Source organism: Diabrotica virgifera, chromosome 9 (genome assembly GCF_917563875.1).
Source record: "Diabrotica virgifera virgifera chromosome 9, PGI_DIABVI_V3a".
In the NCBI taxonomy this organism is placed as follows: Eukaryota; Metazoa; Arthropoda; class Insecta; order Coleoptera; family Chrysomelidae; genus Diabrotica; species Diabrotica virgifera.
The window spans coordinates 161,861,541-162,005,719 of NC_065451.1; the positions used below are offsets into that span (position 1 = coordinate 161,861,541).

Sequence of the window (144,179 nt, forward strand, 5' to 3'; positions counted from 1 at the left end):
GACACTTTTATCTTAGAGTTCCCACAATTAGTACCCATGCACATGCACCCTTTGCAGAATATTGAACAACTAATTCCTATCTTCCTACAAACGCAGTTTTTTGTACATCAATTGGTACATTTACATGCTATCTTTTCAAGCAAAGCTTGTGGTGCAGGAGCTTTGACAGTAAATATTGGAATTAATCCATATTTTGAAGTTTGCCCTGCCGAGTCAAGTGGATCCAAAGTATTGCCTATAAAAAATAAGATTCAGTCATAATACACAATCACATAACAAAGGTATAATGAGAAATTTAAAAAATAATCCTAAAATCAAAAATCGTTATTACAGTACTTATTACATTTTGAAAAAATATATCTTATTCAAAAATAATCCTAGAATTTTTTATAATACACCATTTTAAAGTAAACAGAATAAGTTTTCTTTTTTATTATATAATATATACCTAAATGTAGAAAAAAAAGTTATAATGGGAAATTTAAAAAAGAATCGTAAAAAATATAAAAACTCGTTAAAAGTATAATGTCTTGAAAAAGATAACCTCTTTAAAAGAAGTCGTACAACATTATACAGTAGAACATTTTAAAGGTAATTGATTTCTATTCCTCTTACATGTACCATTGCATATGCGTAAAGCTACGTAGAAAAAAGTTACAGAACAATATTTGCGAAATAACAAGGAAAACTGAACTGAGAAATTTGAATCAGTGCCACTTTCACATCAAACCATACAAAGAAGGATTGTTGCTATGGGTGAGCAAGTAGAAAAATCTATGCTTAGCCTGGTTAAGAAAAGTTCATATTTCTCACTTTGTTTGGATGAAAGCACTGATCAAACCGATGTTATTCAGCTGTTAATAAAGAGGAGTTATTTGATATTTGTCCTCTTTATGGAACAACAAAAGGAAAAGACATCTATGAGGCTGTGAAGAAAACAGTTGACAGAATTGGAGGCTTTGATAAATGTTCAGCCATAGCAACAGACGGGGCCCCCTCAATGACAGGTAAAAAAAATTGGATTAGTGGGTCTGCTTCGAGAGAATGGTGTCACTTGCCCAACAATTCATTGTATTATACATCAGGGAGCTTTATGTGGAAAATCAGTCAAGGAAGATCAAGTTTTCCAAACCGTGATTAAGATTATAAATATGATTAGAGGTGGAAATCGATCTCTTTTACACAGGCAACTTAAGCAGTTTTTAGTGGAAACAGAGGCTGAGTATGGAGACTTGCTAATGTACAACCATGTAAGGTGACTGAGTGCAGGAAAGTGCATAGAACGGTTTTTTGCCATAAGAAAGGAAATCCCTGCATTCCTCAACAAATACGTTTCATCTGACACAACTGAACTGGAAGAGAAGTTTAAGGATCCAGAATTCTTAAGACAGTTAGCTTTTATAACAGATCTGACTAATCATCTTAACATGTTAAACTTGAGTCTTCAAGGAAGAAACCAGACGGTTTCAGATTTTATCTGAATGATAAACGGATTCCGGAATAAGCTGAACGTGTTTAAACGTGCTTTGGAAAAGAACAACCTGACACACTTCCCTAGCTGTCTGCAAATAGCAGAAGAATTCAACGGTGAGGAAAATATTGAGTTTTCATCCTGCATTTCACAAATTGAACAAGTTATTGATGAATTCAATACAAGATTTGAAGAAATTGAAAGTCCCAAAAGGAGTGTACTACTTTATAATAACCCTCTTGGAGCAACCATTGATGATCAACCACCCAACTTACAGCTTGAGTTATGTGATCTTCAAGCAGACATGTTCCTAATCACCAGACAAGAAAAGGGACCTGAATTTTTCAAATTACTGTCAAAGGAGAAATTCCCAAACCTGCGAGATTTTGGACTGAAAATTATGTCAATGCACATATACATGTGAAAGTGCCTTTTCCTCCATAAAATACATAAAAAACAAAAACAGAAGCAACCTTACCGATTCTTTCTTACGTCATCTTATGAGACTGTCTACAACTGAACTGGAGGTGGACATTTCTTCATTGGTGGATGAAGCCGATCGACCACAGTCCTCACACTAATTGGATACATCTTTTTCGTTGCTTTTGCAATGTTTGTCTTGATTATTGAAAAGTGTTATCAATAAATTTTGCGTTTATAAAAAAATGTAGTTGTTGAGCAGTAAAAGAAATAATACTCTTTTTTGTTTTAATTATTTTTATACCTCACTTTATTTTGTTATTACTTGTAACAAAATTATTATATGGCCCGCGACAACATCAAAGGTTTTAGTTTTGGCCCTTGTGGCATTGCAAGTTGGACACCCCTGGCCTAGAATTTGATCAAACGAAAACATGATTCCTTCACTATTCCAACTTTCTACCAGACATCAAACATTCCATCTGGAATCGGTGGAAGCAGGAATGACAGGGGAAAAATCGAAATAATTCATTTTACTCTAAAATTGTAGGTCAGATAGATAAACTCCTCTGGTACCACAATTTTGCATACCAAGACAGAACACATATAACTATCATTATTAGAATGAGGACAGGTCATTGTGCTACTCCGGTTCACCTATTCAGGATAGGAGTAAAAGTCAATCCATATTGTGACTCTGGCCAAGTTGGGTCCTTAAATCATCTGATTATTGAGTGCCCTATAAATATGTCACCCAATTTTGACCTACATAAAGAATTATCTAAAACAAATATCCCTACCCCCATTAAAATTTGCCTACTTATATCCAACCTTAATCCCCGTAGGATTAACCTGATCCTTAAATTCCTTAAGGTAGCCAAACTTAACTTATAAATTCCCAACTTTGGATTAAAAAAATTAAAAAGATAAAAATATAGGTAAAAAGATATTAGACCTCCAAATGATAAAAGTTTGAACCCTTATGTGATAATATTGCCTTACCTGTAGGGACTGTCTGGCCCTCGAAGATGTTGATGTTACTACTAATATATATTTAAAAAAAAAATTGAGGCTTTATCATATATATTTGGAAATATTCCATTGCCCAGAGCAAGACAAGAGTATTTCCCTGGTATAAGCTGGGCGAATTATCCCGAGGGATATAACCCAATAAAGGAGAAGAACATGGTTCCTTGTGGGATTGGTAGGTACTTATCGGAGGGACTGCGGACGTTCGGATACAATTAGCGTCTCTTTGTAAAAACAATGAAGTCGACTTTATTAAATAACAAGACATTTACGGAACACACATACTACACATTACATCTACTTACACAATCAACCGTAATACCATGTCAATGGCTTTAATAGGGATTTTTGACAACAGTCATTTGTTTGGTGCTTCTGTCATAAAATATATTGTATAATCTTTGTATACGCTGTGAGCTCGTACGTAGAGGGGATATTTATAAATTCGCGAGCGCCAGTAGTGGCAAGTCTGTAAACGTTTACCGGAAATTTGACATAAATGTCAAAGTGATTAATTTAAAATTAAAATTAAAAATTTTAATTATAAAAAATATTAGTCGGTCAAAGCTGTGGTATATATTTTTACCTTAAATATACTTACGTTTTAAATACTGAATTTACGTTTTTTTAATGTTCCGTAATATGTAATTATAAATTAATCTTAGCGCCATCTACACGATAATTGTGAGAGTATCTCTGAGCGTATACGCTCTGAGCTTCGCTGGTGTCGCTCCTGGCGGATTACTAATTCGACTTTCACCGGTAATTTTTAAATTTGTTATTTAATTGTTATCGCTTAATATTAACAACGCTAAAAAGTAATTAAATTGTAACAGATTTTTTTAAGATCTTGCTAATCATTTTGACGTTGTATTGATGAAATATTAATTTCTTACTTCGGATACTTTCACAATTATCGTGTAGATGGCGCTAGATAAATTTATAATTACATATTACGGAACATTAAAAAAACGTAAATTCAGTATTTAAAACGTAAATATATTTAAGGTAAAAATATATACCACAGCTGTGACCAACTAATATTTTTTATAATTAATGTTTTTAATTTTAATTTTAAATTAATCACTTTGACATTTATGTCAAATTTCCAGTAAACGTTTACAGACTTGCCACTACTGGTGCTCGCGAATTTATAAATATCCCCTCTACGTACGAGCTCACAGCGTATACGCTGTGAGCTCGTAGGTAGAGGGGATAATTAAAAATTCGCGAGCGCCAGTAGTGACAAGTTTGTAAACCTTTACTGGAAATTTGCTTTTTGACGTTCTGCATTAAGAGTTGCATATTATAGCTTTTAAATGTCTCACGAAAGTTGTTGTATTAAAGAGTGTCGAAATACTGGTTACAATAGTAACTGTGTATTCTACAACTTTCCTCTCGCTAAGCATAAGGTGATTCAACGACAAAAATGGATTGATGCAATTAGAAAAAAGTAAGTAAACACAATTTTAATTTTAAAACGGTAGAAAAATTTGAACTAAAGGATCAGTTAGCACACTCTCGAATTTTGACGGTTTCAATTTTACAATCCAATCCTGAAACAAAATTTGAATGCGTGAAGATAACGACCAATCACAGCAAACGTAGGATGCCGTTAACTGCCATTCATAAGTTAATATTTAACAAGTATTATACTATAATTATATTAAATTATTATACTTTTTTGCAGAATAAATTTTTTCTAATATTAGTTGTCAACATAAAAGTCAAAACGATAAGCCAAATTTTAAAAATAATCATAATGAATAATTTCTGTACTTACTGCTATTAATTATCGATTACAATCCAATTACTTCTTTACGTTGTAAATATTACACGATAAGAATTAAATAATAAGTTTGAAACAACTGTTACTTGCTTTTCTACTGTCCTCTTTAAAATTCCGGCCGAAATAGGAATACTAGTCAACCGTTAGATGGCGGTAGCAGCTATACCAGCGAAACTCACAGAGTATAGGCAACACTTTTTTCTTTCCAGAAAATTTCCGGTAAAAGTTATACTAGTAATCCTGTAGGTAGGTGGCGATACCAGCGAAGCTCGGAGCGAATATTAATATTGTTCACGGATTATACGACATATGAAAGAAGCTCGAAACAAATGACAATCGATGAAAAACCCTATTGTCGAGACATTTAATCAAAATAAAAAAAAACATGATTTTCATTATTCAATCAAAATGTGAAATCAAAGTTTCCTCTTATTCCTACTACAAGTAGTGTTGCCCAAATGCAAGACCAAGACGAGACTTACACAGTCTTGGTCTTGGTCTTGCAACAGTACACCTGGTCTTGGTCTTGGTATTGCGCTCCAGGTCTTGGTCTTGGTCTTGCAGCGAGAGTCTTGCAAGTCTCGCAGTTGCCCATTAGCCTATTACATATCTTAGAACAACGTAACAGAGTAGGTAAATTTTAAGCTTGAATTATTTATTCGTTAACAATATCGCTGTAATAATATTGTTTCTAGAAAGTAAATTGTCGTTGTACCTATAGGTACCGGATACCGTACCGGTACCAATGAGTGTACCAATCAAACTGTGTTTTTTCTCAAAGTTCGCATAATCCTGTAGAATATTCTAGCCTTTATCAAATACTGAAATTAAAACCCTACTACAGTCTGATATTTTCTTACCATTCTCTTTTTTTATTCATTCGCTTGGATAACAACAAAGTTAGGTATTTTAATAACTAGCCATGTTTTTCATCAATACAGGCTGTTTTGAAATAAGTAGGTATGGCAAATTTTAACGGGTAATTCTAAACAAACCGGTTACACGTAGGTATGCGCGCCATTGGTGAATAATAAAATCTTAATTGTATGTCAAAAATGCGTAATAACTACCTCTTAAAACCTACGAAATTTCATTCGCATATATCAACCGGTTTTACAGCAATAAATAAATCGTCAGTTTGTAAGAACAATTTTAACATCCCCTATTTCGGAAACGAAGCATTTGCGAACTTGCGAACTTGCGAAGAGAGGGACTACTTGTTTGGGAAAGGAAAATCCTCAGGAAATCAAATGTTTGGACCTGTGCTTGATAAAACAGCAGGACATTATAGGATAAGAACTAACAAAGAGCTCGAGGAACTATACCCAGACGCCAACGTAATAAAAGAAACAAGAAGAAAAAGAAGAAAGAAAAATAAAAAACAAAAGAATAAAAGTCTAGAAGACTTCAATGGGCAGAATACCTCAGAAGACATCCTGGCGAAAGAACAATTAGGCTGGTATGGGAAGAAGACCCAACCGGAAGAAGACCACGTGGACGCCCTCGACTCCGGTGACAAGATAATGTAGCAGGAGATCTGAAAACTATGGGCGTGGAGAAGTGGATGGAGATTGCTCAGGACAGAGAAGAATCGAGGCATGTTGTAGAATCGGCCAAACCTCACGAATGGTTGTAACGCTAAGGGTACGTACCCTTTGCACTCATTTTTCTTAATATGGCGGCCAGGGACAAGTGTGGCTACTAGGGTGCATCGAAAAAGGTGAAAAAAAAATTTTTTTTGCGGTGTAAAAGTAATACCTCACAAAAGTTGCCCAATCAATTGTTAAGTATTTTGGTAAAATTTTTTCGAAATTGGATAATATCGTCTGCCCCCTCCCCCCCCCCCCCCAAGACATAAAAAAATTTTCAAAAATGTTAACAGACGAAAAAAATTTTTATTTCAAAACGAAAATGTAATAGCTCCCAAAAGTTGCCTTACACACTATTTAGTATTTTAGTAAAATTGCGTTGAAATAAAAAAATATTTTCTGCCCCCCACGGCAACTAAAAATTAGAAAAAATACATTAATATGCGAATTTCTTTTGTAAGGGAAATGTAATATGTTATATAACTTGAATAAATAAATTCGGTTTAAATTGGAAAATATTTTCTGGTTTCACAAGGCAATTAAAAATTTTACTTAAGAAAAGTATACTATAACATTCTTTTTATAACAAAATAGCCTAACTTATCCGTCTCCCTGACGTCACCCAAGTTTTTTAATACTAAAATAAATATAAAGAAAAATACAAAATTAGATATATAAATATTACAAAAGAATATGGTAAAAGCATTATATTCGAAGATGTCTTTTGATTTAGCGTTAAAGTGAGGCATAGTTTTTCTGGAATCAATTCAAGCTTTTATAAATCCATCCCTCGAATACGCTCCACAAACTGCTAACGAAGCTTGTGTCACAACCTTGACACATCGTTCTACACATTGTTTGTGGCAGTGATATTTCTCAGTCTCAATGTTAAAAGAGTCTAAGTTAGGATTCTTAATAAAACCTCGCAGATTGTCACTCGAAAATCTACAGAATATAGGTGGTTCTGTAATGTGATATTCTTGTTAGTTAATTAACTCAAAGTAGTCGATTGAATCAAAATTTTTATAGGAGAAAGTTTGAAGACCCTAACTTTTTTGATTTGGTCATTGGCAAACTTCTTTTAATGTCCAAGGGGTAGATCATGTGAATGTCACAGACATACAAACAATTGAAGCGGTTTTTTTGAGATATTCTTCTAACAGCCGTATTACATCACCCTTAACGCCAGTATTTACGACTGTTTCGTCACATGCAATAGCTGGATTTGATACTTTCTGATATACCAGACAGTGGATACCCATATCCGAAATATTAGCACCCTGGCTCATGCACAAGTGCTATGTGTTCTTCCACGATCGATTGACCATAAATTTTGGTAATACTGTTTTTTACTTGAGCTAAAGTTTTGTCTTTGCGTCGGTAACTTTTTCTTTTACCGTTATTCTCTCTGATTATATTTGTTTTTGTTTTTTCTATCAATCGAGCTTATCACCATTTTTCTGGGATCTCTTTGATTTAATAGAAATTCGCGCTCATCCAGAGGCAGAGGCAGTTTTTGAGATTTGCTACACAAAGACAATTAATCAAAGTGTCACATTTGCATGCTGCAAGATGAAAACGTGTAGTTTTACTTTTGTTATTAAAGCATTGAATTTTATTTTTGTAAAACTTACTTTTTTGTCTGTTCTTAAATGGTTTCATAAGTTTCATATATTTGTCATTGTAGGCTTTTAAAATAGTCCTGTCGCCAGGGGGGGTACAACGGCCTCCTTAATTCAGATGGACTTACCCAAGTTTTTTTATATATTTTGACCCGTAGAATACGAATTTTTTGGGTAACAGTTGATCCGGATGTCGATAAGATTGTTATAGACAAAGAACTTGAGGAATTACGTAACAGTGATTTCTCGCAAAACAAAACATATTTTTGTATTTTTTGGGTCATTTTAAGCAAAAAATATTCCTACAAGTTTTTTCGTAGAATGCATAGTTTTCGAGATAACCGCGGTTGAACTTTCAAAAAATCGAAAAATTGCAATTTTTGAACCCGAATAACTTTTGATTAAAAAATAAAGTAGCAATTCTGCTTGCCGCATTTGAAAGTTTAAGTCAAATTATATCGGTTTTGATTATTTGCATTGCTAAAAATTAATTTTTTTATTGTTAAACTAATCTATAAACACATAGGTTTCCCGTGCCTAATACATGCGTTTTACCGCATGCTACGTAGAAATTGCCTCGTTTGTACTTGTAGCTACTCTACCTACTCGCTCGATTTTAAATGAGAAATCATAGAAAACATCACTCACATACTAGGTGTTTACTACAGTTTACAGCTTTGTTTAACAATAAAATAATAAATTTTTAGCAATGCAAATAATCAAAACCGATATAATTTGACTTAAACTTTCAAATGCGGTAAGCAGAATTGCTACTTTATTTTTTAATCAAAAGTTATTCGGGTTTAAAATTTACAATTTTTCGATTTTTTGAAAGTTCAACCGCGGTTATCTCGAAAACTATGCATTCTACGAAAAAACTTGTAGGAATATTTTTTGCTTAAAATGACCCAAAAAATACAAAAAGATGTTTTGTTTTGCGAGAAATCGCTGTTATGTAATTCCTCAAGTTCTTTGTCTATAACAATCTTATCGACATCCGGATCAACTGTTACCCAAAAAATTCGTATTCTGCGGGTCAAAATATATAAAAAAAACTTGGGTAAGTCCATCTGAATTAAGGAGGCCGTTGTACCCCCCCTGGCGACAGGACTAAAAGCTGAATAATTCGTGTATGTTAAATTATTGGAATTAAAGCCTTTTTCCATATTTCCTCCAATTTAATTGCAGTCTGTTGGGCAATACCAGAAAATTCTGGCTCTTTCTTGCTGAGTTTTTTATCCTCTTGCAACCACAAAACTTCATCTCTTGCTTATATTTAGGTAAAACATTTTCAGGTATATTTGGTGGTTCCCCAAAAATGGGGCGGTCCACAGCACATCTTGATTTTATTCCCGATGGTCCTCGTTTATCTATTTTAAAAATATTTCATTTACAAACAACAATAATAACAAAGTAAGGCATCGCACCAAACATAAGTGAAAATTACACGCACGGACTCACGAAGCGGGGCATTTAAAAGAAATTGGGGAGAGTGAAAAAACAAAATAAAACTTTAAATATCGTTTAAATTTGTAATTGACAACATTTTAAGTTTTTTTAATTGAACTTAGATCGAGTTAGTACATATTTTATTCCAAATAATATAAATTGAAATTTCCATAAAAATCAGATATTTGATAAAATTCAAGGTCGTGGGGCAGAAAATTCGCTTAGAAAAAAAAATTAAAAATACTAATATGCTGAAAAATAACACTAGCAACTTTTTCACGCTATTAGATATAACATTTTCAACTTTTATTTTTTCGATGCACCCTAGTGGCTACCCCACCAACCTGAAGTTAAGCTTACATTAATCCCCTACACGTCTAAAAACTAAAATTGTTTCCTCTGAAAAATTCAACTCTCAATGTAACTTTTCAATAGATTAATGTGAACATGGTAATACTTTAAAAGGCACAATTAATATTGGCTACGTGCACGTTTGCTTGGTTATACAGTAACTTCCAGTCAGTTCCACTCAAAGTCAAAACTTGTCCCACGTAGCCAAAAATTAATAACTAAATTTATTAGACATGTAAGACCGGCATCAGTGAACCGATTATAACAATAGACTTATCAATATATAAAAATAAGGAAATTGAAAGAAACACAAATAAAACTAATCATGTAAACAAATATTACTATCTCAGCAATTATACAAATCGTTATAATGACCATCATTTTGGTAATTCTAATCATGTAATTAGTTGCGTTCATGTTTAATAATATTATGTATGTATTCATAAAAATGCAATATTTTTTCAAATGTGCAGTGTGTCTGGTGTTTGTAGTATTTCACATTATTTATTGTTGGAATTGGAATGATGTGTATGACAATCTTCCAACTATTCACATTAAAACTAAAATAGGAAGCCAAGTGACGATGGTTTGTGAAGATGATCTTGAGCTGGAACTTGTTGAATGGATACATAACGACGACAAAATTTTTTACCCAGGTATTTCTGTATTTTTACCCTATTTTTTTTTCAATGTGCCGTCAGTAAGTTGTCATTCCTTCATTTTCGTGGTCTTCCCACTGATCGTCTTCCTATTGGGGAACCGTCTCTCGTCGTCCTTACATTCGGCTTATGTGGTCGTTCCATTTTGCTCTTCTGTTTTTCACCCAGTTATTAACGTTATCCACCTTGCATCTCCGTCGTATATCTGCACTTCTATCTCTATCCTATAGTGTCTTACCATCGAATTTTCGAAGTGTTTTCATCTCTGCTGTTTCTAGCATTCTTTTTGTCCTGTCTGTATCAGGTTGTGTTTCTGTCGCTTATGTCATTATTAGTCTTATGACTGATTTGTAAATTCTGCCGTTCACTTCTTTTCCGATATTTTTATTTCTCCATATTGTTTCATTCAGGCAATCTGCGGCTACGTTTGCTCTATTCACTTGATCTTCCACTTCTGTTTCGAGCTTTCCGTAACTAGATAGTGTGATACCTAGATATTTGTGATTACTCCATGACTTGTTCTATTATTTATTAGATTTGCTGTTATAACTATGCTTTTTGTCTTTTTTGGGGAAATTAATATGTTAAAATTTTCTAGCGGTTATATTAAATTAGTGCAGCATACGTTGTAAATCATTTTCACTTTGTAGGGCAGTCAATGAGGGTATTTGGCTCCGAATTTCATCTTACTACATCGATTTATTTGATATTTTCACATTAAGTAGGAAATAGTTCAAGAAACAAAGTCTACCCTATATACTATGGCGCTTTTATCTTGGGGGCGGTTACCACCACTTCAAGCGGCTGGAAAATTGTTTGGTCAAAATAACAACTAAAGTTGCTAGAGAACCTAATTCTAAGCAAAAACTTTTCTATAATTTTTTTTTGAAAACTCAATACTTTTTGAGTTATTCGTGGTTGAAAATTGGCCATTTTCATTGAAAAATGACACCTTTTTGGACGGTTTTTTGCGAATACCATAAAAAGTATGCATCTAACTAAAAAAACTATATAAAACATCTTTGTAGCTTATAACAGAAACAAAGAGATTCGTTTCTTCGTAGATCTTCTAGTTATAATACAAAAAGAAGTATGGTAGGTGAAACGAGTTTCTGGTGCATACTCAAATCGATGTTTTCAACTTGAAATAACAGAGAAACGGTAGATTTTAAGTATATAATGCTACCAATACCTTTTGTAGTGCTTGAAAAAACCTATAGATGAGCAATATTAAATGTCGATTACATTCAAACTAAGCGAGATATGCTGCAAAAAAATGGATAACTAATGTATATTAAGAAAAAATGAGAAGTGTATTTAACCCCTCACCCCTTTTAAATGCATCGTTTTCCTTCTATAAAACCTTTTATAGAAGGTTTTTGAAAAAAATAAGATCAAATTATGGATCGCATTTTTAAATCTTCTTAAAAATATTCATTTTTCTCCATGTAACTCGAAAATGATAAGAGATACGAGAAAAGAATGCTGTACAAAAATGTAGGGTTTTTTGAGATAAAAATTTTGTTTTTGTTTTTCAATACTGTATCTCTTACTATTTTCAAGTTACATGTAGAAAACGGAAGATTTTAAACAAAAATTTAAAATTGCGATCTATAATTTGATTTTATTATTTTCAAAAACCATTCATTTTAAACCCTTCCAACTACTTCACCATAGAAATAGCACTATAATAAAAGGTATTATAGAAGGAAAACGATTCATTTAAATTCTGGTGGATGAGAGGTTAAATATACTTCTCATTTTTCTTAAAATACATTAGTCATCAAGTTTTTTGCAGCATATCTCGCTTAGTTTGAACGTATTCGACTTTGAATATTGCTCCTTTTAAAGTTCTTTTCAAGCACTACAAAAGGTATTGGTAGCATTATATACCTGAAATTGACAGTTTCTCTGTTATTTCAAGTTGAATACACGAATTTGAGCATGCACCAAAAAAACACACTCTTTTCACCTACCATTTCTCTTTTTGTATTATAACTAGAAGATTTATGAAGGGACTAATCTCTGTTTTTTATAAGCTACAAAATTGTTTTGTATAATTTTTTTAGTTAGATGCATAGTTTTTAAGGTATTCGCAAAAAACCTTTCGAAAAGGTGTTACGTTTCAATGAAATTGGCCAATTTTCAACCACGAATAACTCAGAAAGTATTGAGTTAAAAAAAAAATTATTTATCAGTTTTTGCTTAGAAATAGGTTCTGTAGCCACTTCCGTGTATATTTTAACCAAAAAATTTGCCACCCCCGAGAATAGGTGGAAACCGACCCCAAGATAAAAGTGCCATAGTATATAGGGCAGAGTTTGAATTAGAGATAAGTAGACGCTATTCCCAAAATTTCATTAAAATCCATGCAGTAGGATAGAATTTGGAGGTAATACCTTGTTCTTGCTCGCATTTACTGGCGTATTGAGAGAATAGTATTGCATCGTCTGCATAGAAGATTATTTTAAGTTATTCTTTTTTCGATCTTACTTTTTTATTACTTTATCCATGATCAGTTCGAACAATAAAGGACACAGGAAGTCTCTCTGTTTTATCCCATTGCCAGCTTCAATTGGGTCAGTTAGTTCTTCATTTACTTTTACTTTTATTGTGATATTCTGGTAGATATTTTCGATCGATTTTATTATTCCTAAGAGGTACCTGTCTTGCATACAACAAATGGATAACGTCCTTTAATTTGACCCTGTCAAGTTCTTTCTTAAGGTCCACGAAACATAAGTATGCCGGTTTAGGTTTAAGAGAATTCCATTCTCTTTTGTTTAAAAAATACACTACAACATTTTGTACACACAGTAATTCAGTTTTATATTTTGTTGAGAGCTCTTAGTGCATTGAAATGTTACATTTTTTAGGACTTTTTTAGACTGCACTATGTCTAAGGTGTTATATTTTAGACATAGTGCAGTGACTGAAGGCCAATATGAGCTAGTACCTTCGATTTCGTTGAACCTCCATCGATTGACATGAAAATTGGTGAGTAGGTAGAGAATACCTCAAGAAGAAATGACATGATGCCACCTTGCGCTTTTACCCTGGTATTGGATGCCTCCCCTTCTCGGGGTGGCAATGTGAGTTTTGTTTCTTGGGGTATCTTCTAACTACTCTCCAATTTTAATGAAAATCTATGAAGGTTCAACGAAATCGGAGGTGAAAAGCTTCAGTACACTAGCAATATTTTATTGTTGTATTAGTTGTTATATAATCTGTTTCGAAGGAAATCACTTTATCGTGAACTATTTTCTACGGAATTTGAGTTATAAACAAATAGTTGTTTTCTGGGAGTTGTGTACTGGTCTACTTTTTGCCATTTTTTTCTCAAATAATTGTTGCAGTGTATATATATGTGGTATGCAAGACGACCTTCCTGCCGTGACCCCCCCCCCCTACTGATCTTCTCCAATTTTAGATTTTTCCAGTTTTTCTTTCAGTATTTTTCCATATAACCTACCCATACATACCTACTATCACACTAATGCCTCTGTAGTTCCCGCATTTCTTCTTATCGCCCTTTATCATGTAAGGATTAATTAGATGTTACAATTCTTTGTTTCAGATGATTCCGAAATAATCAACATCGATTGGGTAAATGGAAGCAATATTAACCTGACCATAAATAGCGAAGAAGACGGTGGAAAATGGGAATGTTGGAATTATGGTTTTCTTGTCAACAGATATCAAATTGAAGTAAAACCTACCATAAACATATTTAAAAGCAATGTCACAGAAGTAACCTTTCCGACTACTAAAGAAGGATCATACTCGAAGAACAGTGCTAAGTCCTACGCAAAAACAAACGAGACAAGTAAGAAGTCATCATTAAAATCATCATTAGCATCTTCAGAAAGTGTTAATAAGTCATTAAGTGATTCAAATTTAACACCTATTTCTCCAGACCAACACAATCTTTTTGTTGAAGAAAAAGATATTAAAGTAGTACCGGTAGATAATACTTTACATAAAACTGCATCTAATAAACTTCCCGAAAACGAAGCCAACCTATTGGTAGATGACTTGGTGAAAACTTTATAATATATTAGTTTAAAAAATCCATATTTTAAAACTTAAAGTAATGATGGTTTTTCTTTTGTTAACACTACGGATACGATTTTATTTTTGCTTTTTGTTCCAGTATGGTTGATTTTATAATTTGATTTTAAATATTTCGTAAATAAATTATTTTTAAATCTTATTATATTCCTTTATGGTTGTAGACAAAATGAAATACATTGGGGTTTCATTCATTTATGGAGTATACCACCTCTATACTGTACATACTTTTAAATAAAATTTGGAGAACCGAAGAGCTACCCAGAGAGTGGACGCAAGGCTTAATTGTAAAAATTCCTAAGAAAGGCGACTCATCCAAGTGTAAAAAATGGAGACCAATCATCCTGCTATGCAAAACAAGCAAAATCATGACCCGAATCATGCTTGATAAAATGAAGAAGGGATTTGATAAAGTTAGAAGATTGATGAGAACGATTATAGAGCAATCATTAGAGTGGAAGAAGAAGCTATATGTAAACTTTGTAGATATCGAGAAAGCGTTTAACCTTGTAGATCGCAAAGCCATATGAAAATCACTAATGAAATACGGAATGCCTCCCAAGTACATCAGAATTATAAAACTGTTCTACGAAGGGTCTACAGCACGCATAGTCTACGAAGGGAAGTTAACAGAACAAATAGATATTGGTACACGAGTAAGACAGGGCTGTGTGCTCTCTCCGACCTTATTCCTAACAGTAATCGACTGGATCGTGCCCAAGGATACTGGTAATATGACTGGAATAAGATGGAATCAAATTGAAGTAAAACCTACCATAAACATATCTAAAAGCAATATTACAATAGTAACCTCTCAGCAAACAAATGAGACAAGTATGAAGTCAGCATTAGCATGATCAATAGGATCTTCAAAAAGTGTTAATAAGTTACTTCTTCTTCTTCTTCTTCTTCTTCTTCACTAAATTAACAGATCTGTCGGTCTGTTAATTCCGAAGTTGAAGTATTTCTTGAGAGGTAGACTGCCAGCTATCTCTCCATATTTTGGTGGTCTCCCCGGTGAACGCCTGCCAGCTGGTTTTCGTTCTAGCGCAACTCTTGGTAGTCTGTGTTTCTCCATTCATTTACATGACTAAACGATTCTCTTCATCTTTGCCTACCCCATCTTACTACATCTTGCACGCCACACTGTTACCTGATGATGTTGTTTCATATTTTATTCCTTCTTGTCTTCCCTGCTATTGCTCTTAGTGTCTTCATTTCGGCTGTTCTTAGCATGCTTTTGGTTTTACTAGTGTCTGATTCATGGTTCATTCTCATAATATATGGGTAATTTCAGACCACATCTCTCAAACATCCGGACATGACTGCGGCCTTTTTTTATTTGTCCTTTTAGGTCTCTGGCTGGGTCATGATATCTTGATATTTGAACTGGTTTAGCTATTCTATGGGTTTCCTCTCTACAACGAGCTTGCTTCTACATAATTGGATCTTTCGCAATGGTAATGCATTTTGTTTTCTATGTTGATATGTTAATGTTGAGCCGTCGACGTGCTTGGTAGAATCGATAAAGTTGTCTTTGTAGGTCATCCTCATCTTCTGTAATCAGGGCTGCATTATCCGCATAGCACAATATAACCATAAGTAGGCCACGCATTATGTAAGTTACATATTTTTACATACACACTACCAAACATGGAATCATCTGATATTTCTAATTATTTTGTGCGAATTAAAAAAAGGAAAACACACGAAGTCAAGCAATTTAATAAGAAAAAGCAAATTTTTAAAGCAATTTAATAACAAATATATAAAGTACTTAACAAACAAATTGAAACTAGTTGTTTTAAAGTCAATAGCATCAAAAATTTCAATGCAAAACGAATAATGTTTAAATTGTTTTTATTTATTTTGTTTTTGGTTTTTTCTTGGTAGTCGGTGTTATTAGCAGCTCTAGTCCTTATGCAAGCTTCAGTTTTCGTGGGCAGGCTCCTAATCAAATTATCAACATTTTGTTGTGGTAGGTTGCTTCATCCTTCAAGAGCAGCTTGTACTAGCTGTGCAGTGTTTTGTGGATTCTCCCGGCGAGCTCTAATTTTTCTTTTAAGAATATCTCACAAATACTCTATATGGTTAAGCTCGAGCGAGCAAGCAGGCTACTCCAAACAAGTGATACCTTTTGAAAAAAAAAAAAATCAATGGGAAAATCCCAATAGTTGGCTGTATACCATAGTTTAAAAAACCAATACAGAAGTAAAAACTTCGAGATGTATTCTGGTATAAAATCGTTTATTTAAAACTATAAAATGTCATCGATTGCAGAACGTTTTCGTTCTAAACAGAACATCTTCAGTGCCTAGAATGAAGTATTTCCACGTTAGTTTAAAGCAAAAGGTTAAAAATGTGACTGTTAAAATGAAAAATGTGGGAATACTTACATCCTGCCGAGTATTTTGAAACTAGCACACTGTAAATAGTGTTAACATCATCATATATGGTTTACATAATGTAATATGTTAAAATGTTATGACTACAAGTCGATGTTAATAGATAAAGTGGAACACATGCTAAAAGGGTGCCATGGTTCCCTGCTCGAAGATGCTAGGTACTTGCCAATTCAATGGACACAGACCAACTGAGAAATTATGAAGTGGGTATACAATTTGACAAGGGTGACATGACATGACAAGATAAAGCCAATTTTTGGTTAAAGTTTCATTTGATTTTGGATTTTTTAATAAAATGCGAAGGTTTGTCTGCAAAAATAATTTAAATTATTTGAATAATAAAATCTACTGTAAAGGTTAAATTAGCAACTCTCTATTCCAGAATAACTTATAGATTCATTAAATTTAATGCAGATATATTACTTGGTTTAAGTTGTGACGTCATCGGATGTGAAATGACGAGATGAAAGTTGAGTTTTGTTGAAACAAGGAAATACACTACATAATAAAAGATAATTAGACTTGCGTGGAAAAACAAAGCTAAACAAACCGAAAAAACCAGAATTTAAGAGTATTTTTATGTGATGAAATGTTGGTTGCCTAACAAGGCAAGCAGGCAACAGGTTGAAGGTAAACGGTAGAATATTGCGAGAAAACAGTATATATACAAAAGGTGGCTATTTATTTTGTTAAATTTATTATTATACTATTGTAATGAATAACTATGTCTGTTAAAAGTTGGAAAATAGTTGTTAACAAAATTAAATATCTAAAGATTACTGTTAGTGAGGTAGATATATGTGTGAAGGATATGATTGTATATAGTATTCTGAAATGAATAAAAGTATGTAATAATATAATAAAATTAAACTATGTGACATAAAGTCTAATTCATCTTTATGTAGTTTTGAAAGGACTGAATGAATTGGAAGTAATGTATCTTGATAGTCTACCAACGTAGAATAGTGAATAAAATAATTAGAATGAGAGCTACCAATATAGGTCAAATTGTGGGTTGGTGTCAGTATGTAAAGAAGAATCTAAATTGAATGAGTATATGAAATAGAAAAGTATGAGATTGATTTCTATTGGTGATAGTGGAGTGAACAGACTGAACTAAATGAAATAGATTTAAGTGCAGAACTTTATGAACGTATGTGATTGCAACTGAAATCAAACAAATGAAAAATGTGAAAAATTATTTTAAATTGGGATAAATGGATATTGGAAGTTGCCTGATATGAATGGAAATGAAAAGATAGATGAAAAAAGAAGAATAGTGAATGCAATAAAACTTAAATGTTATAGTCTGAAAGAAGTTTGACTGAATGGGTCGTAATGGATGTAGGTGTGCAGTATCCTATTGTTAAGTAAAGTCTAAGAATCTAAAAAGAAAGAAGTGACAGAATGTTACTAAGTAAGGAAAGTGATATATATGACAGACCAGAGTGATTGGATGTATGGTGTTTTTTATTATTGTAAGCGGAGATGAGAGAAAATGAGTAAGTAACATAACAGGCAACAGGATAAGTAAGTGTGAAGAACATTCCAAAGAGACAATAAACCAGACCGATTTAAGGATTAATAATAATAAGTAAAGACTGGATTATATGCAAAATGCATATGCATATATATGCTGCATATTTCTCATGTTTTTCATAAATGCATATGCCTTGCATATTTGGAGATTTAAGAGCATATAAATGCATATTTTGATGGGAATTTACTCTACCCCATTTAAAAATAAGGTATATATTAGTAACATCAACATCCATTAAAATAAAATGTGAAAGTAAATATTTTGCTGTTAAGCTCCTTTGTTGTTGTACCCATAAACATAATGGGCGTTATTTATAGCTGCAGGTATCATTATCCGGATATTTAAGATTTATAGACTTCTCAGAATTTACAAATTACCTAAGTAAATACCGATTATATTTTGAATAACATTACAAATATTACCTGTACTTTCTGCTGGTGTCGGCCAACTATGAATTATTCTGGGAAAACCAACCAAAACGAAATTTTAAGCATTTTAAGGGTAGGATAGATTATTTTATTTTATGAATGGTTAGTCTTAAATCAATCGCCGATTATTCAACTTTTGTGATTGCAAGTTATTGACTATACTGTGTAAAAAAATCATTTTATTATTATTGTGAAAATGCCTAAAGTAGCAAGGGAAAAATCAAGTCTTCTCAGAAGTTGGATTGGAAGTAACAATCATCTAAAAGTTATCGACAGTGAAAGTATGTTTTGCACCATTTGTGATAAAAAGGTAAGTTCTCCACTTCAATAGATTTTTAAACTTATCAAACTTCTTTGCACATCTATGTGTCTGTCTATTCTAAAATGACAAACCGTCGCATTTCTTCAAAAACTGTTTTTTAAAGTTCGCAACGGTTTGGCTTATACAGAGCGAGGTGTTGAGAGTGGCCCACCCTGTATACTACGGTACACTGACTGTACTTTATTGTTTGACGATTTCAATTTCACTTTGAGAAATAAAAAAAAATTGGGGGAGGTTTAAAAAGTTTGATCATTTTAATGTAGGTATCTATTTACGAAAACATCTAAAACATCATTATCATTATATTCCAGATTCCATGTCAAAAGAAATTCCAAGTAGTTCAACACATAAAAACTTCACTTCACCAAACTAAGCTATCAAAAAATGATAATAAACCTCGCCAGCAGATTCTACAGAACAGTTTGCAGATTCAGAATACGTCAGTTGGGCAAGAAACCTTTGCAAAGGATTTATGCCATTTTTTTTTGAACTGCAATATCCCTCTGCACAAGTTAGAACATAAATCGTGTCAAAACTTTTTAAAAACTTATTGCAAGATTAAATATAAACCAGCTCAAATACCAAGTTCTTCAACTCTTCGGAAAAAATATGTCAGTGCATGTTACAAAGATGTGATGACGAGTATTAAAAATCAGTTAAAAGCCGAATATCTTTGGATTTCCGTCGACGAAACAACGGATACAAAGGGTCGACAAATTGCGAATCTAATTGTTGGAGTTCTTAACGACTCTGGCGATTTTAAAAACTCATACTTAATTAGTGTAAAATGTTTGGAAAAAACAAACTATGCTACAATAGCTAGATTTGTTAACGAATCCCTAACAAATTTTTTTTTACCTGATCAAGTACCATTTGAAAAAATATTATTAATGCTTAGTGATGCCGCCTCATATATGATGAAAGCTGCATCCAATCTTAAAATCTTTTTCCCTAATTTAATTCACTGTACATGTTTGGCGCACGGCCTAAACAGAGTTGCAGAGAAAGTTAGAATTGAATTTCCCAATGTAAACACCTTAATAAATAATGTAAAAAAAGTATTTCTGAAAGCACCACTACGTGTACAGGTATATAGGGAGATGCTTCCCGATATTCCTTTACCACCAGAACCAGTATTAACCAGATGGGGAACTTGGCTTAAAAGTGCTATATTTTTATCTGAACACTACGACGACATCAAAAGCGTTATTTCAAGTTTTGATCCGACTTGTACCGCTATTGATAACTGTCAAAATATTTTTAAAGAAAAGTCTATTAAAAATCAATTGTTGTATATAAAATCGAATTTCGATATCATTGAAAGTTCAATTACAAAATTAGAGGCTCAAAATTTATGTCTTCACAATAGTATGTCTATTGTTGATTCGGTTAAACAGAAAATAACAAATCTGAATGGGGAAATTGGAGTAAAAATTAAAGATAAACTTGATGACGTTTTAAACAAAAATGAGGGTTTCACTTTATTGCGTTCAATAAATAATATAATCAATTTTGGAAACTTCGATGAAAATATTAATATGGATCCGTCTCTAATAGCAAAGTTTAAATATGCCCCAATTACATCTTGTGACGTTGAGAGATCTTTTTCTGCCTATAAACAAATATTAACAGATAGAAGACATAATATTAGTTTAGAAAATATGAATCAATATATGATTATTTATTGTAACAATAAAAATATGTAAATTTGTTTTATTGTACTCTTTTTATAATATTAGTTTAGAAAATATGAATCAATATTGTAACAATAAAAATATGTACATTTATTTTATTGTACTCTTATTTATCTTGTGGTCAAAATAAAATATTTTGCCGTTTTATTTGTCACAAAACCTGAAGTTAAAAAAATATATTAAGAAATAATAATACAATTTGGTTTAAATTCAAACCTATTTATTTATTTTTATTATTTTTTATTTATTTATGTATTTAACGTAAACCATAAAATTATTCATATAAAAATAAGTGCATATATAAATGCATATTTGCATGTTAATTGTGCATATTCAGCTTGTTTTAAAATGCATATTGCATGCATATTTTAGACATTTTTTAGTGCATATTTTCCAGTCTCAAGAGCCATTTAAATAAATTATGAAAGAAATGGTGAGATGAGATATAGAGGACCTGAAAAAAGAGACAGAGACACAAGGTCAAACCAGAAATGACTAGGAGTGGAGAAAAATATGAAGGATAGGAAACTAGAAGAATCAAAACTGTGTTAGGGATGGGATAGTGGGGGAGGCAGTAATGAAGTTGAAAAGAAATTGCAAGTTGAGATATGTGTTAATGGGTGATTAGTATGGAAAGAGAAGATTGTTAGAAACTAGTGGGGTAGTGGAAAAAGAGGGGGAGGGGGAAAATGGAGAATAGGAGTAAAGGGGAAGGGGGGTGAGGGGAATAATGAGAGAAAACTAGGGTTGGATTAAGGGAATAGTTGTCGATGGATAGGAGTAAAAGGACGATTTAAAGTTGTTTGACGATTAACGCAATTGGGGCTGGTCCTCATGTCTCTGGAAATCTCAAGGTCCTCGTACAAATCCAGGCGTAGATTGTTTCTGTCTTGGATGTTATGAATTAATTTAACACCATCAGGGATGTTAAGATGATGATTATTAACTTTTAAATGATGGGAAAAGGCTGATGTAGTGTCTCTTTTAGAATGTTCAGCAGATCTGGTTGAGAGTGATCTGTAAGTCCTGCCGATGTAAGAGGCATCACAATCAGAACAAGTCAGTCTATAAACACCACTACGATTCATATAGTATATTGTATCCTTAGTATTTGTCAAAAAGTGGCCAAGGGTATTTCCAACTTTGAAAGAAATATGTATATTCTCAGAAGAGTTAGATACAATACGTTTAATCTTTTCAGATAGATGTGGGTTATGATATGGTAGTGACCTGTAAATAGCAGAAGAGGAAGATGACTGATGGAAAGCAGAATTTTGAAGCAATTTAGACTCTCTTTTACGGATGAGTTTATCTATTATAGAGGGATCGTAACCATTGTTGACAGCTATTTGTTTTATAATGTTGAGTTCTTTGTTGAATGAATCTGTTGACATAGGTATAGAGAAAAGTCTGTGTATGAAGCTTCTAAAAGCTGCTAGTTTGTGTGATAGAGGGTGATTAGAAGAAAAATGAATTACATGGTCAGTTTGGGTGGGTTTACGAAAGATACCAAAGTTGAATTGGTTGTTAATTCTGGTAATAGATAAATCAAGGAAATTAATAAGTCAAGGAAAATAATAGTCTGGTAATATATCTGCATTAAATTTAATGAATCTATAAGTTATTCTGGAATAGAGAGTTGCTAATTTAAACTTTACAGTAGATTTTATTATTTAAATAATTTAAATTATTTTTGCAGACAAACCTTCGCATTTTATTAAAAAATCCAAAATCAAATGAAACTTTAACCAAAAATTGGCTTTATCTTGTCATGTCATGTCACCCTTGTCAAATTGTATATCCACTTCATAATTTCTCAGTTGGTCTGTGCCCATTGAATTGGCAAGTACCTAGCATCTTCGAGCAGGGAACCATGGCACCCTTTTAGCATGTGTTCCACTTTATCTATTAACATCGACTTGTAGTCATAACATTTTAACATATTACATTATGTAAACCATATATGATGATGTTAACACTATTTACAGTGTGCTAGTTTCAAAATACTCGGCAGGATGTAAGTATTCCCACATTTTTCATTTTAACAGTCACATTTTTAACCTTTTGCTTTAAACTAACGTGGAAATACTTCATTCTAGGCACTGAAGATGTTCTGTTTAGAACGAAAACGTTCTGCAATCGATGACATTTTATAGTTTTAAATAAACGATTTTATACCAGAATACATCTCGAAGTTTTTACTTCTGTATTGGTTTTTTTGATACCTTTTGCTTCAATGATGTCTCTAGTCACTCTAATGGTATGTGGAGGTCCATTATCATGTAAGAAAATTAAATTTTCTCCTGTTGCACGTCTCCAGAGTCTAACTATCAGAGGTTATTAACATACCTGTGAGCAGTTAAAGTTGATTGGATGAAAATTTAAGGAGTTTTTTTAACAATCACAATTCCTCTCCAGAACATTAAACTTTCCCTTGTATATTTGTGAACAGATCTGACAGTTTTCGTTCTTGCTTGTCTTCCTCGACCTCTACGTACACAATTTCATGGGTCATCTGATTTCACACAAATCCTGACTTTTTCTAAAAAAAGCACATTTTGTCAATTCCCAATGTTCCAGTTTTGGTGGTGAAGACACCGATTTAGGCGATCAATCTTGTGCTGCCTGGATAACTCGGGAACCCATAACTGTCTCCTCCTGTATACTTCTTAGCACACGAAGTCTTCTTCTTTCAACCAGTAGAAGCAGAGTTGTAGCTAGTGAGAAGTAGGTTCTTCTTCGTCAAATTTCAAATCGAATTTTTCAACGTGAAATAACCAAAAAACGGATCGCTTCTCGGGGAAAACTCATTACAACTTTTTTAAAGTGCTTAAAAAAAGGTTTATTTTTGATTTAAAAAAAAAATTCTAACATTAAAAGTAAGTGAGTTACGCTCAAAATATTGTTGGTCCCTGTTATTTTTTAATAAAATTAATCGTTACCGCTTCACAAATTACTTTGATTTTGTATTCTTTATATGATCTGTAAATTTGATCGGTTCAAAGTGCTTCTTTATTCGTAACTCGTTAGATTCATGGTATTTTCAAAATCCTTCTACAGTACCACATTTCAAATGCTTCCAGTCTACTAGTATATGGCTAATCTTTCTAATACAGGACCAAACCAAATCTAATGGCAAATATCAAGCCACAATGGTTCTTCTCAGAGCCAACACTGACAGTAGCGAGCATAAATGAGGCACTCAGATTAACAGTGGCCTAACCACATCCCACAATTTTACCAAAACGCTTTAATTGCATTAAAGTTATCCCTTATTTAAGTAATTTCAGGTGCAGGTTAGCTCAAGCATTTGTTGCTTGAGTCACTCTGCATCTGAAAATATATAAATAATGCATAACTTTAATGTAATAAGAGCGTTTTGGTAAAATTGTGAGATGTGGGTTACGCCACTGTTGTTCTGAGCGCCTCAAATATTGAGGGCATCACTACAGCAAAACAAGACATCTTATCAGAATTCTACAAAAACACGAAATGTGAGGTATTCTGCATCCAGGAAACCCACAGAGAGCTAACTGCAGCGAGACCGAAAATCACAGGTATGAAACTGTTTGCGGAGGTACCACACAATACGAAATACGACACGAAAGACCAGCACGAAATATTTTAAGTGGTAGGTCTGTTCCTTTTTAGAATCATTTAGCCGATTATGTACACTGGAATTACAGCCACTAGACATATTTTATTATATACGCGTAGAAATAATGTTGGAAGATTTCTGTTTATAGTAAATTTAAAGAAACATACCCTAACTCTGTGGTTTCTAACCTGTGAGGTGCGACCCCTAGGGAAGACGAAACTGTTACAGGGGGGCATGCAGCTGTTTCCAAAATATCATTTTCGAATACAAACCAAAAAAGTCGAATAGGTGTCCAAAAAAATGAATCTAGCTGCTATCTGCTATCTAATGCTACCTGCAGCTATTACATAATAGCTACGATGCTCGGTGAATCATATATGCTGATCAACTTAAAATCATTCCACTTGCAGATAATAGCAGATAATAGGTGGCAAGACGAATACCCGATATACATATCTGAAGAAGTTTAAGATCAATTGATAGAAAAACTAAAACTATCTTCTTTCGCGCTGCAAGTAGATGAGGCAACTGATGTTCTTAAGGAGGCACACTTGATAACACATGTAAGATACGTTGTGGAAACTGATGTTAGAGAAGACGTGTTATTCTGTGAACCTATTGAAGCCTATACTACAGCAAGTGAATTAATTTTAATATCATCGATAATTTTTTAATGAAAATAACATTGGGAGAACTGTTGGACTATCCGCAGATGGAGCTCCATTTATGGCAGGAAAAAATGCTGATCTACAGGCACTAGTTCGAAAGGTGGCTGGCTCCTCCTGCAGTTTGGACGAATTCCATGATTTATAGAAAATCACTTATTTTAAGAGATGTGGGTGAAGATCTACTAACAGTATTTGATTTATGCATTATGAGTTTTATTTTTTTAGTAAATTTTATCAAAAATAGCCCATTAAGAGGAAAGCTTTTCGCAAAATTGTGTGATGACATGGGTTCAGAATATAGATCACTTCTATATTAATGTGGGGTACGTTAGCTTTCTCGTGCCAAAGTACTTCAAAGGGTGTTTGAGCTAAAAAATGAGATCGCCATATTCCTTACTGATAATAATAGAGATGAAGCAAACTTGTTTTATAACACAAAATTCCTTGTAAAACGTCTATTTAGTTGATATTTTTCAAAGATTCAGTACCTACTCTAAATAAATCAATGCAAGGGCCTCAGGCCTCAAATTCATGATGTTACGCAAAGAGTGATTACTGAATTTATGAAAAAATTGTAACTGTGGATAATAAGTTTAAAAAATAAAAACTTTGATATGTTTCCCACTATTAAAATTAGGTACATCTTACATGTTCAAATATGAATGGATTAGATACTTGTTTGTGATTGAAAAATATTATGATGATTTTGGCCTTAGGACAGGAGAGTAGGAAATGATAATAGACTTATCTAGTGATAGCACATTAAAGCAGATGTTTCAAGATTGAGTTGAGTATTTGTGAAAGACATTGTTAGAAAAATTAAGGGGGCGCAACACTTTTATTTTTTTAAAGGGGGGCGCAGGTACAAGAAGGTTGGAAACCACTGTCCTAACTGGTTTCATTTAATTTGCTTAAGTGAAATATAAAGCGTTTTTATGAAACACACTTGTTCGGATTACACTCTAACTGCGATCGAATTAAGGTGATATTTTGGCATAAATTGGTAACATTTTTTGACAGTTGGTGTGATGACTTTGAGATTTGTTTTTATCCTTTACTATAAGTATTTGTTTTATTATAGTTTATTTTAACGTAAGATTATAACTTAATTCTTGTTTTCTATTTCTAATCTTTTTATTTATTTACATTGAATATTAATTTGCTTTGTTGGATAATCCACTTCCGCAATAATTATGTGATATATTTGGTTTAAAATGAATTTACGAATTTTTTGTAATTGGGCAACAATATCAACAGATCTCTGACGTAGATAATGACGTGCAACGGTATGTATATTGTACGGACTGTAGGTCGTATTAGTCAAATAATAGGTTTGTTCTAGCAAACAGTCAAAGTAGTCAGAAACCGTCAGCAAACAGTTGGTCAGTGAGAGAACATAATACAGTCACCAGTGCTATCCCCTCTACTCTCACTGGTCGACTATTCGCTCATGGTTTCAAACCGTTTGAAACTGATGCTAGAACAAACCTATTATAAACATTATTACTAGAGAGCGGAATATATGCAAAGTGTATATAGATGCATATATTGCATATTTTCAGACAACAAACACAACATTGCATATTTAAGCTAAACACGATTTATTTTGCATATTTTAAAAATAAATTATATAAAAGTTTAAAATTGTCCTCTCTTAGTTGGAATTTTATAACTTCGATATGAACGAGCTCGTTATTTATCTATCTATCGCTCATCTGGACTTTCCCATTACTACCTGAGTTTAACAATTATGGGTGTTCCCAGAAAAATATTATTTTATTAGCGTAGCAAGTCGTAGGTACCTACCTGCTTTTAAGGGTCTAATAATTATTTTGTGAGTTTCCGGCCAACATTTGTTTAAAGTAAACGTTGTATCGTATTTAGTGTTTATGAAGTGATTGGTATATATTAAATTTAAATATGTCTACCATTCAAAAAAGTGCTTGGATAAAGTGTTTTCCCGAGTTAGAGCTAAGTGGAGACAAAGTATTTTGCAAGGCCTGTTCCAAAATCGTTAGTTACATTCATTTTCACATTTCATTTTTTAAATGAGGAACTGACAAAGAAAAGCATCATGTCCCACAAAAGAAATTTTTCTGGAAAGAGTGTTTTTATTCGACAAATTCGCTTTTACTTCTATAAAGACGGACATAGAGAGACGCATCAAAATACAAAAATCCATCAAATTGTAGACAATTCCGCTTTTGTTCTTCAGCTTAAGTAACGTACTTTGTTCTTTAAGTAACGTACAAATTGCTAAAGAACTTATGTTCATAAAAGTTAATTTTAGTTTTTTACCAGATCTAATAAAGTCATTAGAACAAAGGAATTTACAATTAAGTGATTCGGTTAATCTTGTTAACACTTTTTCTTCTCATTGTCAAAAAATTCCCGGAAATACAGGGATTACAATTAGAAATAAATTAAAAAATGTTTTAGAAAAAGATGAGGGCTTCGATTGTTTGAGGAAAGTTGTACGTATTTTTGAAGGCAACTTTTCTGAAGATCTTACGACTTAATATATTGTTTTATTTTTGAGTATTTTTAATATGCATTTGCATATTTAGACAAATTTAGAAAAAATACCTGCATATTTGTAGTAAAATAATGCATATACATGCGCATATTTTGGTAATGTTGTGTTGCATATATTCCGCTCTCTAATTATTACAGATAACGAAATTTATGTTTTCTTATCAATATAGTAATTTGAAAATTGGACTAAACAAAAATAAAAGGAATTATTTTAAACACAGATATCATTTATCTCACCAATCATAGGCGCCGGCAGAGGGATGTATAGGGGTTTCACTTGCACCTCCCTGACCGGATAGAAAGTACATAGAAAAAATACATACAGGGTGGACCAAAGAAAAGAGTCCACTTCGATATTTGGCAGTAGTTATTAGATTTTAAGGAAATGCCAAAACAGGTCGATTTTTGTTCTAAAGAGGACACATTTTTACGATACATACATCTGTCATTTGTCAACCCCCTCCCTTCCACGTCCCCAACACCTTATTTTTAAATAGGAAATATCGTGTGGTAGCTCATTTGAAAGGGTATTCAATTCTCTATTTAGTAATATAAACAGCTTTTCTGTATTCGTTAACCACATTCGAGGTATCTGACCTCAAAGTAGACATTGTCACGTCACAATTCTACTTTAAATATATTTGTTCTCGTTTGACGCAACTCAAAGTCAACACAAAATTGAAACGTCAAATAAATAAATTTTATTTCTTCGTGGTGTAATGTAAAATGGTAGCTTACTATTTTTTTATTTGAGCTGTCTACCCTATGATATGTAATGGTAGGGGAGCCCAAGCGGGGATTTTGGCAGTTACTCGAGCGCGTCAGATTATCATATGGCGAGAAACCTGGTACCCTGCAGATGTACATCTACCATATATTGGTTCTTAACACAGGGAAGTTCGTTAAGGGGGGCCCGAAAAAACATCTATCCTTAAAAATACTCGAAATTATCAAATTAAGATAACGTAAGTTAAGTACATGCAAAAGAGGGTATATTTTAAAAATCTAACGATTTGAGCGGGGCGTAAGGAAATGGGTAAGTCAAAAATTTCACAAAAAAAAGCGAATATTTCGAGAAATAAACATCAGATCGAAAAACTAAAAAATACGTTTTTAATATTTTTATAAAATATATCGCATGATACCAATCACAACTCCACGTAGAGGGGTGGGGATAAATTTAAAATTTTAAATAGAAATCCTTCGGTATTTCGCGAAATGAACATCAGATCGAAAAATTGCAATATACATTTTCAAAATGTTTTTGAAAAATCTATCGAATGGTGCCAAACACGACCCCCCACGGAAATGGGGTGGGGGGTCACATTTAAGATTTTAAAATTTTTATTGCTGATTTGGATTCTCTACTTAAAAATAAGCAACTTTTATTTGAGACATTTTTTCGAATTATGGATAGATGGCACTATAATCGGAAAAAACGATTGTTGGAAATGGAAAATTAAATTAAAAAATGGAAAATCCCACTAACATGGAAAATTTTACTTTTTTTTGGTTTTAGGATCTAATAATCACAACCCAATAGGTCCCTATAACGGTTGGGTGACTGCAAATTTAGCATACTTTGCTCCCCTACCACGGAATAATAATGACGTAACTGCAAATTTTGTCAATTCCTCTTTATTGCGTACTGAACTTCTAAAATACTGTGTACAGATCATAAAAAAGCGACAGAACTGTAACTATGTGCTGAGCCACTACAGGGTAGTTGCGTCGTTATTGAAATACGCACCATTTTGGACCTTGTTTCAGATGAAGAATAACGCAACTGTAAATAGGGTTGAAAATGGGGGGACTAAATAAGGATAATCAAAATTCGGATAAATAGGGATGAAAATAAAAGCCATCGCTGCAAGAATAAACGGCATACTAACTATTTAAAAATATTTTTTTGTACAGAAAAATTTTAAGATCAAGAATGACGTAACTGTAGATAGGGTTCAATGGGGGGATTAAATTAAGATAATGAAAGTACAATTATCGTTGGATTAGCTTGCTGCTAGTAGTAAGCAAAGTCATGGAAGCCATTATTTCCGAGGAGATGACTAAATTCTTTCTCCAAGAACATGTTATTCCAACACAACAATATGGACTTGTTTCTGGTCGCTCTACTCCCTCATAAGAACACCCCTTAAAAAGGCACAAAAACACCGTCCTCAAAGTGCATTAGGAAAAACAACATTACCACGAAATTTAGGAGGAGGAGGACTTATGGATATAGGTGAGCAATTAGATAAACGAATTGCTAATTTAAGAACTTATTTTCAGATGCAGACTGAGACATCCACTCTACATCGCGTTATCTGCGCAGTAAATGCCACAACACCGATCAAACAGAGAGAACCAGGAATGCGCAAAAACCACCTTACTAAGGAAGAAAAAATGCGCACCTGGATAAGTAAACTTCCGCACGGACAACATCCCAATGAGGTCAGCCAAAATTATGTTGACAATACAGCGTCGAACTATTGGCTGACATCAGAAAGATGTTTCCAGAAACGGAAGGTTCATTACTGGCTATTCAGGATCAGGTTATTCTCCTCCTCTATCTGTTCTCATTCGTAAGGATGTAGTGGCGTCATGTAAGTCGTTTGACCATTTCTATCCAATCCTCTCTCTCTCCTGTGCGTGTTGTTTTGCTTCGGAGAACGAGTAACCAGTCATGTCCCTTATTTGGTCCGACCATCGTAATGGAGATCTTCCTCTGGATCTTCTGCCCTCTACGTTGCCTTCAACTATCATTCGTTCCATGCCTTCCCTTCTTCTAGTTATATGTCCAAAATATCTCAGTATATTTTGTTTGATAGTTGTGCTGAGTCTAGTTTTTTTTAAGTTCGGCTAATATTGAATTATTTGTGCGATGTGCGGTCCATGGTATGCGCAACATTCTCCGGTAAACCCACATTTCAAATGCCATTATACGTTTTGAATCTGCTTTTTTGATGGTCCAAGTCTTTGAAGCGTAGGTGGCGATAGGAAATATTAACGCTCGAACAAGGCGTAATTTTGTTTTTTTTTGTAATGTCAGTATTCTTCCATATTTTTGTGAGTTTGGCTGTTGCCGATCTGACCATTATGATGCGCCTACGGATCTCGTCTTCGCATCCTCCACTGTTAGTAATAACGGAGCCTAAGTAATTAAATTGTCTGACCACTTCGTAACCTGCCAAGTCTCTTATCTCCGGTTGGTTGTTTCTGATTCTATCGATGATCATTACTTTGGTTTTCTGTATATTTATTTTCAAACCATATTCTGTACTCACCGTTCCTAGCCTATTCATAATTTCTTCCAGTTCTTCTGGTGAAGACGCCAATATAACAGTGCCATCAGCATAACGTAGGTTTTTTATTTTTCTTCCTCCTATCGTTGCTTCACCTTGCCATTCCTCAAAAACTTGACGCATAATGTGTTCACTTTATATATTGAATAGAATGGGGATATTATACATCCCTGCCGCACTCCAGATTTTAATTTGAAATTTTTCGAAACCACATTATTAACTCTTACATTAGCGGTGTTATTTACATAAAGTGCTTGTAATAGATAGATTAGATGTTCTGGCGTACCCATTTCTCTAAGTATATGCCAAATTTTATCCCATTTTACGTTATCGAAGGCCTTGGAGTAGTCAACAAAGCAAAAATATGTTTCTATGTTAAACTCTCGAGATTTTTCGATAATTTGACGAATATTAAGAATGTGTTCTCTTGTTCCCCTGCCTGGGACGAATCCGCATTGTTCTTGTGGAATTTGCGGTAAGAGAATGGATTTTAATCTTTCATTGATTATTGTTAGAAGTACTTTGCTCGCGTGAGGTATCAACGCTAAAGTACGGTAATTACTGCAATCTGTCGGAGAACCTTTTTTTTATATGGGAATAAACGTGAGTTTATCCCAGTCATTTGGCCACTTTCCGGTATTCCAGATCTCATTGCAAATTCTAAGCATTACTTCCGTCCCTAATTCTCCCATTTCTTTGAGTATTTCAGCTGTTATTCCATCCTCTCCTTGTGATCTTCTACATTTTAGCTTTTTTATTGCCGACTCAATTTCAGATTTCAATATTTGAGGTTCTTTTTCATAACTTCTTTTCTCTGTATTATGGTCTGGGTCGTTGTTAGAGAATAGTATTTCACAATATTTTTTCCAAACCTCTGCGATACCGTCTGGGTTTGTTATGGTATTTCCACTATTATCTTTGATGATCTGTGTCTGTGGTTTGAATTCTCTCGCTAGATATTTGACTTTGGAGAAAAGTTCTCTAGATTCTTGGCGGTCAGCCTAGATGTTCCTCTAGTTGTTCACATATGCTTTTTATATAAAGGTTCATAACTGGCTATTCCGGATCAGGTTATACCAAACAAAAATTACCCGAAATATATCGCCAAAGACCTTTATGTCCAAAACGACAAATTCAGATAGGAATTTCAAGCCCAAGAAACCATCCAACATCTCACAGGGGGCTGCCAAGAGATAGCTATCAAGCTGGGACTTCTCCAAACATACCATCTCCCATATTATCAATACGTTCCCGAGAGTATGCTTGAGAATGACAACTACAAGCTATACTGGGACCGCACTGTGCTCACAGATCAAACACTGGCACATAATAGACCAGATCTCGTATTAGTCAATAAATTAACGGATTAACGAACAACGCTCATTGATGTGGCGATTCCTAACAACCCTAATCTACGTACTGAAATATCGCCAAGTACAGAGATCTGGAAATTCAAATAAGAAGACAATGGAGAATGCGAAGTATCCAGACAATACCTATTAAAATCTCTACTACTGGACTCATTCCGAAGACAATGGAGAATGCGAAGTATCCAGACAATACCTATTAAAATCTCTACTACTGGAGTCATTTCGAAGAATGACGAAAAATTTATTCTATAAAACATAACGTCGGTCTATTTTTCAAAGGTCGTAACTCCAAAAATGCTAATTTTACAGGAGAAGCAAAAAATTAAAAAAATTTAATTAGGTCGGTCTATTTTTCAAAGGTCGTAACTCCAAAAATGCTAATTTTACAGGAGAAGCAAAAAACTAAAAAAATTTATTAGATTAATTTTTGTGGATAGTTTTACTTATGTTGTCAATAGAAAAGCATATTTGTATAGTTTCCAATAAAAAAATAATACATTTTCTCATTTTAATATTTAATTGCAGGAGTTACGACTTTTTCTGGCTAGAATCTTAAATTTTCTGAGGAGATACGACATTTTCAACAACATCGACTATAGAAAAACACGTGCACGCATTGGAGTTAGGGCATATGAAAATTTAGACCAGATGGTGATTTCTATAGTTTTTTTGATAATTGCTATTTAATGGTTTTATAATTTTTTCGGAGTTACGGCTTCTTCTGGACGTGTAGAGATCAGCTGAAAGTAGCAATTTACACTAAAATGTAAAAATATGATTTTTGAGGAGTTACGACCTTTAAAAAATAGACCGACGATAATAAAGCTGGGTCTGAATGAAAATCTTTATATTCCATGCAGAAAGCTGTAATACTCTCGACTGTCAGATGTGTACGAAAATTTTTGGGAGATACAACTCTATACCAAGTCACCTAGGGCTCGATAATACGGAAAGAGACCCACCAGAGCTCAATCCTTTTGATACCGTAGATATCTGGGATGAGTCAATTTCCCCTTAGAGGGAGTATGAGGTGTATGGCTATATCTGGAAAAATAGTAGATGTCATATTATAATGTGCAGACGCAGAGGTTGTAACGTTTCAAACGTCACATCGTTGTTTTTTATATACTTTTAAGCACTTTCAGTTATTTTCGGCCCATGGTATTTAATTTTCGTTTACAATAATTTCCTTTCTTAATTTTCACTTTTATTCCTCCGATTCTATATTTTCTTATTTCTATCTTATATAAATGCTCTGACTAGTTTCTAAAGTCCCCTCGTATTCTACTCAGTGACTATATCTGCTTCGGCGCTGTCACATGGCGTTGAAAGCCCCACCAAAAAGAGAGCCTTCTTTTAGGATGAGTACTCGATACAAATTATTTTCCAATTCTTTCTCTATAGAGAAAATGCATACCTAATATATAATTTAGAATTATTTCGTGGCCAGGTCCTCTTGCCAACCTGGCCATTTGGGACCACTTAGAACCGTTTCCAACCAGCTTTATGGCAACCTCCGAAGTTAAATCTTAAAACCAGCCGAAGACCACCCTAGGGTGCTGCAACAGTCAAATCAGCAAAGGAAAAGCCGGTCGAACGTCAAGAACATCACCTGAGAAAACTTAACTGACTCACACCAAAGAAGGAGGAGAAGTCGGCCGAACAACTGTCGACTAGCGTCCACAACAACGGGAACTCCTGGAAAAGTTCAGTTAAATCCATAGTTTCTTTCTTGGCTTAAACATCGATCCCTGATTCGCTGATATTAATTTTTAAGTTGTCAATTATTAATTTGGTTACATGATGAATATAAGCAATAAGATGTAATTAAGTATCTAACAGTTGAATAAAGAATATGTATGGAAAACTTTTTGTTCCGTCAATAATTCCTAATTTAAAAATGAATAACCATTCCCTCATCTTCCTTAGTCTCAGCATCCGTATGGCTTGCAAATTGTAGAAGCCTCGGAGGTGTAACCAGAGAAGGTTCCCATTGTTTTCATTCTGGTGGGATGTTCTATATGCCATTAGAGTGAAAACTTAGTCTTTTTTTTAATTCCTAATTTCTTCATATTAATTAGTTTATGCCGAACAACACCCCTGAGGGGTTTCAACTTGAAGAAGGATGAGCTAGCCGCTTCAAGGTACCCGCCTGAAAATAATCCTGACGGCGCCCATGTGTCTCACCAATTACAAACAATCTGCTGTGACCTCTTAGCCATCACGACGAATATTTTGTATTCTCTTAATTAAATAACAAACTTGTTGTTAAAATATGTGTATAAATATCATTAGCTAAAATGCAATATTTGATCAAATCTGCAGTGCTAGGGCTGCTCATACCTTTCAGTGTTTGTTGGGATGACTACACTGATTATTACTATGATGATTACGATAGTTATAAGACAACTAAGATTACCACTGATGTTGGCAAAAAGGTGTATATGACTTGTGAAGATGACTACAGACTTGTCGTTTGGAAGCACAATGGCGGCGAAGTTTTTTACCCAGGTAATTACATTACTTTTTAGAGAAATCACTAATCCAAATTTGTTATTAATCTTCTTCTTCTTCCTGCTTCCTTAACCCTTATCCGGGCAAGATGTGTCCAACGAGCCCGAGACGCCAATTCTTTTATAATAAACTGATAAAAAAAATGTATGCATCACTGAATTTGTTTAGAAGTATATTTCCTTCAACATAGTCATGAGGTATTCAAAATATTTATTATCATTTTTGAAATTATTGCGTCGAAAGAATTTTTTTCACGTAAAGGGGCAACACGGGCCCGTCGGGCCCTATTTGTATTTATACCTAAAGTCTAAATCTTTGTTAAAGAAGTTAATCTGGCAGTCAGGTAACGTTTTTGTGAATTATCTTAACGACTTTTATGATTCCGGAAATCTAATAATAAAGTCTAAACGAGTACAAACAATGTAGACATCTCTTTGATGTGAACATCAAATAGATGCTTACACTACCTGTTATATCTACCCTAAATGAATTTTAGGAACTGATAATCATTGTTGGAATGCAATAATATTGTTAGGTAGGTACCTATGGAGGCGTAGATATAACTTTGAACTGCAGAATATCTACAAGCAAACGTTTGGTGGAAAAGATATTATCACTATAATTAAGCGAAATCGCCTGCAGTGGGCAGGACATGTAGCCCGAGCCCCTGAATCGAACATGATAAAAAGGATTCTAGCAGCTCAACCCGTGGGAATGAGAAGACGGGGTAGACCAAAGTTGAGGTGGATGGACGGGGTAACACAAGATGCGGAGAAGATCTGAGTCGGCAACTGGAAAGTGCAGGCAAGGGACAGAACAGAATGACGTAGAACGCTTGAGAAGGTCGAGTCCCTCTAAGGGCTGTAGCACCATGATGATGATGAAGGTACCTATACATATTTTGAAATAAATAATGCATCTGATATCAGTCGTTTGATATCGATGTTAGTGTCGACAACAAAGCTCCTAAAATTATATTGAATTACAGTGAAAGTAGATAGTGCGAATAAAATGTCCCGAAAACCATTATCAGCTGCAGAACTGCAAGATATTGCTAATAATTTATGGAATTCTGATGACGAAGAATCTCCTGAAGTAGGTGGCATTGAAAGTGACTCTAAAATTGAAGATCATCTTTCGGAAGCAAGTGAAGAGGATGATCAGCAAGTAGTATTGAGTGATAATGAAGAAGAATGTGTAGCTACAATTTTCCAGATTTCAGAGTGTGTAATTTTTGAAACTAAGGATGGAATTAACTGGAAGAGTCAACCACAACTGACAGAACGTATGCGTTGCTGCGACATAATAAAAAGCAAAGGGCACAAAGTAATGTTGGCCTCTGGTCAAAGTGTAGATGATCCTGTTGATTCCTATTGTTTGTTTGTGGTCGAAAGATTGTGAACAAAATAGTGAAGTGTACAAATAAAGAAACCGGAAAAGTCCTGGGCATAGAGAACTGGAAATATTGCGATTCTAGAGAGCTATATGCCTTTATTGGACTAGGTACTACTAACTTCAGGTAGATCGCACTTTCGAGGTAGACCGCATTCTACAGTAGCACCTTTTTTAATCTAGACAATTTAAATTTAACTTTAATAAAAACTAAAAAAAGGATATTAGAAATATTCTGTAAATATGAATAGTACATTCAAGAAAACTGGTGGGTCCAACGGACCCGAGTTGCCCGGTTACGTAAGTAAAATGTGTTGCCCGGATAAGGGTTAATAGGCTAGCACCTGTTCCATCTTCGCATGCCTTCTCATCAGATATCCAGGTTTTCACTCCATCTCTTCCTTGGCCTTCCTAACTCCTTCAGCTGTATATGGTGGTGCGTCTCATGCTATATTTACCAGTCTTCTTTCTTCCATTCAATTTATATGGCTACACGATTCTTTTTTCTGATCAGTGTCCAGTCATTTATGTTCTCCATATGTTTCTGTCCCATAATGATTTACCTGTGATATCACGGACTATTTTTATTTCACACGTTTCCATCAGTCTTTTTGTCCTTGTGGTATCAGGTCTTGTTTCCGCAGTGTAAGTCATAATTATTGAAGTAACTACTCTCTTAAAGTAGGAAAAATGAAAGAGTACCCATGAACGAACATATAAAACACGCTGTATTTTCCTGACACCGTGTCACACAAAAAATTGACCAGCACAAATACATGTAATAATTATTATTACATGTACTTGCCCTGGGCAATTTTCTTTGTGACACGGTGACAGGAAAATACAGCGTGTTTTATATCTTCGTTCATGGGTATTCTTTCATTTTTCCGACTATATAAATATTGGCCTTTGTTTCTGTCCGTAGATGTGTGTTGCGCAAGATAGTGTGTTTAAGATATCCTGCTATTTTTTTTTGGCTTTGTTTATTTGTTGGGCAACTTCCGCTTCTGTATTAGTCTAAGAGCTAGTGAACCCTCCGACTAACGGTCGTCCTGTAAGGCTAGAAATTTTTCTAGTGATAATTCATAGCACACCAAGGCTAAAAACCATGACCTGGCAGGCTTCAGTGGTGCACGTGTATCTACCAGGTGAATCGAAAAGTGCAAATTTAGGGGGTAAAATAAACTTTCTCCTGTAAGGTTTAAATTTAAGTATGTGTTTGAGTAAGTCATTCAGAAGAAATGTGTACAATGACAGGCAATTCTGAAGAGCATAAAACCTTGCCAAGCGAGGGGAAAGATTAGGGGTTTTTCCTAAAATTATTCTTTTTGCATCGAACAATTTTTTTTAGGTTTTTTGAATCATTCCAAACAGAAAATGTCTTTAGTGATTTTTCTTTTAAGTTAATAGTTTTTGTTATATAAGCGATTGAAAATTTTGAAAATTTCTAAATCGGCCATTTTTAACCCTAAATCGGACATTTATCTAAAAATTTCAATGTTGCCAAGATACGTAGATATTCTTTAAACATTGATTGATGAAATCCCGAAGAGTTTTTTGCAATAAAATATCGAAAACCCCTTTGTTTTTTTAATTGCTAATCAAGCAGGTGCGACACTGTAGTGTAAGTGAGGACGTTTGAGTTTGCATAAATTCATTATCTCGAGAATGGGCAAATTTCAAGAGAAATCCTCAGACAGGTCGACTTTTATTTTTAAATTGGCATATATATAATACTAGTGACGTCATCCATCTGAGCGTGATGACGTAATCGATGATTTTTTTAAATGAGAGTAGGGGTTGTGTGATAGCTTATTTGAAAGGTTATTGAATTTTCTATTCACTAATATAAACATTAACATAATTATTTAGACAGGGTGTACAAAAATTTTTTTTTATTAAATTAACTTTGATTAAATTTGACAAACAGAAGAAAAATTTTTTTTGTACACCCTGTATAAATAATTATGTTAATGTCTATATTACTGAATAGAGAATTAAGTAACCTTTCAAATGAGCTATCATACAACCCCTACTCTTATTTAAAAAAATCATCGATTACGTCATCACGCCCAGATGGATGACGTCACTAGTATTATATATATGCTAAAAAGTCCTAATTCAAAAATAAAAATCGACCTGTCTGAGGATTTCTCTTGAAATTTGCCCATTCTCGAGATAATGAATTTATGCAAACTCAAACGTTCTCACTTGTCGCACACGCTTGATAAGCAATTAAAAAAACAAAGGGGTTTTCGATATTTTATTGCAAAAAACTCTTTGGGATTTCATAAATATATGTTTAAAGAATATCTACGTACCTTGGCAACATTGAAATTTTTAGATAAATGTCCGATTTAGGGTTAAAAATGGCCGATATCGCAATTTTTAAAATTTTCAATCGCTTATATAACAAAAACTATTAACTTAAGAGAAAAATCACTAAAGACGTTTTCTGTTTGAAATGATTCAAAAAACCTAAAAAAAATTGTTCGATGCAAAAAGAATAATTTTAGGAAAAACCCCTAATCTTTCCCCTCGCATGGCAAGGTCTTATGCTCTTCAGAATCGCCTGTCATTGTACACATTTCTTCTAAATGACTTACTCAAACACATACTTAAATTTAAACTTTACAGGAGAAAGTTTATTTTACCCCCTAAGTTTGCACTTTTCGATTCACCTGGTAGATACACGTGCACCGCTGAGTCCTGCCAGGTCATGGTTTTTAGCCTTGGTGTGCTATGAATTATCACTAGAAAAATTTTTAGCCTTACAGGACGACCGTTAGTCGGAGGGTTCACTAGCTCTTAGACTATATCTTCATAACTGTGCTTTGTGCATTAGTACTCCCAGGTCTCTTTCTTGCTGGATTAATTTGGTGTCCACTTCCAGCTTGCACCTTATTGGATCTATAGAGATTACCATACTTTTTATTGTATTTGGTTATATTGGCATGTTGAACTTCCTTGCTGTTTTATTAAATTGCAATTAAAGTCTCTGACGGTCATCTTCACTCTTTGCAGTAAGTATGGCATTATCTGCATAGCATATTATAGAGATAATTTCTTTACCCATTCTGTACCCTTTACTCAGGTTTTTGACTTTATGAATAAAGGTTTCACCGGTTGTGAATACTATAATCGCCCCCCTCCCCAATGAAATTGAAACAAAAAGTTATTCAGTACAATATTGATTTATTTTTACATTTCGTAAAATGATACATGGTAAGTCATCATTCAATCTTCGCTTGTCCACTGCTGGACCTAGATCTCTCTCATAATTTTCCCTCTATTTCGATTTTGTGCCTCTTGCATTTTGTCCACGTGTTGGTGAACATGGTTAGTAATAATTGTTAATTTCTCCCTTGGGCCTGGTGATACTCACATAATTTCTTTATGTCTGGCTCAATGTTGGTTAATAGCTATGTACCTCAAATCCCCTCCAAGGTGGAGGCAATATGTTTGAAGATCCTCAGAATAACCACATGATGATTTCTGGGGAATTTGGTCAGACCTCCTCTCTGTATAATTTGTCAATGAATGCTCCGACTACTCCCTTCGCTTTAGCCATATTTATGTTCTTCCTTTGTAATTCCAGATTCGTTCCATTTAATTTTTCAGAAATATCTGATAGTTAAGCGATGTCATTTCGCTTCTCTTGTAGTGCTGTACTCAGTGTGGGGTCAGTAGTTATCAGAAATTCGATAATAGTATCCATGAGACTGCAGAACCGCCGTAAGCAATTCCCTTTCGAAAGCCAGCGGACTTCCGTATGTAGTACTGTAGTAGCAATGTATTAAATATCTCATCATTTTCTTTACAGCGTGTCAGAGTGTACGAAATATTCCATCATTCTTTGATTTTGCTTTAATTTTATTTACCTTATCTATGACAAGACCAATATTTACATATGAAGCACAGACATGGACCTTCACGAAGGAAAATATGGAAAGAATGGCCAATACCCAAAGGGCAATGGAAAGAAAGATGCTGGGTATCAAGATAAGTGACAAAAATAGAAATACATGGATCAGAAATAAAACCAAAGTGAAAGATCTAAACAAACATGCAGCTACTCTCTAGTTAAAAACATGATAAAACAACAGACAAAAAGACGGAAGATGGAATGAAGCGACAATCCACTGGAGACCTTGGGACCGTAAAAGAAGAAAGGGCAAACCACAGATGAGATGGTCGAATGACCCAAAAAGATACGCTGTGACCAGATGGACAGGATTAGCACTGAACGAAGAAGAGTGGAAAAATAAGGGGGAGGCCTACGTTCAACTTTGGACAAATGAAGGGCAACAGATAGATAGATGACAAAACGACCACAATTTTGGCCGTACACTTTTTGTTGGAGTCAGATCGGCAGGGTCGGTACCTACTCTCATCATTCTTATCCCACTTCTATCCCTTTCTCTTTTGTGCGGATGTTCGCCCAATACGAAAGCTCGATACCGAGCTTTAAATCGCTACCTATATAATTAAATTGTATCATGATTCATAGCCCTCTGTTACTAGACGAGATGTTTGTGTTATTATTACCTGCATTGGTGTACATTTAATTACTTTTTATTATCCTATGGATATCCGATCGAAAGTATTGTTTTTTCTTCTCTATTACCCATTTCTCTTTTCCCAGATGCTAATCGCCCACCTTATCGCCCCCTTTTCTCTATTGCCCTCCATATCGCCCCCTTCGCTCTATCGCCCCCCTGAAAATCTCAAATCGCCCCCAAGGGGGCGATCGCCCCCCGGTTGGGAATCACTGGTCTTGATAATATCTGATGGTGATGGTATGTTTCGTTTATACATAAGAGGTGAATATGCAAAAAAATGCATTTTGCTTATACATATTCCGGTCTCTTTTTTTTTGTTTTTATAGTTATAACACTTTTTTTTACTCTTGTTGACCTTTTTCACTGCACTATCGCTAAGTAGGATAAATCGGTGTGACTATGTAATGTAAGAAATTTTAAAGATGGGGTAGGTATAGAAAACGGTATTTATTCATTTTAATTTTAAAAACTGTCAGTCGTGTCATCTGTTATTAAATTCCAGTATTAGACTATTGATTATCTACTTTAGAATGGACCTACAACGCTAACGGCATTTTATTGTTTCATATGGTCAATGGACCTCTAAATATGAAAAAACAGCTGAGTGCGACCATTTAAAGGAGTGCGTTTTTTGAGAAAGGGTTGAATTAGTCCCTAGGCACAGAGTGCATTAGAGTGACTTCTATGCACTTTTGGTACAAACACGTCTACAGAAAAATTGTTCCAGATTAAATTTACTATCGAAATATCACCTTCGAAAGGAAACAATTTTTTTCTGTCCCATAACTCTTTTCCACGGGGATATATGTATAGGCATTGCTTCACAGGACAAAAACTTCCATCCTTTCTCTTTAAAACGACTTCTTTGGTAGAAGTCTTTAGGATTTATAGTTTCCAAACTATGATTTTTCAAAGTTCGCCGCTCACAGCATTTTTGGGCCATTTTCGCCATTATTATTTCGCAAACGTTGTTCTGTAACTTTTTTCTATGCATCTCTAGGTATATGCAATGGAAGATTTAGTAGAAAGAAAATACCTATGGCTTACTTCCTATTTAGTAGGATGAGAAGTCAATTTCCATTATAGGCCAAGAGCTGGGAGCGGATATACGGGGATATGTTGAATTAGTTATGTACTCGTGCGGCAGATTCGTGCAAATATTATAAGAATTGTGCATTTAATGATAGAAACATATGATTTGTACCACATATACTACAAATATAAAGGTTTAAAATTAGATATGAAGTCATCTCAGATTTTACCTTTTAAAAATTGCCGGGCATTCAAAATGGCGACGATACATATGTGACTAATAGCCCGATAACTTTTAATCGAAAAGTCCGACTTCAACCAAATTTGATATGGGTTATTTTTTTGATGTAAGAGATCGAGCTCCTGAACCGAAAGATTCGGTTTACGAGAAGAGGTGTGTTTTCTGATTTTTTATGTAAAAATATGTTGTTTTTTTTTATTTTATCTTTCACCCTGTATGTATTAATTTTTCAAAAAGGTAATACCGGCATTGAAAAGAGCATAAAAATATATTTTAGGGAATATTTTGAACTTTTTAGTTATGTTAATTACCATGAAATAAGGCGCCAAATTCCTGCAAATATTATAAGAATTATTGTGCATTTAATGGTAGAGACAAATAATTTGGACCACATATACTACACATACAAAGGTTCAAATTTAGATATGAGGCCATCTCAGATTTTGCCTTTTACAAAAAAGGCGGTCGTTCAAAATGGCGACTATATATATTTTACTGATAGCACGATAACTTTTGAACGAAAAGTCCGATTTCAATCAAATTTGGTATATAGGTTCTTTTTTTATGTATAAGATCGTGCCCTTAAACCGGAAGTATACGTTGACCAGAAGTTGGGTATTCCTGATTTTTTTTTTAAATATGTTGTTTATTTTTTCAATTCTTTCACCCTGTATATATTAATTTTTCAAAAAGGTAATACCGGCGTTGAAAAGAGCGTAAAAATATTTTTTAGGAAATATTTGGAACTCTTTATTTATATTAATTACAATTAAATAAATGCATAATATTATATCTTCACATGTACGTACCTATGTGCTGCAGATTCGTGCAAATTATAATATAAGAATTATGGTGCATTAAATGGTAGAAGCATATAATTTGGACCACACATACTACACATACAAAGATTTAGATTTAGATATGAGATATGTCTTTTACAAAAATTGCGGGCATTCAAAATGAATCTGCCGCCCATGTAATAGGTACATGTAAACATACGTTATGCATTTATTAAATGGTAATTACCGTAACTAAAAAGTTTAAAATATTTCCTAAAAAATATTTTTTCTACGAGCGTGCAAAAATGTCTACTCTCGCGCACGCGTTTTAGTTTAGAAAGTTTTACTTTTCCGCACGCGTTTTACTTTTCTGCACGCGTTTCACTTTTCCGCACGGGTTTAGATATTTTAATATGGCCTTAAAATAATTATAATACATGCAATACACTAATATTTAGATATTATTTACTATTTTATTTCAAATGTATCTTATTGTGTTCCTGTTTTAATGAAATTAACGCAACAATTCGATGAAATAAAATTATTTTGACATAATATTCGAAAGTCAGATCGGCAGACAATAACAGTCGTTTTGAATCATCGTCATGGAAACCAAGATCGTCTCATGCTAACTAAATTATATTGATTATTTCATTCATAGGAGATTCTGACCAATAGAAAGCTACGGAAATCTAAATTAAATCGATAATTTTTGATAATTTCCCGTCGTCAAGTATATTGTCAGATGCCATTCGTTGCTACGAGAAAATACATTCAGTAACATTAATGACAATTAATGTTTTAAAAATTATAAAAGTGATGACTTTCAATCGTCAAATTAATATTTATAACAACTGTTTGTTTAATTGTACTAATTTGTACTTACATATATAAATTACAAAAAAATTTTGGTTTTGAACAGTTTTATTCATGAAATAATCGCAACAAATTGCAATCGATCTCTAAAATTAATATAGAATTTTAGAGCTCTTGTGCAATTACTACTGAAAATTTGGTTTTGACAACCTTGTCAAGGAATTAATTTGTGAATGTATTTTCATATTAATTAAATTAATTGATTAAGATTTGGTCATTTCTTAAAGACTCGTAGAAAAAATATTGTTCCTAACTCTTGCAGAAAGTCTCTTTTCCGTACTCGACTGCTTGCCGAACTCCCGCTTCGCGTCGTTCGGCAAACTGCAGTCGCGTGCGGAAAAGTATGGCTTTCTGCACTTGTTACGAAAATAACTATTTACACTCTTTTCAATGGTGGTATTACCTTTTTGAAAAAATTATAGATACAGGGTGAAAGAAATTAAAAAGAAATAACATACCTCTTCTTACATAAAAAAAAAACAGTAAAAACACAACTTTTGGTAAACCGATTCTTCCGGTTCAAGACCTCGATTTTATTCATCAAAAAAAGAAGCTATATACCAAATTTGGTTGAAATCTGACGTCTCGTTCAAAAGTTATCATGCTATTAACATATGTAGGTATAGTCGCCATTATGAATGCCCGCCATTTTTGTTAAAGGAACAAAAACTGAGGTGGTCTCATATCTAAATTTGAACCTTTACATGTGTAGTATGTCGTCCAAATTATATGCTTCTACCATTAAATGCACAATAATTCTTATAATATTTGAACTAATCTGCCGCACATGGGTACATGTGAAGTAGTTATGCATTTATTAAATGGTAATTAACATAACTAAAAAGTGCAAAGGAGTCCGGTCCTGAACATGGTAACACAAACTGTGCGTTACATTTCAGTCCCAAAAAATCATATTTTTTCAAGTAGTTTATATCCAAATAAACTTGAAAATAAGCAAAAAGTAATAGTATATAGTGCGGTTACCTTACGGAATAAACCAGTGAGTTTTTATTATTTATTTATTCAAAACATTACAAAGCATACCGTTTGTAAGGTTAAGTGACGGCCGAAAGGCCAGTTCTCGGAACTAGTTCTGGTTCTGAAACTGGTTCATAATTACTAATGAGTTTACCAAATGATACCAGATCCGACCTAACTAATTTGTCAACAATCATGACTGAAGATCATCAACAACCTCAAAACAAAACCTCATATTCAACTGTGCTTAACAATGCTTCTTCAATTCAATTTCCTTCAAAGCTGCAAGCAATTTTATTTAATTCGCTACCTGATACTAAAATAGAAGAGTACTTAATAGCACTTGGTGAAGTTGTTCATCCACGGAATATTTTATTTTCATCAAGGCTATCAAATAACAGAATATGTATTTATCTCTCCAGCGAATCCCTGGTGGAAAAATTTATGTCCGGTCCAGCAGAAATAACAATTAAAGGCGAAAATCTAAAAGCACGAAAATTGATAACTCCAAACGAAAGACTGTTACTATCGGGTGTTTGCCCTTCTATTCCACATATTCTAATAGAGAATGAGTTAACCAAATTCGGTCTTAAATTAATGTCACCTTTAACCTTCCTTAGAATCGGTAGTCAACTTCCAGAATTTCAACACGTCCTCAGTTTTAGAAAACAAACTTATATTCAACCACTTGCAGATATAGACCTTCCCTCTTCTTTCTTAATGACATATGATCAAACTTCGTATCGCATATATTTAAGTTTAGATAAACCTTCATGTTTTATCTGTAAGAGCACAGGTCACATTGCAGCAAATTGTTCAAATCATAATCAACAAAACGATTCCTCTCATATCCAACACCAAGCGCAACAACCAATACAACAACAACCAATACAACAACAACCAATGCAACAACAACCAATACAACAACAACCAATACAACAACAACAACCAATACAACAACAACCAATACAACAACAACCAATACAACAACAACCACAAGAATCCCCCAAGTCTATTCCATCACCCCTAGAAATGGAACCAAATCATCCAGTCAGTAATTCTAATGCCGAACTTTCACTTAACCAACAAACAGATACTAATTTAATGCCCCCCGTATTAATTATGGAAACTAATTGTATATCTAAGGATCAGTCAACGACCAATAAGAGAACAATTTCGGAAATTAATACTACTCCATCTCCCACTGAAGAATTAAATAAAGAATTTAAAGTACCAACACAAACCAAAAAGAAACAAAAAAAGCAAACTGAATCTACCAGATCAATTCAGGAAATAATGATGCCAACAAAAACAGTATTTCACGATACGTCAAATAATTTTAACTTAACATATGAACAAACACTTGACTTTTTTGAAAATTATACTAGCTCGACTGATCCCATAGTTTATTACAAACATACACAACGGATATACCCAACTTTATTTACATGTTAACAACAATTAAGCCATATTTTACAGAAAAAAGCATGAAAACCAAATGCACTAAATTAATAAACAAAATCGAAAAAATGCTAGACGATCCCGCTTCTCAAGATAGTGATTGTTCGACAAATTCAGCTCCAGAAATAAACTAAAATCTTCGAACCGATACTACAATGGAATGTTAACGGGTTTTATCCCCGTATAGAAATGATTAAACATTTATGTTCAATAATCTCACCATCAATAATATGTTTCCATAAACAAACTTTAAAGGATATCATAGTTATGACATGAAGAATTATTCTTGTTTCCATAAAAACCGAGACAACGCAAATATCGCTAGTGGAGGAGTTGTTACGTATGTTAACAAAAAATATGAATCAGAAGCATTAGTAATCAATAGTAATTGAGAAGTAGTAGGAGTATCAGTGTCCTTTCCACAAAAAATGAATATCTGTAATATTTATATTCCACCTGACTTACCTATCACAGAAGCAGATATTTCAGATGTATTAGATCAGATTCCCACTCCCAGAATAATCGTTGGTGATTTTAACAGCCATAATCCAATATGGGGATCTCTTGGAATAAATTCCAAGGGCAAAATTTTAGAAAACATAATTACCTCAAAAAACCTAAACGTACTGAATGATGGACAATCAACAAGATATAATATTCATACAGGTACTTCATCAGCTATCGACCTGTCATTATGTGATCCTGTACTGTCAGCAAAATTTTCATGGGATGTAATTCCGTTTTTATTTGGAAGTGATCATTATCCTATTAAAGTCTCTTTTAACAGTAATTATGAAGATACTAATACAACCCCAATTAATTGATTGGTTGACTTACCTGTTAAGGAGGGACAATCATAATTGTCCTATCTTACATTTCGAACATTTGTACTTATTGTAGTGGTCTTTTCGGGCCGCTGATCACAGTTTAAAGAAGCAGAAGAAGAAAAAGAAGATTATTAAGCTTCTTGACAAGTGACGTCCGCGCATCACTGTTTTTTTTTTTATTTTATTTTTATCGCACAAGACATGGGTGGGTTCAAAAGAATCAATGGGGGGGAGCGTACAAATGTTCGAAATGTAAGATAGGACAATTATGATTGTCCCTCCTTAACAGGTAAGTCAACCAATCAATTAATTGTCCTTCACATAACATTTCGAACATTTGTACTTATGGTAGGCTGTTGAAAGATTAAACAATATTGTGCGATAAATAAACAAAAGTACATTGCAATCCAAAAATGAATAGTACTTAGCAATTTTTTTTTTTTTTTTAGAAACTTTACGCAAAATATATACATATGTATACCTAACTAATATATTAGAGCAATTATTAATTAAGATTCATGTTTATATTTTAATTATATGAGATGTGTACTTTCAACCAGGTACAAATAAACATAATAAGAAAATTAATGTTCTTACTAATATTAGTAACCTACACATGTAATATAATTACAATTACATACAATTACATGGACTCACCAGACAATACGGTTTTGCAAAGAGTCCGTAATCTTTTGCTAGAGGTTTATTATAAAAAATATTGAATACTTGAGAATTTTCTGTCCATCTCGCCGTCTCTCTAATATCTTCTATAATCCAGTTCTAACTCCCGCTGAGGTAGATGCATGTCTGACACTATACACTTTAAAAATATTAGTGTCTATATTTTTAATTTAAAAAAATGTTATATCTATCTACTCAACGCCTGGGTAGATGTTGCTTTATACGTCTCTTTTTTTTTGTTTTTAGTTATAAACAAATTGTCTTCCGATTGAGGACGAATGTTTTAGAAATCTCTAAACACTCTCAACTGTGTTTTTTGTTTTAAATAGGTTGATATTTGTTTATTTATTATTATTATTATTATTATTATTTGGGGAAGTCTTTATCCTATGTTATATCAAAATGTCAATTTTATCTTGATCCATGAAAATATTCTGAATTTTTATTAGGTACAGGGTTTGCAACCCCTGAACTGAAGTGAGTGCAATCAACATTACAAGTTTCTAAGTAAGATCTTTCAGGGAAAGGCTTGTGAGACGAAATAATGTTTCTAAATAAAGTAATACTGGTAGAGGGTCCCAAGTTAATTAATATTTGGGCAATTAAGGTTTGAGGTTATATATACATTTGTAAAAAAAATTTAAAAATGTTTTTATAATATTCTAGGATATCTTCTATCAACGCCAATGCAGCACTGTGAATGTTAATACGAGCTATAATTATAATCCGGTTCTACGATAGATTTAATAAAATTAAAATTTGATAATTCATAAGCAAAATGGTTATTATTTTATACTAAACCGTCACCATCTCTTGAAAACTGTATCATACAGATTTAGTGATTTGTTGTAATAGATGGGATGGAATCCTCAGGAATGCCTTTTCTTAAAAAGCTTGCCTGACAAGAATATGGAAACCCAAAGGATGTCCTGGATATAAAACCTCAAAAAAAAATTCTAGATTAAATTTTTATCAGGTCCATAATTATCTTTTTGCTTGTGTAAGGTATGGTGGTCAAAGGTTGTGTACCAAGGCTGAAAAACATAAAATTTAAATCCATGCCAATCTAGAGTTAAGGCATTGGCTTTCTCTGATCCGGGGTCAGGGTTCAAAATTACATACCTTGCACATTTTTTTTTTTTAGGATATGTGGCAAACATATCGATTTCTGGAATAAGAAGCTGCTCAAAAATTATAGTAACACAATTATCACTTAAAGAATACCTACTCTGTTTCTATTTTTAAAGATCTTGATTCCGAGTCAGGCAAAAGCATTTTTTTTACTGTTACAGATGCAAAAATAATTTTTAAATTCCTATTTTTACAGAATTATTAAACTTATCTGCAAATGTTGAGTACTGTACACTACCCATCTTGTTAATGCAAGACACAGCTGTTGCGTTATTTATTCCTAGCAAAATGTTACAATTCCTATATTCGTTGAAAAAGAATTTCGAGCCACTATATGCTGCTAGTAACTGAAGTACATTTATATGTAGTTGTTGTTCATGACTCCAAAAACCATGAGTTTTGTTATCAATGCAGCATACCCGCCATGCTAAAAGATATATGCATCGCAAAATATTTCAAGTACATAATTGGATTATTTTATATTTTGCTCACTAATTGGTATGTTATTTAACCACCAATTGTAATCATTTTTAAGTATTTAGGTATGGTCATTTTAGTGTTATAACTATTAGTTTAAGAAAGAGGCTACTTTTCTTTTGTATTTATTTATATATTGTTTTTTTTTTTTTTTTTAGTATACTTTTCCATATTTAACTTCCATAAATGGACGAACTGTTACAAACTGACCGATTAAGGCTGCAAATGATCTTATTTTACATGTACTTTTATTTTTGATGTTCTGAATACTATTAGATTTTTTTTTGTTAGCAGGTGCAAAATATATCAGGTTCGAATCAAGCGTAAAACCAAGAAAGGTTATATTTTGTGGGGGTGAAAGTATACTTTTCCTTTTTTTTATTTATAGTAAATCCCAAGCAGAAAAAACATAGAAAATGTTTAAACAATATTTTCTTTACATTTTAAATATGATTTTGAAATTGGTAAATGGTCCTCTAAAAAATTGACAAAAGTAAAGCCTCCTGTTATTAGATTATTTGGGGCTGGTTTTAAAGTTTTTGTAAATATAAAAGCCGAGATATTATTCAAACCAAACGGTAAACAGTTTAATTAATATAAAAAAGTTCTGTACTTAAATTTTAAATATTTTTTAGAATTTTAGTGAACAGGAATAGCAAAATAGACAACTTTTAAATCTATTTTTGCCATAACCCTTGAAAATGAGCTTGAGGACTGACCTATTATAGTCTTCCAGCTTAAAATATGTGGCTTCTATAAAGCAATTCAATTGTTTTAAATTCAAAAATACAAAAAACTACGAAAAATAAATTGTCCTTTTGTATGGGAAGAAGGAGAAATAGTAATTTTTAATTACTTTTCAAGTAATTTTTTTTTTTTGTCATACGACCAGTTTGGGTCTATGAGAACTTTTGGTGCTCTCTCTTCAGAGGGCGTTGTTTTAAATAAAATATTAAAACCTTAGACCAAACTTAAAAATTTCTTATCTGAAGTAATCCCTTTCCATATTTTAATACAGTTAGCCATATTACCCTATTAATTTTTATTGACATTTAATATGACATCCTGGTTGTTCTCATTTGCTTTTGGTACTGCTGTCTGTTCGATTGTTTGCATCTCGATGCTAGTAGAGGGTGATTTGAGTACTGACTTTGTCCAATTCTTGGTCTGCTTAAGGTTGGATTGAAGTTTAAACGCTGCTGATTAAAGTTGCTAGATTCTGAAAGAACTCTTGATGGATGCTGAGTGGAAACAGCAGCTTGGCTTTGTGGTATAGTCTTTGGATAAACAGTGGTCTTTTGTGGCTTCGTAATGACTTCGAGATGACTTAATAAAGCTGATTTTGTATCTTTGTTTAATATTTTTGACAAAACCAAACAAAAAATTATTGTAAGTACACTTACTAACTTTGTAATATTAAGGTAGACGATAAAAATCAATGCAGAATGTGCAAAAAGTAGTTAAATATATTTTATTCTATTCTAAACTTCTGGGCTACTATAAGTAACTCTGCGAAATAGGAGTAGCTCAAAATAAAGATTTTCTGAGCTACTAAAAAAAGTACCCTCTTCTAGTTTTATTGTTTGAGGACAAACCAAACAAACATTTAATGTAAGCAGTAAACTTACTACCCTCGTAATATGAAATCTAGGCAAAATGTGCACAAAGTAGTTGAATAAATACATTTTATTGTATTCTAAACTTCTGGGCTACATTAAAGTACCTCGGAGAAATAGAAGCAGATAAAATAATCATAAAGATTGTCTGGGCTGCTAAAAAGTACCCTCTGCTGTAATTTTATTGTTTGAAGACAAACCAAACAAAAAGCTTGGTGTAATTAAACTTGCTTGTAATCTTAAATCGCAGTAGAATTTACAAAAGTAGTGAAATAAATATAATTCTATTGTATTCCAAACTGCTGGGCTACTGTAAAAATACCTCTGAGAAATAGAAGCAGATAAAATGATCATAAAGATTGTCTAGGCTACTAAAAAATACCTCTGCCCTAGTTTTATTGTTTGAACACAAAACCAAACAAATAATTTAGTGCAAGTAAACTTGCTTGTAACGTGAAATCGAAGTAAAATTTACAAAAGCAGTTAAAATAATATATTTTGTTCTATTCTAAACTTCTGGACTACTGTAGAGTACCTCTGAAAAATAGAGACAGGTCAAATAATCATAAAGATTTTTTGGGCTGCTTAAAAGCACCCCTGCTCTAATTTTATTGGTAAACCCTTTATTTTGTTCTATTTTAAACCTTTGGGCTATAATTTTATTTTTAAACCCCTAATAATGTAGTCTGTATTACTTTGGGCTACCTTAAGGTATCCTTATTGACACAAACAATATAAATTTTTGCATAATATCATGTCTGTCGGACATTTTGCTACAAAATAAACATTAATAGGAAAAACAGTGCAGTGTGGCAACATAGCGCCTGTTACATCTCTGTGTGTTTTGACAAATACTATTGACGTTTTGAGTATTTCGAATAGGGAAGAAGGCGAGATATAGTAACTATGACAACAGAGAAAATATATTGATAACAACAAAAAAGGACCCCAAGTTTGAATTTGGTTAAAATTGTCATTTCGTAAATATTAAATATTTATAGTTCGATCTATTCACACATAATTTAATTTATCTAACATAAAATGATTCAAAAATATCTTATAAATAACTTGGTCTTTTGGGATAAAACCCAAAAATATCATATAAATACCTTAACTCTACCAGTTTCTGTTGCAAATTTTCATATTTCCGCCTCTTTCGGGATACACAATTATTCTCTGATGACTTTTGTGGTATTTTAAACACTGTCTAATAATTTTTATAAAACTATTTGGAAAGCACTTGTGATCAGTACAGGCACAGAAAAAAAACAGTGATGCGCGGACGTCACTTGTCAAGAAGCTTAATAATCTTCTTTTTCTTCTTCTGCTTCTTTAAACTGTGATCAGCGGCCCGAAAAGACCACTACCATAAGTACAAATGTTCGAAATGTTATGTGAAGGACAATTCCAAAATGGAATCTAAAGAATGCCGATTGGTATTTATTCAAAAAGTATATTCAACAGAACTGCCATAGCTTAAAAGAAGTCACCGAAAATCATCATATAGATGAACTTTTGAATTCGTTTATATCATTAATCCATCTTGCCGGTGAAAATCATATAGGTAAAACACAAACTCTACATAAAAGAAATTCATTACCATGGTGGAACGCAGAGTGTACTGATATAATAAAGAAATATAAAAAATCCTTTAACAAATTGAAACGTCACAAAACACTTGAAAATACTATAGAATATAAGAAGTTACGGGCTCAAGCTAGATATATAACTAAAAAGAACAGAAAAAACCTTGGCAAGAATTTATGTCCTCTATTAATTCCACTATGCCTATAAGCACCGTATGGGAAAAAGTTAGAAAAATATCTGAAAGTATTACCTATAAAAAGATTCCATTTCTATGCAATAACAAACAGATAGTAACATCTAATAACGAAATAGCAGATTTATTAGCAAAACAATTTGAAATGAACTCCAGCAATAACAACTTTTCTAAAGAATTTATCAATACCAAGATGATTTCGGAAAATAAATTAATAGATTTTAATTGCATTGAAGATAATCCTCTTAATATAGCATTTACCATGGAAGAGCTTATTAAGTACCAGCAAAAAATCGGCGCCAGGACCAGACGATATTCCTGTTAGTTTCTTACAAAATCTACCAGATAATGGAAAACAATATCTTCTTAACCTATACAACAGAATTTGGACTAATAATGAGTTTCCCACAAAATGGACGCAGGCGATAATAGTTCCATTACTAAAACCAAATAAACCACGAACTGATCCCGAATCCTATAGGCCAATTTCGCTTACCAACACAATGTGTAAAATCTTGGAAAAAATGGTGAGTAATAGACTAAGGTGGTTTTTGGAAAATAATAAATTAATAATCAATGAACAAAGCGGCTTTCGCAGGAACAGATCCACTATAGATAATTTAATTGACCTAGAATCCGAGATAAATGAATCGTTTGCAATTGGACAGGAATGTCTTGCGGTTTTTTTTCGATATAACAAAAGCGTTTGACATGGCTTGGAGATACGACATTCTTAACACACTAAGTCAGTGGGGCGTCAAAGGTAACATGCTATATTTCATTCAAAATTTTCTTAGTAAGAGACAATTTAAGGTTAAGCTAAATGGTACACTATCCAGCACTAAAGACCAAACAAATGGAACACCTCAAGGATCTGTTATTAGTTCAACACTATTCTTAGTAGCAATAAACAAAATCTTAGAAAACTTTCCGCAACTTGTTAAAGCGAGATTATACGCTGACGATTTAGTCATATATTCAAGAGGAAAAAATATTCTTTCTATACAGAAAAATTTACAATGTGCATTAAATCACCTTGAAAACTGGTCGAAAGCTGTAGGATTGCAATTCTTTACAACCAAAACTAAATGTATTTTATTTTCAAAAAAACGGCAGTCTACAACTCCAGATCTTCAGTTATATGGAAACAACTTAACTTATGTGGAACACTTAAAATTTCTAGGAATGATCTTTGATAAAAAACTATCTTGGAAGTACCACATTATGCACATTGAACAATCCTGTCAATCTGGTCTCAATTTAATGCGTACACTGTGCAATCGTAATTGGGGTTCAGATTGTAAAAGTTTGATTCTTATTTACAAATCTCTAGTACGATCCAAACTCGATTATGGATCAATTGTATACTCATCTGCAAAGAAGACACTTCTTGCTCAACTAGAAGTCATACAAAATACAGCATTAAGAATAGCCACAGGAGCATTCTGTACTATCCCCATTAATAATTTACAATGTTTAACCGGAGAACCACCTTTAAATTTCCGAAGAATGTACTTGTCATTAGTCTACGCATCATCCATATATGCAATAGAATCGCATCCCACTTTCCACCACACTATTGCAGAACGTTTCAAAGAAACTTATGTAAATAAAAAAAGAACTAACCCCCCCCCCTTTTACGAGAGAATCAGAAAATATTTCTCTCTCAATAATATTCAATTCCCAAAATTTTTTAATCAGACAAATACAGTTACTCCTCAGCCCTGGACCTTTCCTCCTGCAATATGTGATCTAACTCTTTCTAAATACAATAAACTTGATAACCCCCATGCAACAATTAATCAATCTTTTCTCAACATACTTGCTTTTTTCCCAGATCATTGTTATATTTATACAGATTCATCTAAGACTGCTGATGGTGTGGGATCGGCAGTTGTAGATTCAAACACTATATTACAATTTAAATTATCTTCCACTTGCAGTATTTACTCTGGAGAACTATATTCAATTCTGCAAGCCCTCATTCACATTCGTACTCAAAAAATTCCAAAATCTGTCATAATTACCGACTCTCTCAGTGCATTACATACGATAGAACAGTTATATACAAGTAATCCTATAAGTATTTTAATAAAAGAACAATTACATTTACCGAAGAACACGATGCAGCAAGTAAGCTTTATATGGGTTCCATCACACATTGGACTTCAAGGAAACGAAAAAGCAGATTTCCATGCCAGAGAAGCAATACACAGTGCGTCTTCAGTGTTAGTGAACTTAGTGCCTGTTTCCGATTACAAACCATTCCTTAAAGAAAAAGTGTTAAACAAAAGGGAAAACGAATGGAATCTTTCACAATCATCTCTACACACAATAAAGCCCTCAATTGAACCTCCTTGGTGTGAGATAGACCTAAATCGCCAGCTGTTTGTGAAGCTAAATCGTTTACGCATGGGCATAGCAGACTTACTCACAGCTACCTAATCTACAAGTCAAATCGCCCTATTTGTGACCTGTGTAATTGCGACATCAATGTAACACATATATTAATAGAGTGTCCTAAATATCTTAATGAAAGACAAAAACACTCCATACCTCTCAATATAAAAGCAGCCTTAGGATCACACTGTAAGCTTACGCATTTGTTTAATTATTTGAAAGACATTAATGTTTTAAACAAACTATAACCACTGTTAACATTTTATAAACCCCATTCTTAATTTGTAAATTATGATATTGTTACCTAAATGTGAACTTATGTAATACGTAATCAAAATGCTATTAGATTTAAGTAACCATGTATCAATGACAGTACAGCTAATAACACAAAGTGGTTGATGCTGATAACAATTAAAAAAAAAAGTGCAAAATATTTCCTAGAAAATATTTTTACGCTCTTTTCAATGGCAGTATAAACTTTTTGAAAAATTAATACAAACAGGGTGAAAAAATTTAAACAAGAAACCAACATATTTTTACAAAAAAACCAGAAAAAACACATCTTCTGGTAAACCGATTCTTCTAGTTCAAGACCTCGATCTTATACATCAAAAAAAGAACTATATACCAAACTTGGTTGAAATCTGACGTCTCGTTCAAAAGTTATCGTGCTATTAGTCACATATGTATGGTCGCCATTTTGAATGCCCCTCCATTTTTGTACAAGGCAAAATCTGAGATGGCCTCATATTTAAATTTGAACCTTTATATGTATAGTATATGTGGTCCAAATTATATACTTCTATCATTAAAAGCACAATTGTTTCACATATCAGCTGCACTATACATGACTTTCCCCAACGGGCGGAAACCAGAGTGGGGGACGAGGGTACTTATAAGGGGTCAAAGTCGCGGTTATTATTATTTTTTTGTGACGCTCATGATTCAAATAGTGCACCAAAACTTGGGAATAAATAGGTCATCACGTAACTAAGTAAAATCTCCCGGGGCGGAACGCTGCGTGGGCGACAAAGGGGTGGGGCAGGGGTAAACATAAAAATTTTAAGGCGTTTTTTGTGACGTTCGGGATCGAGATACTGCACCAAAATTTGGGAATAAGCAGACCATGACATAACTAAGTAAAATCTCCAGAGGCGGAAACCGGAGCGGCGGACGAGGGTAGTTATAAGGGGTAAAATCGCGGTTTTTATTATTTTTTTTTGTGAAGCTCATGATCGAGATAGTGCACCAAAATTTGGGGATAAGTAGGCCATGATGTAACTAAGCAAAATCTTCAAGGGCGGAACTCTGCGTGGGGGACAAAGGGGTGGAGGCAGGGGTGAGTATAAAAATATAAGGGTTTTTTGTGACGTTCGTGATCGAGATAGTGCACCAAAATTTGTGAATAAGTAGATCATGACTTATCTAAGCAAAATCTTCAGGGGCGCAAAGCTGCTTGGGGGCCAAAGGGGTGAGGGCAGGGGTGAATATAAAAATTATAAGGGGTTTTTTGTGACGTTCGTGAAGGCAATAGTACACCAAAATTTGGGAATAAGTAGACCCTGACATAACTGAGTAAAATCTTCAGGGACGGAAAGCTGCATCGGGGACAAAGAGGTGGGGGCAGAGGTAAATATGAAAATTATAAAGGTTTTTTTGTGGCGTTCGTGAAGGAAATAGTACACCAAAATTTGGGAATAAATATATCATGACATAAATAAGTAAAATATCCAGGGGCGGAACGTTGCGTCTGGGACAAAGAGGTGGTGGGCAGGGGTGAATATAAAACTATAAGGGTTTTTTTGTGATCTGTTTGATCAAGATAGTGCACCAAAATTTGAGAATAAGTAGATCATGATATAACTAAGTAAAATCTCCAGGGGCGGAACGCTGCGTTGAGGACAAAGGGGTGGTAGGCAGGGGTGAATATAAAAATTACAAGGGGTTTTTTGTGGCGTTTATCATCGAGATAGTGCATCAAAATTTGGTATTAAGTAGATCATGACGTAACTAAATACAATCTTCAGGGGCGGACAAAGGTGAATACGCAAAATTTTTGGGTTATGCTCATAAAAAAAATAATAAAAACCGCGACTTTGACCACTTATAACTAGCCTCGTCCCCTACTCTATAGGGATGGGAAAAATCTACCGGTTTAAACCTAAAACCGGTTTTTTTACTTCGCAATAACCGGTTTTACCAGTTGTTTTATTGTCCCGGTTATAACCGGTTTTTTCTTTTTAAAGTAAAAACCGGTTATTAGGTTTTTACGGTGATTAGGATTAGGTTAGGTATTATTTTGGATCCCAGTCATAATTATTATTCTCAAGTAATTATTCCAAACAAAACCATAATTCAAATTTTATTTTATTTTATAAAATACAGAAGCAAACTGAAAGTTCAACAAAAGAAACAGATCAGCCAGAAACAATTATTAAGTTTTATGATAATATTTCCTTGAAAAGGTATTTATTTGTAATCATAATATTTACATAAAAAGTGATCTGGTTGAATTAGACGCAAATATCATCTATTTTTCACACTTAACTCTTGACATTGAAAGTGGGTGAATGACTTTTTCTGATTACCAAAAATAATGCTCTGACTATGAATATCGAATAACTGATTATGAATACGAATCTCCAAGAATTTCGCTACGTTTTCAAGACGATACACTCATACAGGAAGTATTAAATGAGTTAAAATGCACCTATTCTACAAATATACAAGTGTGTTAAAAGTAATACATGTTTCGATAGTACTAATTTTGATCATATTGATATCGAGTCGAATGAAGTATCGCAAACTAAAGTGTATTGTAAATGTAACTTTGTAACCTATTGGATTCAAAAAACCGAAAACCGGTTTTTTTGGCCGGTTATAACCGCCAGGTTAAACCGTAAGCAAAAAAAAAGGAATAACCGAAAACCGGTGTTGTGTCAAAAACCGCCATCCCTACGTACTCTAGTTTCCACCTCTGGAGATTTTACTTATTTATGTCATGGTCTACTTATTTCCAAATTTTGGTGCAATATCTCGATCACGAACGTTACAAAAAACCCCTTAAAATTTATATCTTCACCCCTCGCCCCACCCATTTGTCCTCCACGCAGCATTCCGCGCCCTTACATATTTTGCCTAGTTACATCATGACGGGTCTACCCCAGAATCCCGACAGCCAAAAAAATCCCGACAGCCACAAACCCGACGGCCAAAATCCCGACACGCCAGAATCCCGACAGGTTTGATAAGTTTCTTTTTAACATTTATTTCTTGTTTTTTGTTTATGGCCATCTGCTTTTATTTTGTGTTACTAAACAAAAGTATTTACCATTTAATATGAACTAATTTTCGAAATAAAATTTCTAACATGGGTATATGAATTAAATTATTTTTTTGCCAATATATAGTCCAATAATGTATAATCAAATCCTGAAATCAAGTTTACTTTCATAAAATAGATATTATCATGTCACTTAAAACCTTCCATTTCAGTAAGTATAGCTATTATATTATAAAATGAAGTGTTTATAGTATATTAAGTATGGAGAACGGTAAGGGTTTTATACCGATCGAAGACAATTGCTTCAATTATTGTCTGAGATCGGTTACCCTTAACGTTCGACATGCTTTTAACGTTTTTTGCACGATTGATATCATTATAAATTATAAAATTAAACATTTTAGTCAAATTGACTAGTTTCATTCATTTTATCAAGATAGATACTTTGGTTGTTAGGTAGTAACTAGGGTGCATAACAACAATGGAGAATTGAGTTTTTATTTAGTTGTCAATAATTTTAAGTACAATTTTGATTATTATAAATTAAAATATGAGCGAAAGTGAATTTGAAGAAATTGAACGGGCTTGGGAAGAAGGGTGTTCCGCAATTATTCCCGAAAAATCCAAAATCCGTTATCAAAATACCTACCAAAGTTTTAAAAAATGGTGCGAAGGCAAGAATTTAAGAATCGAAGAAAAGACTCTATTGGCATATTTCGTTCAAAGACATATGCAGTTGAAAGCTCCTGGAAGCCTCTGGGCAGAATATTCAATGATTAAATCCACCGTTTTTCTTTATGATGGCATTGATATTTCCAAGTTTTCAACTTTAATCGCGTATTTGAAGAGAAAAATTAACAAATTGTACCATAAGTTTCAATGTTAATAAATAATTCGTTAGTTTTCTTTATTCTTTCAAAAAATAAATTAAAATTAAAAGATTTTTTAACTCGACGGTAAGTGAATTCCTTACCGTCGAGTTGGACTACTTACCGTCGAGTTGGATTACTTACCGTCGAGTTGCTAGTAAATGTCACTTACTGACGTAAAATCTGTCACGGTAAAGAGTCAAAAATGATCAATCGTGCAAAAAATAATTTTTTCTTTTAAAATATATAATAATTAGTACCCGCACTTAGTAGTAAGTAATAATTTTTCAATTTCAATACTCTATAATATGATTTGGTATTGCATTTGAAAAGGAAACAATAAATATTCAAAATGTAGTATTCGGAATTTTTACTTATGCGAGGATTGTTGCATGTCGGGATTTTAGCCTGTCAGGATTCTGGCGAGTCGGTGTTTTGGCCGTCGGGATTTTGGCTGTCGGGATTTTGGTTGTCGGGATTTTGGGCGCCACCGCATCATGACCTACTTATTCCCAAATTTTGGTGCACTATCTCGATCATGAGCGTCACAAAACAAAATAATAAAAACCGTGACTTTGACCCCTTATAACTACCCTCGTCAGCGGTTTTGGTTTCCGTCTCTGGAGATTTTACTTAGTTATATCATGATCTACTTATTCCCAAATTTTGGTGTCCTATGTCGATCCCGAACGTCACAAAAAACCCCTTATAATTTTTATTTACTCCCCTGCCCCACCCCTTTGTCAGCCAAGCAGCGTTCCGCCCCTGGAGATTTTACTTAATTAGGTCATGACCTACTTATTCCCAAAGCTTGGTACACTATCTCGGTCATGAGCGTCACAAAAAAAAATAATAAGGACCGCGAATTTACCCCTTATAACTAACCTCGCCCCCACTATGGTTTCCGCCCGTTTGGTAAAGTCATGGTCACAACTAATTTAACATATCGCCGTATAATTTGTCCGTATTACTTATCAGGAGCAAAATCCGCTTCTATCTGCCCGACTATTAAAATTTTTTATTCTATAAGATTTTATGACAATCTTTAAGCAAGTTATGGCTTTTTTAAGCCAAATTTTTATACTTTTAACGATTTTTGATTTTTTTACGATTCTTTTTTAATTCCTCATTATAACTTTCTTCTTGTACATTTAGGCACAGCATAATAAACTAGACCAGCAAGTACACTCCCCGATGCCGCCTTTGAAGTTGAAAAGTACAGAGTCGCCATTTTTCGCGTAGTACATCTCAGTGGTGATGTGATGTGTTCGTTCATCAGTGTTGCCGATGTCCCCATATGAAATTATATAAGCCATTGCTAAAATGGTCAGATTTTGCCAAAAATTATGTTAAAATTTTTGATCTTGGTAGTTTCTAAGAGTAATAAAAATACATTAAGAAAAAAGTTATTTTATTCAACTTGTTAATTCAAAAATACTTTACAAAATTATATGTAATATATTATACTATAATAAATCTACATCTGGAACGTTTTCAAATAAAATTTCCTCATCCTCTTCTTGTGAAAATAAAGACTTTATGTGATTAAAATAATTTAACTTTTTTTCTGTTTGAAAGGAGTAACATTCTTTTACTCCTTCACTTTTGCTAACAGTAATTTAATATTTGCTCACAGATCGCATTTAAACGTCGACAGACAACGATATCTAAGGAAACGTGATTTTTTGTATTTCTGCATTGCTGCAGTATCAGTTATTGCACTAAGTTTATTACCCGTATAAGAGATTCTTTTTGAATATTTTCTGGAATTTCTGCAGAAGATTAAAAATACAATCGCCATTCATCGTCAATATTTTGTGTTATGTCCCAATTATTGACATAATTCCCACAGGCATACGTATAAAATTATGTTAAAAAATATTTATAATCAGAATGCTATAAAAGTTAAGTAAATCTGAGAATTATGTACAAATCGGCAACATTGTCGATTTTCTACACTGTCTGGTACTACGCGAAAAATGGCCGACGATCTGCGCAGTAATAGTGCGCGAACTTTTCCCGCCTTCTAGTGTGTCACTGCTGTTGCGTTTTCTATGCTGTGATTTAGGTCTGTAGATTGTGAAATGAAAAAGAAAGCTTATTTTCTTTACTTTAAAATGGTGTACATATACAGGGTGAGTCATGAGGAACTGTACATACTCCTACCTCGTATAGAGGCCCCTATGGGGAATAACAAATGACCATTAAAAAGTGTCTGCTCCCATTGTTTAATAATATACAGGGCGAGTTTCGCATTTTGACAGAAATTTGTATTCGTCATAATTTTTGAACGGTCAGGTCGATGTGTCTCTTATTTTGGTCAATCGTTACACTATTGCCACCTAATCAACAGATTTATTCAAACTAGAAAACAATCAGGTCCGGCTTTTAAAAAATTAGTTCGTTTGGGTCTAAGAAAAAATTTCACCCTGTATAAGCTTTTTAAAAACTCTAATATGAATTTTACAAATTAGACAAATAGGCAATTAAAATAACATATTTATTTTTTTCCGCACACGATTGCTTAATTTTTTATAAAACAATCAAATTTGATTATGAATTAAAAGTTTGGTAAAGTGAACCATAGATGTAACAAAATTAACTTTTATTACCAAAATTAATTTTTTTTAACAAATATTTAATTTATGTTACCACCAATCAACTGATTTATTCAAACAAGAAAAATCAGGCCCGGATTTAAAAAATAAGTTCGTTTTGGTCTTAGAAAAAATTTCACCCTGTATACGCTTTTTGAAAACTCTAATATGATTTTTACAAATTAGACAAATAGGCAATTAAAATGTCATATTTATTTTTTCCCCACACGATTACTTAATTTTTTATAAAAAAAATCAAATTTTACTATGAATAATTAAAAGTTTGGTAAAGTGAACCGTAGATTTGAAAAAATAACTTTTATTACAAAAATGATTTTTTTTTGAACAAATATTTAATTTATGTTATCACCCAATCAACTTATTTATTCAAACTAGAAAAAAATCAGGCCCGGATTTAAAAAATTAGTTTGTTTGGGTCTTAGAAAAAATTTCACCTTGTATACGTTTTTTGAAAACTCTAATATGAATTTTACAAATAAGACAAATAGGCAATTAAAATGGCATATTTATTTTTTCCCCGCACGATTACTTATTTTTTTATTAAAAAATCAAATTTGACTATGCCTAAAAAGTTTGGCAAAGTTTTTGCATAGATTTAAAAAAATTAACGTTTTTTACAAAAATTAATTTAGAAAAACAACGTTTTTCTTAAAATTAAAAGTTTTACCATTTTTTTTTCTATAACAGGTCTAGATCTAAAACTTCCCATAACACTTCTTTTGGACTCTATAGTTTAACATAGACGTGATCAAATTGATAAATTTTAAATTTTTCCACCTAATTCTTGCGATTTACAAGTTTGCAACTTTTACAAGAAAAAGACTGAAAGTCTACAACAATTTTCATAGTCTTCACAATAGTAAGAGGTATGTGCTGTAAAAATTTCAGAAAAAAAATATTAAAATGGAACAGAGTTGTAGCGAGTTAAACCGTGAGTTCATTTTTTTTTTCATTCTTAGGTTAGAATTCCGATTTTGACAAATTTTGATTTTTTAATAAAAAATTAAGTAATCGTGTGCGGAAAAAAATAAATATACCATTTTAATTGCCTATTTGTCTAATTTGTAAAATTCATATTAGAGTTTTCAAAAAGCATATACAGGGTGAAATTTTTTCTAAGACCCAAACGAACTAATTTTTTTAAAGCCGGACCTGATTTTTTTCTAGTTTGAATAAATTAGTTGATTAGGTGGTAATAGTGTAACGATTGGCCAAAATAAGAGACACATCGATCTGACCGTTCAAAAATTATGACGAATACAAACTTCTGTCAAAATGCGAAACTCGCCCTGTATATTATTAAACAATGGGAGCAGACACTTTTTAATGGTCATTTGTTATTCCCCATAGGAGCCTCTATACGAGGTAGGAGTATGTACAGTTCCTCATGACTCACCCTGTATGTATTGTAAATAAATTAATATTGGAAACCATCAAGACACGAAAGCTGCAATACCTGGGACATGTTATGCGTAATGAGAGATACAACATACTTCAATTAATTATACAAGGCAAATCCAGGACAAGAGAACTGTAGGAAGGAGGAGAATCTCATGGTTGCGTAACTTGAGGGAATGGTGCAGATGCACATCAACCAAACTATTCAGAGCAGCAGCATCTAAGATCAAAATAGCCGTGATGATTGCCAACCTCCGTCGCGGAGATGGCACGTAATGAAGAAGACATACTGTAAAAAATTCTAGGGTTATTTCTAAATAAGTTATCCGTAGGATATTCAAAAGTATCCGTAATTTGAGAAAAATTTTGATTTTTTTTTTTAATTAGAAGAACATAGTTGCTCATTAGAACATAATTTTTAATTCCAAATAATTCTTCTTACTAACACTCTTCCATATTGTGAAATATAAAAATACTTTACTCTTGAGCGAAATTAATATTTTTTAACCTATCTAGTATTCTATTGATAAAATTTGATATCTGATCATTGCTTCTTAGGTTTTAGGCTATGCACAGCATTTTATAAAGAATTATTTGTTTCGTAAAATTAATAGATAATAAAATAGTTTTCCATCATATGGTTCCAACATAGTGGGACATATTGGATGTGTATGTATCGCACTTTGAAAAAGCTTATCTTGTTTATTCCTAGAATTTTTTACAATACACCATTTTAAAGTAAAGAAAATAAGCTTTCTGTTGTATTCAGCAATGTATATACCTAAATGTAGAAGAGAAAAAAGTTATAATGAGAAATTTAAAAACAATCGTTTCAAATCATATCAAAAATCGTTAAAAGTATAAATCTTTCAAAAACCATATCTTAAAAATAGTCATAAAACCTTCTGTAATAGACCATTTTAAATGCACCATTGTATATACCTAAAGCTACGTAGAAAAAAATTACAGAACAATGTTTGCGAAATAATAGGGAAAATGACCCAAAAATGCTCTCTGGGTGGCGAAATTTGAAAAATCGTATTTCAAAAATTAGAAGTCCTAAAGACTTATACCAAACGTCATTTTAAAGAAGAAGGATAGACGCTTTTTTTCTGTGAAGCAATGCCTATATGGTCCTTTTCATGGGCATCTGTCAGTGCGTCACAAATGATAGAAAAAGAATGTGTGTGTACTTTGTACGCACGTAAGAAGTTATACTTCTATTATATGATTATATGATTTTAAACGAAATTAATATACTTTTTATTTATATTTTATTTAAATATTCAATTAATTTATACTTACTACTTCTCAAACATTTTTATTAAAACAGTGCCAAAAATTAAAATAATAAAAAAATAAAACACACAAACACATTAAAAATGCCACAAATGATTTCTGAACATTAATTGTCGGAAATTTTTTTAACTAAATACGTATTTTCTGAAAATAAAATTATATAATAAATATACTTACAATCACAAAATGTATAAAAAAATAAAAAAATAAAAGTTTCTATTGGGATTCGAACCAACTTACCACGTGGCTGGTATTTTCGTTGTATTGGGATTCACTCGCATTAAAACTTCGCCACAGAGACAGCTTGTCATTATGTGCGAAGATCGTCTAACTAAACAGATTAACCTTTTGACATTTTTAACTTATGTAAATCAAATTATTTTGATTTTGAATTGAAATGATTTAGAATTGAAAAAATACAACAAAACATAGGGTAAGAAAACAATATATTAGGTGAATATTGATAGAAATTTTGATGGTAATCAAATTATGTAAAGTAAAAGTAAAAATAAAAGTATTACATACTACTTATGTATTTTGGTAGGTTCAAGGTAGGTATCGGAGCCCGTATAACGACTAATAAATTTCGCAATCACTTGCGTCGTGCAAAGTGGCTATGTTCAAATATCATAACAAAATTTGATCAACTATTTATAAAACACTTACCAGTGAAAGATTCTTTAGCTTTGAATAAGCGAGATCTGCGGCACTCATAATAGTCACAGTTTGATGAGCTTTCACATTGGCATGCAACAATCATCTCTTCTATGTATGTAAATAAGTCCAAAAATATAATATGAAAACTATTTAAAAAGGCAGTATAACCACTAACTAACTTTTTGTTTGTTGTTTCTCTTCCTACAAATTGTAAAACGCAACAAGCATACATTATAACCAAACCACAGTCCCACAGCTGTGCCACAGCTGCCATACTGGATAATTTTTGTCATATCATTTGAACATCCAATCAGAACAAAGTTATAATGCGCATGCGCCCGGTCGCTAGGTTTTACCATATAAAATTTCACCGTCATTACGCCCGTAAAGAAGTATAACTTCAAAAAGGAAAGTCCGTGATAATATCCATTTTTAATAATTATTCTAAAATAACATTTTAGTTAAATCTGACAGTTGTCACATTTTATTTAAATCAATTGTGTTTATGGCATTTATAAAATAATATTTTCTTTGATTTGTATAGTCTTATATTGTACAGATTATATTCGTAGATATATTATACAGGGTGTTTCATTGGGAAACGGAAATACTTTAATTGTGAATAGAGGTCACCGAGACGGTTCTAGGTATACTACATTTTTTGCCCTACCGACATTTATAGCCGAGTTACAGGGTATATCGATAAAACGATTTTGCTAATTTTTTTCCTAGGTCATAACTTTAAAACCACCCTGTATATTTTTTTGATATTTGGTACACATGTGTCTCATCCAAAACCCAAACGACCGACATACTAATCACAAGCAAAATCCAGGCCCGGATTAACAAAAAATTATAAAGTAATTGTGACCTTAAAACAACACCCTGTATGTTGAAATTCTGAAAATCTGTTTGCATATTTGAAAAGACCACAAAAAACTAAGTCTAATCATTTGCTTTAATTTTTCGGCCAGACAATTTTATGACTTTAATTTTGAAATTATATTGAATTTTTTAAGAACATTTTTTAAGACATTAAAAAGCAGGTATTATTAACTTTTAATTATAAATTATTAAAGCTATTGAATAAATACTCATTTTAAAATTAATCAATACTTATTTACCACATTGGAACGACCCAATTATTAATCACAAGAAAAATCCAGGTCCGGAATAACAAAAAAAACATATAGTAATTGTTATCTTGAAACAACACCCTGTATATTGAAATTTTCAAAATTTGTTTGCACATTTGAAAAGAACACAAAAATCTGAGTTTATCGGTTGGCTTTAATTGTTTATGAAGGAAATTAGTGACTTTAATTTTGAAATTAAATATATTGATACTTTTAAAAACACTGAAATTAAAAAGCAGATTTTTAAAGCACTTTTAACAATAAATTATTAAAGTTATTAAAGAAATACCCATTTTAAAAATATTCGATGCTTATTTACGACATTCGAACGACCCACTTACAAATCACAACAAAAATCCAGGTCCGGATTAACAAAACAATATAAAGTAATTATAACCTTGAAACAACACCCTGTATATTAAAATTTTCAAAATCCGTTTGCACATAGGTATGAAAAGAGCCCAAAAACTAAGTTTAATCGTTTGCTTCAATTTTTTGACCAGACAATTTAATGAATTTAATTTTGAAATTATCTCGAAATTTTTAAGAACTCTGGGAACTCATAATAAAAATTTCGATATAATTTCAGAAGTAATGTCATTAAATTGTCTGCACAAAAAATTAAAGCGGGACATTAAACTTAGTTTTTCGTGCTCTCTTCAGGTGTGCAGACGTATTTCAAAAATTACAATAATGTAAAAATTTCAATATACAGGGTGTTTTTCCAAGGTCACAATTACTTTGTATTTTGTTGTTAATACGGACCTGGATTTTTCTCGTGATTAGTAAGTGAGTCCTTCTAACGCAGTAAATAATAACTGATTATTTTTAAAATTAGTATTTATTCATTAACTTGAATGATTTATTATTAAAAGTGCTTTAAAAACCTCCTTATTAATTTCAGGGTCCTTAAAAATTTGAATATATGTATTTAATTTCAAAATTAAGGTTAATAAATTGTTGCACAAAAAATCAAAGTGAACCGAGGAACTCGGATTTTTGTGGTCTTTTCAAATGTGCAAACAAATTTTGAAAATGTCAATATACAGGATGTTGTATCAAGGTCACAATTATTTTAAGTTTGTTAATCCGGACCTGGATTTTTCTTGCGATTACCAATGGGGTCTTTCCAATGTGGTAAATAAGTATTGATTCATTTTAAAATGAGTATTTATTCAATAACTTTAATAATTTATAATTAAAAGTTAATACAAATACCTGCTTTTTAATGTTGAGTTCTTAAAAAATTTAATATAATTTCAAAATTAATGTCAAAAAATTGCCTGGCCGAAAAATCGTAGCGAATCATTAGACTTAGTTTTTTGTGCTCTTTTCAAATATGCAAACAGATTTTCAAAATTTCAATATACAGGGTGTTGTTTTAAGGTCACAATTACTTTATAATTTTTTGTTAATCCGGACCTGGATTTTTCTTGTTATTAGTATGTCAATTTTTTGGGTTTTGAAGGAGACATATGTGTACCAAATATTAAAAAAATATACAGGGTGGTTCTAAAGTTATGGCTTAGGAAAGAAATGAGCAAAATCAATAAAACACCCTGTAACTCGGATATAAAAGTCGGTAGGGCAAAAAATTTAGTATACTTAGAACGGCCTCGGCGACCTCTATTCATCATTAAAGTATTTCCGTTTCCCAATGAAACACCCTGTATAATTCGTAAATTTTTTTTTTCGATTATAGCGCCATCTATCGACAACTAGAATAAATGTTATAAATTTCTGTAATCACGGACGTGCCTTTTTTTCTGTCACATACAATTTAATGTGTTAGAAAGAAATCGAAAAACTGTGACGCACTGAAAGATGTCTATGAGAAAAATAATACCTATATAACCGTGGAAAAAAATTTATGGGGCCAAAAACAAAATTGCTTTCTTTCGTGGTTTTTCCTTTTTTTAATATTTTTGTAAAAAAATATTTTTGACTTTAAAAGGAGATATTTCGATAGTAAATTTAATCTGTAACAATTTTTCTCTATATGTGGTTGTACCAAAAGTGCATAGAACTCACCCTAATGCACGCTGTGCCTAGGGATTAATTCACCCCTATTTTAAAAACGCACCCCTTTAAATGGTAGCGTACCGCGGTTTTGTCATATTTAGTGGTCCCTTGACTATATGAAACAATAAAACCCCGTTAACGTTGTAGTTACTTTTAGCTCTCTTATTTTGAACATATACAGTATGTCCCTGTAAGTTGTATCCATATGGAAAACTTTTTTATTATTAATTTTACGAAAAAAAGTTATTCTTTTTAAAATGCTCTGCATGGTCCAAAACCTAAGATTCAACCATCAGATATTAAATTTTATGAATATTATACGAGGTATGTCAAAAAGTTTGAATTTCACTCAATAGTAAAGTAGCTTTATTTTTCACAATATTGAAAATTGCTATTACGAAAAGTTATTTGGGATTAAAAACTATATTTTAATATGCAATGACATCCTAATTGAAAAAAAAATTTTTTTGAAAAATTGTGGATAACTAAAATTATTTTCAGTTACTTTAATTCTGATGTCTTTTATTATTAATTTTACGAAAAAAAGTGATTCTTAATAAAAAGTTCTGCATGGTCTAAAACCTAAAATACAACCATCTCATATCAAATTTTATCAAGTTTATACGAGTTATGTCAAAAAAATAAATTTAGATCAAAAGTAAAGTACCTTTTTAGTTCAGAATATTTCCATTAGAAGGATGTAATTACATACTGAAACATAGTTATTAATTCTAAATAACTTTTCATAATAACAATTTTCGATATTCTGAAAAATAGAGGTATTTTACTCTTTAGCTAAATTCATATTTTTTGACATACCTCTTATAAAATTGATAAAATTTGACATAAGATTTTAGGTTTTAGGCCATGCAGAACTTTTTATTAAGAATCACTTTTTTTCGTAAAATTAATAATGAAAGAGTTATCAGAATTGAACTAACTGAAAATAATGTTACGTTATCCATAATTTTTCAATTTTTTTTATTAGAAGAATGTAATTGCATATTAAAATATAGTTTTTAATTCCAACCAACTTTTCCTAATAGCAATCAATATGTTGAAAAATAAAGCTACTTTACTCTTGAGTGAAATTCAAACTTTTTGACATACCTCGTATAATATTCATCAAATTTGATATTTGATGGTCGAATCTTAGGTTATGGACCATGCAGAGCTTTTTATGAAGAATAACTTTTTTTCGTAAAATTAATAATAAAAAAGTTTTCCATATGGATACAACTTACAGGGACATACTGTATAATGAATAGCCTATTTGTTTTAGATGTAACTAAAGCAATCAACATTGACTGGATAGGACATGATGGAGCTATGGAGCTGACCATAATTACTGAAGAAGATGGTGGAATATGGGAATGTTCGAATTTCGCAAGGATTATTGCTAAATACAAGATTACAGTAAATCCCATAACAGAACTATCTAGCGAGGGTACTACTAAAATGTCTCCCACAACTACAGTTTTACATTCCAAGGATAGCTCTACTGCCTCTTCTTACTCTTCTAGAACTACCACCAGTACAGAAACGACCACCAGTACAGAACCACCTTTTGCTGTGCCAGATTCAGACTTAATTTTTCTCAGAGACCAATTTATGGCTGACCACAGGGAGGAATACAAAACAGAACCCCTTCATAATCAATTAGACAACAGGAAAATAGTTAATAAGGTTTGTAACGATCCAAAAATCTTAAATTTTTTTTATCCCATTTAATTCAGAAGGCAGTAACTTTTACCCGGTTTTGTATAATGTCTCTAATGTTAAATATTGCGTCTTGGATTTATACACTGTGGGCCGAAATAAAGGAGTACATTTTTTATTTGAAAATAACTTTTTGTTTTTTGGGCGATTTAATTTCTTTTTGCAGGGCTAATAGCCTAACATGTCCTCAACATAACTGTAAATTTCGAAGCAAAAATAAGGTACAGGGTCGGACTTGTAAAAAATTTAAGTAACGATGCATTTGAGCTCATTGCAAATGAAAGCTGTCTTAGCTAAAATTGAACTGATATGCTCTTTTGGTAGGTTCACTATCCACAACACTTCAGTAAAAAGGAAATTATTCAAAATTATTTAAAAAAAATATCATTTTTTTATTTGAATGTTCAGAACACGCCTTCGCCATAAAATTTGAAAAAAAACCGAATTTGTAAAAATATCATTTTTTACTTAAATTAGGAAAATCTTATTCGAGTACTTTTCTAATATGTTCACCAGAATGAAACCCTCTTAACAATAAATTACATCTTTTCCATCGTTTTTACCTCCTATTGGCAGTAATTTTTTTTTAAATGTCTTAAGAATTTCTCAAACGCTCAAATATGTCAATTTGACTTAGTAAGCCATGACTAATTAGGTTGCCATGGAATTTGTTTGACATTTATAGTTAAATAAGTAAATTGGCCAATTCATAATGCCACTTTTAAGCAAAGAGGACAGAATATTAATTAAATATTCCCGTGAAAAATATAATTATCATGGAAGAAAAATTTAAATGCATTTCCTGAGAAAAATTGGCATATTGGAACGAAAGGAAAGTTCTTAAGACATCTAAGGGAAACTCATGGATCTATTCAACATAAAAGTGGAAGAGGAAAGAAGCGAAGCTCAAGAGCTGAAGAAAATATTGCTATAGTAGGGGAGCAGGGGGGCTAGTTGTAACGATTTTCATAAAATCAAATATATCTCGACAGCTATTTTCCCAATTATCACTAATTAAACATTAAACGTTAGTTTAACTCTTTCTGAATAAAATTGATCTGAAGAAAGTTAAAAAGACTGGTATTTTTTAATCAACTAGCATTTTACCAAAAAAAGTGCATTGCTACAAATTACCCCGCGCTTGGGGCTAGTTGTAACATCTATTGGGGCAGATTGTAACATTACGAAAATTCGAATTTTTTGGAATATTTCGTAGAAAATACCAACGTTGGTCCTGTTGAAACATGTTGCTCGACTTAATAACGTAGCTTCCTGTGTTCTTAAATATAAATGTAGATTCCTACGCATAAAATTTTGGACCCAATCTGGACCAACCGTATAATTTTGATACCAAGAAGAAAGAAGTTGCTTAGCACTGAGTTTCACAGCACATTGCTAAGGCAGTTTTCGCATCTTTATGGGAATTAGTCCTAAATATATTTCGGTGCACTTTAGAATATACGAAGCCATTTTACTTTCTTCTTCGACTGTAAAAACTGTCCCTGGTTTAGTACAGCCCACTTGTAGACTCTTAATGTTTTTCTTTTTTTCTATGTCGGTATCAAGATACATGACACAGTCCGTGCTGTTTTATTTGCTTGCTTTATGCTACATTGATTATCTAAAATTTCCGCTGAACCTAACTGGTAGACTTCACTTTCCGGCTTTGAGTTGCCCTTGGTTATGGTATATTGGGGCAGTGTCCACTTCTGAGCCCTTGAGACACTTAGACCTCCTAAGTTGCCTTGAGTTGCCCTTTCTGATTGCCTTTCTTTTATGTTGTCTCATTCTGGACTATTACTAAACTAAATAATACGTTTTTATATTGTAGCTCATAAATTTAGTAAAATTTAGCGCAATTTGTAACATGTTACAACAAGCCCCAACGTTTTGTTACAACATGCCCCGTAGCACCCTTTTGTATATTTATTAAAATAACTGTAAAAATATCTTGCTAATCGTAAAATCGTTAAGCAACATCAAAGTATAACTAAATTTAGAAAAGAAATAAACACCGAAAGTTTTATTTCCGTTTAAAACAATAGCGATAACCAAAATTTTATGAGAGTCAAATTTTAAATTACCCCATGCAAATGTGGTAAACGCAAGGCAAACGTGCACAAAACTACTATTTGCAACTATCGGAAGATGACTGGCTAGACGGTGTCATTTGCAGAGCGATAAGAGAATAAGATTTAGTCAGCTAAATTAGTTAAAAACGGTTAAATAACCTATGAAAAAGCCGTGTTACTATTTACCCCTGTTACAACAAGCCCTTTGTTCTCCTAAGGGTTGTTTTAGGAAATTTGCAACCTGCCCAATCTGTTGGAACAAGGAAAATCGCAAAAGAAACTAGGATTCCCTGCAGGGCCGCGTTTAGGTCAATTGCCGCCCTAGGCAATTCTCTAGTAGCCCCCCTTCAAACATGTACCATTTTTGCGAAAAAAAAATGCAAGCAGAATTTTTTATTTAGGGAGCGCTCAAGTATTATGTAACGCGATTTTTAAAGATTTTTAACCCCTCCTGCCCCCCTACGTAACGCAATTTTTGAAGATTTTTGACCCCCCCCCCTAACCTGCGTTACGTAATACTTGAACGGTCCCTTAAATAAGAAATGTATTGTTTGGAAATGTATTAAAATGAGGAACATAGAATTTATAAAAAATAATATTTTACACAAGCGAGAAGAACAAAAATCACACTGATCACAGTATGGTATGAATTCACTTTTGACCTGTGAAAATAAACACAGAATGTTTTACATAAAAATGAAAAATTATGATTATGTATAATTTGCAATTTGCACTAGTATAAGATAGGAATGTGTTGCGATAGCAGTAGCCGTTATTTTTTAACTGTTATTTCACTGAAGCTATTTCACACTGTTGCATCATTTTCTAATAACTGAAAAGGTAGCTGACTACTTTTTTTAATTATTGTAGACCTATAGCAAGAAAACCTACCCGTGTCCTGTCTAGAGTTCACGTCCGTTTTTTTAATTATTAACAATTTAATTTGTATGTAATTTCTACATACATTACTTACATATATGCAATTTTATTATAAATGTATTAATTAATAAAGGGTCTAATTTGTTTAAACATTTCTTGAAAAAATTGTTTTTTTCCAAATACCTATTTTCTTAATCATATCGTTATAGTATGGTATAACTAGATCCAAACCCAGCCATCCAAAGTGAAAGTTATCCTCCAACACCAAATTGTTCTATATGGTCTACATAATGTTCAGAAAAAAATCACGCCAATTTGAGGTCGGGTTTAGGGGGGAGAGGGGAGAGAAATCGGTAAATTCGTAGTTTTTTAAGTTTTTCGTCAATACTTCTAAAACTATGCGGTTTAGCATGAACAACCTTCTATACAAAAATGTTCTACATTAAATTTGAAACAAAAAAGGTCCGCTGCATAATCCGTCTAAAATGAACGGTTCCAAAGGTATGGAGGTAGTATAGTATAATTGGTCCAAAAAAGGCCTAACCCAGACATTAACAGTAAAAGTTTTCCTCCAACACCAAATTGTTCTATATGGTCCAGATATTATTCAGTAAAAAGGTATTCAGTTTGGCGGGTAAATAGGGGAGAAATCGGTAAATTAGTAGTTTTTTATGTTTTTCGTCAATATTTCTAAAAATATGCTTTAATGTTCTATACAAAAATGTTCTACATTAAATTTAAAACAAAAAAGGTCCTATACATAATTGTTATAAAATCAATGATTCCACAGTTACGGAGGGTGAAAAGTGGAGGTTTTCGATACTTTTTATATTTTTTGAGCAATTTATAATATTTTTACTGATTGAAAGAAATTTTCTTTAACAGGATTTGCTATTTCAGTGGCCGCTGGTATGTTAGTGATAAGCCCTTGAAGAAACGTCAACCTCACCACCCAAAATCATCTTCAATTGCCCAAGAAATATAAACAGTATCGAAAACCTCCATATTTCACCCTCCGTAACTCTGGAACCGTTGATTTTATAACAATTAAGGATAGGACCATTTTTGTTTTAAATTTTATGTAGAACGTTTTTGTATATAACATTGTTTACGCTTAAACATAGTTTTAGAAATATTGATGAAAAACGTAAAGAAATAACTATTTACCGACTTCTCCCCCCCAAACCGGACGCTCAAAATGGTGTAACTTTTTACTGAACAATATGTGGATCATATAGAACAATTTGGTGTTGGAGGAAAACTTTTACTTTGGATGTCTAGGTTAGGCCTTTTTTGGACCAATTATACTATACTACCTCCGTTACTTTGGAATCATTCATTCTAGAAGGATTATGTATAGGGGCATTTTTTATTTCAAATTTATTGTAGAACATTTTTGTATAAAAGGTTGTTCATGCTAAACCTCATAGTTTTAGAAATATTGACGAAAAACTTAAAAAACTACGAATTTCCGATTTCTCCCCCCTCTCCCCCCCCCCCCCCCAACCCGACGCTCAAAAAGGTGTGACTTTTTTCTGAACATTATATGGACGATATAGAACAATTTGGTGTTGGAGGATAACTTTCACTTTGGATGTCTGGGTTATGTCATTTTTTTAATCAATTCTATCATATATACTATTAATGATCATAGAAAACGTTAAAGTACCTATATTTTAATAAATAAATTATTTTTATTAAATAATAATTTATTGAACATAATTTATTGATTAAAATATACCTTAACTTTTTCTATGATTAATAATGATAGTATCATTACAAAAAATGGATTTTTGAGAAAATATTATCTTTTCAAAAATTGTTTAAAAAATTAGACTGTTTATTAATTAATAAATGTCTAGACAAATTGCATATTTGTAATTTACACAAAAGTACATACAAATTAAAAAAAAGAAATATCAAAATTCATTGAGTAGATCCCAAGATATAGAAAATGGTAGTAGTTTTAAGTTGCTTTTCTAGTTTTTGAACTCGTGCATTTTTCGGCTTGCGCCAGGTAGCTGACAACTGTTTTAATTGTTGACCTATAGGATGAAAACCTACATGTTTCCTGCCTAGAGTTCGCGTTCGTTTTTTAGTTATTAACAATTTAGTGCAATCAACGCAGAAGCTCCCCCTTCACTTACTATGACTAATCATCATTTGAACTACATTTTTAAAAATTCGAGAAAAATATCATCTTTTCGAATACCTATGTAAGAAGATGTTTTGTAAATGTTTATAAACTAGTATTTTTTACTATATTAGATAATTTTTTATCTCTTCTTAATACATTTTGATAGGATCACTTTTCTACTTTCATTTGGCATACGCAGAATTGTCCTATCTTCATTATTTTCTGTCATTTGTTATTGCAAAACAAAGGTCTCTGGGATAAACAAATAGAATACCTAACTTTTAAACTTATTAATGGATCAGTCTCAAATTTTGGGAGTTTGTTATGTACCCCAATACCCAACTTTGAGTAAAGCGAAACACGACAGTTCTAAGTTAGTTTTAGGAAAAGTTATTAATATATAACGATTTTCAGTTATTTTGCAGTTTACGAAGCAACAAATTAACTTTTTGACTTCCAAAATCATCATTGTGAAGGTTTTTCAATGTTCTAAAAAAATAAATTTTGTAATTTTATGTCAAATATTTAGCTTTTTAATTTAGTGTAAAAAATGGAAAAAATCGCATTGATTGCACCAAATTGTTAATAATTAAAAAACACGATCTCTAGGCAGGAAACATGAAGGTTTTCATCCTATAGGTCAAGTCCACAATATCTAAAAAAGTAGTCAGCTACCTTGATATTAATTTCATTGTCCCGAACATGGTCTATTTCTTGCTTATTTCCCTGGCTGGAGTATTATATCAGTGCGACGACACGAATGTTATCTCCTTGTAAAAATACAGTTTGAAAGTCCCAACTCTAACTCGATTTCCTACTGGTAATCTTTAGTTTCTGCAATATGTGCAATATTGATGTTTTCAGTCAATTCACCGTGTTTGCGGAGCTTCTGGCGGCCCAATAATCACTAAATTTATGACTTCCGTTTTTTTGGATGAATAGTGTTAGGTTTAAGATAACAGAATGCTATGTTTGTTTTATTTTTGATACGAATGCAATTTCTTTTATTTAGAAACGAACGCCCACTTCTATTTCATTGATGGATGAATGATGAATATACATATTTGTTATTTGATTTTAATTTTTAGATACAAATATTTTTTTGTACAGTATTTTTGCCGCCCCAGGGGCGTCATTTGATAGGGTTAGGGGAGGCAGTTGCCCCCTCCCCTGAAACTGAAAATGACTGAAATTTACAAAAAATACTTTCAGTTTTCATTATTACATCATATAATATAATGTATTGTATATTATATAATGCTTGCCCCCCTCAATCAAAATTTCAAGCCCCTGTGCCGCCCTCTCACAATTTGCCGCCCTAGGCAGCTGCCTATATTGCCTAATGGATAAAGCAGCCCTGATTCCCTGCACATCAGTTCGAAGAATCATCAAAGAAGATTGCCATCTTGAAGTATTTAATTAAGTTTACTTTCAAGGGCTTACTTTCAATGTGAGAGAAAAACGACTGGAAATATTTAATTTGCTGCTAAGGAGATTCCGCTCTCGTGAAGACATTAGAAAAACATGGTTTTCAGATAAAAAAAAATGTTTTATTTACGACCTCCTAAAAATACCCAAAATAATAGAGTGTACTCTGACGTACAATTTAAGAGAGAAATTCTAAATTCCTGTAGAGCATCTTTTAATTGGAAAAAGCCTTTTACCACATAGTGGTGTAAGGTGACAATACATTACATTATGTTACAATATAATACAATACAAAAATAACTTAATCTTAAATTTCACTAATAACTGCTATACATTTATATTATGTACAAATATGAACCATTCCTTCTTATTTCTAGCCAGCGTCCTTGCTTCTATCCAAGTTGTTCCACTTTTCTCGATTATTTTGCCTAGTGTTCTATCCCATGTTTGTCGTGGTCTACCATTCTTCTTTCTTCTTTGCGTTTTTGCCTGCCAAATTTCTTTCACCGATTTTGTCTGATCCATTCTCTGAAGATGACCCCACCAACTGAGTTCCCTTCTCTCTATAAATTCTAACGTTGACTCGATTTCCAAATCTTCTCTTATTTACGTGTTCCGTAGTCTATCTCTTTTGGTAACTCCTCGAACTCGTCTAAGGTATTTCATTTCTACTGCCTGTAGTTTACACTTTTGTCGTTCTATTAGTAACCGTGACTCACAACCAAAGGTTAATACAGGTCTATATATTTACTTGAACACATTAATTTCTGTTTTTGGTGTTATTTATTTTTTATTAATGAATTTATTGCTCATTGTATGGTATAGGTTCATTGGTTTTTGAATTCTGTTATTAATTTCTGTTTCCTGTCTTCCGTTGTCTTCTAATTCTACTCCTAAGTATTGGAATGTTCGTGCTTGTTCTATATTTACTTCTTACATTTTTATGTTTACCTTTTCTTTTTCTTCCTTTTCCCCCATGACCATAACTTTTGTTTTATTTTATTAATTGTCATTCCATATTTTTTTAGTGTTTCATTCCATATTTCTATATTTCTTTGTAGTTGTTTCTCATTTTTGGCCAATATGACGACATCATCGGCGAATGCTCCTTCTGAAATTTCTACTCTTCTTAAATTTTTATAACCCACATGCATTTTTTTCACTTTCACTTTACATTCTTTAATTATCTCATCCATGTAAATTATAAAAAGTGTTAGACTTAATCCTCCTCCTTGTCTCAGTCCCTCGTTCGTAGTAAATAGTTTTGATGTTCTGTTTTGGCTGATGATATAATTCACATTTTTGTTGTAAATGTTCTTAATTACCCTTATCATTTTGTTACTTATACCTCTCTTTTCTAATATTTCCCATAATTTTTGCCATGGTGTCGTGTCAAAAGCCTTTTCAAGATCTATGTTAGCCATATACATTTTTTTCTCCTGTTGCTGATATTTTTCTATTATTTGCTTGATTGTAAATATATGATCCTGGGTGCTTCTGCCTTTTCTGAAACCGCTTTGTGATTCCTCTAGTGTGCTGTCAATTTTTCCGATTATTATTTTGTTCAGTATTTTTTCGTATATTTTCATGGCAGTGCTTAACAGTTTTATTGCTGCGTAATTGTTGCAATCTGTTCTATCGCCCTTTTTATAAATCGGCACTATCTGTGCCTTGAGGGCGTTCAAGTATTACATAACGCGATTTTTTAAGATTTTTGACCCACCTCCCCCCTATGTAACGCACAGTAATGGGGCGTTCAAGTAGTACGTAACGCAATTTTTTGAAGATTTTTGACCCCCTCCTCCCAACCTACGTTACGTAATACTTGAACGGCCACCTTCTGCCAGTTCATCGGTGTCTGTTCTTCTGTCCAGCTGCAATAAATATTTTTAATAATAGCTCTGTTGCATTTGGTCCCATTTTTGTATCATTTCACTGGTTATTCTGTCACAGCCTGGTGCTGTTCCGTTTTTCATTTCTGCAATAGCTTCTTGCAGTTCAGTTATGGTTATAGGGTCTACATTGTCTACTTCTATTCTTTGGTTGCCTACATTGTTTTCTTCTTGATAGCAGTGAGTTTGTAGCATCTCTTGGAAATATTCTCTCCATCTGTTCATTATTTCATTTTCTTTTGTAAGAATTTCGCCACTTTTATTCTTTATATTTTCTATTTCTTGAATTTTTTCTTGTCCCTTTGATTTTAATACTCAATAGAACAGTTTTTGATTCTCTTTATTGTTTGTTTCCATATTTTCTCAAAATTTTGTCCATTTGTCCTTCTTTGCCTTTGTAACCAGTTTTTTACTAGAATCCTGTGTTTTTTATATATTCTTCATATGTAGTTTTCTGGTATTTTTTTGTAAGTATATTTTTCAAGCATCTTTATTTTTTTAACTTGTTGTTTTATTGATTTCTTTTATTGCTCTTTTTACTTGTTTCTGTTATTTGTTAAAATGTTATATTTTCCTAATTTAATAAAAAAATTATATTTTGCAAATCCGATAATTTTGAAAAATTTCCTTTTTACTGAAGTGTTCTGGATAGCTAACCTACCAAAAGAGCATATCAGTTCAATTTTAGCTAAGACAGTTTTAATTTGCAACGAGCTCAAATGCACCGTTACATAAACGTTCCATATTCTCATTTTATTACATTCGAATATAATGGCCTTAAAGGTTTGAGTTTTCTGTGTTCAGTTATAATAAGAATGATCCCTGTAACAAAAACCTGTAAAGTTGTGTTGTGGCAGAATAGATATAGCTTTAAAGGGTAGTTACTTATTTATGGAAGTTTCCTCAAACTAGGCTAGCTGGAAATTGAAGAGACTAAACAGTAGGGCTCAGGGGAGGATCAGGCCGTATTTGCATGCCCTAGTAAGACGGTACCTACTGAAATACTTGAATGATAAAGAAAATAAATTAATATAAGGAGTAATGAAAAGAAAAGAACTATTGACCAAGAAGATATTCAGAAGCAGTGTTGAGCGCCAGGGAAGAATTGAATATATTCCTCTCCACGTGACCTATATTGCTGTACCTAACTAATACTATTAAAAAGGTAGGATAATAAAACATATAAGTATGTACAACCAACAAATTTAATGAAAAAAAAATACCTAGAACCCCTATATACAATTTTATACAAACTAGCTAACCACCTGACGTACTAGGCTAGTACTCTCCTGTCTATTACACAGATATTACAGTAGAGAAAAGCAAATATATTGAATTTATTGTACCAAGACAGTTAATGGATCTAAATATGGGTGTACAAAAACTTATTATTAAGGAGGATTACAATATTGGTTGACAATCCCACATCTGATCGGAATGACACACCGGACAATACTGATATATTGTGATAATAACCGAGATAGTGTGCACAGTATCTTACCAGATAGGTTATGGTCTCCGGACTATTTTAAATAAAATAAAATACAAATACAATAATGAAAATGACATATAAAAGTTGTGGAAAAGAAAAATATTGATTATGATTACTATAATTAATTTTAGAAAAATGAATTTATATGATTATTAAGAGGATATATGTTATTAAAAGTGTTAAAGTTGAAATATGTTATGTAAAAGAATTGAAAATGTAAATTTTAATAATAAAACCTGTCGTTTCTACAAACAGTAGGCCTGTGGCTTCTCCAAACTCCGGTTAAGTTGATGCGGGAGAGCCAAGTGAGGTATCTTCCGGGTTTCCTCTACCTTAGGGGGAGTACTTCTCACCAACCAGAAGGTACGACGATATGGTGCGACAAGGAGGTACTTCCTAGCACCGGGAAAACTGTATATCTCCAAAAAAACAAAAAAATAAAATCCATCCAATGCCAAATAACCCAAAATGATCGTCTATTCCATATCCAAAAAGATTGACTTAATCTTGATCTCCACCAGTGGCTAAAAAAACAAACCTTGATCAGCTGATTGCCTTGACCACACAAGAAACAGGACCTCTACAAAAAGGTGTACCACCTTATCAGAACTTGACAGAGAAAAAATCTAAGAAAAAATGAAGTTTGATGTACTTGCTTGAAATGTCAGTGACCTTGATTATCCTTGACTGGAAAGAGCCTTTTTAAACGAATATAAGGAAGTATTTGAACAAGTAAATATGAATCTGGTAATCAAGATTACTTTAAGGAGTTATATAAATGAGAGAATAAGAATGGTCATTGATTCCAAACTGATTTTGAACTGGAAGTATATAGTTAGAAAGAATTCTTTTCTCTGTAGAAAAAATAAGTGCGATGGTATTGAAGTATTGCAAATCTGATGATTGAAGAATAACACTTCATTTAAAGATAATATATGTAAGATATTTGAAATGAATAACAGGGTTATTTTTTTTTAAGGAAAAAACATCATTTTTTTAATACATACCCATTACTCTTCAAAAAGGTGTTGGAAAACAAAAAAAAACCTCTTCTTTTCAAAACACTTAACCACCAAGAACAAAACAACTTCTTCCCACGTAAACTTATATTCTATTCAAACATTTCAAATAAAATTTTATATTCTCTGTAATGGCCACTGGTGTGATGGGTCTGCCTTCAACAACAGCCGAGATTGAAGTGACGAATAGCCCCTTCTGCAATGACAATCACGTCAGCCGGAAGCCGTATCGACACACAAACCAACTTCTAGGTTCCGAATTCCCCAAAAGTTACCAATTTTGTCGTCGATCAACTGCAACTTTCAATACAATTGTCTGTAAAGTTGGTTGCATACCTAGTTCCTATTGGAATAAATATTTTAGTAACGATGGTAATAACTAATCGTTACATTCCCCCGTTACTCGGAGAAAAAAAAATTGATCTAATGAACAATTTTTTTTTATACATATATAAATACTCAATACAAGTATCCATAAAAAAATCACACGCTGTGGGATCCAACACAGGCGTGAATAACCAATTATCTAAAATATACTACGAATCTAAGAATACTACTATATTCTAAAATAACCTATATTGGCGACACAGAACTCGTAGGACAAGTTCTCGGTGGCATACATCATAAAGACCAAATTGTGTTCAAGTTGATTCAGTAGATTTTTATAAAACCCCAAATTATAGTCAACAAGAACACCATAATAACCATATTCATAACTGCAAAACAAAACATAACCTATACAACGACTAACTTATACACACTTACATTTGACTCGATCGATTATACCTAACCGCAAATTATGAGTCATGTAAATGGAGTTGTCCTAATGACCAATATATCACATATGGTACCAACATACATATTTAAGGTTTATTATAACCCTTTTCTAAATTACATAATTCAGATAAATCCTAATAAAAAAAATGTCGAATGGGACGAGTAATAAAAAATCGTTCTATCGATGGACAACAGATTTAAATAGAGCATATCCAAAGTGAACAATTAGTAGATTTCGTAGCCAATTCGCAATAAGCCAACATAGACCATAGTATATCAAAATAAATATAAGAGTTATTGACAAGAAAGGAAATTATTGTAGCAAGCCTTTTATCCTAAATTGATCCGACATTGGACAACAGATTTATATTGAAGCATATCCAAGGTGGAACAATCAAGCAGATTTAATTGAGCAACGCTACAACCTAGTACTAAATGTACTAATGATGATTACATATTTGTTACCATGACCCTAACTCAACCGATCATCAGATTTGTATCAGATTCAATGGGAGATCTATCTAAGGGTAACTAATCGAATAGTTGACCTAACAGAAGTTAGCTTACTCTGGGATTCTCTAACTATAGCTATAGCTACAACAGAATGATAAGAATGGCCAGAAGAAGCTAACCAATATTTCGAAGTCATCTCTCATGAAAGAATTCAAGAAGTCACATATTAATAACTCTTATAAATAAATCCAATTATGGAAATACTAGAGAACAAGTAAATCAATTTCTAAAGAAACTGCAGATCAAGACAATGTTCCCTAGTTACTTACAGAGAACAGGATATTGATCCTGACCCTAAGGTACATATGAACAAAAAAAAATTTAGTTCCTCGGAAAGATGATGCTTGAACAAAATAATCCCTTGGTGAATACAAAAGCTACAATATTTCAATATAGCAAAGAAGTTACCATCATTATCAGAATAATAAAATAGTAAAACTTAAGAAGGATAGATAAACATACAAGTTAAGAGTAAGTTTCTTCAGAATGAATGTAAACTGAAAATCGAATAAGAATGCCTAGTGCATGATTAAAATGATGATTAAACATTCTATCATAAAGATTCAGCATCTGAACTAATTGAGGTATGGCTTGGAACTAGGCAACTGTGAGCAATGAAATCTGCTTCCTATCAGATGCACAGTCGATAAGCAACAAGTCTCGAACCCACGTATTTGCATAGCCAAGCTAGGCAAACCACTTTCCTAAGAAATGTTCACTACAATAAATAATGAAATGGTTTCATAGTCTTTATTATAAATTTAATCTCAATTAACTTTATCAAAATTTGGACACATGAAGTATAACTTTGGAATCACACTGTATACTAAAATTGCATTTACGCAAACAAATATCACAATGACTTCTTTAGACAAAAATAAGCTAATGTACCAAGGAATCATGCTAAGCATTGAAATAACTTTCCAGTAGAAACTACAAAATCAAATACAAAACGAGATAATCCTAATCTAAACCTATTATGTAGATACTAATCTACAAGCGATGACATATATAAGCATAATCACATACAAGGTGTTAACAGTTCCATACCAGTTCAATAATAAGCCAAATTAAGCTAAATCTCAATAATAAACTAATGAAATCTCAGATACATAGAATATGGAAAGCTGGAAAGATTACTATAATAGATAAAACATAGAGTCCCTATCTGGTGACTAAAATCAAAATCCAATCGTTAACCTATTCATTGAACAATCGAGTATTTCTAAAATTTAGAAAGAGGAATTAACTTGATCAGTATTGTTAAGTTAATCTTCTTCTGACGACGAAGATGCTAAGTCGTTGACAGTATTATCTGGTAGTAAGTCCTTTATGTGAAATCGACCAAGTTTCCTGTTGGACGAACTATCTTTTAATTCATATATTAAAGGAGAGATTACTTTACTGACAACACATGGGACATATTTCTGACAAAATTTGGCAGAAATAGCATCACCTTTGCTTGACTTAACAAAATTACGTTTTAATACCCGATCACCAACAAAGAATCGCAAATCTCTTTTCCTCAAATTGTATTGACTCTGTGACTTAAGGTAAGAAGATTTTAACTTCTTCCTGATGTCTGCAAATATTGGGGGCAAAGTCTGAAGATCATCTAAACGATGAAGTTTCTCAGAGGTCTGAGGGAGATTTGTGGAATTGTCTGAAATTAAACCAAAATAATCACCAGACAAAGCAATATTCCTACCAAAATTTAAATAAGCTGGGGAACATTGAGTAACTTCATGGACCGAAGTTCTTATGGCTTGAGCTATTGAGTGAATATACTGGTCCCAAGCTCTGTGATCTGGATAGGTGTACGATCTAAGGGCTGTTACAATACTGCGGTTCACTCGCTCACTATGATTAGCTTGCGGATGGTATGCAGCATTATAAAAGATTTTCTGAACTTTGTACTTGGTTAGAAGATCCTTAAAGGCCTTAGACACAAATTGAGGACCATTGTCACAAGACACAATTTGGGGAACACCAAACAACAAAAAGACTTGTTCCTCCAAATATTTCACAATGGCAGGGACAGTGGCATTACGAAGAGGAAAAACTAGTGGAAATTTAGTAAAGTAGTCCACAACCACCAAACAATAGGTACAGCCATTGTAACTACGAGGATATGGCCCAATCGGATCCATGGATATCATCTGCCATGGAAAGTCAATGTTCCTAAAAGTACCCATTAATCCAGCTTGTGGCATAGTACTTGGCTTGCAAGTAGCACAAACTTTGCATCTAGATATATATTTCTTAATATAGTTGCGCATGCCAGGCCAATAATATAATTCTGCTATCCTACTAAATGTTTTATAGGAACCGAAATGACCAGATGTCACATTATCATGAAAAGTACGAAGAATTTCATCCCTGTTTGCTGTTGGGACGACAATTTTCCAATCAGACATATTAGACAAAGCTTCTCCTGAACTAACAACATGCTTATAAAGGATATTATTTTCTACTTTAAAATCAGGATACTGATCAGGTGTTTGAGTAACCTTTTCCAACATTTTCTGATACCATGCATCCGGAACTAAAGTGGATAAGTCAAGAAGATTGACATCAAATGTTCGAGACAAAGCATCTGCTACGACAACACCATTTGCCTTACGATGGACGATATTATAATCAAAGGCTGACAACTTACAAATCCATCGAGACAAACGTTGGGATGGGTTACGCATAGAATGCATCCAGAGTAAAGAACTATGATCAGTAATAAGGGTACACTTACGACCTTCTAAATAGTAGCGGAAAGCCTCCAAACCATGAATAATAGCAAGGAGTTCACGCTCGGTAGTGGAATAATTTTTCTGGGCCTTATTGAGCTTCTTACTGGTATATGCTATGGGGTGTTCAGAACCATCTTTCATCTGAAAGAGTACACCACCTGAGGCGGTATTTGAACAGTCAGTCATGAGGTAGAAATGTTCACTGAAATCAGGTGAAGTCATGACAGGAGCACTGGTAAGAGCTTCTTTAATGCGATGAAAAGAGCATCATCAGCTTCAGGAGTCCAGGTGATAGTCTGGCCCTTTTTCATATTCTTAAGGAGGTCAGTAAGGGGTGATAATAAAGTAGAATAAGAAGGCACAAATCGACGATAGTAACCACACATGCCCAAGATCCTACGTAATTGTGTAGTGGTTTTAGGAATGGGGAAGTCCTTAATAGCGGTTACTTTATCAGGGTCTGTTCTCAAACCTTGATGATCAACAACATATCCTAGAAATTTCAAATTAGGACGACAAAAATTACATTTCTCTAAATTAACAGTGAGATTAGCCTCTTTAAGGCGTGAAAATAATTTCTCCAATATTTCAATATGTGAAGAAAAATCAGGAGTAACAACTATGATGTCGTCTAAATAATAGAATACGAATGGTTCGAGTTGGGGACCAATAACCAAGTCCATTAAACGACACATTGTTTGCGGAGCTGAAACTAGACCGAAAGGCATTGTGACAAATTGAAATAACCCTTTACCACTGACAGCGAAAGCAGTATACTTCTTACTCTCTTCGCTTAACGGAATTTGTAAGAAGGCTTTGGATAAATCCATCGAAGAGATATATTTGGCATTCTGAAGTTTGCTCAGAATTATATCTATCCGAGGGATGGGATAAGCATCTCGATTAGTAGTGATACTATTAAGTTTGCGACCATCGAAGCATACTCGGAATGATCCATCCTTCTTCTTCGTCATCCATAACGGCGAACAATACGAAGAATTTGAATGTTCAATAATGTTTAGAGAGAGCATCGAATCAATTTCTTTACCTAAATCTGCTTGCCATGCCTGAGGTATGGGATATTGATATTGTCTAAACGGAGTTGAAGTGTTCACTTCGATAGTATGAGATATTAAATGTGTACGGCCTAATTTATCTTTGGAAGAGATAGAAGAAAATTTAGAGATAATATTCTCTAACTGGTTTTGTTCTAAGCTAGACAAACTAGAGAACTCACGAATGGCACTTACAGTTGCGACATTAAAGGAAGATATAAACAACGAAAAATCTGAACAGTTTAATGTACTATTAAATGCATTTAAGAAATCCATGCCAAGAATTATAGAATTTTTTACTGAAGGGATAACATAAAATGTAATCATTTTCCGAATATTGGCAACTACGATTTCTGTGTCAAATTTACCTGTAATTGACTGGATTGCACCATCCGCAGTAGAGACTTGCAGAGAAGAAATAGGCATAACATTAATATCAGTGTTTTCTAACAATTTCAGCGAATACGAACCTATTAAAGAAATGTTAGAGCCACTATCTAATAGAGCTAAACAAGATTGTCCTAAAATTTCAATTTCAAGATAAGGTCGGTTATCATTATGTTTCCTAACTAATAACGAATTTATATCAAAATCCAAAATATCTGATTTATTTTCAAAATTATCTGGTATTAACATAGACATATTATTATTATTTACAAACGTACAACCTGGTATAGAATTTGGAACTGTTTCCTCGTCTTGATTATGCTTATTACTAAAATTCCAGCTTAAGACTGGAGGGGATAATCTATGATCAAGCGAACCGTACGAGTCAACTGAAGTGTCACTAACAATTACTTTTTCCCTGATTTCGGTTTGCGTGCTGGTCTCCGGTTGGAAGTGTTTCTTCCTTCCTGAGAGGGTGTGTTTGAGCTGCTGGCAGGTATTGGACCTGAAGCTTCGTCTACAGCTGCGGTCATATTCCCTGATGGGGCTGCTGTTTGAGGAACGCTCAGGGTACGAGCCTCTGCATGCTCGTTTCCCGAACACTTAAAACAGTTACGTTTAAGCGTATTTTCTCTACCACAACCGTGACAGAAAATCCGTGTTTGTGGTCTGGTACAATCCCGAAATGCGTGACCAACCCCCTGACAATTCCAGCAAGAAAAGGAATAAGTAGTCACAGACACATTCGGTGTATGGGGTCTAGATTGCCAAGAACGATTTCTCGAGGAGTGAGAGTTAAATCCAGCACCAGAATTAGATGTTGTAGGAGGATGAAAAGACCAGGATAGAGTTTCCTCTAACCGTTTACACTTATCTGTCAGGTCTTCGATAGTGGCTATATCAACCAGTGCCAATTGGGCATGGTAAAAGGGTAACAAACATTTTAAAATTATCTTTATTTTTGCATGATCTGTTAAAGGGGTATCTAAACGACTACACATACCCAACATAGTGTTGATAAACATGGTCACTGATTCTCCAGGTTTCTGCTTGCGGTTCTTGATCTCGTCTAAGAGATCAGTTTGGAAAGAATAAGGCAGAAAATCGGATTTTACTTTCTGAGCCAAACCAGTCCAAGTGGTAAAGCTACCACGGTTGTTCATAAACCACGTAAAAGCATGGCCTGTAAATAATTCGGCAGAAGCCGAAAAAAGATCTTCCTCACTCACACCTCTCGAAACATGAAGACATTCTACCCTATCTAAAAATGAAATTATTTGGTCATAATGACCTTCACCAGAAAACGAAACTCCCCACTTATGTACCTGCACAGGCTTGGGATGCAACAGGGAATTAGAGGCTTGAACTGAAGAAACAGGAGTGGACGTGGCTAGAGGATTTACTCGAGAATCGAGTTCACCTTCTAGACTGAGAATCCTAATGGACATAGAGCGTTTGTAAAGTTGTTGCTCCTCATCTGAGCAACATAATAAGTGGACACGACCAGAGATATGAGCAAGACGTGAAATGTATCTGGAATACATGCTATCATGGACAGTCCCTCTAAAATTATTTATCTTTTGCGTAAGATCCTCTAGTGTCTCATTTATTCCCTGTTGTTGTTCCAGGAAAGGAATAGCTGCAGCTGAAATCTGACGGAAACTCCTATTTCCTTGCTCCTGTTTAAGAGCACCACGCAATAGACTGCGTTTTCTATCACATTTAGCGGCTTCTTCAACCTCTATTTCCCTTATCCTCAGCTCATAATCTAACTCCTTAACTAACAAATGTTCTGGCTGAAAGGTACACATGGTGATAGGGAAAGAATTAGTAACAATAAACCCAACCCAACAACGACAAACCGAACCCACCCCAACAAACTAACGACCCAATTAACCGACAATCTACTAAACAAGCTGCTCAACCGACGAGCTGCTAAACTAACGACCTAACAAACCGACAAACCAAATATAACCGAGATATATATTTGCGGTAGATATTTAAAATAATTTAAGTAAATGTTTAAACGAAAATGTATATAAAAAATGAAAACTTTATAAATTATATATAGGTATGGTAAGCAAAAATTTAGCTAACTGTAGTATATTGTGGCTGCACCTAAATCAAAAGTAGTAATGTACCTAGATATCAAAAAAAAATAAATCATTCAAAATTTTTCAAAATAAATATCCAGGTATCACCAAACCGACCAGACCGAAATGTCAACCAATATACCTGTTCAAATATTATCCTACTCACGATTTACAATTATTATTTTAAATAAATTAAAATAGTACCAATACAGCAATACAAGTGCACTAGTGTATTTTCCAAATAACGTACAAAAGGAATCAAAAATGTATCTCTATATAATTACAAAATATACAACAGTGAACCAGAAAGATACTTACTAGAAAAATTTACAATAAGCAACAAAATAAAGAAAGGTACTGTCTTACTGAAAATCGTTCCCCACGTTGGGCGCCAATTGTAACAAAAACGAAGTTGTGTTGTGGCAGAATAGATATAGCTTTAAAGGGTAGTTACTTATTTATGGAAGTTTCCTCAAACTAGGCTAGCTGGAAATTGAAGAGACTAAACAGTAGGGCTCAGGGGAGGATCAGGCCGTATTTGCATGCCCTAGTAAGACGGTACCTACTGAAATACTTGAATGATAAAGAAAATAAATTAATATAAGGAGTAATGAAAAGAAAAGAACTATTGACCAAGAAGATATTCAGAAGTGGTGTTGAGCGCCAGGGAAGAATTGAATATATTCCTCTCCACGTGACCTATATTGCTGTACCTAACTAATACTATTAAAAAGGTAGGATAATAAAACATATAAGTATGTACAACCAACAAATTTAATGAAAAAAAAATACCTAGAACCCCTATATACAATTTTATACAAACTAGCTAACCACCTGACGTACTAGGCTAGTACGCTCCTGTCTATTACACAGATATTACAGTAGAGAAAAGCAAATATATTGAATTTATTGTACCAAGACAGTTAATGGATCTAAATATGGGTGTACAAAAACTTATTATTAAGGAGGATTACAATATTGGTTGACAATCCCACATCTGATCGGAATGACACACCGGACAATACTGATATATTGTGATAATAACCGAGATAGTGTGCACAGTATCTTACCAGATAGGTTATGGTCTGCGGACTATTTTAAATAAAATAAAATACAAATACAATAATGAAAATGACATATAAAAGTTGTGGAAAAGAAAAATATTGATTATGATTACTATAATTGATTTTAGAAAAATGAATTTATATGATTATTAAGAGGATATATGTTATTAAAAGTGTTAAAGTTGAAATATGTTATGTAAAAGAATTGAAAATGTAAATTTTAATAATAAAACCTGTCGTTTCTACAAACAGTAGGCCTGTGGCTTCTCCAAACTCCGGTTAAGTTGATGCGGGAGAGCCAAGTGAGGTATCTTCCGGGTTTCCTCTACCTTAGAGGGAGTACTTCTCACCAACCAGAAGGTACGACGATATGGTGCGACAAGGAGGTACTTCCTAGCACCGGGAAAACTGTATATCTCCAAAAAAACAAAAAAATAAAATCCATCCAATGCCAAATAATCCAAAATGATCGTCTATTCCATATCCAAAAAGATTGACTTAATCTTGATCTCCACCAGTGGCTAAAAAAACAAACCTTGATCAGCTGATTGCCTTGACCACACAAGAAACAGGGCCTCTACAAAAAGGTGTACCACCTTATCAGAACTTGACAGAGAAAAAATCTAAGAAAAAATGAAGTTTGATGTACTTGCTTGAAATGTCAGTGACCTTGATTATCCTTGACTGGAAAGAGCCTTTTTAAACGAATATAAGGAAGTATTTGAACAAGTAAATGTGAATCTGGTAATCAAGATTACTTTAAGGAGTTATATAAATGAGAGAATAAGAATGGTCATTGATTCCAAACTGATTTTGAACTGGAAGTATATAGTTAGAAAGAATTCTTTTCTCTGTAGAAAAAATAAGATAAGAAAATAAGTAAGATATTTGAAATGAATAACAGGGTTATTTTTTTTAAGGAAAAAACATCATTTTTTTAATACATACCCATTACTCTTCAAAAAGGTGTTGGAAAACAAAAAAAAACCTCTTCTTTTCAAAACACTTAACCACCAAGAACAAAACAACTTCTTCCCACGTAAACTTATATTCTATTCAAACATTTCAACTAAAATTTTATATTCTCTGTAATGGCCACTGGTGTGATGGGTCTGCCTTCAACAACAGCCGAGATTGAAGTGACGAATAGCCCCTTCTGCAATGACAATCACGTCAGCCGGAAGCCGTATCGACACACAAACCAACTTCTAGGTTCCGAATTCCCCAAAAGTTACCAATTTTGTCGTCGATCAACTGCAACTTTCAATACAATTGTCTGTAAAGTTGGTTGTATACCTAGTTCCTATTGGAATAAATATTTTAGTAACGATGGTAATAACTAATCGTTACAAACCACTCCCTTTTAATCTGTTCCTATTCTGACCAACGACACCTTTGTTCATTTTGTGTACACACAAACCGGGGTTTAATCGGGACATAAAGTACCGGCCCCAAAGGGCCGGTATTTGCACTGCTTAGTATGCCAAACATTAATAACGCTCTTTTGTGTTACAGGTTCAAAACAAGGAAGTTGGGACACTAGTAGATGAATCGCTTAACATCATTTCTGAAAGTTTGAAAAATCCATATTTAAGATCGCAGAAAAATATTGCCCCTACTTTGTTTATCATTCCATGTTATATTTATTGTATTTTGTTTTATTGTTTTTATTTTGTGATTTAATTTATAGCAGTTGATTACTAAATTTAGATATTTTATATTTTTGATAAATCAATAAACACGCATGGATATAAATATTATAAATTAAAGTGGTGTACTAAGATGTCAATACAAATCCCCTATTGACTGTTTATTCCTATTTTTCTTCATATTATAGTTCCTTCTCCTATCTGAGGTTGGCTATCATCTCAGCTATCCGTACCCTATTGGTGGCTGCTCTGAAAAGGTCTATTGAGCTGTAACTTTACCACTCAGCCTGGTTTCTCAGCTAGGAAATTCTTCTTCTACCTAGGTCTGGATCTTTTACGCTTAATTTTACCTTACATTATGAGCCTTAATATCTCGTATTTCGCACCTCTGGCAATGTGACCTAAATGTTCCAGCAGAGACGTCAATTGGGACGTATACGTATATTTGTTACGAGAAAATACAGCACGCCAAGATGATTCATGAAAACAAGTAGAAATTAAAGACCAGAACATAAAAATAACTAGACAACTCTACTAAAATTGGGGCTTAATACCGAGCCAATACCTCAATACCGGTATTTGGTATTTAAAATTTCAAATACCGGGATCCCGGTATTAAAACCGGTATTATGAATAAAAAATATACACGTTATATTTATACTATCCTCAGTTGTTACATCGACTTGTTATTAAATAATATGAAACCTATTAAATTTTGTTTTGAAATGAGTAGATGTTGTTTATAACATTACATAGAGAATAGGAATAGATAGATACAAAAAATTTGCAAATAGAAAAACTATATATTTGATTCTAGGATAAATTTTGCATATGATAGGATAGTACTTTTACTTATGAAATTTGCTATTTGTAAATTAATTTAACTTTAAAATATATTAATACAAAGATTAACTTACTGTGGCAAATATTTTATATGGATTACTCTGTATTTGGACCGCTATATATTTTCAATTATTATTAATAATTCAGAAAATAAGTGAGCCTAATATGTACATCAAAATACACAAAAAAATGAAAAATAGATATGGAAATGTACATAAAAACAATTCTGATTAATCAATCTTACGGCTTATTTATAAAATAAAGTAGTCTAATTTTAAATACCGGGTGTCCACTTATATTTTCCCCCATTTTAACTGCCTATAACTTCTAAACGGCTTCAGATAGAAAAATGCCGTTTTCGCCGAAATGTTTTATTTTAGTAAAAGTTTTGTCTGAATGTATTGAATTTTTTATATCACTTTCAAATACGAAAAAAAAAATGGCGGATTTTTGGAAAAAAAACGTTGTTGACTTTTTTTACTGGAACACCTAGTATATTTTTTGCAAATTGAAAGAAAAGTCATTCACCTATCCAGCTATATAAAGTTTTTCAAAATCGGTTGTCAAATCACTGAGAAATTAATTTTTAAAATGAGCGGTGCAACGTGGATATAACATACCTAAATAACATAACTAAGCAAAATGATATTATGTTACGTGATTTCCACATTGCATCTCTCATTTTAAAAATTATTTGCTCAGTTATTTGACAACCGATTTTAAATTTTTTTATATCGTTGGATAAGTAAATGACCTTTTTTTCAAGCTACAGAAAAATATACTGGGTGTTTCAATAAAAAAAGTCAACAACGTTTTTTATTTAAAAAATCCGCCATTTTTTATTTAAAAGCGATAAAAAAAATGGTCATTTACACAAAAACTTGAAAAAACGGTCGTTTATCTATCCAACGATATACATTTTTTTAAAATCGGTTGTCAAATAACTGAGCAATTAATTTTTAAAATGAGAGATGCAATGTGGAAATCACATCAATATTCGCTTAGTTATGTTATTTAGGTATGTCATATCCACGTTGCACCTCTCATTTGAAAAATTAATTACTCAGTGATTTGACAACCGATTTTGAAAAACTTTTTAGCGCTGGATAGGTGAATGATCTTTCTTTCAATTTACAAAAAATATGCTGGGTGTTCCATTAAAAAAAAGTCAACAACGTTTTTTTCAAAAATCCGCCATTTTTCTTTTCGTATTTGAAAGAGATATACATAATTCAATCCATTCAGACAAAACTTTAACTAAAATAAAATATTTCAGCGAAAACCACATATTTCTATCTTGAGCCGTTTAGAAGTTATAGGCAGTTAAAATGGGGGAAAATATAAGTTGGCACCCGGTATTTAAGAATTTTTATATAACTCATTTTATGTATTTCTATAGACGAGATTTAATAATTTGGTTGTAGAAACTGATATAACCCTCCGCCTTAAATTAACGACATTCATGCTTTTAGAAAGCGTTATACTTGGCTTTTATGTATAATAAACGTGTTTAATAAATATTTTTTACAATGATATTGGTTTTAACTATTTAGAATGGGAAATAAGCCACAATATTATTAAAAAATGATTTTTATTAACGTTTCGACGCCCAAATCGGGTGCCGTTGTCAAAATACAAAATACTATTGTATTTAACAATAAAAAACTGAAAACGTTTGTTTTCTATACTTCCACAAAATTTATTATATCTAAGTGACTACAGCTGTTTCGGCGGAGTGCCTTTCTCAAGTAATATAGTTTACAATGTGTTTGCCTTTTTAATCTTCAACTGAAGAGGTTGAGGAGTGGGGAGCTGTTTGTCTCGAGTTGGTCATTCAGAATTATATCTGTATTTTTCAGTTTATTAATTTCCATAGATTCTAAAAAAGATAGCTTAAGGCCTTTATTTTGAATATGTAGAATTTTAAACTCTTCATTGAAAGAATGATTATGATCTAGAAGGTGAAGTGCGTATGTAGAAGTGTCTGTTTTTCTATTGTTGAATGCCCTTTTGTGTTCTGCTATCCGTTTGTCAAAAGTTCTGCCAGTTTGACCGATGTACGTTTTCGGACAGTCACCACAAGTTAGTTTGTACACACCACTCTGTAGTTGCTTTCTCTTTCGGCTTTTATTGTTCTTAATATATTTGCTTAAGTTGTTGTTAGTTCTGAAAGCTGGTGTTATTCCTTTCTTTTTTATGTATCTGGCTATTGTTGTTGTTATCTTGCCAGTATATGTGAGAGAGCAGAAGGTACTGGGTTCTTTCTGTGGTGGTGGATACACTAATTTCAGGGCTTTCTTATGGAGTTTTTGGTTTAAAATTTTGTTAACTGTTTGTTCGTTATAGCCGTTGTTTACTGCTATTTGTTTAATGATGTTTAGTTCTATTTCGAAGTTATTTTTTGTCATGGGAATTTCTGTCAGTCTATGTATCATGCTATGGTAGGCTGCTAATTTGTGTTGTGTAGGATGGGATAATGAATTGTGTATAGTTGTGTCAGTATGGGTAGGTTTATGATATATGGAGAACTCATGTTTGTTGTGTAGTCTGGAAATCGTTACATCTAGAAAGTTTATAGAGTTATATAGAAACAGAACAGAATAACTCTATAAACTTTCTAGATGTAACGATTTCCAGACTACACAACAAACATGAGTTCTCCATATATCATAAACCTACCCATACTGACACAACTATACACAATTCATCATCCCATCCTACACAACACAAATTAGCAGCCTACCATAGCATGATACATAGACTGACAGAAATTCCCATGACAAAAATAACTTCGAAATAGAACTAAACATCATTAAACAAATAGCAGTAAACAACGGCTATAACGAACAAACAGTTAACAAAATTTTAAACCAAAAACTCCACAAGAAAGCCCTGAAATTAGTGTATCCACCACCACAGAAAGAACCCAGTACCTTCTGCTCTCTCACATATACTGGCAAGATAACAACAACAATAGCCAGATACATAAAAAAGAAAGGAATAACACCAGCTTTCAGAACTAACAACAACTTAAGCAAATATATTAAGAACAATAAAAGCCGAAAGAGAAAGCAACTACAGAGTGGTGTGTACAAACTAACTTGTGGTGACTGTCCGAAAACGTACATCGGTCAAACTGGCAGAACTTTTGACAAACGGATAGCAGAACACAAAAGGGCATTCAACAATAGAAAAACAGACACTTCTACATACGCACTTCACCTTCTAGATCATAATCATTCTTTCAATGAAGAGTTTAAAATTCTACATATTCAAAATAAAGGCCTTAAGCTATCTTTTTTAGAATCTATGGAAATTAATAAACTGAAAAATACAGATATAATTCTGAATGACCAACTCGAGACAAACAGCTCCCCACTCCTCAACCTCTTCAGTTGAAGATTAAAAAGGCAAACACATTGTAAACTATATTACTTGAGAAAGGCACTCCGCCGAAACAGCTGTAGTCACTTAGATATAATAAATTTTGTGGAAGTATAGAAAACAAACGTTTTCAGTTTTTTATTGTTAGATAAAATGAACTTCCATCAAGTAACGGTCGAATCCATCAACTATTGTATTTATTTATTGAATATATCGAAACGTTAATAAAAATCATTTTTTAATAATATTGTGGCTTATTTCCCATTCTAAATAGTTAAAATTGTAAAAATGCCACAAGAAAATAGCTTCAGAACAACATGATATTGGTTGTTTATCTTCAAAAATAATTTCTTGTAATAGCAAAAAATATCTTAGAAGAAAGCTTATTGTGCATCAATTCAATTTTTATAAATTAAGCTAATACCGAAATACCGGACAAAAATCGTCCGGGATCCCGGAATTCCAGTTTTGTAAGCCCTAACTAAAATCAGACCACGGGTATCAGAGTTGAACATCAATACACCGAATATATGAAAATAATTCATGGAGTAAGGCAAGGCTATATTTTGTCGCCGCTAATCTTCAATCTGTACTCTGAAAGAATATTTAAGTATCGAAGCTTTGTACTAAACCGAAAAAGGCATTCTACTATGGTCTAGGACATTTCGCCTTCGCCGTTTCGCCGTCGCAATTTCGCCGTCGCCGTTTCGCCGTCGAGCCATTTCGCCGTCGCCGTTTCGCCGTCGAGCCATTTCGCCGTCGCCGTTTCGCCGTCGAGCCATTTCGTCATCCCCATTTCGTTGTTAGCATTCGTACTTATAATTTCGGGATGATAATTACTTGTATATAAGTTTTGAATGGTTTTCGAACGATTATATACTATCACTTTTGCATAATGAAGTTTTTTGTTTTTGATAGAGTAAAAACAATTGAAATTGAAATCCCTTTTCTCAATATTGTTTATTTCCGGGAATCTGATAATAGTCTAGCAACTTCAGCATTTTATTAACACCGACATTTAGTATAAAAAAAAGTTAGTATGTTATCACGTTCTTGCGATATTTAGTATAAAAAAAGTTAGTATGTTATCACGTTCTTGTAAATTTAAGCAATGCCGGGATGGCGACGGCGAAACGGCCGACGGCGAACTGGCTCGACGGCGAAACGGCCGACGGCGAAGTGGCTCGACGGCGAAACGGCGACGGCGAAATGGCGACGGCGAAACGTCCCAGTCCGTTCTACTAAACGGGTATCGGCTAAACAACGTCAGGTCTACATACGATACCATAACGTTTGCGGACAACCTAAGACCTACAAGTCCTTATAAACAAAACCTTGTATCTATTAGAGTCAACAATATTGAGTCAATATAAACGTAGAAAAGAAAAACCTCATGATAATTAGGAAGAAAAAGATATCAGATCAACTCTATATCAACTCTACCTTAGTAGAAAGAGTGACGCAAGACAGATACCTGTTTACCATAACAAAATAAGAATGGACCAACAACCAGGATATGAATTAGCGCGTATCGGAAAGTTAGATCCACTTTGACCCGGATGAGGGTCATCTTCAAGAGGCACAACCTCTCTCTTGGTATAAAAATACGATTTTAATGAATACTTTACTGTTGTGTTGTGTTCACACAACAAGCACGTTCACTATGAAGTTTAGAGTAAAGATGAAGACATCATTGTAAAATTTTTAATCTATAAACATCGACTAAGTGTCGCCTTTAATTAAGCCCAAATGGCTCAAATTTTGTAATACAAAGGTAATGTGACCAAATTCTGTGGCTATTTTCAGCTACTAAGATCTGGAGTTTAACCTGATGATGGTCTGATAAGACCGAAAACGTTTGTGATGTCCTTTGTGGTGTCCTTTTAGTCAAACTTGAATCATTTTTAAGAAAAAAAAATTAATAAAATTTATATACCATGTACAAGGAAGATTTTCATTTGTTAAGCAATTTTTACTTTGGTGTATAGCCAAATAGAGGAACCCCCTTTTGGTGTTTTTTAAAAATATTCTCTATCATAATGGAATTATCGGCCAATGTCACACTAAAAACTTACACTGTATGTACATAAATATTTTATTTAACCTTGTTAACCTTACAATTATTATACTCAAGAAGTTATTGATAACGAATTTATCAATATAATAATAACACAAATAAGGCAAAAAAAGATCCAATCTAAATATTATATAAACAAATACTGTAGAACTGTAGTTAAATATTTATATTTTCAATATTATATATGTTCCTATTACAATGAAATATTTGTTAAAATGTGCAATGTTTTTGTTGTTAATAGTTTTAGGAGATTGTTCGGATGAAGACAATGGTTATCATGAAAATTCGGATTTTTTGAAAAATATTCAGGTTACAACTGATATTGGAAACAAAGTGAGGATGATATGTGACGATGTGGTCGAACTTGAATTTGTCATATGGAAACACAACAACAAATATTTTTATCCAGGTAATTAAGGAGTATCATGTATGTATGTACCCAATTATCCCTCCTCTGGGCGTAGGTTAGTCGAAAAATTTTTCCATTTCTGCCTGTTTTTCGCGATGTAACTAATCTGTCTAAAGGTAATATTGGCTTCCGCTTGGGTACTTCTAATCCATATTTCAGAACAAGCAACACAACAAGAATCATTATTATATCTGATATTTATAGATTTGGAGAAACTTTCGATTCAATTAGTAGAGAAAGTATAGGGATATCGCTTAAAAATAGAGACATTCCGATAAAATTAATAAACCTAATCAAAGAAGATTATAATAATTATTATAAAAGTGTAGTACAGCAACAACGCAAACTATCTAGAAAATTTGAAAAACAGGAGTTCAACAAGGACGTATACTATTGCCATTACTGTTCTCCATACTATTAGATGATGTAATGAGCAAAGCGATAAATAACAAGAAGAGAGGAATACAATGGGGATTAATGGAAAACCTTAAAGATCATATTTTGCAGATTATATATGCTTAATTTCGCAGAACAGGCAACATAATCAACAAAAGATAGTAGCTTTAGAAACAGAAGCGAGCAAAGTCGTATTAAAAATACATAAAGGAAAGACCAAATCGATGAGCTTGAATGCGACACAAAATATAAAATTACGAGCAAGAGAGGGAATTATATAAGAAATAGATGAGTTTAACTATCTACATAGATCTAGAAAGTACTAATAGACCGGTCTAGTTAGACTCAAAAATAGGCCTGAGGTTACAATAATTACCATCAAGCTGAAAATTGGCAGGATTCTTCAAAATACTATCATAAATGAAATCTAAAAAGTCCTCATAAATCCGACCCGAGCTAAAAAATTTACGCGGGGTCAAAGGTCACCAAATATGGTTTTTAGCGATTTTCAGCGAAACGGTAAGTTTTATCATAAAATTAGTTTTAACAAAAAATATAGATTAGATAATTATCTTTAAATAATATCTTAATACTTTTTTTCGTAAGAGCCACTGTTTTTGAGATACAACGATTCAAAGAGTTGAAAGAGTTTTAATCGTCATATTTATGTATTAGTACTACACGTATATGGGTCATTGCATTTCAAATCACTCAATTTTTGAGCAAAAAAAATTTTGGACCTCCGATTTGTCTGAAAATTGGTATATAGCTTCTGCGGGTGTAACAAAAATAAGAAAACTTCTGTTGGAGTGAAAGTAAAAAGAAAGATATACTCCAACAGAAGTAAGGAAAAAAAAGAAGAAAAGAAAAGACTAAGGTAACTAGTTGGGGCCTCTTATGAAAATAAAAATGAAGGGGCTTCAGCGGTTGAGCCGAAGTAGGAAAAATAAAAAATACTACTTTGCAGTAGTACTGAAGAAAGGGGAATTAGAAGGGATAATAAGTAGACGTGGGAAGAGACAGAGGCAAACTGAATAGAGTTGGCTAGCTATAGATGCAAGAGAGCAACTTGACACTCAAGGATGGATACGGCTCGTTTGCATGCCTGTCGAAGAACAGTAGCTCTATATAGATAGTAATGATGACTAGAAGATGAAATAATAAAATAAGAATAAGGTACTGAAAAGGAAGGAGATGAATAATGACTAAAAACGAACAAAATAAATAAAACTAACTAATCATGGGCGCCATGAAAATGATCTTCGATCATTCTCCCAGGTATCTTATACTGCTGTCAGATATTAAATATATCAAACCTGTAATAATGAACATAAAGGAATAATAAAAATAAATGATATACAAAATAAATAAACATATTTATTAAAAATAACTACCAGATTTTTAACAATCTCTGAGTTAAGCAAGTTCATATTATGCTGTGACTCTAAAATGACATAAGTTATACAAGAAGATATATATATTTTAAAGATAACAACAATAATGTTATCTGTTACAAACTTAAATATAAGTACCTCTTACTAACATATAGGGTACAAAATTACATAAGTCTTCTACCAAATGGTTATAGTACGCCTGCTACGTACAACTAAAGGAAACCGACGAAGATGAAAATAATACAAATAAATAGGCCCAAGCCTCACTAAGAGAAAATACAATACTGAATAAAGCAAAATTAAATATACAAATGAATAAACGTTATAGAAGTGAAGTTAAGAAAAATACCGACAAAATGACCTAAATTAACCGAGCAAATGCAATGAAATAAAGTAACGACGAAGTAACCGAACAAACGAAATAAAGCGAATAAATACAATATTTGGGAAACAAGCAAGTAATGTTACAAAATAAATTTACCCGAATTACATAAACCAATATCAAAGCAATAATAAAGTATTAAAAACCTAATTTTCTCTAGGCTTATTCCTGTGCACAAGAAGTTACCGTAGATACAAAGTTTGGGAACCAAATAATCTAATATACAAATACATATGTCAAAAAAAACAGAGGTAACCTAAATCTGAAAAAAAACATAGTGTATTTAACAGATAGTCTGAAATATAAAAAAAACAATAGTTACTAAAACTCCTCACTAAATGTTCCCAAACGAGGTTGCGGTTGCATCCTAGAAAATGAGCATCACTATGATGCACCTCCATGCCCCCCCGTAGGCCCAGGTGGCAGGACGAAAAGGAGCTGGAATGTCCCCCAAAAAGCTTGTTCCCAAAACATACTCCCAGTTTGACTTGGCGGTAGCTGCAATAAGGTCAAGGTGGCTTCCCTAGGTAGTCAAGGTGGGTACGACATCACATGAGGGTTAGTTTTCTTCCAAATGGCGGTTAATTTTTTATTCCTCTTCCACTGATGGTACTCCCATCCTTACTCCAGGAAACCCGTACTCCAGGAAACAAGTGGTGGTAACTTTTTCCTATACTTCCAAACTTAGTTGAAATAAAAATTAATTTCGAAGAAATTAACCGCCATTTACGGTACTAACCACCAACACCAACCTGTCAACCTCGCAGCCACCGGCCAAGTGCCTCTCATTCCTCCCACAGTCAGCGAGGAAAACGTCAAACTCTCACGGAACACGAATTAAACGACAAGGAACGGTTCAACAACTATGTTCCGTACAGTGTGACGTCACATGAGAAGTCCTTTACGATAAATTAAAGAATTTAAATGGGAGGTCAAGAGAAAATAATTATTTTTTTAAAAATAATTACAGCGCTAAAAATGATAATATAACGGGTGGACCGTTACAATCCCCTCCTACTCGGGAAAAAAAAATTTTTTTTTAACCAAAAAAAATTTTTTTTTTTTTTAAACTTCAAAATATTAACAACTAAATTTACAATAGTCTAACAATCCACGTTGATTCGCAAGATGACTTCTAAATATAAACTAATGGTCAAGGAAAAATAAATCAATACATGACTCAAACTCATACTAAAATGTTACTATGTTACTCTCTGCTACCAAATATTAACATATATTGCTCAAAAGTCAAAACAAAACTAAATATTGTACTTAAGTTCATAATAATAACTGAGTGTCGAATTGGGCACTAAAACCAAAATTGAACTATCCATGGACATCAGATTTATAAAGGATATATCCAAGGACGGAACAACCAGGAAAAGGTGTGAGCCAATTCGAACCATATCACAAGTAAATATATCAAAGTGAATTTAAAAAAAAATCAGTAACTAAAATAAGTAAAGAATTGAACACTTAATCCAAAATTGAACTAACAATGGACACCAGATTCATAATAGTATATCCAGAGAAGAACAATCAGGAAGATTTATGGAACAACTCTCACTAATGCCAAATAATACCAATAATAAACATACCAAAGGAATCCAAAACTCAATAACCAAAATAAATGTGGAATCGGACACTTAATCCAAAGTCGAACTATCAGTGGACACCAGATTCATAAAAGGCATATCCAAAGAAGAACGACCAGGCAAATTTATGGACCAATTCACACCAATACTAATCCACATAAACAGATCAGGTCTACGTACACCCACATCCGGTAATACGAACCTATCCCACCAAATACACAAAATAAATGAAGAATCGGACACTTATCCAGAATCGGACTATCAATGGACACCAGATTTATATAGGAGTATATCCAAAGAAGAACGATCAGGCAAATTTATGGACCAATTCTTACTAATACTAAATAAACTAAATTATTGGATCCAATGGTAACTAATACTGAACAAAATAAATAAATTAGGTCTACATACACCCTCATCCGGTAATATGAACCTATCTAAACTAAGTAATCCAAATAAGTCAGAATAAACATTGCTAACAGACTAAGTAACAGAGATGTAACCTGACTAAATCAAAAGTAAGATAAATACCTAAAGTGTATTGACTAAGATATTATAGAAACTACATAAACTTAATTCGTGCTGGTATTCGCGAACTATAGCATGTTGCTACAACAGATGTATGAGAATAACCAGACTCAGATAAGGTACTAATAACGTAAGAATAAGTAAGAAAGAAAAAGAATACATGATGAACTCGTAAGTTCTATGACACTATGATAAGTGATAGGCAAAAAAAATATGTGATAGGGTATAGGAAAAAAAAATAGGATAAGTGATAAGAAAAAAAAATTGACGAGAACGAGCAACAAGTTTAAATTAAAACTGCAGATTTATGCGCTCTCACATACGTGGAATTATTCAGGAAATGTTCAAAAATCTAAATAACAAAACTAATGCCTAAGGAAAGAAGTGGGAATATACTCAAATGAACAACTCATCTGTCTAAACACTCCAAATACTGACTTAACGAACCTACTATGTATAGGGATGGCCTAAGCATTGATTTATAAACAAGTGCGCAAGATATTTATCCATGTTTACTCATCAACTCAAAGTACAAACATACTATGAAGCAAAAGGCCTAATATGAACTAAATACTTCCCTATTAAATTGTAAAAAAACTGAAATAAGTAAACTGATTACAGAAAAATGTTTAGGAAATGTAATGATGAAAAGACATCTGCCTACTCTGCCATGAGGACATAGATTACGAAACCGGACAGCAGTGATCAGTTGCTGAATTTCGAACCCACGTATTCACCAACTTTGAGCATCAACAGACTAAGTAGTTTCTAAGAAGAAATATGAAAGACTCAAGAATTCATACATACTTACATCAAAATTCCAAACTAATTCCAGAATCATACTGTGTAGGATAGAAGGATATAAATTATTATAAAGTGTTTAAGATATTGGAGACAAATAATGTTAATAGAGTAACCCAATAACAAATTAAAAACCACATCTTTCCAATATGGCAAATTCAATAATAAGATATAAATATGATCAAAAAAAAAATTAGTAAGTAATCAAATATTCCAAATAATATAACACATAACCTGAGATAAGTAGTGCATAACATACAGTTCCATAATAATATCCATATTAAACAAGAGTACTTGTATGAGCTTACCTGTCCAAATAAGTATATAAATATATAATAATTCAACAACCCTTCTAACTTAAGGGGTTAGGTGTGCAAAAACTAAACAAAAATACAAGTGAAGTTCTGATTAATTGTATAATCCTACTGACAGGATTAGCAATTAATAACATTGACTCATAATAATAATTACAATGCACCATGCCTAATACCAAAAAAAAGTTAAACTCATACATAAAGTACTACATAATAATTAAATTAATAAGTAATAAATTAAAAGTCATCAACAACAAAGCCAAAGATGAAATCAAGCAATGTATGTAGGTACCTGCATTATCAGATGACAAAAAAAAATATCAGACTAAAATTTCTAACCATACTAAAGATTGAGCTAAGCTAAAGACAAACAGAAGAAGAGATTAGCTTGAACAACACTGTTAAGGTAATCTTCTTCTGAAGACTGTTCTATAACTTAGTAGGAAAATAGTATCAATGTTTCCTAACTAATAAAGAATTTATATTTAAATCTCAACCTAAAGTATCTGATTTCTATGAGCATTATATTATGGTACCCACATTGATATAATATTATTATCAACAATAATAAAACTAGAAACTGAGGTGGATAATGGAACTACTTTACTATACAATAATTATAATTGTTATGTTTAACACTACCAATTAAAGAAAAATAATTTGGATGACCATCTGTAATCATCCGAACCATGCGAATTCAACGTATCATGTGTAGAAGCTAATGTTGTGGACTGATTGTGCTTTGTGGTGTGTGCCTGTCTTACCAAACAACCCAAATATCAAAAATAACAAATATAAAATATAATCTAAAGTTTGTAAGACAAAGATACATATGGAGAAAATATTAGCGACACACCAACAAATCAAAATGCCAGCAAAATATATAAATAATCAAATCAATAAAGTAAATAAAATACCTAAATACTGAAAATAATTTCTAGTTAGGTGTAAAATATAACCATACTAGAAAAAAAATATATGCATATAGTCAATAATTAATTGTACGTGCAAACATACTACCATTGGTAGAAGGACTAAAAATTTAACTAATAGAACATAATGTCAGTTATGTATACTCAATCTAAATACATAAATAAGTTTCCAATAAAAATACAAAATCCAAACTAAGATATGAGCTGTACCACTAAAACTAAAGATGAGGTACCGAAAATAAACTAATCAAAACCAAAAGCAGTATAAGTCTACCTGTTTAGTATTAATAAAAATTAAAGACAAAAATAAATCAGAAATAACATATATACAAAGATATCAAAAAGTTAATAAAACAGAAAATTCCAATAAAAGAACTACTGTCTTAGAACCAAAACGGTTGGCACCACGCATTGGGCAGCCAGTGTAACAAAAAGAAGAAAACTTCTGTTGGAGTGAAAGTAAAAAGAAAGATATCGGTACTCCAACAGAAGTAAGGAAAAAAAAAAACTAAGGTAACTAAGTAGTTGTGGCTGAAAAGAAGAGAATGTGGGATGTGTAAAGAAAAGGATGAAGTGGCTTCTACGTTGAGAAGCCGCAATAGGAAAAAATACTACTTTGCAGTAGTACTGAAGAAAGGGGAATTAGAAGGGATAATAAGTAGACGTGGGAAGAGACAGAGGCAAACTGAATAGAGTTGGCTAGCTATAGATGCAAGAGAGCAACTTGACACTCAAGGATGGATACGGCTCGTTTGCATGCCTGTCGAAGAACAGTAGCTCTATATAGATAGTAATGATGACTAGAAGATGAAATAATAAAATAAGAATAAGGTACTGAAAAGGAAGGAGATGAATAATGACTAAAAACGAACAAAATAAATAAAACTAACTAATCATGGGCGCCATGAAAATGATCTTCGATCATTCTCCCAGGTATCTTATACTGCTGTCAGATATTAAATATATCAAACCTGTAATAATGAACATAAAGGAATAATAAAAATAAATGATATACAAAATAAATAAACATATTTATTAAAAATAACTACCAGATTTTTAACAATCTCTGAGTTAAGCAAGTTCATATTATGCTGTGACTCTAAAATGACATAAGTTATACAAGAAGATATATATATTTTAAAGATAACAACAATAATGTTATCTGTTACAAACTTAAATATAAGTACCTCTTACTAACATATAGGGTACAAAATTACATAAGTCTTCTACCAAATGGTTATAGTACGCCTGCTACGTACAACTAAAGGAAACCGACGAAGATGAAAATAATACAAATAAATAGGCCCAAGCCTCACTAAGAGAAAATACAATACTGAATAAAGCAAAATTAAATATACAAATGAATAAACGTTATAGAAGTGAAGTTAAGAAAAATACCGACAAAATGACCTAAATTAACCGAGCAAATGCAATGAAATAAAGTAACGACGAAGTAACCGAACAAACGAAATAAAGCGAATAAATACAATATTTGGGAAACAAGCAAGTAATGTTACAAAATAAATTTACCCGAATTACATAAACCAATATCAAAGCAATAATAAAGTATTAAAAACCTAATTTTCTCTAGGCTTATTCCTGTGCACAAGAAGTTACCGTAGATACAAAGTTTGGGAACCAAATAATCTAATATACAAATACATATGTCAAAAAAAACAGAGGTAACCTAAATCTGAAAAAAAACATAGTGTATTTAACAGATAGTCTGAAATATAAAAAAAACAATAGTTACTAAAACTCCTCACTAAATGTTCCCAAACGAGGTTGCGGTTGCATCCTAGAAAATGAGCATCACTATGATGCACCTCCATGCCCCCCCGTAGGCCCAGGTGGCAGGACGAAAAGGAGCTGGAATGTCCCCCAAAAAGCTTGTTCCCAAAACATACTCCCAGTTTGACTTGGCGGTAGCTGCAATAAGGTCAAGGTGGCTTCCCTAGGTAGTCAAGGTGGGTACGACATCACATGAGGGTTAGTTTTCTTCCAAATGGCGGTTAATTTTTTATTCCTCTTCCACTGATGGTACTCCCATCCTTACTCCAGGAAACCCGTACTCCAGGAAACAAGTGGTGGTAACTTTTTCCTATACTTCCAAACTTAGTTGAAATAAAAATTAATTTCGAAGAAATTAACCGCCATTTACGGTACTAACCACCAACACCAACCTGTCAACCTCGCAGCCACCGGCCAAGTGCCTCTCATTCCTCCCACAGTCAGCGAGGAAAACGTCAAACTCTCACGGAACACGAATTAAACGACAAGGAACGGTTCAACAACTATGTTCCGTACAGTGTGACGTCACATGAGAAGTCCTTTACGATAAATTAAAGAATTTAAATGGGAGGTCAAGAGAAAATAATTATTTTTTTAAAAATAATTACAGCGCTAAAAATGATAATATAACGGGTGGACCGTTACACGGGACGTAAAAATAAGATATTTAATGTAAAAAAATCTTCTTCTTTTTTTCTCAAAATGTTATTTTATGCGATTTTACAGTGATTTGGTGTATATTTATAAAAATTTGCATTTTCTATCGTAAAGCATCAATGAAAAACATAATATTTTAATAGAAGGGACTCGAAAATATCATTATATTATGGCACTATAATAAGTTACTTTGATTCAAAAGAAGCTTTTGATCAAATTTTATAGTGTCGAAAACGTTAAAATACCGCTTTTTACATTTTTCTCCATTCCCAAAATACGTCATAATAAATTTGGCTGAAAATTTTCCGACAGATAGAAAAAATATAGGACTTTAAGTGGTGAGAAGGATTTGAATTATATTACAATACCAAAAAAGTTACATGCAATATTATAGTCAAAAATATAGGCGTCTACTGTAGGTACAATTAACTTGAAAATATCGACCTCACGACAAAAATTATTAAAAAGAATTTGTAATAATTGTAAATACGATTTATTTAGAACAATTTCAGTTCCTACCATTTTTGTCGAAAAGTTAAAAATGGCGGAGATATTGAGCAAAACAGGTTCTCCTTTAAAATCAAGATGGCGGCTAACGTAACGGAGGAATTCATTCGTGATTTTAAATTTAGGCTACTATTGACTCCCGTAAAGATCAGAAAAATAAAATTTTGGGCAGCTCGGTATTCAAGGTCAAATGCTATCCCGACTGGACTAATATATACTTTTGAGTCTGATATTACTGCATGTAACTTTTTTGGTATTGTAATATCATTCAGATCCTTCTAAACAATTAAAGTCCTATTTTTTTGGCTATCTGTGGGCAAATTTTCAGCCAAATCGATGATGATGTATTTTGGGAATGGAGGAAAATGTAAAAACGGTATTTTAACGTTTTTTACACTATAAAATTTGATCAAAAACTTGTTTTGATTCAAAATAACTTGTTATAATGCCATATAATGACATTTTTGAGTCAATTCTATTAAAATATTATGTTTTTCATTGATACTTTACGACAGAAAATGAAAATTTGTTTAAATAAACACCAAATCACTGTAAAATCGCATAAAATAACATCTTGAGAAAACAGAAGAAGAAGATTTTTTGACCTTAAATATCTTATTTTTACGTCCCGCAGAAGCTATATACCAATTTTCAGACAAATCGGAGATCCAAAATTGTTTGCCTGAGTGATTTGACATGGAATGTACCATATACATCACTGAAGCTGTAATACAAGTAAACATACATAATATTCTGTTGGTCAACTTAACTTATGTTACACGTAATAATATAACATATTATAAGATAACGTTTCTACTATACAGCTTGCGGTCTACCGAGGGATGCAATGTATAAGCTGTATTATATTACAGTGCCAACAAAAAAATCTTTACAAAGTGAATAAACCGCGAAAGTAATAAGAATTATTATTTCAATTTTACGGCTTATTCCCAACAAAAATAGTAAATTGATATGACAAAGTATTAGCTTACAATATTTCTTCTTACTTATGCGTCTTATTCAACTTGTAAAGATGGGTTTTGTCGGAATAAACACGTTGTATAGGTAGGTCGGCTAATCTAATCACCCTACCTACTCTTTTCTCAGAAGGGTTTGAACATAATAATGAAAGCCAACTTTCTAGGCAAAATGTTTATTGCTAAGTACTAATAAACATTTCAATATACAATAAACTTTATGCAAATTTAGTTTTTTTACTATTATGCAAATTACACCGTTATCTTCCTGGGTGGCGAAATCCTTCAGGTGGATGACACCCTCGAGGTATTAATTAGTCTTGAGTACTACTCCGGAGTGCAAATACGTGTTAAACCTAATTTTACTTAAATGTGCTGAAGTTTAAAAAAAAACTAATTCAACTCCAGAAGAAGTTATTTCCAACGGAATTGGCTTTCTTCTCTCTATGTATGGAGCACCTAAAAAACTACGTGCTTAGATAAGTTTCGATATGCATGTTTCTTTAAAAAAACTCGAAATAACAAACAAGTGCAATTATCTTGTCTTCCTCCAACCTCAGCGGCTGCTCATCAACATCTTTTTCGAGTATATTACCAAGTTCAAGTGTGGCTTGGTTATCAGCTAGATCCAAAAGACTGGGGATGGAAATTAGTCGACAGTTCATTAGAACCAATTCAAACTTTACTCCCACCTGCGCCGGAAAAACTCCTGAACACAATTCTTTGCAACTGTAAAAAGGTATGTAGCGCTAAATGTGGTTGCAAAAAAGTTGGACTGTTTTGTTCGGTAGCATGCACTAATTGTCAAAACCGGTCGTGCTCCAATGTTGAATCAACAACAATTGAGGATTCATTTGATTCTCTCGAGGAGCCATGCGATGTGTCATTATTGGGGCAATTTACTTGCACCCAGGATAAACAAGAAGAGCAAGAACAAGAAGAATAAGAACAAGAAGAAGAAGAAGAAGAAGAAGAAGAAGAAGAAGAAGAAGAAGAAGAAGAAGAAGAAGAAGAGGAGGAAAAAGGAGAAGAAGAAGAAGAAGAAGAAGAAGAAGAATAAGAAGAAGAAGAAGAACTAGAAGGTGAAGAACAAGAACATGGAGAAGAGGAAGCAGAAGTATTAGAAAATTATGAACCAGTTGGATAAATTTCCCTTTTTTTTTTTAATTTATAGCGATTTTTATAACTTTTATCATTTTTAACCCTTGCCAACATATATTATTCAATAGCTTCAAATTAAACATAATCATAACAGATCCGTGGAATAGGCCTACTGGGGAAACCACGTTAAAAAACGCGCTAAGTTCACTAACTCAAAGGTGGTGTCGAAATGCGTGCGCATATTATGACGATTATAACTTTTTGAATCGTTGTATCTCAAAAACGGTGACTCTTACGAAAAAAAGTAAATAAGACATTGTTTATAGATAATTATCATCTACCTCCGCGTAAATTTTTTAGCTCGGGTCGGATTTATGAGGACTTTTAATATTTCATTTATGATGGTATTTTGAACAATCCTGCCAATTTTCAGCTTGATGGTAATTTTTGTACCCTCGGATGTGTAAGTTGACCGGAGTATAATGGAATAGTCAGAGAGAAAAGAATAAAAAAGACCAGGAGCACTGTCGCAAGACTAAATAAGATATGGCGTATAAGCACCCTGACAACCCATACAAAAATAAAAGTCTTTAAATCAATGGTTAAACCAGTCTTATTCTATGGCGCAAAATCGTGGACAATTGCTAAATCAATAGAAAATAAACTCGAGGTTTTCATAAATAGATGTCTAATAAGGATATTTTAGATATGGTGGACCGAAGTTGGCCTAAATATAAACTGTTCAAAAACAAAATACATGGTATTTAGCCGTTTGGCCCATCAAGATTCACGGTTATAATGTTGATGGTCATATAATTCAAAGAGTACCCAGTTTTAAATATCTTGGTTGCCACATTACTGAACAACTATTCCAGATAAAGAGATAAAATGTAGAATCGAGATAGCCCGCACGACATTTTTAAAAATGAGGTCATTCTTCTGTAATGATACCTTGCAACTTCAACTTCGAAAGCGCATGATTAAATGCTACATTTGGTCAGTCCTCTTGTATGGTGTCGAAGCACGGACATTAAAAATATCCACCATTAACCGTTTGGAGGCCTTTGAAATGTGGCTGCACAGACGTATTCTGAAAATACCATGGACGGCTATGCTGACAAATGTGGCAGTCCTTAAGAGAGCAAATGCTACCCGCGAGCTGCTTGATAACATCAAATATAGAAAGATGGCCTATTTTGGACACATAATAAGGGGAGGCCGGTATAATATTCTTCAACTTATTATGATGGGTAAAATCGAAGGACGCAGAGGAATTGGTAGAAAGCAGGCCTCTTGGTTGAAGAATATCCGGGAGTGGACAGGAATAAAGAAAGCAGAACACATATTTAGAATAGCTCGAGATAGAGACAGTTTCGCAATGTTAATCGCCAACGTCAAGGGGACTTGATAGGGCACGTTAAGAAGAAGAAGGACCGAAGTTATAAGTAACCGAGAGCTATGATGGGCTCGACCAGAAAAAGACTAAATTGGAAAATAAATAAGTATTTTGTAAAACCTTATTTGCAATTGCAAAATAAATGCTAGCTGCAATATTATTTGTAAGTTCTGGTCATTATCAATTTACGTACCACTCACCGGCACGAAAAACGAGCACCCTTATAATCTCTGACGAAAATGGCATGATATTTTGATTTTTGTTTTGGTTCTTTTTACAAAGAACCTCGCAACACTCCTTATGGAAAAGTGACCCCGGTAAAATTTAACGAAAATTTGATCAATGATAGTATTCAGTGCGTAGATTAAAAAAGTACATGGGATCTAGGTCTGAAAAACTACTATTTTGAAGCTACAGCCTTCTGAAGTTATTGGACTCAGGTGCTCGGTTTACGTTAAGTGCACTAATTTACGGACAAGTAAACGAAAATTTCTATTCTACCAAGAATTTATAGAAGCAGTAAAACAACTAAAATCTGACAAAACTCCAGGACCAGATGAGATTAACAATGAACTTATTGCAAATGGAGGAGATGACCTTCTAAACCGTATATATAAATTAATGGTCAGTATATGGGAAAAGGAATACATGCCTGAAGAATGGAAGAAAGGACTCATTATACCAGTTTTTAAAAAAGGAGACCCAACGCTTTGCAGCAATTATAGAGCAACTACGCTATTAAATACAACATATAAGATCATGACAACAATTATAAGAAATCGGCTAACCAGATACACAGAAAAAAACTTAGGACCATATCAACAGGGATTTAGAAAAGGGAGATCAACAATTGATGCAATCCACGTTTTAACGCAAACAATCGAAAAAAGTTACGAACATGGCATAGAATTGCACATATTGTTTATTGATTTCCAGCAGGCTTTCGACAGCATCTACAGAAAACAGCTATTAAAAGAAATGAAAAATATGAATATACCTGCAAAATTAATAAGATTGACTAGAATGACAATGAAGGACTCAACAGCAAAGGTCAAAACAGTGGATGGTGAAACGAAGAATATCAACATAGAACATGGGGTAAGACAAGATGACAGCCTATCGACAACGCTCTTTAATATAGCCTTGGAGGGAGTAATTAGAAACACAGGGCTAACAAAAAAGACAATAATCCAAAGTTCTACACAAATAATAGGGTATGCAGACGACCTAGGGTTGATAGCCCGTGACAAGGGAAGTCTAGAAGATGGACTGCTAACATTGACAAGAGAGGCAAAAATCAGGGGGTTAATAATTAATCAGAAAAAAACAAAATACTTAATAAGTACGCGAAATCAAGACCAAGTAAATAGAATAAAAGAGATAAGAATAAGTGATAATGTATTCCAAAGGGTTGACTGCTTTAAATACTTAGGAGTGATAGTAGATGGTCAAAACAGAAGAAGCATAGAGATAAATGAAAGAGTTAAAGCAGGGAATAGGGCATTCTGTAAATACCACAAGTTACTTAAAGATAAAAACCTGAGCAAGAAAACAAAGACAAAGATATATAGAGCGGCAATTAGACCAGTCATCACCTATGGAGCAGAAGCAATGTGCCTTACAAAAAAAGATGAAGAAAAACTGAGAATAATAGAAAGAAAAATTATTCGGAGAATACATGGTCCAATCAAAACAGATCAAGGAGAAATACGAATTCTGATGAATCACGAAATAAGAAATCTAATGGAAGGAGAAGATATAGTGAGATTCATTAAAGCACAAAGGCTAAAATGGTTTGGCCACATCCAACGAAGAGAAGCGGATGCACTAATTAGGCAGATAACAAATTGAACGCCAGTAATAAACAGACCTAGAGGAAGACCGAAAATAAGATGGGAAGACCAACTGCGAGAGGATATATCCAATATGGAAATTACAGGCTGGAGAGAAAAAATACAGAATAGGAAAGATTGGAAACAGATTACAGAAAAAGCAAAAAAACACGAAAATCTATAAAGGATAATGAAGAGGAATTATGCGGACCAATCCACCGCATGAAATGGATTAAAAGAGCTCATGAACCTGAGCGACCTATACTCTATACTAGAGTGACCGGTCTATATATATATATATATATATATATATATATATATATATATATATATATATATATATATATATAAACGAAAATACTTATTATTGAAAGAAGAGAGACTCACTTTCTTCATGCATATTTGCGTGTTGCATATGAATTTGTGGTAAAAAATAGATGCATGAAAAGATGCAGAAAAGTCCACAAAAAACTAAAGAAATGAGAAAGAAAAGGTGCTGCTAGAGTGGCATAAGAATTATCAGGTTTTCATAAATGCTTTACACTTATCCAATTTACAGTTTCGCCTTATTTTTTAGAAAACTACTGAACAGTGGCGGATCTACGTGGGAATATGAGAATCTTCCCTAACACTGTCCAGAATTTTAAATAAAAAATTGAAACATAAAAATATATTAGCTGACATGAAACTTAAATTATTACAGACAGACCAATTCATCCCAATTAACTCGACAGTTAGGAAAATTAAAGGAAATTATTGCACACAAGTTATATCTATGTCTTTTAGGTAGTTTGGGTTTATCTTTGTTTCATTGGAACTCCTCCCCAAGGCAAATATCTAGATCCGCCACTACTAATAAAGCGGCTTCAAAAAATGGAGGAACAGCCATAATAAGTGCTGCTAGAGCGGTACAAGGCATCTCGGGTTTTCACGCATACAAAATATAAACCTGATCTCAGCAAATCAACAGCACCACTTGATTTTAAAAAACGATGTCCTATTAAGTAAATTTTTTGCTAGTCCTATAAACATCTAATATACAAAAAACTAAATGATATCTACCGTATTGCTGGTGCACTATTAAAGTATCACCCACCGGTCCACATGGAAGGTGCTAGAGTTGAAGTTGCTCAAAAATTATTAGAGAAGTGATCAATTCCTAATGTTGTACCAGAAGCCTTCATAGCGATGATTTTACCAACTTTCGTATTTTCGATTTAGAATACCTAAAAAACCTTACGATTGGGATATATTTGATTAAAATGGCAACGTCTTACGTTGATGAAGACTATCAAATTGATGAGAATATGGCCGGGATTCACAAGAATTAGATATTTTATTAGGTTTCGGCAAGCTACAAAATAAAAATATTCATTACTTGTGCTGATATACCCAGTGTGTTATGGTTTTTAGGCTTTGCAAGACATCAACGCAGATGTATCTAACCGAAATCAGCAAAGCTTTTTGTTAAACAGATATTTCTTGTTGCACAAGATGGAGAAGCGTTTAAAGAACAAGTATGGTATCATCAGCATATCTAATTTCACATATGGGTAGGCCATTTATTTTTATGCCCGCTATTTCATCTAGTTTTCAGCTAGTTTTCTAAACTAGATTTTAGCTATGATTGTATGTGAGTATTTCAATATATGAACTAAAGGTGTTTCAATTTATTTGTTTTAGATCTAAGCAATGTAACAAACATTGATTGGGTGAAGGGTAACAATCTGGACCTAACTATACTCACAGAAGAACACGGTGGTAAGTGGGAATGTTGGAATTCTGGTTTTCCTGTTAATAGATACATCATTACAGTAAATCCTGTAAAAGGCAGCAATTCAACTGATGTGGACACAGAACAGAACGATACAACTACAAAAGAATCATTTTCCATGAGCAGCTCTACTGTCTCGTCAAATTCAAAACAAATTGAAGAAATAATTATCACTACATACTGGTTTATCATTACAATCATCGATAGCGTTTTCAACAGATAATGAGAAATTTATTAGCAACTCAGCGGAAAAAAAGAAGCTCAGAAGGTTAACATCTTAGAATACCTACTTTTTGATACAATAAAAATATATAATTAATATTGTTAATAAGAATTAACCATGGGAACCTGCTTATTATAAATGAAATAATTTGGTTTTAAAGAAAATATAAATTTTTAATTTGTTAAAAATTGTAAAAATCAGCAGCATAAATATCAGGTTCCCGTGGTAAATTTTGAGTAAACTTTTTGCTGTTATATTGTAGTATCAGACTATTGTAGCATCGATTAAAACAAGATTTAACTTATGTAGGGGAGTGCAATTAGAACGAAAACATGCATTGTTTCGGAAAAATTCAAACAAGCTTATATTTTTCTTAAACTTTTTTTAGTAGTTTATAATATGCTTATTAAAGTAAAAAAGTTCTGCTCGCAGATTTGGCCGCTAATTGTTTATTAATTGTTTAAACAATAACAATTGTTTTGTATCAATAATTTTAAAAATATCGTTAAATTCATCATTGTTTACTTTGATCAAATATGTTTCTATTTTGTTTTTGATTATGCTGAATCCGAATATGGCATTGCAATTTGAAAATTTTTATACAGAAGCTCTTATGCAGTATGTATGCTAGGAACCACATGGAAAACTTTTTTATTATTAATTTTACGAAAAAAAGTTATTCTTCATAAAATGCTCTGGATAGTTAAAAATCTAAAACTTAACCATCAGATATCAAATTTACTCAATTTTATACGAGTTATGTCAAAAATATGAATTACGTTAAAGAGTAAAGTACCTTTATATTCAAGAATATCAAAAAATGATATTATGAAAAGTTGTTTGAAATTAAAAACTGTTTAAATATACAATTACATCATTCTAATTGAAAAAAAAAATTCAATTTTTTCTCAAATTACGGATACTCATCATCATTTTATTACAATTATGATAACTATTTTATTATCACTTTTACGAAAAAAAGTTATTCCTCATAAAATGCTCTACCTGGTCAAAAATCTAAGATACAACCATCAGATATCAAACTTTTTTAATTTTATACGAGGTATGTAAAAAATATGAATTTTTTAAGAGTTAAGTGCCTTTATTATTCACAATATTTTAATTAGAAGGATGTAATTGAACACTAAAACAATTTTTTTAATTTCAAACAACTTTTCTTAATAACACTTTTCGATATTGTGAAATGTAAAGGTACTTTACTCTTGAGTGAAATTCATATTTTTTGACATACCTCGTATAAAATTAATTAAATTTGATATTTGATGATTGTATCTTAGATTATAAACGATGCAGAGTATTTTATAAAGAATAACTTTCTTTCGTAAAACTGATAATACAAAAGTTATCAATAGGTTCCAAGTTACGCAGACATACTGTATAAGAGCTAAAAAAATTTTTTTTAATGAACATTTATTATTGCTGAAGCTTATTATTAAATGTATTTTAGGTAAGTTTTGCAGAAAAAAGTTTTGATCACTTTGTATAAACATTTTTTTAGCTGGTAATTTTCGGTTTTTGTATTACATTTTTGTTATCTTCCTTAATTTTCCCAAAGAGAAATAGTTTATTTCATTTCTAAAGTAATTTAGTGAATTTTCTAGATTACATCCTAAGCTTTAAAAAAGTGCTTATAAAACTGTAATAGATCTGTTCAAACTTGAGTAATGCCGTCTTAAAATGGTGGTAATTCTATAAAACTACAAAGATTTCAAAAATTACATTTTTTGAGACGTCATATCATTTGAATTAAATTTTATAAATTTTTTTTTTAATAAAACATCATTTAGTAAGATGCTTGAAAGGTAAGGTGTGCAATTGAGAGTTTTATAAGAAAAATTGTATTAGTTACACATTTTTAAATAATTTTTAAACAAAATTCATGTAAGGCTCATTTTCCGCCCACACCATACTTATCACCATACATTTTATTTCTTTCTATTATAACCATAAAATAGCTTAGTTATTTTTCTTTCATGATCAATTTGTAAAATTTCATTTGATAAATTAGTTAAAGAATTACATTAAAATAACTCAACCGTGCACTTCGCCGTACGCTAGTTTACAGTGCGCCAATTTTTGTGAGAAGGGTGACTTTAGCGTTATAAATGAAAAATTATAAAAGATACAAATTTAATTTTAGAAAAATTTTTATATAAGGTTTTTTTTGTAAAATTTTCTGAATTTTTCAATGGTCAAGTCAGTTTTTTCTAAAAGTTATTTTTTGGGAGGTATTTAAAAAACATCTAATTTCGTAGATCATTTGTTTAATAAAAAATGAAGCACCCACTTCTCGAGTAGAACTTTTTGATATGCTGTTTATTAAACATTTCTTAATGAAATTACAAAAAGTTCTATCTTGTTTGATTTTTTCCGAAGTGAAAATCTATATGCACTCCCCTAATGGGTGAAAATAATCAATGTGTTTTAACGTTAAAAGTTCAGACGTTCGTCAAGGTTATACAGTGATTTTCAGATAACCCCCTTAAATAACTTTGGAACCATTGATTTTTGGAAAAAGTGCAAAAACACGTCAAATAATATTTGAAGGGCGAGACATTATGCCATGCCATATTTAAGCTTGCCGAGAAAGGCACTCTCGCACTCCCGGAATAATCCCTTAATTTTTTTTAAATTACCTCCACCTTTTTTTATTTAATATTTTAATTCTCCTCCTCGTACTGCTTTAAAAAATGTATAACACATAATGCTTAAAGTGATTAGGTTAATGAGAAAAATATAAATTATATACAAAAGCAAGAAAAGTGAATTCAAAAAAATATTGATTTATAGTCGAGGAAATGAAGCTGAAAAAATGGCAAAACCTCGCAATTTTTTGGTCCAGCATCTATTTGTACAAAAATTTGGGATTAGGGTTACACCCTCTAGTTCATTTTCTATATTAAGCCGTTGTACGCTTTTGGTTTTTTAAGGGTGAAAACTACCCCTAATTGTAAAAAATTAGAAAATAACATTTTAAACTTTAATATTGTCAACATTTGGTTCTTATTAGTTACATAATGATTGTTTTATGCTTTAAGATATACTATCATAATATTTCAACCCTTAAAACCACCCTTGTTGGAGCTATATATAAAAAATTTATTTATCCTAAAAGAATAATTTCGGCTTGCATCGATTTACATAAAAATTTTGGATTAGGATCATCTCACCTTGTACTTCATATTCTATATCATGCTTAAGGGCGTTGATTATTTTTAGGCATGTAAACTACCCCTTATTGTGAAAAATTATATAAAAACATTGTAAACTTAAATATGGGTAAAATTTGGTTTTGAGTGGTTAAATAATGATTGTTTTATACTTTAGGATATAATATCATAATATTTCAACCCTTAAAAACCACCCCCAATAACATTACAGTTTTTATAAGTAGATATTTTAATAGATCTATACAGAAAAAAGTAGAATTAAAGAACTACAAAAACATTTATTTGCACAAAATACGAATTTGCAAATATGTACGAATACAAATACAAATAGTTTTTTAGTCACCTTCCAGTATACGAACCGGTTCTGTGGTATTATACATACATTGAAAATTGTCCATAAGCGGAATATCCGAATTTTCCGAATTTTTCAAATTGGTTTTATAAACATAGCTCCTTCATTTCTGTCGATAAAAAGTTTTTTGAATAACGACTTTGTAGGAATTTTGAAGACTTATAAGTCTGTGTAAACTTAATTCCGTAAGATCCCTTAGTTTTTAATTAGGGTGGGTTTAAATGGCTCGAATAAGGGGGTGTTAGCTCGTAAATGGAGGATTTAAACAGCTACATATCGCTTACTGTTCATTATAATGAAAATCTATGCACAAAAAAATTTTAGTTATTAAAAAAGCTACAATTTAGTACTTCACCATTTTTTTTGTATCTCCAGTATTTTCGGAGATATTTTGAAGTAAAAGGCGAAAAAGGGGAAATTCCAAAAAAAATTTTTTTAAACTCCAATTTTTCTAAAATTAGGCCTTCTAAATAGGTAAAACTTTTTGAGTGTATTGATAATACAAATATAAAAGGAATTACAGAAAGGTGAAGACCAATTTTTATTTAGGAGGGTAGTTAGGGCGTTGTTTTCACAAATTTTTTCATAGAGAAAAGCAGGTACCGACAATTTTTTTGATCATAATTCGCTTAATTTTCAGGCTACAAACTTTTTATTATTATTTCTTGAAAGGTCTAACTGTATACTTGAAAAAATATTATTTAAGTTTTTCTCGAAAAATGCAAAGTTTTTCCGTTATTTTACTTTGAATATTTCAAATTATGCATTTGACGAAAAAAGCTAACTTTTAACATACCGTATCTAGGTTTGTATTGGTCTTAAAGATATTACAGAAACAGAATTTGGTTTGTACTACTAAAAGATACAGTTTTGATATCCATAGTTTTTTTGATTAAATGCATATTTTTCGAGGTGCTCTCAAAAAACCCTCTAAAAAAGTCGATTTTTTCATCGAAAAACTGTTACTTTCAAACGCGAATAACTCGAAAAACATAAGTTTTACGAAGAAAATGTAAAAAATATTTTTTTCTTAGAATTGCCTTTTACATCGATTTCCATGGTTAAAATGTAATAAAAAATTCCCGCCCCGAGATGGGGTGGCAACCACCCCCAAGGTTTTAGCGTACAGCGGCATGATATAGAAAATGATCCTTGGACTATTCCCTACCTTCTGTGAAAATTTCAAGTAAATCCATGCTGGACGAAAAAATTGCGAGCCAAAATGCTTCATTTCCTCGACTATTAACAATTTTATTACAAACATTTAAAATAGTTATTTTACTAACTAGTGCGGAAAGTGATACTTTCACGCACGAGATTGCCGTTGGCCCGAACGACGCGATAGCGGAGTTCGGGCAAGCAGTCGAGTGCGGGGAAGACACTTTCCGCATGAGTTAGGAACAATATTTTTTCTAGGGCCGTACGTTTGGAAAAAAGCCACAAAAAATAGAGTTATATCAATTTTTATTTAGAAGTGAAAATACACAAATTAATTCTTTGACAAGGTTGTCAAAACCAAACTTTCAATATAATGGGTTATCACGACGACGATATTGGTTTCCATGACGACGATTCAAAACCATTAAGTAAAATACCATAAAATTTCACCCTCGCGCCTAAAGAAGTATAACTTCAAAAAATTAAGGGATGATTCGTGGGTGAGAGGGTGCAGTATCCGGCAAGCTTAAATATGGCATAATGTCTCCCCTTCATAGGCGTAACCAGGGGGGTTTGAGGGTTATAATCCCCCTCCATTTGGATGTACTTTGAGCTCTATACGCTTAACACCATTACTATTCCATACCCTGCAGAGACCATCAAGTAGTTGTAACCCCCCCTTAGTGGTTCACAAGTTATTTAAATTGTTTATCTGAAAAGCATTGTACTTATATCCCGAAACGCAATGGGCGTTTATGGATGTTTTAAACTGATATTATGTCACGCATTTTAAACTACTTCACTTAAGGGGAACGGAGCAAAGTGTAAAATTTTGACGCATGTCAAAATGTTCAATGTGTTTTAAATTCGCAATTTTGACGCATGTCAAAATGTTCAATGTGTTTTAAATTCCATTAAAATTAATTTTTTTTCGAATCCTGAAAAAATTAACAATATTTTTGAAAAATTTAAAAGCTGAAAGAAAGACTACATTATTACCGAGGGCCGAAAGACCCTGAATACTTCTATAATGTTTATTTTATTAAGTTACAGGGGTAAAAATAAAAGAGAAAATTTAGTGTGATTTTTAATTGCAAATATTGCTTTCAAAAGAAACTTTTTGATTATTCTAAGGGACTTTCGGCCCTCGGTAATAAAGTAGTCTTACATTCTGCGTTTAAATTTTTAAAAAATGCCTATTAGTTTTCTTAGGATTCGAAAAAAAAATGAATACATTTAAAACGGGTCTAGGACGTTTCATCGCCGCCAGTTCATCGCCGCGGTTTAGATGCCGCCAGTTTATCGCCGATCGATTCATCGCCGGCCGTTTCGATGCCGCCGGTTCATCGCCAGTCAGTTAGTCGCTAACTGATATATTTCCGAATTTTCGACCAATCTTCGACAGTTACATTTATTATTTATTTTTAGTATTAATTAGGAAATCTAGGAAATGCGAGATATGACCATTCCCGTTGCCATACTTAATCTTTTAATAGACTTTTAAACTTTTATAATATAAAATATAATTTAACACTACAAATTTAATACTGTTTAGTATCAAATTTAGGGGGAAGTAGAAATAGAACAGTACATTAATATAATAATATTTTTTATCTATTTATTTGACATAAGTTTTAAACTGAATTTAACGTCGTGTCGTGTCATCTCCCATAATACAAGATTAACTGACTAACTGGCGATGAAACGGCCGGCGATCAAACGGCCGGCGATGAAATGGACTGGCGATGAACCGGCGGCATCGAAACGGCGGCGATGAACCGGCGGCGATGAAACGTCCCATTCCGCCTTGCACCAATTGACTCTCACTTCAGTTGAATTCGTTCAAAGGTTCTGCTTTGAACAAATTCAACTCAAGTGAGGGTCAAATTAATGGTGCCCGGGGCCTAATCAAGTGATATTTAATACATCCATGTTAATTATAACAATTCAAGTCAATAATTCCATGACTGTATAATTTTTTAAGGGTTTTTACCAAAATATTTTCAATTTTGATGGCTGAACATATGAGCATCCTGTTCAGCACTGATGTTGATCTGTAATCAGATCGAAAACTAGTTCTGCATTTGTGATGTAGCTCTTTTTAGGGAATTTTAATACATTTTGTACCTTTTATAAAGGATTATACTTAAATTTTTTGCGATATATGGTATACAGCCAGCTACAGGAAAACCTTTTTCCTTTGTGGATTTATTAATTAAAATATTAATATTGGATGTTGTTCTGAAGCTATTTCCTTGTGGCATTTTTATGATTAATTATTTATATGGGACATAAGCCACAATTAAAATGAAAAAAATAATTTTATTAACGTTTCGACGCCCAAATCGGGTGCCGTTGTCAAAATTTCAGTAGTATTTTGTATTTTGACAACGGCACCCGATTTGGGCGTCGAAACGTTAATAAAATTATTTTTTTCATTTTAATTGTGGCTTATTTCCCATATAAATAATTAATCATTAATATTGGACTTTTAAAACTGATTAATTTAAAAAAAAAACGTGAAAATCATAAGTTCATACTAGTTAAATGCCTAAAATAAAAGTTAAAACGTTAAAACAAATAAGAAAAAATATCCTATTTTTACTTTAAGTCCATCGGTACATAATTCGCAAATATTTTACGGCTATCCCTACTTTTTCTGTCTTTACACGGCAAATTACGTGTAGTAAAATTCACACTGGTATGAATATGTAAACATTACTAGAATGTCATTCTACTTGAAAATGTCATCATTAATAGGTCTGGATCCCGCGTATAAAAAAAAAGTTGATTAATAGCAAGCTGAAAATTTGTTAATAGCTTAAGGGTGTCTAGTCGGACAAACTTTGATATATAGGAACACTGGAACAGGAGAAGTTTTAATTGTGGAACATGTTAAAAATTTGGAACGGTCAAACCACGAAAACGTCACATGTATTTTGTCCGACAGAACTTAGAATTTATTTGTTTCCCTTTCATTAAACTCTCATGCAAAAATCAGGCTGCTATTTATCACCAAATGGGAATTATAATGAGTGGAACACGTAGAATATGACAAATGACAGGAATTATGACAGGTGATAAATAGAAGTCTGATTTTTGCATGAGAGTTTAATGAAAGGGTAACAAATCAATTGGAAGTTCTGTCGGACAAAATACATGTGACGTTTTCGTGGTCTGACCGTTCCAAATTTTTAACCTGTTCCACAATTAAAACTTCCCCTGTTCCAGTGTTCCCATATATCAAAGTTTGTCCGACTAGATACCCTTAAGCTATTAACAAATTTTCAGCTTGCTATTAATCAACTTTTTTTCATACGCGGGATCCAGACCTATAACTTAAAGAGATGGCTTTGCCAGAGATTTAGCTTAAAGAGATTGCAAATTATTAATTCAGTTAATAAATGTGATAATTTTTTCACTAACTATGTATTCAGTGACTGTAATAATGTATATGTACAACAAAAACTAATACTCAATTGAGAAAAGAAGAAAAGTGTTAAAGTGATTTTTTAATAATATATTGTTAGTATGGAACGCTTACAATTTTGAACATCTTTAACAACAAAATAATTGGATCACAGAATATATTATCCTGATGTATTCGCTGCTTGGATCTTCCACAAATAATACACAATAAATAACTTTTTATTAAGTTAACGTCTTAAATCAATTATTTATCAAATACACTATATTAGCCTAATAAAATAAAAAAAAGTCAAAATGTAAATTCGTACAGGTTAAAACAAATTTTATATCAACGTTTAGGTGGGTACAAAAGATATTTTCAAGAAAGTATCCAAATCATACAAGGGGATCATTGTTTAAATAATTAAAAAGTGGTCATTTTTGCAAAAAAAATACTTTTTTAACTGCTGAGGTAATCCACTTATCGATGATGGTCTATGGGATTTTTTTCTGCACAGTTGAAGAGAAAATCTTTCACATAAGTCTTACTAAATTAAATTTGACCCCCTATTTATTTAAATAATTGTATATAAAATTTTAAAAACAAATTTGCAAAAAATATTTTTAGCGTTTTAAATAAGCACTATAAAATATCTATTTTTATAGACTAAGTTGCGCTATGTTACCAGTATTAAGCAAAAAAAAATTGGTTCAAAAATATTTAATATTTTTTGAGATATTGAATTTGCTTTTTAAATGTTACTATATTTTCAATTGCAAAAACGCGGTTGTTGCCAAAGAAATATTCAACTGCTTAAGATCTCATTATTTTTATTTTCATGTATATTTCCGATAAATGTACTGATGTACTGATAAATTCAAATTTCATTTAAACTCCCCCCTAAAATGGCATTTGAAAATTATTCAAATTTGTTTATAATTTGTTTTTTTTTAATAACGTCGCGGGGATTAAGTATTGTGAAATGCCGTTTCGATAATTGGGTTCCTAAGAATTTTTTACTAGTTATTAACAAACTTTTTTTGTCGTTTTTTCTTCTTCTTTTTTTCTTGGAGTTATATTAATACGGGCCCTTTTAGGGTTAAATTTTATTAAGAATGTCGAATCTCTGAGTTGTAGATTCTAGACCTAAAAATATTAAGATTTAACTAAAATCTCTTAAATAAAATGTGGCTACTTACTGAGTTACAGGGTGTTTTATTTAAAAATTTAAAAATTATTTTTACCAAGTACTTTAAAACTATTTAACGTATCCTTATCATACTTGGCAGAAAGTGTAGCTATTATACACCCTACTAAATTGTGATTAATAAACGTTTCTAGCTAGTGCCAGAGGCGTACGACAGGGGATAGGGAATGACTGACCCTTCCCAAATTCTACGCCACTGAGTGAATTACTATTTTAGCGAAATTTTTCGATTCTTCAATACTTTGTATGTAAATAACTTTATTGGTATCGATAAAGTCATCAGTTTGAGAGATATTGGAAGTTTAAAATGAATGAATGAATGAATCAAAATAACTATGCCGTTTGATTTTTAACGTCCAATATCTCGAAAACTAATGACTTAATCGTTACCAGTAAAGAGTATATTATTTACATAGAATGTATTAAAGAATCGAAAAATTTCGCTAAAATAGTAATTCCCTCAGTGACGTAGAATTTGGGAAGGGTCAACCATTAACTATCCCCTGTCGTACGCCTCTGGTAGTAGCTAGAAACTTTTGTTTATCACAATTTAGTAGACTGTACAGTACTCACACTTTCTGCCAAGTATGATAAGGATACGTAAAATAGTTTGAAAGTACTTGCTAAAAATAATTTTTAAATTTTTAAATAAAACACTCTGTAACTCAGTAAGTAGCCACATTTTATTTAAGTGATTTTAGACCAGTCTTAATAATTTTAGGTCTAGAATCTACAACTTAAAGATTCGACATTCTTAATGAAATTTAACCCTAAAAGGGCCCGTAGTAATATAACTCCAAGAAAAAAAAAAGAAGAGGGAAAAAAGACTAAAAAATTTGTTAATTAGTGAAAAATTCCCAGGAATCCAATTATCGAAACGGTATTTCAAAATGCTTAATCCCCGCGACGTTATTAAAAAAATAAATTATAAACTTTGAATAATTTTCAAATGCCATTTTAGGGGGAAGTTTAATTGAAATTTGAATTTGTCGATACATTTATCGAAAATATACAAAAAAATAAAAATAATAAGATTTAATACAGGTGAATACTTCTTTGGAAATAACCGCGTTTTTGCAATTGAAAATAGAGTAACATTTAAAAAACAAATTCAATATCTCAAAAAATATTAAATATTTTTGGACCAATCTTTTTTTGTTAATACTGATAACATAGCGCAACTTCTCCTGTAAAATAAGGTATTTTATAGTGCTTATTTAAAACGCTAAAAATATTTTTTTGTAAATTTGTTTTTAAAGATTTATATACAATTATTTAAATAAATACGGGGTCAAATTTAATTTTGTAAGTCTTATGTGAAAAATTTAACCTTCAACTTTGCAAAAAATAATCCTATACACCTTCATTAGTTATTGAATGACCTCAGCAGTTAAAAAAGTAAGTTTTTTGCAAAAATGACCCCTTTTTAATTATTTAAACAATGATCCCCTTGTATGATTTGGATACTTTCTTGAAAATATCTTTTGTACCCACCTAAACTTTGATATAAAATTTGTTTCAACCTGTACGAATTTACATTTTGATTTACATGTAGTGTAATTTTATTTTACTAGACTATATATCAATATTATTTAATCAACAGCTCAAAATATTCCCGATGCCATGTCAAATATTTAAAATTGTTACTGATTGTCACTGTCTGACTGACAATATGCTGACAATATCCTATTCGACTGAGTGCGTTGTAAGACAAAGGTAGATTTGAAAAATATTACCACGGACATTGTGTTCATTTTTTTCGAATCCTGAAAAAAACCAATAAATATTTTTGAAAAATTTAAACGCCGAATGAAAGACTAAATTATTACCGAGAGCCGAAAGTCCCTTAGAATAAATAAAAAGTTTATTTTGAATGAAATATTTGAAATTAAAAATCACACTAAATTTTATCTTAGATTTTTACCCCTGTAACTTATTAAAATAAACATTATAGAAGTTCTCAGGGACTTTCGGCCCTCGCTAATAACGTAATCTTTCATTCTGCGTTTAAATTTTTTAAAAATACTTATTAGTTTTCTCAGGATTCAAAAAGAATAAATCCATTTGAATAGCATTGCAGCCGAAAATACGTACCCATCCCCTTGAACTTTGACTGTTATGTGATTCAATATTATAATCTATTTTATAGTTAAAAAAATATATTTACCTACCTTTGCTGATACAATTAAATTACGCTGATTTCACTAGACGTCAAACATTTATTTAATTAGAGAAACACATGGTAATACAAAGAACAATAAAGAGAGGACAAAACGTAAAAAAATTGCTCAGTCCTGAAGCACTAGATTTCAACACGTCTTTGGCATTCTTCAAAATGCTTTTTTCTTCTTTATCCACGGCCTGCGAAAAGGTCTCTGCAAGTAAAGACGGTAGATTTGGCAGAGCTTCTGGAAACCAAAAAGAAGAATTCTTCAGTAGATGGGCTATTAATGATTCTGTAGTTGATTTTGGTTTTGGAGCTGGAGATTCTGGATCGGAGATTACCTGCATCTGACGATCTTCGAATGATTCGTACTCGGCGTATTGGGACTGCACACAAATGCACAATAAACACACGAATAAAAAGTGGCTCAAATAATACATAGCGGACGTTTGAGTATCTAGTGTAAATAATAATATCGTAACTGATCTCTTTTGTGCATACGTTAAATACTGTTTATATGTTGTTTATTTGGGTAGTATCTACATAATGATCAAATTACAAGTATAAAATATCAACAGATGTTAAAATCGAACAATGAAAATGAATTGATAATTTTCCAGGAATTTAATAATGCATGTAGTCCAATGGAATAAAATATTGTTTTATTGTATTGTGTATTTTAAATACTAAAAGCGAAATATTTTGTAATATTTAAATACTTAATAGACAAAGGCGGATCTAAGGTAAATGAGCGAAGGGGGATTCTGATTTGTCGCAACATAGGGGGTCCCGTGGAAAATTCTAGCTCGCCGTGATTTGATGGTGGTATTATAGGTTTTTTGAGTCGCTGAATCCAATGGAAGTGGTCTGGAAGCCCAAATATGGTTCGTTTAATTGTTATTAACAAATTATGGTAAAATTAGGTATTTTTCAGGAATTATTAGAAGCCCCGTAAATAAATTGATAGTGTTAAGATCTTTTCATGTGTATTTTTTGTCACTGAATCGAATGCGACTAGTCGCGATTACTCAAAATATGTTCTTATTTTGTTAATAACAAAATAATTGTTTATTCGCCGAAAAGCTCGAAATGATGCGCAACCTACAGCAAGTTTGTAGTCTTTCTCATAGTATTTTTATACGCTAAATCGATTGCCGCTAGTCGTGATAGCTTAAACCACGTTCCGACTTTGTTGTTAATAAATTATTGCAAAAATAACGATTTATAGTACGTTCACTCACGGTTTTTGCTCTAAATTTAAAAAAGCCACTTGGATTGACATGAAATTTGGCATAACCGTAGCTAACATGTCAAACAAAATAAGTGATATTGTGCCGATGTTTGCTTTTACCCTGGGGTTGAGTTTCACCCCTTTTCGGAGGTGAAAGAAGAAACCTATAAAATAAGTCCAGAAGTGGATAAACTGATTAATTCTAAGGAACTCTTGTTCTATACAGTTTTTTCACTAAGTCAATACTTTCCGAGTTATTTGCGAGTGAATATGTTCATTTTTCAACAACAAACACACGTTTTTAGACGGTTTTTCGTAAATAACTCAAAAAGTAAGTATTTAAAAAAAAAATTCTTAGCAAAAATATAGACTATAAATAAGTGAAAAAAAAATGGTGTATGTGTGAGGTCCGTAGACCCAGTAGAAGCTGAGTTGTAGCTAATGAACAACAGGTTCATATCCGTCAAATCCTAAATTGAATATTTCAACATAAAATAACCAAAAATGAAGCACTTTTTGAGGAAAACTCTTTACAACTTTTTTAAATCTTATTAAAAAAACTTTATTCTTGTTTTTTGAAAAAATATCTAAAAGTATCTAGTATCAAAAATAAGCAAGTTACGCTCAAAATAAAGTGGGTCCCTTTTTTTTTGTAAAAAAAACGGGAACATCACCCCAAAATTAGCATCTCAAATTAATCGTTACCGCTTAACATGTTGCTTTACTTATGTTGTATTTATATGATGTGGCAAGTTTCATCAGTTCGAAAGTGCTTATAAAACCACCAAAAACGTGTTTTTTTTGTTAAAAAATGAACATGTTCACTCGCAAATAACGCTAAAAGTGTTGACTTAGTGAAAAAAGTTACTTATAAGTAATCAGTTTATCCACTTCCGGGCTTATTTTAACCACCGAAAAGGGGTGAAATTAAATTGCATTAATTTCACTAGACGTCAAACATTTATTTAATTAGAGAAACACATGGTAATACAATGAATAATAAAGATAGGACCAAACGTAAAAAGAATGCTTAGTCCTGAAGCACTGGATTTCTTTGGCATTCTTCAAAACGCTCTTTTGCAAGTAAAGCTGGTAGAGGTGCCAAGGCTTTAGAAAACCAACTATCCAGAGAATTCTTTAGTAGATGGGCTATTAACGATTCTGTGGTTGATTTTGGCGGAGCAGGTTTTTCTGGATCGGAAATAACCTGCATCTGACGCAGGGCCTATTTTACCACTAGGCCCGTGAGGCACCTGCCTCGGGCCCGCATTTTAATGGGGCCCGAAAATATCACCAAACAATTTTTTATTGCAATAATAAAATAAATTTTCAAAACTTTTTCATTTTACGAACAGGAAATGATAGATGATCTCCGTCATCTCCGTCATCTCCTATAGAAAACGACAATGTCAATTACTCTTTTCCTAGCGATATAGAGGATTGACCAAAACATTTTAATCTGGAATTTCCAGTGGCGGATTTAAAGAAAAAAGCCCAGTCGGCAAAATTTCTTCAGCCACCTCCCCCCTCTCCTAGAAAATTATGTTGTGTCAGGTGTTCCATGGAAAGAGAAAGATATATGTTTTAAGAATTTAATGAATATAAAAAATTTTTCATTTATTCATCGAGCATTATAAAAGTTGTATTCTTTTTTACATCGAGAAAATTTATTTATTTTTGAATCCTCTTCTCGCCTTTTTCTCCGCGAAAACTTCGATGGTTGCATCCAGATCAATTTGATTGGCGACTTGCTGTTCGATGAAAAGTATGCTGAAATCGTCCAATGCTTCGGCACTCATTGTAGAACGTTGACGATCTTTGACTCTCTTCAATGAACTCATTGTTTGTTCGGCGCTGGCAGTGCTGACGGGAAGGGTCAAGAATAAACGCAATAAACTGCAGCACTCCGGGAAACAGCTGATCAAATTTTTTTCAACGATGAAGTTCAAATATTGCAATGGACTATGCTTGGTAGAATCTTGTTCTTGTGAGAAATATATATCCGCAAAACTGATTAATTCATACTTCAGGGCAGTGGTAAAAAAAGTTGGATATTTCTCCATCAAATTGCACACATTTTTTTCAAATTCTTTCTCTTCCATGTTTTTGAAGGATTCAGGTTTGAGAAATCCGAAAAGTGAGTTTATCTCATCAAAACCTTTGGCCCTTTCTTGTAATTCACTGCACATTCTGTCCAGAACTTCAAAGGACCCAATGCGATGTTTCGTTGCTGTATCCAGAGAACTGTCCTCTGCTTTCTCGCCTGGCATTTTTTTCGTTCGTCGTTGTATAATGATCGGAAAATCCGGATTCTTCCATCCCATCTTCTCCCACTGAGATTTAGCTTTCAAAACGAAAGAATCATACTTGCTCTTCTCACGCAAGTTTTGCAAGTTCTTCATTACATTTTCGAGACAATTTTGAGCCATCAAGAGATCAACTTCTTTTTTCTGTAATTGCACTTCAGCAATGTCAATGAATGATAGGACTGAATGCCACCATGTCAGGTTTAGTAAAAATAGCCAATTGATCGCCGAAAGTAGAGAATTTGCGTCCATTATATCTTCTCCAGTAGCCTTCTCTCTCGATGTTTCTCGTTCTAAACAGTTGACAACACAGTCAAGATTTTGGATAATTGCTTCTACTGCTTTCAGCCGTGCAGACCAACGAGTAGCACTCAAGCCTTTGATGTGGAGTCTTCGTTTCTGTGACAGCGCTTCGCTTTCGATATCTTCTGATGGCACAGCACACTGTTCTTCTTGTGTTTCTCTTCGACAGTCAGAGTTGGTCTCAAAAAGTTCTAGTTTTAATTCTTCCAGAAGTTGGATGCCGAAAGATGTTGTATTTTGAGACAGATTTTTGCTTTCTTCCAAAAGGTTTTCCCATCGCCGATGAGACTGCGAGAAGTAGTTGAAAATTCGCTGTAGTGTTGCGAAAAAGAGTTTGATTGAAGGGCTGGCGAATCTTTCAGCTGCGTGAGATAAAACCAGGTTCCGAATTTCAACAATATCTTATAAATATAAATAATCGGCCGAACCAATATATCGATAAAATTAGTAAATGTGTTACACAACTGGATAATAATACAACCAGACATTTACAAAGCGCGATTTTTTATCAAATAAAAGCTAATGGGGAAAAATTCTTCGCCAGTGGTTAGTGTATAGTCCTAAATATAGCCGTGTTTATTGTTAGGTTTTTGAACTGATTGTCAAGAAAATTATTGTTTTTCTAACTTTCGATGCGTATAATGACTGGAAAAATGTCAGTAGGGAAGTTATTCAACATGAGCGATCTCCTGAACATATTTCATCAATTACGTTAGTCAAGAGAAGTAGTACAGCAGGACAAATTGTAACATTAATGGAAAAAAAAATATTTAGAAGAAAACGAACATTGGAGAAACCTCCTTCAACAAATAATAGCAACAGTTAAATTTTTGTCCAAGAACGGTCTATCCTTTTATGGTTCAACAAACAAATTATTGACAAAAGGAAATGACATATATACAGTGTGTCCAATAACAAATATTCAGAATTCATATCCGATATTGAACAGAATAATTATATCACCCAGTAGATTGCACGAATTTATTTGTTGTTATATTCACATATGTGGATTATTAGTTTAGATACAAATTCGTCAATTATCAACAATATAATTTGGAAATGATACGAAAGTGCTGACGAAAGTAGAATTATTTACCTTGATTAGATATACAAATCACGCGGGCATCGTGTCACCGATGACCCAATTTAAGCTTCTATAAAACTAACAAATCTCGCCTAGAGAGAGAGTCTTCATCAGTCTTCAGCTAAGCGCGTTCCGGTAACGAGTCAGTGTTCAACAGTTCTCCCGGAGTACGAATACCCTAGTGTCGGTTCTATCAATAAATACCTTTATCGCTATTTGGTGTTTACATTAGACACAGTGTGTCGCATTTAAGATGAAGACAGTCCCATATTTCAGCTATCAAAATAAATACAAATTTGAAGTTTTGCACAGTCATACAGGTTAAATGTTCACATTTTTTAAGATATTCAGGTGAAATTTAAATTTTAAACGCAGTCTACTAACTGCGACACTAAAAACAAGGTAAATTTTCGATATTTTGCTTCACCTTAGTGACATCGAAAAAAATATTTGAAAGAGATGTTCCAAATATTATTCTAACCCCACATACAAAATACAGAAAAGTTACCCCATTTGTTGATTCACAGTAGACCGCGAATAAAATTTAAAATTCAGTTGAGTACCTATCTTAAAAAATGTGAGCTTTCAAGCTGTATGACTGTGCAAAACTTAAAATCTGTATTTATTTTGAAAGGTGAAATGTAGAGCTGTCTTCATATTAAATGCGACACACTGTATTTAAAAAATATTTAAATGTTTAAATATAAATTTCATTTATTGTTAATAAAAATTTAAATTTCTGATTCAACTATTATTCTGTTATTATTATTTTTTTTAAGTTATTATTATTATTATTAAATCATATTTAGGGGCCTAAAAATTGTGTAGTGCCTCGGGCCTGATTTGAAGTAAAATAGGCTCTGACTGCACACAAATGCGCAATTAACAAATTAATAAAAAGTGGCTCAAATGATACATGGCAAAGAGTGTTTCGATATATTTCTTCCAGGCAGTTGTCTTTGCCTTTATTTATTTTTTGGTTTCTTCACAACTCTTTTCCACTTTTCAACGAGATTTCTTTGGATTTCTTCACTTTTTAATTTTTTTTAACTCATTGTTTTTTTCGTGTTATTCGTAGGTCTTTTTCATGTAGTTTCGTGGTATTTTTCTTGTATTTCTCTCTTCTTCAGTTTGTATAATAATGCTCTTCTTCGGTACTCAGTTTTACCTTCTTTCCTTGTTAGTCTTACTATACATTCTGTTACGAATAGCATATGCTGTGATCCCATTTTTGATACTGTCCTTGTTTCTTTTTGTTGTATTACCATTGTTAATTTTTTGGTATATGTATACTATAATTAAACTTTTAGCTCAAAGTAATAATCCACAAGTGGTCATTTTATTATGTGAGCATATTAAAAATATTGAACTGAAAATATGAGTAGCTATGGTTAACTATCTGTATTTAGAATTAGATAAATATTGTAAAAAAAATGTAAAAACATTGTAATAAGTATAACAAAAAAAATATAAAAAAATAAAAAAAAAAACAAAAAAAAACAAAAAACAAAAAAAAATATAACAAAAAAAAATAAAAAAATGAATAATATAATGAAAAATAAAAGTGAAAAATGTGAATGTAAAATAATAATAATAATGATATGATGATATTGTAATGTATAAATAGGGAAGGAAAATAAACATAGAATAGTTGAATTTAATGTAAAAATGAGCAAAATCGGTTAGATGGGCGAATGGACCCTAAGGTCCGCAGTCATACAAACCCAAGAAAAAAAACTTTTAGCAGTACTTTTTTTACTACAAACATATACTTATATTTTATTCCTTGGTTCCAATAGGTGTTTACAATTTTTAAATCTTCTTTTAAACCTTCTCCAGAATTCGATCATCCTTGTTTCATTTCTATTTATGGTTTCCTCTCTATATTTTCCAATAAAGCCCTATCTAAAGTGTAAGCTGTATTATCTAATAGGGTAAGAACAGGGTTTACGAAAGAAATATAAGTATGAGAAAATATACAGGATCTCCTACTTAAAAAATTGTATGCTTTAACAATGACTAAAAATATTTCTACAAAAATTGCATTACATTATATTTATTATTTACCCTGTAAAAATCCGGCATATTTTTCAGGCGTGGAGAATATCATTGCCTAAATTTTTTCTAAATAACTTTTTGGATATTCTGTACCAAGTAAATTATCGAGCAATGTCACTCTAAAACCTTACTCTATAATACATATATATTTAGCAAAAAACGAACAAAATATGCCAACATAATGATGTTGCACCAAAAAATATACATATAAACAATTAAAATATTAAAAGAAATTTTTAAATAAAATCCTTTATAAAAGGTAGGTATATAATTTATTAAAATTCCCTATAAAGCGCTACATCACAAATGCAGAACTAGTTTTCGATCTGATTACAGATCATCATCAATGCTGAACAAGATGCTCACATGCTAAACCACCAAAATTGAAAATATTTGACAAAAACGCTTTAAAATTATACAGCCATGCAAACATTGACTAGAATTGTTATAATTAACATGGATGTTTAAAATATCACATTATTAGGTCCCTTGCACCAATTGACTCTCACTTGAGTTGAATTCGTTCAAAGGTTCTGCTTTGAACAAATTCAACTCAAGTGAGGGTCAAATTAATGGTGCCCGGGGCCTAATCATGTGATATTTAATACATCCATGTTAATTATAACAATTCAAGTCAATAATTCCATGACTGTATAATTTTTTAAGGGTTTTTACCCAAATATTTTCAATTTTGATGGCTGAACATGTGAGCATCCTGTTCAGCACTGATGTTGATCTGTAATCAGATCGAAAACTAGTTCTGCATTTGTGATGTAGCCCTTTTTAGGGAATTTTAATAAATTATATACCTTTTATAAAGGATTATACTTAAATTTTTTGCGATATATGGTATACAGCCAGCTACAGGAAAACCTTTTTCCTTTGTGGATTTATTAATTAAAATATTAATATTGGACTTTTAAAACTGATTAATATAAAAAAAACGTGAAAATCATCAGTTCATACTAGTTAAATGCCTAAAATAAAAGTTAAAACGTTAAAACAAATAAGAAATAATATCCAATTTTTACTTTAAGTCCATCGGTACATAATTCGCAAATATTTTACGGCTATCCCTACTTTTTCTGTCTTTACACGGCAAATTACGTGTAGTAAAATTCACACTGGTATGAATATGTAAACATTACTAGAATGTCATTCTACTTGAAAATATCATCATTAATAGGTCTGGACCCCGCGTATGAAAAAAAAGTTGATTAATAGCAAGCTGAAAATTTGTTAATAGCTTAAGGGTGTCTAGTCGGACAAACTTCGATATATAGGAACACTGGAACAGGAGAAGTTTTAATTGTGGAACATGTTAAAAATTTGGAACGGTCAGACCACGAAAACGTCACATGTATTTTGTCCGACAGAACTTCCAATTGATTTGATACCCTTTCATTAAACTCTCATGCAAAAATCAGGCTGCTACTATCACCAAATGGGAATTATAATGAGTGGAACACGTAGAATATGACAAATGACAGGAATTATGACAGGTGATAAATAGAAGTCTGATTTTTGCATGAGAGTTTATTGAAAGGGTAACAAATCAATTGGAAGATCTGTCGGACAAAATACATGAGACGTTTTCGTGGTCTGACCGTTCCAAATTTTTAACCTGTTCCACAATTAAAACTTCCCCTGTTCCAGTGTTCCCATATATCAAAGTTTGTCCGACTAGATACCCTTAAGCTATTAACAAATTTTCAGCTTGCTATTAATCAACTTTTTTTCATACGCGGGATCCAGACCTATAACTTAAAGAGACGGCTTTGTCAGAGATTTAGCTTAAAGAGATTGCAAATTATTAATTCAGTTAATAAATGTGATAATTTTTTCACTAACTATGTATTCAGTGACTGTAATAAAATATATGTACAACAAAAACTAATACTCAATTGAGAAAAGAAGAAAAGTGTTAAAGTGATATTTTAATAATATATTGTTAGTATGGAACGCTTACAATTTTGGACATCTTTAACAACAAAATAATTGGATAACAGAATATATTATCCTGATGTATTCTCTGCTTGTATCTTCCACAAATAATACACAATAAATAACTTTTTATTAAGTTAACGTCTTAAATAAATTATTTATCAAATACACTATATATCAATATTATTTAATCAACAACTCAAAATATTCCCGATGCCATGTCAAATATTTAAAATTGTTACTGATTGTTGTCACTGTCTGACTGACAATACGCTGACAATATCCTATTCGACTGAGTGCGTTGTAAGACAAAGATAGATTTGAAAAATATTACCACGAACATTGTGTTCATTTTTTTCGAATCCTGAAAAAACCAATAAATATTTTTGAAAAATTTAAACGCCGAATGAAAGACTAAATTATTACCGAGATCCGAAAGTCCCTTAGAATAAATAAAAAGTTTATTTTGAATGAAATATTTGAAATTAAAAATCGCACTAAATTTTATCTTAGATTTTTACCCCTGTAACTTATTAAAATATTTTCTCTTAGTTTTTCACCATTGTAACTTATTAAAATAAACATTATAGAAGTTCTCAGGGATTTTCAACGCTCGCTAATAACGTAATCTTTCATTCTGCGTTTAAATTTTTCAAAAATACTTATTAGTTTTCTCAAGATTCAAAAAAATAAATCCATTTGAATAGCATTGCAGCCGAAAATACGTACCCATCCCCTTGAACTTTGACTGTTATGTGATTCAATATTATAATCTATTTTATAGTTAAAAAAATATATTTACCTACCTTTGCTGATACAATTAAATTACACTGATTTCACTAGACGTCAAACATTTATTTAATTAGAGAAACACATGGTAATACAAAGAACAATAAAGAGAGGACAAAACGTAAAAAAATTGCTCAGTCCTGAAGCACTAGATTTCAACACGTCTTTGGCATTCTTCAAAATGCTTTTTTCTTCTTTATCCACGGCCTGCGAAAAGGTCTCTGCAAGTAAAGACGGTAGATTTGGCAGAGCTTCTGGAAACCAAAAAGAAGAATTCTTCAGTAGATGGGCTATTAATGATTCTGTAGTTGATTTTGGTTTTGGAGCTGGAGATTCTGGATCGGAGATTACCTGCATCTGACGATCTTCGAATGATTCGTACTCGGCGTATTGGGACTGCACACAAATGCACAATAAACACACGAATAAAAAGTGGCTCAAATAATACATGGCGGACGTTTGAGTATCTAGTGTAAATAATAATATCGTAACTGATCTCTTTTGTGCATACGTTAAATACTGTTTATATGTTGTTTATTTGGGTAGTATCTACATTATGATCGAATTTCAAGTATAAAATAACAACGGATGTTAAAATCGAACAATGAAAATGAATTGATAATTTTCCAGGAATTTAATAATGCATGTAGTCCAATGGAATAAAATATTGTTTTATTGTATTGTGTATTTTAAATACTAAAAGCGAAATATTTTGTAATATTTAAATACTTAATAGACAAAGGCGGATCTCTTTTAACCCTTTCAGTCACAACTTTTTTTGAGCTATGGGAAAATTCTCATATTTGGTATATAAAATAAACTATTTTTGTTGATAATTTTAACATCATTTTTTTTTTTGATATGTCATATGTCACTTGGCATATGACATGTCCGACTTGAAGCAAAATAAAATAAACCTGAAGATTTTAGAAATTTATTTGAATATCATTAGAATGACGAAATAAACAATATTCTTTGTAAATAACGAATTAATCATTTTACATGAAATTTAAAAAAACAGTTACGACCGCTTACAAAACATAAGTGAACATTACATTTCACGCAAAATGTATGTGATTTTCCCTTACAGTTCTCCATTTTGCAACGTGCACTATCTTTTTTTTCATCTATTTTCGGAAAATGTCCATAGCTGTCGAACCGTAATTCAATATATGGCCTTGCTTCAGTTTTGGTTTTTTTATTATTTGTTGTACCAGTATTTTCTTGACCAGATGGTCTGCCTCTCTTTGGTGGAACCTTATGTAAAATAAGGTGTTGCCCAATACTCATTCTAAAGTCCCACAAATCCAGGATTTTATTGTGTTGTACGCCTAGCAGTTCAGCTTGTTTTCTATATTCCAACCACGAATTTACTATCGCCATATCTATAGCATGTGTTATCATACGTACAGTCCATTTTCTGGATCGTCTGTAGGATCTGTAAACGCTCAATAAAAAATCTAACTTATCAACACCACCCATGTTGGAATTGTAAAGCGATATGGCTTCCGGTCTAGATACATTTATATACTCTTTCGACGTCTTATCCCATCTCTGGCACAAATCCATTTTTCCCGCTGCAACAAAATTTGAAGCCACTAAAACTGGTTTATTGTCGAACCATTTTGTAATCACAATTCCATCTTCACTAACCGCTACATCAAAACTACCTCTACCATTTTTTTTTAGATCTTTATCAGATGTTAATTCTGGTCCAAAAAATCGGTTTATTCTAATTGTTCCGAGAGCCATAATAGATTTATTGTTCAACCATTGAAAGAGGTGATAAGAACTAAAGAAATTATCAAAGTACAAACCGTGATGAGTTTCTTCAATTCTCTCAACTAGCTGCATCACAGTTCCAGCTCCTTGTCCAAACTGTGCATAATTTTCTTTTATTTCCGTTTCAGCACCTTGATATATGATGAAATCGTAAATGGTACCAGATTGTCCAGCCAATATCCATAATTTGATCCCCCATTTTTTCGGTTTATTTGGGAGGTACTGCTTGACATTTATCTGTCCCTTGAATGGAACAATTTGCTCGTCAATGCACAAATTTGTTTCGGTTTGAAGTTCCCTACAACGATTTCTAATGGAATTATATATTTCTCGGACTTTCCACATGCGATCTGTTTCGTCACCTCTTGCTGTTACATCTACTAAGTGAATGGTATTGCGCAACTTAGAGAAGCGATTGAATGTCATATTATCTTTTACAATTGAAATACCTGTAAGCTGGGACCAATACAGTCTTGCTCTTGGGAATTTTAGATTTCCCATAATAATGTGAATGCCTACAAATCGCTTTATTTCTTCTTTATCTGATGGAGAAAACCGAGCAATATTTTTTTGTACGGCATATAAGTTAGTCATTTCTGAAATCTTTTCAAACAGAGCATCAGGTATGTATTTCATAAAATATTTAATAGGAGCAGGTAATTCATCAACTTGTACTTCTTCTGGAACAAACCACTGTACTGGCCTGGTAAGATAGGTAATATTTTTTTTCCAACAAACATCTTTCTTATTTGTGAGTTTGAACTCTTTACAAAACTCTAGCGGTCTCTCCTTTGCATTTGTTTGTTTTTCAGTGGTTTGGTTGGAATTTTCTTTGGTTTTCATGTCCTCAGACATTGGTTGTTCTGTAGTCACTTCATTGGGATATTCTAGATTTTCTAACTCACCTCTTTCTGTTGACTTCTGTTCTTGGATCAATCCGTCAAAAATAGTTTCCTCAATATCTTGGATATCATCGCCAAATTCTGAGGAAACGTCATTTAGATCCGCAATACTGTTGGCGTCATCAGCATCTGACAAACGTAATATTTCTGAGTCATCGTCTTTCATGAGTAAATCCAGAAGTTCATCCTCAGTCAAGGGTCGTGACCATCTCTTTTCTTTACTAGTTGACGGTAAACTTTCCATTTTATGGATATCTAAAGCAACACGACCTTGCTAATTTTTATATGCATAAGTATACCTAAGTCATTTTGTCCATCTACATGGACATATAAATATACACCACTTTATAAGATATTTTCAGTCAACAGTTTGATACATAATATAAACACACTATACTAATGCTCTTTACTTACCCAAATCAGCAGGTATTTGTACGAAAAAACAAGTTTATTCAATAGAAATCGTTCCAATAACAAACAGGTGTTTTCACCACCACGACAGCGTGCTAAATGCAACCTGTTTTGCGTTTTATATAGCTTCACAAATCGACTAACAGATGGCTATCAATGTATTCAATGCTTTTCTTATGCATGTACCCACACATGGACAAAATGATTTGGGCGATAATAACCATCGATGTTTTAAGAGAATGCTTTGAAAATCGATGTCCATCGGTGTGGACACGATGACTGAAAGGGTTAAGGTAAATGAGTGAAGGGGGATTCTGATTTGTCGCAACATAGGGGGTCCCGTGGAAAATTCTAGCTCGCCGTGATTTGATGGTGGTATTATAGGTTTTTTGGGTCGCTGAATCCAATGGAAGTTGTCTGGAAGCCCAAATATGGTTCGTTTAATTGTTATTAACAAATTATGGTAAAATTAGGTATTTTTCAGGAATTATTAGAAGCCCCGTAAATAAATTGATAGTGTTAAGATCTTTTCATGTGTATTTTTTGTCACTGAATCGAATGCGACTAGTCGCGATTACTCAAAATATGTTCTTATTTTGTTAATAACAAAATAATTGTTTATTCGCCGAAAAGCTCGAAATAATGCGCAACCTACAGCATGTTTGTAGTCTTTTTCATAGTATGTATTTTTATACGCTAAATCGATTGCCACTAGTCGTGATAGCTTAAACCACGTTCCGACTTTGTTATTAATAAATTATTGCAAAAATAACGGTTTATAGTACGTTCACTCACGGTTTTTGCTCTAAATTTAAAAAAACCACTTGGATTGACATGAAATTTGGCATAAACGTAGCTAACATGTCAAACAAAATAAGTGATATTGTGCCGATGTTTGTTTTTACCCTGGGGGTGAGTTTCACCCCTTTTCGGAGGTGAAAAAAGAAACCTTTAAAATAAGTCCAGAAGTGGATAGACTGATTAATTCTAAGGAACTCTTGTTCTATACAGTTTTTTCACTAAGTCAACACTTTCCGAGATATTTGCGAGTGAATATGTTCATTTTTCAACAACAAACACACGTTTTTAGACGGTTTTTCGTAAATAACTCAAAAAGTAAGTATTTAAAAAAAAAATTCTTAGCAAAAATATAGACTATAAATAAGTGAAAAAAAAATGGTGTATGTGTGAGGTCCGTAGACCCAGTAGAAGCTGAGTTGTAGCTAATGAACAACAGGTTCATATCCGTCAAATCCTAAATCGAATATTTCAACATAAAATAACCAAAAAATGAAGCACTTTTTGAGGAAAACTCATTACAACTTTTTTAAATCTTATTAAAAAAACTTTATTCTTGTTTTTTGAAAAAATATCTAAAAGTATCTAGTATCAAAAATAAGCAAGTTACGCTCAAAATAAAGTGGGTCCCTTTTTTTTGGTAAAAAGAAAGGGAACATCACCCCAAAATTAGCATCTCAAATTAATCGTTACCGCTTAACATGTTGCTTTACTTATGTTGTATTTATATGATCTGGCAAGTTTCATCAGTTCGAAAGTGCTTATAAAACCACCAAAAACGTGTTTTTTTTGTTAAAAAATTAACATGTTCACTCGCAAATAACTCTAAAAGTGTTGACTTAGTGAAAAGACTATATAGAAAAAAAGTTACTTAGAAGTAATCAGTTTATCCACTTCCGGGCTTATTTTAAAGGTTTCTGTTTTCACCACCGAAAAGGGGTGAAATTAAATTGCATTAATTTCACTAGACGTCAAACATTTATTTAATTAGAGAAACACATGGTAATACAATGAATAATAAAGATAGGACCAAAGGTAAAAAGAATGCTTAGTCCTGAAGCACTGGATTTCTTTGGCATTCTTCAAAACGCTTTTTTGCAAGTAAAGCTGGTAGAGGTGCCAAGGCTTTAGAAAACCAACTATCCAGAGAATTCTTTAGTAGATGGGCTATTAACGATTCTGTGGTTGATTTTGGCGGAGCAGGTGATTCTGGATCGGAAATAACCTGCATCTGACGAAAGGCCTATTTTACCACTAGGCCCGTGAGGCACCTGCCTCGGGCCCGCATTTTAATGGGGCCCGAAAATATCACCAAACAATTTTTTATTGCAATAATAAAATAAATTTTCAAAACTTTTTCATTTTACGAACAGGAAATGATAAATGATCTCCGTCATCTCCGTCATCTCCTATAGAAAACGACAATGTCAATTACTCTTTTCCTAGCGATATAGAGGATTGACCAAAACATTTTAATCTGGAATTTCAACAATATCTTATAAATATAAATAATCGGCCGAACCAATATATAGTAGGAAAAATGAAAGAATACTCATGAACGAACATATAAAACACGCTGTATTTTCCTGTCACCGTATCATACAAAAAATTGGCTAGCGCAAGTACATGTAATAATTATTATTACATGTACTTGTGACACGGTGACAGAAAAATACAGCGTGTTTTATATGTTCGTTCATGGGTATTCTTTCATTTTTCCGACTGTATCTATAAAATTAGTGAATATATTACACAACTTTTTTTTTATTTAAAATTATTTTGCAATCTGTTGAGTGTCAACAATAAACAAAAGTAATTACATTGACTAAGGACAAGAAAGATTTTACCCACTGTCAAAATCAAAGTACAATTTTTATAAAGTTGTGTACAAAATAATTACATTTCATAACTACTAACTCATTAGTTTAAAAGTTTACTCTAAATGGTAAGTCCAATGGTTTGAACCTCTTTAACCTACGCTGTTCTTGGGAATTGTCTAGGAGGTTAAGTGCAAACTGGTTTTCATGATCCTCCAACTTGGCAATGTAAGCAGCGCTACGTTTTGTGATGACTTCTTGCACCGTATCAGTTTTAAGGTCTCGATGAATAATTCTGTTGTTGATGTACCAAGGTGCATTAGTGATGGTTCTGAGGGTTTTGATTGGAAGCGTTGGATGATTTCGATGTTGGAGTGACTGGCTGTTCCCCATAGTTCCAACCCATATGTCCAAATTGGTATAAGTATTGCCTTATAGAGCAGCAATTTATTATCCAGAGATAGTCTTGATGAACGGCCCATTAACCAATACATATTTCTGAATTGGAGACCTAGTTGCTTTCTCTTGGTCCAGATATGTTTCCTCCATGTGAGACTTCTGTCCAAATGAATACCAAGATATTTTACCTCGTTGGCTGATGGTAATTGGTGATTGTTTAAAGTTACAGGAGGACAAGTTCCTTTTTGTGTTGTAAATGTAACTTGGATAGATTTTCCTTCATTGACTTTAATTTTTCATTCCAAAAACCAAATTTGTACTCTGTCTAGATACGCTTGAAGGATATGCGAGGCATAAATAGGGTCTGTCTGTAAGGCTAGGATTGCAGTATCGTCGGCAAATGTTCCTAGCATCATTTCTTCTGTAAGTGGTCTCTCCTCTAGTGGTTCCTGAAGAGGTGGAGGTATATCTGCGGTAAACAAGAGATACAAGGTAGGTACCAGCACGCTACCCTGTGGTACGCCAGCTTTGAAAGGATAGAGTTTGGAAATTGCATCTTGGTATTTAATAAAGTAACACCTACCTGACAAATATGACTCAAGAAGAATGTAAAAGCTGTGCGGTAATGTCATTTTTAGCTTGTATAGGAGGCCTTCATGCCATACCTTGTCAAATGCCTGCCTAACGTCAAGAAATGCCGCTGAACAGTACCTTTTGGCCTCAAAATCAGCATTTATATGTTTTACCACTCTGTGAACTTGTTGGATTGTTGAGTGATGGGATCGAAATCCAAACTGGTGGTCTGGAATTAGATTTTTGATCCAGGGTTCGAGTTTTTTTACTAATAGTTTTTCGAAAACTTTAGACGTGATTGGCGAGAGGCTGATTGGCCTGTACGATGTAGTTTCTTCTTGAGGTTTCCCCGGTTTTAGAATGGTTATTATCTGAGACACTTTCCATTGATCAGGAAAGTAACCTAAGTTTAATATGGAATTGAATATAAACGTTATAAGTTTTATGCATTTGATAGGTAATTCTTTCAATACTTTTCCACTGATCAAATCGTAACCTGGAGATTTTTTATCGTTTAAATTATTAATAGCCAAGATGACTTCGGACGATTTAAATTTCGGAATAGGCAAACTCATTTGATATGGACTTTGAAGAAATGAGAATACGTCTACTTCCACAGGTGAATTCACTTGATTGGGAGTAAGTACTTCGGAAAAATACTCTGCAAAACAACTTGCTTTCTCTTGTGCACTACGAGCCCATTCTCTGTCCGATTTTCTAATTGGAGGTGACGGTTTCTGGGTTTGTTTCAGTTTTCTCGTGGCTTTCCATAGCGAATAATTGGTATCTTTAGTGGAATCTAAATTTTCCAAGTAGTACTAAAGTGATTGGTTTTTGAGATCTTCGAAGAGCTTTTTTAATTCCCTTGATGCACTATTGAATCTACGCTTATCAGCAGGATCTCTGGTCTGTTGCCATCTTTTCCTCAGTCTTCTCTTTAGCAAAATTTTTTCTTTTGCAACTTGTGGGCAGTCATTTATTATGCATTTATTTTGTATTGTTGGTGTTGCTTGCCAGGCAGCTGATTGGATATTTGTAGTTAGTTGTTCCACAGCAAGAAAAAGGTCCTCTTTGCTTTTTAGTGGAATGTCTAGAGACACCTTGTTCTCCAGGATAGATCTGAATTTTGGCCAGTGTGTGCGTCTGTTATGAAGTGAGGGGGATATTTCTTTAATAAGTACCTGGGTTCCAACTGTGAATAGTACAGGCGAGTGATCAGAAGATAATTCGTAGCATGATGTAGCTTTTATATTAGACCTAGGGATGTTCTTAACTACAGCTGATGGGATGTTACACAACTGGACAATAATAAAACCAGACATTTGCAAAGCGCAATTTTTTATTAAATAAAAGCTAATGGGGAAAAATTATTCGCGAGTGGTTAGTTTATAGTCCTAAATGTAGCCGTGTTTATTGTTAGGTTTTTAAACTGATTGCCACGAAAATTATTGTTTTTCTAACTTTCGATGGGTATGATGACTGGAAAATATCAATAGGGAAGTTATTCAACATGAGCGATCTCCTGAACATATTTCATCAATTACGTTAGTCAAGAGAAGTAGTACAGCAGGACAAATTGTAACATTAATGAAAAAAAATATTTAGAAGAAAAAGAACATTGGAGAAACCTTCTTCAACGAATAATAGCAACAATGAAATTTTTGTCCAAGAACGGTCTATACTTTTATGGTTCAACAACCAAATTATTTACAAAAGGAAATGGCATAATA

The 144,179-nt window shown here is 32.7% G+C and overlaps 3 protein-coding genes across 4 annotated transcripts; all 3 read left to right on the top strand.

Annotated features, from left to right (window-relative positions):
* The first annotated feature begins 10,127 nt into the window (after positions 1-10,127).
* On the top strand, positions 10,128-14,521 carry LOC126892411 (uncharacterized). The gene is made up of 2 exons (XM_050661939.1): positions 10,128-10,376; positions 13,957-14,521. Exons 1-2 carry the CDS (start codon positions 10,136-10,138, stop codon positions 14,430-14,432), a joined length of 717 nt encoding a protein of 238 aa, XP_050517896.1. The 5' UTR covers positions 10,128-10,135; the 3' UTR covers positions 14,433-14,521.
* Positions 14,522-34,553: 20,032 nt separating this feature from the next.
* LOC126892825 (uncharacterized) lies at positions 34,554-91,420 on the top strand. The gene is made up of 3 exons (XM_050662561.1): positions 34,554-34,820; positions 69,621-70,024; positions 91,125-91,420. The coding sequence occupies exons 1-3, from the start codon at positions 34,610-34,612 to the stop codon at positions 91,290-91,292; spliced, it is 783 nt and encodes a 260-aa protein (XP_050518518.1). The 5' UTR covers positions 34,554-34,609; the 3' UTR covers positions 91,293-91,420.
* A 6,274-nt stretch (positions 91,421-97,694) lies between these two features.
* On the top strand, positions 97,695-117,006 carry LOC126892826 (uncharacterized). Of its 2 annotated transcripts, XM_050662563.1 has the most exons (3): positions 97,695-97,971; positions 114,258-114,335; positions 114,390-117,006. In XM_050662563.1, the coding sequence occupies exons 1-3, from the start codon at positions 97,761-97,763 to the stop codon at positions 114,569-114,571; spliced, it is 471 nt and encodes a 156-aa protein (XP_050518520.1). In that variant the 5' UTR covers positions 97,695-97,760; the 3' UTR covers positions 114,572-117,006. The 2 variants fall into 2 exon arrangements, with proteins under 2 accessions (XP_050518520.1, XP_050518519.1); XM_050662562.1 differs by having other exon boundaries at positions 97,699-97,971; positions 114,258-117,006.
* Positions 117,007-144,179: the final 27,173 nt, after the last annotated feature.

Bases quoted from the DNA above. Each gene is read 5' to 3' on its own strand.
- LOC126892411 (XM_050661939.1), top strand. From the start codon at position 10,136: ATGTTTAATAATATTATGTATGTATTCATAAAAATGCAATATTTTTTC. The intron at 10,377-13,956 runs GTATTTCTGTAT...TCTTTGTTTCAG, and splicing joins CGACAAAATTTTTTACCCAG to ATGATTCCGAAATAATCAAC.
- LOC126892825 (XM_050662561.1), top strand. From the start codon at position 34,610: ATGCAATATTTGATCAAATCTGCAGTGCTAGGGCTGCTCATACCTTTC. The intron at 34,821-69,620 runs GTAATTACATTA...TATTTGTTTTAG, and splicing joins CGGCGAAGTTTTTTACCCAG to ATGTAACTAAAGCAATCAAC. The intron at 70,025-91,124 runs GTTTGTAACGAT...TTTGTGTTACAG, and splicing joins ACAGGAAAATAGTTAATAAG to GTTCAAAACAAGGAAGTTGG.
- LOC126892826 (XM_050662562.1), top strand. From the start codon at position 97,761: ATGAAATATTTGTTAAAATGTGCAATGTTTTTGTTGTTAATAGTTTTA. The intron at 97,972-114,257 runs GTAATTAAGGAG...TATTTGTTTTAG, and splicing joins CAACAAATATTTTTATCCAG to ATCTAAGCAATGTAACAAAC.